This window comes from Salmo salar, unplaced genomic scaffold (genome assembly GCF_905237065.1).
Source record: "Salmo salar unplaced genomic scaffold, Ssal_v3.1, whole genome shotgun sequence".
In the NCBI taxonomy this organism is placed as follows: Eukaryota; Metazoa; Chordata; class Actinopteri; order Salmoniformes; family Salmonidae; genus Salmo; species Salmo salar.
Window position 1 is genome coordinate 1 of NW_025548412.1, and position 135,058 is coordinate 135,058.

Here is a 135,058-nt window from a genome sequence, read left to right on the forward strand (position 1 = left end):
CCTGTTATTTTATTTCACCTTTATTTAACCAGGTAGGCCAGTTGAGAACAAGTTCTATGAGAGTGTGGAGTTACGTGAGGCTTATTTGATCTAATAGAAGGTTTGTAATGTTTAGACTGTTACAGATGTACTGATATAAGTGGATGGATGTTGCATTCCGGTGATATGATACTGATGATTTGTCTCCATAGATGGTTTGTTTGTGTTTCTACGGTTGTGGTTAGATGGAGTAGAGCTGTAGGCCTACAGCTCCATCTAGTGGTTGAGATGGGGACAACAGATGGTGACAAATGTCAGCTAATGGGGATCCAAGTCAAATCAAATGAATAACATATTGGACTGTGTATGTTTGAATACAATATGAAGTCTGATTTAAGTCTTTGACCTCAGACAGTAAATGTGTTGTTAATAGAAATATTGACTGTTCTGTTATTTCTTATTGTAGCTGAGTGAGCTGTAACTTACATCAAAATGAGTCTCTCTGGGGAGAGAGAGGAGGGGACCACTGCCTCTAAAATGAGCCTCTCTGGGGAGAGAGAGGAGGAGACCACTGCCTCCAAAATGACTCAAGACACCAGTTCTAAGAGGTAAGAGATGACATGTAAAATATACAGTTCTCTTAAAGATATAAAACTAAAGAGAAAAGTGTTCCCAAATTACATAAAATGTAGGCCTATATCATTCACTTAAAAGGCCAGAAATGGATTTACCAATTGCAGACTGTAGCTTTATAAAGAAACATCAGGACTTCTAGAAGTTCCATTATACAGTTGTTAAAAGGAAGTAGATGAGGTATTGATGAGATATTCATGAGGTGATCTGTCTCCCTGTTTTGTTCAGTGTCCAGAAGCCCAGAGCAGAGTCCCCTACAACCAGCCTGCTATCAATGAAGAGTGATCAGCCACCTGCTTTCAGCCAGGAACCATTACCAGATGACAATAAGGAAGTGGAGAGTTTGGACAGTGAGGATGCATTAAAGATCACACACAACCTTCTGGACAGAAGAAGTAAGACTGTGTTTCATACAATATTACAAAGAACGGTACAAAGGCCCTTATAAAACACACACACATAATTATGAGTCCCAACTCTCATTGTTTTCCTACAGGTCAAACTCTGCTGACAGTCCAACAAGACATTAAGGCTAAACTGAAACACAAGTATCAACACATATCTGAAGGAATTGGACACCATGGAAACCAAAGTCTGTTAAAGGACATCTACACAGAGCTCTACATCACAGAGGGTGGAAGTGGAGGGCTCAATAATGAACATGAGGTTAGACAGATAGAGATGGCATCCAAGAAACAAACCACACAAGAGACACCAATCAAATGCAACGACATCTTCAAGCCTTTACCTGGACAAGACAAACCTATCAGAACTGTGCTGACAAAAGGAATCGCTGGCATTGGAAAAACAGTCTCTGTGCAGAAGGTCATCCTTGACTGGGCAGAGGGAAAAGCAAATCAGGACGTTCATTTCATGTTTCCTCTTCCTTTCCGTGATCTGAACCTGAAAAAGGACCAATACAGTCTGATGCAACTTCTTTCCCACTACTTCTCAGAGCTGAAAGAGATTGACAGCATTGAAGATGGTGAAACCAAAACTGTTTTCATTTTTGATGGTCTGGATGAGTGTCGACTTCCTCTAGACTTCAAAAACAATGAGAAGTGCTGTGATGTCACGAAGCCAACCTCAGTGGACGTGCTGCTGACAAACCTCATCGAGGGGAATCTGCTTCCCTCTGCTCTCCTCTGGATAACCACACGGCCTGCAGCAGCCAATCAGATCCCTCCTGAGTGTGTTGACCAGGTGACAGAGGTACGAGGGTTCAATGATCCACAGAAGGACGAGTACTTCAGGAAGAAAATCACAGATCAGAATCTGGCCAATGAAATCATCAAACACATGAAGACATCAAGGAGCCTCCACATCATGTGCCACATGCCAGTCTTCTGTTGGATATCAGCCACTGTCCTTGAGATGATACTGAAAGAGGCAGAGAAGGATGAAGTCCCCAAAACTCTGACCCAGATGTACTCACACTTCATACTCATCCAACTCATTGTGAAGAACAGGAAGTACAACAAAGCCACAGAGACAAACCCAAAGGAACTGTCTCAGTCAGACAAAGAGATGATCCTGAAACTGGCAAAGCTGGCTTTCCAACAGCTGCAGAAGGGCAACCTGATCTTCTATGAGGAGGACCTGAGAGAGTGTGGCCTTGATGTCACAGAGGCATCAGTGTACTCAGCATTGTGTACAGAGATCTTTAAAGAAGAATCTGGGCTGTACCAAGAGAAGGTCTACAGCTTTGTGCATCTGAGCATTCAGGAGTTTCTAGCAGCAGTGCATGCTTTAGAATCATGTCTGGACAAGAAGGAAAATGTTTTCTCCCCCAAAGCAGTCACTAGTGATGATGAGCAGGACGAGGAGGAGGAGAACAAGGATGATGATGAGGAGGAGGAGGAGGAGATTGATGATAAGCAGGACGAGGAGGAGGAGAACAATGACGAAGATGAGGATGATGATGACGACAATGATGAAGAGGAGTCATTCCAGTTGTCTGACTTACACAGGAGAGCAGTGGACCAGGCCTTGAAGAGTGAGAATGGACACCTGGACCTGTTCCTCCGCTTCCTTCTGGGTCAATCACTGGAGTCCAATCAGAATCTGTTACGAGGCCTTCTGACACAGACAGGAAGTACAACACAGACCAATGAGGAAACAGTTGAGAGAACAGTCAGGTACCTTTCATACAAGATCAATGAGGAATCCTCACCAGAAAGGATCATCAACTTGTTCCACTGTCTGAATGAACTTGGTGCCAACTCTCTAGTTGAAGACATGCAGACCTCCCTGCGATCAGGAACTCTTTCAAAAACAAGACTAGAACCTGACCAATGTTCAGCCCTGGCCTACCTGTTACTGATGTCAGAGGAGGTGCTGGAGGAGTTTGACCTGAAGACATACAACACATCAGAGGAAGGTTATCAGAGGTTGCTGCCGGTAGTGAAAACCTGCAAGAGAGCACTGTAAGTTCTGTTATTGAGTTGATGTTTACAGTATCATTATAATGAAGGATATGTATATCTAACAGATTATCTCCTCTCTCCAGACTGGATGGCTGTGAACTCGAAGATGAATCCTGTGAGACTCTGGCCTCAGCTCTGCAGACACCAAACTCCCCCCTGAGAGAACTGGACCTCAGCTACAATGACCTGAGAGACAGAGGAGTGGAGCTGCTCTGTGTTGGACTAACCAGTCCACTCTGCAACATACAGACACTAGTGTGAGTTAAATATCTTCAGTATCCACTGTCTTTATAGTGTTTATATATTTGTAGTTATGTTTTTAACATTATTTGAACATCTTAGTAAATATGCAGAAACATTAATCAAATGTGATAAATATATCAAACTAAGGTTAAATATATTGAGTGAGTTAGTTTGTGTTTTTAGTAAAAAATATAAACTATAGGAACCAAGACTTAAAAATAACTGATATTGGTCACAAGATGGAGGGAATGTTGGAACATAACTAACAAAATTAAAGTTAGCAAAAATATATGATTAATCCAGTATAAACTAATGTATAGAGTTTATTACACGAGACAAAATTAACAAATTGTACAGCAGAACAACAGAGTCATGTCTTAAGTGTAAAACTAACAATGAGTCAATAATTCATGCTTTCTGGGAATGCTATAATTCCAAAAGTTATTGGCGGAGTTAGAAGTTGTCTGTCAGAAGTATTACAATGTAAACACGCTTTTAATCCGTCTGTCTGCATATTTCATGACATGGTATATGGAAGTGTAGAGAGAGACCCAATGAGCTGGACGATTCTCTTCTCATCACTCATCTTGTAAAAACATATACTACAAATATATGAAAATATGAAAATGGTTGTAAAAAGTTAACATTGGTTAATAATGTGTCCTTCTGTTATTGTCTTAATGCATCTCATTATTCTTAATGTTTTGCATATTTAACAGTGTATTGACATATCTCCTCTCTCCAGACTGGATCACTGTAACCTCACATATAAATCCTGTGAGACTCTGGCCTCAGCTCTGCAGACACCAAACGGCCCCCTGAGAGAACTGGACCTCAGCTACAATGACCTGGGAGACAGAGGAGTGGAGCTGCTCTGTGTTGGACTAACCAGTCCACTCTGCAACATACAGACACTAGTGTGAGTTAAATATCTTCAGTATGAGTTATTATGTGGATGTTTTAAACATGTGTTAATCATGTGCTCTTCTGCCCTCTAGTCTAGGTCAGTGTGGTCTGACAGAGGGTTGCTGTTCAGATCTGGCCTCAGTCCTGAGTTCACCCAACTCACAACTGAAACAACTGGAGCTGAGAGACAATGACCTGCAGGACTCAGGAGTTACACTGCTGTCTGCTGGACTGGAGGATCCAGACTGTAAACTACACACACTGGGGTAAGTACAGCTGTTTCAGTCAGGTCAGTACTGAGCTGAGTTACACTGCTGTCTGCTGGACTGGAGGATCCAGACTGTAAACTACACACACTGGGGTAAGTACAGCTGTTTCAGTCAGGTCTGTACTGAGCTGAGTTACACTGCTGTCTGCTGGACTGGAGGATCCAGACTGTAAACTACACACACTGGGGTAAGTACAGCTGTTTCAGTCAGGTCTGTACTGAGCTGAGTTACACTGCTGTCTGCTGGACTGGAGGATCCAGACTGTAAACTACACACACTGGGGTAAGTACAGCTGTTTCAGTCAGGTCGGTACTGAGCTTAGTAAAACAAATACTCTGAAAATCTGACGTTTCTTCACAATGTTTGTGTCATGGACAAATGTATGGGTGTCCTACAAGATGATTGACACCAGTACATCAACCTAGACAGCTGTTGTGTGTCTCTCTGTAGGCTGTCTGGCTGTCTGGTCACAGAGGAGGGCTGTGCTGCTCTGTCTTCAGCTCTGAGGTCATACCCCTCCCACCTGAAAGAGCTGGACCTGAGCTACAATCAACCAGGAGACTCTGCAGGAGGACTGCTTTCAGCTGCTCTGGTGGATCCCACATATAAACTGATGAAGCTGAAGTAAGTCAGAATAGATGTCCAAATAGTGTGAGCAGTGGTTGTGTCATATGTAGTGATGTAGGGTCAGTAACATGAGGACATGATGGTAGAATTAAGGGGAAGTTTACTCAGCAGGCTGAGCACTCCAACACAGCATACATCATCACCACATGAATACTCTTCTTCTGCATCTCTGATATCCTGTTGGAATTGTACTCTGTTCTGTATGCAGTAGGTAGGATAGAATACCTGTATGTCTCTAGTAATGAATTGTACTCCGTTCTGTATGCAGTAGGTAGGATAGAATACCTGTATGTCTCTAGTAATGAACTTGGATAGTGCACCAGAACACAACAATATGGTTTAAATGTTGACTGCTTTATTAGGTCTTTGTCAGTCAATAACCTGTTTCTCCTACAGTGTGGATCATGGTGGAGAGTGCAGGCTGAAATCAGGGCTGAGGAAATGTAAGTCTTTAATCCTAATTAACTGAATATTCAGAACTATAGTAACATAGTAACTAATCAATTCTTGTTCTGTACCTACAAAACAACATTTTATATGAAGATGTGGTTTGATTCAACTCTCCTTTTGTCTACAGATGCCTGTCATCTCACCCTGGACCCAAATACAGTAAACCCAAACCTGATACTGTCTGAGGGGAACAGGAAGGTGACATGTGTGGAAGAGATGCAGCATTATGAAGACCATCCAGACAGATTTGACTATCATCCCCAAGTTCTCTGCAGAGAAGGCTTAACTGGATGTCGTTATTACTGGGAGGTGGAGAGGGATGGTGACATGGATGGTGACATGGCTTACATTGGTGTGGTGTACAAAGGAATGAACAGGAAGGGAGGGGTGCTTCACAGTGGTATTGGAACCAATAGGAAGTCCTGGTGTTTAATCTGCTTTGATGGCTTCTACTCATTTAACCATGCTGGAGTCAGTAGGAGATCCATCTCTGGTCCTGATTCTAACAGAGTTGGAGTGTATCTGGACTGGCCAGCTGGTACTTTGTCCTTCTATAGTGTGTCCTCTGGTACACTGACACACCTTTACACAGAACACACCACATTTACTGAACCCCTCTATCCTGGGTTTGGGGTTTGCTCCTCCTCCTCCTCAGTGACCCTGTGTCAGATAGATGACCAACACATTCAGAGGTGAGTCATAGCAATATTTCATCATTTGTTTTCCTCTGGAATCATTTCTATAATTAGATTAGTAGTGGTGTGTTTTAATGTGTTCTGTTGGACCTACAGACAGTTAGATTAGTAGTAGTGGTGTGTTTTAATGTGTTCTGTTGGACCTACAGACAGTTAGATTAGTAGTAGTGGTGTGTTTTAATGTGTTCTGTTGGACCTACAGACAGTTAGATTAGTAGTAGTGGTGTGTTTTAATGTGTTCTGTTGGACCTACAGACAGTTAGATTAGTAGTAGTGGTGTGTTTTAATGTGTTCTGTTGGACCTACAGACAGTTAGATTAGTAGTAGTGGTGTGTTTTAATGTGTTCTGTTGGACCTACAGACAGTTAGATTAGTTGTAGTGGTGTGTTTTAATGTGTTCTGTTGGACCTACAGACAGTTAGATTAGTAGTGGTGGTGTGTTTTAATGTGTTCTGTTGGACCTACAGACAGTTAAATTAGTAGTAGTGGTGTGTTTTAATGTGTTCTGTTGGACCTACAGACAGTTAGATTAGTAGTAGTGGTGTGTTTTAATGTGTTCTGTTGGACCTACAGACAGTTAGATTAGTAGTAGTGGTGTGTTTTAATGTGTTCTGTTGGACCTACAGACAGTTAGATTAGTAGTAGTGGTGTGTTTTAATGTGTTCTGTTGGACCTACAGACAGTTAGATTAGTAGTAGTGGTGTGTTTTAATGTGTTAGTAGATTCCTGCCCTCTATTTAATTTCAGTCTGTTAAATAGAACAGCCTCTCTGTAATGTCATTCTCTCTCTAACCACTAGAGGGTATCAGAACCTGTTAAATAGAACAGCCTCTCTGTAATGTCATTCTCTCTCTAACCACTAGAGGGCATCAGAACCTGTTAAATAGAACAGCCTCTCTGTAATGTCATTCTCTCTGTAACCACTAGAGGGCATCAGAACCTGTTAAATAGAACAGCCTCTCTGTAATGTCATTCTCTCTCTAACCACTAGAGGGCATCAGAACCTGTTGAATAGAACAGCCTCTCTGTAATGTCATTCTCTCTCTAATCACTACCTGGGGGTATGTAACTCATGATACCTGGTGACTTCACATCTCTAAGGGCTTTCCTCAAGATATGAAAGTTGACATAGTTGGTTATGTCACATTTAGGCAATGCGCCCTACATAGGGAGTTGTTCTCTCACCCCATATAAACTTGTTGTATGTCTTATGAAGACTGTATGTATGATATATAAAGCCTTTATAAGTTGTATTTAGTTTAATCACAGTCTATCCTTCTGCTTTACCAACAGTAGAGACCATGGTGGAGAGAGTTGGATCAAGCCTGGACCTGAGGACACCAGAGACCATGGTGGAGAGAGTTGTATCAAGCCTGGAACTGATAAATGTGAGTTAACTGATAATTGTTTTTTAATCAAATTAGTTTTAAAGCGTTCATTATACTTGAGTCCCAGGCAAGGAACACAATCATGATCTATTTGGTCAAAACAAACTTAAAGGTAGAGTCAGCGATATGAAATAGATGCACAAAGTAAACAGCATAGTGGGTCAATTTCTACAACAACTAAGAATGTTGGAGCGCAAGGCTAAACCTGTTTTGGTCCCGTGGCTAACACTCTGTAAGAGAGTGAAGAGAACCCTTCCACATGGGCAGATACTGTGTGTGACTGTGTGAGAGAGAAGTCAGGCATCTTGCTCATCACAATATCTGTGGTGATGCTCGTACATCATCATTTAGCTGACTCTACCTTTAAGCTCTCATCCTAGGATCTACCAGAAATCAGGCCCCCAACATCTACAAAACATGGACCAGAACGATGTTGTTTCCTGCTTCCACAAACATTAATTAATATAATGCTAATGTCAGATTATGGTAGGCTAATGAGTGTACTTTCTGAGACTGTTGATCACTTATATTCATTTTTATTACAAGTCTATTTAATAATTATTAATTCATTATTGCATGAGATTGTCAGTTTTAAATAACTACTTTTGGCTTCAGGGATTCCTCAGAGCTGTAAGACTTGTGTCCATGTTGAGGTAAGTCATAATTTAAATTCTTACTTTTACATACCTGCAGGAGTCAGGCACAGTCTCAAAGCCAGGTGTGTATTCACCAACAATTCATACTGGGATATAAACAGTCCTGTGTTCTGCTTTAGTAATATAAACACAGTCTCAAAGCCAGGTGTGTACTGACCAACCATTCATACTGGGATATAGACAGTCCTGTGTTCTGCTTGTAGGCATGCAGGATTTTAGCTGTTGTCATATTTTGTCATTAGACAGTGTCGTGTCTTTGGGCACCATTAACTGAAGACATGTTTATCAAAATAACTCCCTGTAATTATTATCACGCGATTAAACTGATTAATTGTTAAACTGTAATTAACTAGGAGATCAGGGCACCAAGGAAAATATTCAGATTACAAAGTTATAATTTTCCTAAAATAACTTTCCTATATTATAACATTGCCTACGGAGCTGTGAGGGGAACGGCACCTCCGTACCTTCAGGCTCTGATCAGGCCCTACACCCAAACAAGGGCACTGCGTTCATCCACCTCTGGCCTGCTGGGCCCCCTACCGCTGCGGAAGCACAGTTCCCGCTCAGGCCAGTCAAAACTGTTCGCTGCTCTGGCACCCCAATGGTGGAACAAGCTCCTTCACGACGCCAGGACAGCGGAGTCAATCACCACCTTCCGGAGTCACCTGAAACCCCACCTCTTTAAGGAATACCTGGGATAGGATATAGTAATCCTTCTAATCCCCCCCCAAAAAAAAAAAGATATAGATGTACTATTGTAAAGTGGTTGTTCCACTGGATATCATAAGGTGAATGCACCAATTTGTAAGTCGCTCTGGATAAGAGCGTCTGCTAAATGACGTAAATGTAAAAATATTGTACTATAGTATAGGCCGATTATCTTCTGGTTTAAATGGTGTATTTTACCTCGCTTCCAGTCTCATTCCAAACGTCGTAAATTGTTGTATCTGCACGAATCCAGCCTTTACTAAAAGTCATCCATACATCAATTGTCTTATTAAAATCATTTATTTACTAAACTAAGTAATTCACAGAAAGCATACAAACAGTTGGTTATCGTCACAAAGAATTGGTGGAGTAATGTGCCCTAGTGGGCTAAACAGGCATGGAGGCCTGTTAAACAAACAAGGGGGGTGGGGGCAGAGGAGAAGACCCTACAGAGCTGATAAATATTAACCATTGATATGCGAATCCTTTGCACATGAACGCTCACTCATTCGGAAACAATTTCAGTCAATATATATATTTACGCTCAGTGTGTCGTCGATCTTCGTTAGAAAGGGTCTTTCAAAGCGACATTCATTAATTTGTTATGGATAGGAGGCAGTATTTTCACGGCCGGATAAAAAACGTACCGATTTAATCTGATTATTACTCCTGCCCAGAAGCTAGAATATGCATATAATTATTAGCTTTGGATAGAAAACACTCCAAAGTTTCTAAAACTGTTTGAATGGTGTCTGTGAGTATAACAGAACTCATTTGGCAGGCCAAAACCTGAGAAGATTCCAAACAGGAAGCGCCCTCTCTGACCATTTATTGGCCTTCTTGATCATCTCTATCCAAAACAGGGGATCTCTGGCATAACGTGACATTTTCTGACGCTCCCATAGGCTCTCAGAAGGCGCCAGAACGTTGAATGATGACTTTGCAGGCCATGAATGAAAAACAGTAGTGCATTTGGATAGTGGTCGATCTGAGAACAATGAGACTGGGGCGCGTGCGAGAAGACTCCATGTTTTCATTTTCAGTCTTTGAACGAAAACAACGACTCCCGGTCGGAATATTATCGCTTTTTTACGAGAAAAATCGCATAAAAATTGATTTTAAACAGCGTTTGACATGCTTCGAAGTACGGTAATGGAATATTTTGACATTTTTTGTCACGAAACGCGCCGGGCGCGTCACCCTTTGGATAGTGTCTTGAATGCACAACAAAACGCCGCTATTTGGATATAACTATGGATTATTTGGAACCAAACCAACATTTGTTATTGAAGTAGAAGTCCTGGGAGTGCATTCTGACGAAGAACATCAAATGTAATCCAATTTTTCTTATAGTAAATCTGAGTTTGGCGAGTACCAAACTTGGTGGGTGTCAAAATAGCTAGCCATGATGGCCGGGCTATCTACTCAGAATATTGCAAAATGTGCTTTCACCGAAAAGCTATTTTAAAATCGGACACCGCGATTGTATAAAGGAGTTCTGTATCTATAATTCTTAAAATAATTGTTATGTTTTTTGTGAACGTTTATCGGGAGTAATTTAGTAAATTCACCGGAAGTGTTCGGTGGGAATGCTAGTTCTGAACGTCACATGCTAATGTAAAAAGCTGTTTTTTGATATAAATATGAACTTGATTGAACAAAACATGCATGGATTGTATAACATAATGTCCTAGGAGTGTCATCTGATGAAGATCATCAAAGGTTAGTGCTGCATTTAGCTGTGGTTTTGTTTTTTGTGACATTATATGCTAGCTTGAAAAATGGGTGTCTGATTATTTCTGGCTGGGTACTCTGCTGACATAATCTAATGTTTTGCTTTCGCTGTGAAGCCTTTTTGAAATCGGACAGTGTGGTTAGATAAAGGAGAGTCTTGTCTTTAAAATGGTGTAAAATAGTCATATGTTTGAAAAATTGAAGTTTTCGGATTTTCGAGGACTTTGTATTTCGCGCCACGCCCATCATTGGATATTGGAGCAGGTGTTCCGCTAGCAGAACGTCTAGATGTAAGAGGTTAATGTCGTTATAGAATGGATGTTTCGTCGGTCTTCGCGTTTGATGATATCGAGTACTTAGCTGCAGACTAATAATTAATATCAAAGACTTGTTCTTATTCTGTCGGTATCGATAGTCAAAAGTTAACCTGTTGGGGGTAGGCAAAAACCTGAGAAGATTCCTTACAGGGAGTGGCCTGTCTGACAATTTCTTGGGCTTCTTGACTCTCTTTTTTCAAAACTGAGGATCTCTGCTGTAACGTGACACTTCCTACGGCTCCCATAGGCTCTCAGAAGGCGGGAAAAAGCTGAATGATGTCTTTGGAGCCCCTGGCTGAAAAACATTGGCGCCTTTGGATAGTGGTCGATCAGAGTACAATGAGACTGAGGCGTGTGCACGAGGCGACCCCATGTTTTTATTTTCTCTCTCTTTGAACTAAAAAAGGGTTTCCCGGTCGGAATATTATCGCTTTTTTACGAGAAAAATTGCAAAAAAATTGATTTTAAACAGCGGTTGACATGCTTCGAAGTACGGTAATGGAATATTTAGAATTTTTTGTCACGAAACGCGTCAGGCGCATCACCCTTCTTTACCTTTCGGATAGTGTCTTGAACGCATGAACAAAACAGAGGATATTTGAACATAACTATGGATTATTTTTAACCAAACCAACATTTGTTATTGAAGTAGAAGTCCTGGGAGTGCATTCTGACGAAGAACAGCAAAGGTATGCACTCCCAGAATGCACTCCCAGGACTTCTACTTCAATAACAAATGTTGGTTTGGTCCCAAATAATCCATAGTTATATCCAAACAGCGGCGTTTTGTTAGTGCGTTCAAGACACTATCCGAAAGGGTAAAGAAGGGTGACGAGCACGACGCATTTCGTGACAAAAAAATTCTAAATATTACATTACCGTAATTCGAAGCATGTCAATCGCTGTTTAAAATCAATATTTATGCGATTTTTCTCGTAAAAAAAGCGATAATATTCCGACCGGGAAACCCTGTTTTCGTTCAAAGACAAAAAAATAAAAACATGGTGTAGGCTCGTGCACGCGCCTCAGTCTCATTGTTCTCAGATCGACCACTATCCAAATGCGCTACTGTTTTTCAGCCAGAGACAGCAGAGTCATCATTCACCGTTTTGCCGCCTTCTGAGGGGCCTATGGGAGCCGTAGGAAGTGTCACGTTACAGCAGAGATCCTCAGTTTTCAATAAAGAGAGTGTAGAAGGCCAAGAAATGGTCAGAGAGGGCACTTCCTGTAAGGAATCTTCTCAGGTTTTGTCCTGCCAAATGAGTTCTGTTATACTCACAGACACCATTCAAACAGTTTTAGAAACTTTGGAGTGTTTTCTATCCAAAGATAATAATTATATGCATATTCTAGTTTCTGGGCAGGAGTAATAATCAGATTAAATCGGGTACGTTTTTTATCCGGCCGTGAAAATACTGCCCCCTAGCCATAACAGGTTATTCTAACCACGTTGTCCGATTTCAAAAAGGCTTTACGGCGAAAGCATAAAGTTAGATTATGTTAGGACAGTACATTGAAAATAGCTGTGTGTAATGTTTTGTCAATGCAAAGACAGGCTCACCAAAAGCCGAAAACCAGCAAAAATTATGCACTAACCTTTGACAATCTTCATCAGATGACACTCCTAGGACATTATGTTAGACAATACATGCATTTTTTGTTCTATCAAGTTCATATTTATATCCAAAAACAGCATTTTACAATGGCGTTGATGTTGAGGAAATATTTTCCCTCCAATACCGCCAGTCAATCAGCACAAAAAATTTAATAATTACTATTCGAAACCATTGGTAAAATATTATATTGTCATTCAAAGAATTATAGATTAACCTGTTTAGGATAGGGGGCAGTATTGACACGGCTGGATAAAAAACATACCCGATTTAATCTGGTTACCACTCCTACCCAGTAACTAGAATATGCATATACTTATTACATATGGATAGAAAACACCCTAAATTTTCTAAAACTGTTTGAATGGTGTCTGTGAGTATAACAGAACTCAAATGGCAGGTCAAAACCTGAGAGATTCCTTTACAGGAAGTGGCCTGTCTGACCATTTCTTGAACTTCTTTTCCATCTCTATCATTTACTAAGGATCTCTGCTCTAACGTGACACTTCCCACGTCGTCCATAGGCGCTCAGAGCCCGGGGAAAAAACAGAATGTCGTCATTCCAGCCCCAGGCTGAAACACATTATCGCCTTTCTCAAGTGGCCGATCAAGGGACACTGGGCTTATGCTCGTGACCCCGACCGCCCCCGCCTTTGGGATTTTTTCCTCTGTTTGCCGAAAAGGAGATTCCCTGTTGGAATATTATCGCTTTTCTACGAGAAAAATGTCGTAAAAATTGATTTTAAACAGCGGTTGACATGCTTCGAAGTACGGTAATGGAATACTTAGAATTTTATTGTCACGAATTGCGCCATGCGCGTGACACTTCTTTACTATTTCGGATAGTGTCTGGAACGCATACGAACAAAACGCCGCTATTCGGATATAACGATGGATTATTTTGGACCAAACCAACATTTGTTATTGAAGTAGCAGTCCTGGGTGTGTATTCTGACGAAGACAACAAAAGGTAATCAAACTTTTATAATAGTAAATATGATTATGGTGAGTGCTAAACTTGCCAGGTGTCTAAATAGCGAGCCCGTGATGCCTGGGCTATGTACTTAGAATATTGCAAAATGTGCTTTCACCAAAAGCTATTTTAAAATCGGACATATCGAGTGCATAGAGGAGGTCTGTATCTATAATTCTTAAAATAATTGTTATGCTTTTTGTGAACGTTTATCGTGAGTAATTTAGTAAAATGTTAGCGAATTCCCCGGAAGTTTGCGGGGGTATGCTAGTTCTGAACGTCACATGCTAATGTAAAAAGCTGGTTTTTGATATAAATATGAACTTGATTGAACAAAACATGCATGTATTGTATAACATAATGTCCTAGGGTTGTCATCTGATGAAGATCATCAAAGGTGAGTGCTGCATTTAGCTGTCTTCTGGGTTTTGGTGACATTATATGCTGGCTTGAAAAATGGATGTCTGATTATTTCTGGCTTGGTACTCTGCTGACATAATCTAATGTTTTGCTTTCGTTGTAAAGCCTTTTTGAAATCGGACAGTGTGGTTAGATTAACGAGAGTCTTGTCTTTAAATGGCTGTAAAATAGTCATATGTTTGAGAAATTGAAGTAATAGGATTTTTAAGGTTTTGAAAATCGCGCCGCAGGCTGGCAGTGGCCTAGCCTAGAGAGGTTAACATCTCGTGAACGCAACCGCATTGCCAGATTTAAAAATAACTTTACTGGGAAATCACACTTTGCAATAAACGAGGTCCTGTCCTCAGAAAAATAGGCTTGGCGATACAGACTAGGCACCATGTTGGAGAGATCTAAAATCAAAAATACTATGTAAATATTGCCTTACCTTTGATTATCTTCATCAGAAGGCACTTCTAGGAATCCCAGGTCCATAACAAATGTAGTTTTGTTCGAAAAAGCTCATAATTTATGTCCAAAAAGCTCTGTGTTGTTAGCGCGTCCTGTAGGCTACTCAAAAACATGAACGTCGCCCTTCATCAAAGAGGGGAAAAAAAATATTTACGTTCGTTCAAACATGTCAAACGTTGCATAGCATAAATCATTAGGGCCTTTTTCAATCAGAACTTCAAAAATATTCAAGGCGGACGATTGCATTCTCTTTTAAAACGTATTGGAACGAGAGTACCCAAACATGCACTCGCGCGCCAGAGTAGTATTGGCCATCCGCTTATGACCAACGTTCCAAGTCTCTTGTTCGGTCAGTTTTCACAGTAGAAGACTCAAACCCCTTTGTAAAGACTGGTGACATCTAGTGGATGGCGTAGGAAGTGCTCAATGATTAATGAGTCCCTGTGTGTTTCAATGGCATAGGCTTAAAAAATTAGAAAATTCAGAGTGTTTTCTATCCAAATCTGTTAATAATATGCATATCCTAGCTTCTGAGTTGGTGTAGGAGGCAGTTAAAAATGGGCACATACTTTTTTCAAAATTCTCAATACTTATCCCTAGCCCCAACAGGTTTTAATGTTCTGTTAGGTCTTATTTAAGAGGGGTGTTTTTGTCATGGGATTTGTGGGAAGTTGTTTTTGCACTGCTGTGTGTAGTTCATAGCTCAGCCATCACGGCTAGCTATTTTGACACCCGCCAAGTTCGGGGCTCACTAAACTCAGAATTACTATTAGAAAAATTGTATTACCTTTGCTGATCTTCGTCAGAATGCACTCCCAGGACTGCTACTTCCACAATAAATGTTATTTTTGTTCCAAATAATCCATAGTTATGTCCAAATACATCCGTTTTGTTTGTGCGTTCAGGTAACTATCCGAGCGCATTTCGAGACAAAAAAAATCGAAATGTTACATTACCGTACTTAGAAGCAGGTCAAACGCTGTTTAAAATCTATTTTTATGGTATTTTTCTCGTAGAAATAGCGATAATATTCCAACCGGACAATAGTGTATTCATTCAAAGAGGAAAAGAAAAAACTGCGTGCTCACGTGAATGCGCATATCCAATCTCTTTGTCACCAGGCAGACCACTGACAAACTGAGCTACTCTACTCTGCCCAGAGACAGAAGACGCCTCAATCCGCTTTTTGAAGGCTTATGATAGCCAATGGAAGCCTTAGAAAGTGCTACGTAACCCCACAGATACTGTTGTTTCGATAGAGAATCAAAAGAAGAACTACAAATTCTCAGACAGGCCACTTCCTGCTTGGGATTTTCTCAGGTTTTTGCCTGCCATATGAGTTCTGTTATACTCACAGACACCATTCAAACAGTTTTAGAAACTTCAGAGTGTTTTCTATCCAAATCTACTAATAATATGCATATTCTCGTTTCTGGGCAAGAGTAGTACCCAGTTTAAATCGGGTATGTTTTTTCATCCGGCCGTGAAAATACTGCCCCCTATCCCAAACAGGTTAAAGAACTTTCTTATTGAAACTTCCATTGAGCATGCTTTTTAGTCCAGCACTAGACTCAATCTGTGTCCAGGAAACAGGCCCCATATGTATTACTGACATGCTTGTCCTTGTTCAGGACTCCACACACTGGCTTCAGATTGAACCCTTTACTTCCACTGTCCAGGGAGTGACAATGTTCAGGTAAAATAACTACTTTTAACATTTCATTCCACTTGCTAGTGTATTTCCCCATTACCTTTGGGAATTGTCTTCTAATCCAACATCTCCATTTGACGATTGACCCTCTACCATATCTTGTTGTTGGCCTCAGACACAGGACACCCAAAGGGAGTTATGAGTGCACAGTGTCTGGGCTCCGCTGGCTGTGTGAGAGAGATGTCATTCTGAAGTATCACTTCAGGAACTGTGAACCCTACAGTCACCTTCTGAAAGACATGCAGTACACACAAGGTGGTCCATTGCTGGACATCACTATGGAGTTAGGTGAATTGGAGGAAGTTCATCTGCCACACTTTGTCTGTTTAGGTAAAACCATATAGAAATAGTATTCAGAAAGACATTTCCATGTAACTGAGTTTCACTTCCTGAATGAATGAATGAACTATTCTGGGAGTTTGAGTTTACTGTGATCCGGTACTGCATATTCTTTGTGTTTTAGTTGGATGAATAATACAATATTTGTCTTTCTGTCTCCTTTTTATTGTGTTGTTCAGGGACCAACCCTTCCCTGAGGAATGAGATGAAGATTCTTCATGTTGAGAAACATGGAGTGTCTTTAGAGGAAGTGCATGAGGTCACCAGATTCCATGCTAAAATTCTCCATCCCAAGTTCTCACTTATCTCTGTTATACTAAGATTACTGTCTTGGAACGTAGATGTCCACTGTGACGTGGTCCTCTATATGGCAGTTAAAAGGTCAACAGTCATTTCAAGGCTGTACCTGCTCCTCAGAAACTCCAGTCAGAAAGAGGTGAGGCACTTTCACTGAAGTGACAACAGTATGTTGAAACTTACTGAAGGAAAGCTGATAGTTTGTTGAAAATCTCTAGATTACAAAGACAACATGCAGCTCTGTGAGAAATCTATTTCTGTTGTAACATTAATTAATACAATAAAAACTATGACTAACATTGGTTTCTCAGTGAGCTGTATGTTGTGTGAATTATGAGACTACATTGTTCTGACTGACTACTACATTGCTAATTTTGTAGGCTATTCAGGAACGGGAGAAAAATCAGGTGTCCCAAGGATATTCGGAATTGGTCCTGTCAAGTCCAAACGGGCCCTTAAAGCTGAACAGTTGGTTTGCACTCAAGAATTCCCACTCCACTTCCATCAATCCAGAGGTGCAGTTTTAGCAGGCTGAGGACATGAATCTGTCATATTGTATATGAATAACTGGAATATCATTCTATTTCACTATTTCTTTCTCTCTCTGTTGTCGCAATCGTTGCACCATATGGCCTTCTACAGAAGATTCAGCTGTTACCTGCAGACACCACACCAAGCTGTTGTAAGATGATTATAAGAAACACAGGGGTTGACATTGAGATGGAGTTAATCGGGGATGATGAGAGGACTGTATGGAGAGATATGGTACCAATAGGTAGGAGAATATGTGATAAGAGAATTATCTAATGAAGGTAAATGAATCAATAATCCATTATGAATTAGTAGTTATGTAGCATGGATAATAAACTGTAAGTCAATGTACTGAATGTTAGTCCCATCAAGTCTAGACATGTGTGTGTGAGATACCGGGAGTAGCCTTCAAGGTTCTCCTAATCTATGGGGAAAGGAACAGGCAGTGCTGGAACAGTGGTGGGAGGTCAAGGAAGAGATACTGTTCACCTACTGTCTGTGCGTATGTGTGTGCATAGGTTATCTACGGTTGGTGTGGAGGTGTGTGCGTAAGCGGAGAGAGAGGATAAAATGAACATCTTTGTTATTTGGACCTCAGAACGTTCTCTGAATAAAGCCGTATGAACCTTTTGCAGGAAGCTGAGTCCATGCCTAATTATTAACCCAGTGTCTTACAAACCCCGGGGATTAGTCAAGGCTTGTTGATTGTTAATTATTATCATTAGGATAGAAAATTCCTTTGACAATATGTCAATCATAACTGTTATTTCTGACAGATGCTATTTAGAGTGATATAACCTATTTCTGTTTCTTTCAGATGAATACATCACTGAAACCCATTCAACTAGTAAGTAAACATGAGAGATACAAACCAATGACTTGAGGGCCAGTCAACATGGTTTACTGTAGGACCTGGACAGGTCCTGATTATAAAATACTGTCTTCAAGAACAATGACATCTCCTCCAGGACTTGATGTAGATTAACCTGGTTCTGAATGCCCCAATGACATCTCCTCCAGGACTTAATGTAGATTAGCCTGGTTCTGAATGACCCAGCCTGTTTTTCTATGTCTGTGAAACCGTCCCTAAATGTGAATATGTGATATGTTCAGGTCGTTATTGTAAAAGATCATGTTTTCTCAATACTTTTATTTTAGGAGTCTGCTTCTAAATGACTGAAATGTAAATGTACAAATGTAGTTATTTTGTAACCTGACTCTCTCAGGTGCTGTGTTGGGGGCAGGGCGTCCGGCTGAGAGCAGTCTGACTGGTTCTACAAAACTGCAGCTGCGTTCTCTACGGACAGAGTTTGTGAAACGAGTGTCAAGACCTGTCCTGAATGAACTGCTGGACGGACTCCTGCAACACACAGTCATCAACCAGGAGGAAATGGAGTCAGTGAAGGTGATAGCTGAGAGGGCAGAGAAGGCACGTGACATCATCGACATGGTGTTGAGAAAAGGAACTGAGTCTAGTTCCAGGATGATCAACCTTCTTGGGGAGCTGGACCCCTGTCTTTGGTCACAGCTTCAGATCAACAGTGTTGGGGTACCAACCTAATGGTAGAATGGATAGTAACAGTGTTGGCGTACCATCCTAATGGTAGAATGGATAGTAACAGTGTTGGGGTACCACCCTAATGGTAGAATGGATAGTAACATTGTTGGGGTACCACCCTAATGGTAGAATGGATAGTAACAGTGTTGGGGTACCAACCTAATGGTAGAATGGATAGTAACAGTGTTGGAGTACCAACCTAATGGTAGAATGGATAGTAACAGTGTTGGCGTACCATCCTAATGGTAGAATGGATAGTAACAGTGTTGGGGTACCACCCTAATGGTAGAATGGATAGTAACAGTGTTGGGGTACCAACCTAATGGTAGAATGGATAGTAACAGTGTTGGGCTACCAACCTAATGGTAGAATGGATAGTAACAGTGTTGGCGTACCATCCTAATGGTAGAATGGTTAGTAACAGTGTTGGGGTACCACCCTAATGGTAGAATGGATAGTAACAGTGTTGGGGTACCACCCTAATGGTAGAATGGATAGTAACAGTGTTGGGGTACCAACCTAATGGTAGAATGGATAGTAACAGTGTTGGATTACAAAATACAAAAATAACTGTGCAAATGTTATGGAGACACAGTTTACAGTATTGTGTGAAAAAGTGTGTGTGACAACCCTCCCACTCTGTCTGCCGAAAATACAGAGTCCACATACACACACACACACACACACACACACAAACACACTGTGACGACCCTCCCATTCTGTCACACTGTGACGACCCTCCACTCTGTCACACTGTGAGCCTCCCACTCTGTCACACTGTGACGACCCTCCCACTCTGTCACACTGTGCGCCCTCCCATTCTGTCACACTGTGCGACCCTCCCACTCTGTATCTGACGACCTCCCACTCTGTCACACTGTGACGACCCTCCCACTCTGTCACACTGTACGACCCTCCCATTCTGTCACACTGTGACGACCCTCCCACTCTGTCACACTGTGCGACCCTCCCACTCAGACTGCAGAATTCTTTCTCTTTGATCTTGTTTTCTTTAATAGGATGTCGGTGGGCGGAGCCGGAAGGGTCGTCAGTGAAATGGGACACACCTGGGCTCGGCTGTGTCCCGGGGATAAATACACCTTTCCCCCATTCATTGAGGAGACTCTCTCCACCCAGACACACTGTTGTTTTTGGTTGTGGCATTTTGGGGCTTCGTTGTGTTCATTTGTTTTGGCACCTTTCAACAGCCCTCATTATCACCATCTGTGAACACATCCACTCCCTTCCACTACTGACTACACACCCCATTGTAACTTGTATATAGTTGACTTTATTTAATAAATATGTTTTCTTTATCTCCACGTTGTCTCCCTCTTTGTTACAGGCTATGAGCCGGTTCATAACAGTGTATGAGAATAATAATCTTAATCATTTGGACCGGGGAGAACTGATCCTAGATCAACCCTCCTAATCAACACCATGGGGTGTATTCACTAGGAAACAGACCTGATCCTAGATCAACCTTCCTATTCAACACCATGGGGTGTATTCACTAGGAAACAGACCTGATCCTAGATCAACCCTCCTATTCAACACCATGGGGTGTATTCATTAGGAAACAGACCTGATCCTAGATCAACACTCCTATTTTACACCATGGGGTGTGTTCACTAGGAAACAGACCTGATCCTAGATCAACACTCCTATTCAACACCATGGGGTGTGTTCACTAGGAAACAGACCTGATCCTAGATCAACACTCCTATTCAACACCATGGGGTGTATTCACTAGGAAACAGACCTGATCCTAGATCAACACTCCTATTCAACACCATGGGGTGTATTCACTAGGAAACAGACCTGATCCTAGATCAACCCTCCTATTCAACACCATGGGATGTATTCATTAGGAAACAGACCTGATCCTAGATCAACACTCCTATTCAACACCATGGGGTGTATTCACTAGGAAACAGACCTGATCCTAGATCAACCCTCCTAATCAACACCATGGGGTGTATTCACTAGGAAACAGACCTGATCCTAGATCAACCTTCCTATTCAACACCATGGGGTGTATTCACCAGGAAACAGACCTGATCCTAGATCAACACTCCTATTCAACACCATGGGGTGTGTTCACTAGGAAACAGACCTGATCCTAGATCCACACTCCTATTCAACACCATGGGGTGTGTTCACTAGGAAACAGACCTGATCCTAGATCAACCCTCCTATTCAACACCATGGGGTGTGTTCACTAGGAAACAGACCTGATCCTAGATCAACCCTCCTATTCAACACCATGGGATGTATTCACTAGGAAACAGACCTGATCCTAGATCAACACTCCTATTCAACACCATGGGGTGTATTCACTAGGAAACAGACCTGATCCTAGATCAACCCTCCTATTCAACACCATGGGGTGTATTCACTAGGAAATAGACCTGATCCTAGATCAACCCTCCTACTCAACACCATGGGGTGTATTCACTAGGAAACAGACCTGATCCTAGATCAACCCTCCTATTCAACACCATGGGGTGTATTCACTAGGAAACAGACCTGATCCTAGATCCACACTACTACTCAACATTTAGGATTACACTGAAGGCTTCCCCCATTATGCTACAGGGGTGACTTAAATACACCCCTGATCTAACTGGGCTGTAATTCTTTGTTAATAATAGCAATGAAATTATATTGTTTTTGGTTCCTAAAATGGTTCCATAATGCTCTTGTTTAACTGGAGTTTTAACATGAGAGAGAGAAATAGGCTACAGAGCCAGTTAATATAGTCTTTGTTTCTGGGTAGTTCACTGGACATACACATGTCCATACGCCTCATACACACACATATATAAATACACACACACATATATACAGTGGGGGAAAAAAGTATTTGATCCCCTGCTGATTTTGTATGTTTGCCCACTGACAAAGAAAGGATCAGTCTATAATTTTAATGGTAGGTTTATTTGAGCTGTGAGAGACAGAATAACAACAAAAATATCCAGAAAACGCATGTCAAAAATGTTATAAATTGATTTGCATTTTAATGAGTGAAATAAGTATTTGACCCCCTCTCAATCAGAAAGATTTCTGGCTCCCAGGTGTCTTTTATACAGGTAACGAGCTGAGATTAGGAGCACACTCTTAAAGGGAGTGCTCCTAATCTCAGTTTGTTACCTGTAAAAAGACACCTGTCCACAGAAGCAATCAATTGATCAGATTCCAAACTCTCCACCATGGCCAAGACCAAAGAGCTCTCCAAGGATGTCAGGGACAAGATTGTAGACCTACACAAGGCTGAAATGAGCTACAAGACCATCGCCAAGCAGCTTGGTGAGAAGGTGACAATATTTGATGTGATTATTCGCAAATGGAAGAATCACAAATGAACTGTCAATATCCCTTGGCCTGGGGCTCCATGCAAGATCTCACCTCGTGGAGTTGCAATGATCATGAGAACGGTGAGGAATCAGCCCAGAACTACACGGGAGGATCTTGTCAATGATCTCAAGGCAGCTGGGACCATAGTCACCAAGAAAACAATTGGTAACACACTACGCCGTGAAGGACTGAAATCCTGCAGCGCCCGCAAGGTCCCCCTGCTCAAGAATACATATACAGGCCCGTCTGAAGTCTGCCAATGAACATCTGAATGACTCAGAGGACAACTGGTGAAAGTGTTGTGGTCAGATGAGACCAAAATGGAGCTCTTTGACATCAACTCAACTCGCCGTGTTTGGAGGAGGAGGAATGCTGCCTATAACCCCAAGAACACCATCTCCACCGTCAAACATGGAGGTGGAAACATTATGCTTTGGGGGTGTTTTTCTGCTAAGGGGACAAGACAACTTCACCGCATCAAAGGGACGATGGATGGGGCCATGTGCCGTCAAATCTTGGGTGAGAACCTCCTTCCCTCAGCCAGGGCATTGAAAATGGGTCGTGGATGGGTATTCCAGCATGACAATGACCCAAAACACACGGGCAAGGCAACAAAGGAGTGGCTCAAGAAGAAGCACATTAAGGTCCTGGAGTGGCATAGCCAGTCTCCAGATCTTAATCCCATAGTAAATCTGTGGAGGGAGCTGAACGTTCGAGTTGCCAAACGTCAGCCTCGAAACCTTAATGACTTGGAGAAGATCTGCAAAGAGGAGTAGGACAAAATCCCTCCTGAGATGTGTGCAAACCTGGTGGCCAACTACAAGAAACGTCTGACCTCTGTCATTGCCAACAAGGGTTTTGCCACCAAGTACTAAGTCATGTTTTGCAGAGGGGTCAAATACTTATTTCCCTCATTAAAATGCAAATAATTTTATAACATTTCTGACATGCGTTTTTCTGGATTTTGTTGTTGTTTTCTGTCTCTCACTGTTCAAATAAACCTACTATTAAAATTATAGACTGATCATTTCTTTGTAAGTGGGCAAACGTACAAAATCAGCAGGGGATCAAATACTTTTTTCCCCCACTGTATATATATAAATACACACTCACACCTGTTGTATATACAGTGGCAAGAAAAAGTATGTGAACCCTTTTGAATTACCTGGATTTCTGCATAAATTGGTCATCAAATTTGATCTGATCTTCATCTAAGTCAACAATAGACACACAGTCTGCTTAAACTAATAACACACAAATTATGTATTTTTCTTGTCTACATTGAATACATAATTTAAGTAGTGCACTATATAGGGAACAGGGCCCTGGTCTAAAGTAGTGCACTATATAGGAATAGGGCCCTGGTCTAAAGTAGTGCACTACAAAGGGAATAGGGACCTGGTCAAAAGTAGTGCACTTCATAGGGAATAGGGCCTTGGTCAAAAGTAGTGCACTACATAGGGAATAGGGTGCCATTTGGTATAGACAGAGACTAAAGGCTGAGTGTTTAACAGTAAAAAGAGATTGAGAAATGACAACAGAGAAGTAGGTTAAAAGTAGGGAGAGCATCGATGCAGAGAGAGATGCCAGTGGAGAAAAGAGAGTGAGATACCAGTGGAGAAAGAGAGAGATACCAGTGGAGAATAGAGAGAGAGATACCAGCGGAGAAAAGAGAGAGATACCAGTGTAGGAGAGAGAGATACAAGTGGAGAAGAGAGATACCAGTGATTAAAGACTAACCAAAACCCAGCCATAAGTGACTGCGCAACAAGGGTCATGAGGAGTGTAGCTTGGTTTGACTTCCAAATGGCCCCCTAGTCACGATCTAGTGCATTACTGGTCAAAGGTAGTGCACTACATAGGGAATAGGGTACCATTTAGTACTCAGCCTTTAACTCAGGTGAGTATTCCACCACGCTTCTGTCTGTTCACCATTGGTTGGCTGGGAAGCCTGTAAGCATTCATCTAATACACACACATTAAAAATGACACACACACACACACACACACACACACACACACACACACACACACACACACACACACACACACACACACACACACACACACACACACACACACACACACACACACACACACACACACACACACACACACACACACACACACAGAGAGAGAGAGAGAGCAGTAACGCAAAAACATCTCCTGCCCCTTGTCACTGAACAGGTAAACAAAAACCAGAACAGGTAAACAAAACAACAGGGTGAAGAAAAACAAACAGTTCAGTTCCGTTCATTCTGCATCGCTGATCAGTCCTCCGTCTGTCGCTAAGCAACGGTCACTAGGCTGACACTACAACCCAGCACCATGGATACAGGAAACCGGCCCATGTCCAGGTGTAGCATACAGGCCCATACAAATAGGCTCTAATCCCAACTGGCACCCTGTTCCCTATGAAGTGCACTACTTTAGACCAGAGCTGTGGGGGAAGCAGTACATTATATAAGGAGAAGGGTGCCATTTGAGGGTGTGACCATAGACTACAGTCAGAGTTTGTGTGATTGTCTCTGGTTTAGAGGTGACAGTCTAGTGTGCAGAGATGAGGGGGAGAGGGGAGTCTAGAGCTGTGTTCGAATACCCATACTAACATACTGTATACTACATACTTAATGAGTATATACTACATACTATTAGTTCATTTTAGTATACTGTATACTACATACTTAATGAGTATATACTACATACTATTAGTTTTGGTATACTGTAACCGACCAGCTTTTTGCCTTCTCTACCGGAAGTTGATGCTGTTGCTATACAAACTCTTGCTAGCTAGTCAGTGTAACAAATTACTAGTTAGACATTGTTCGACTTTGGGTGTGTTATTAAATTAAATATGGAGTGCTGGACGCTCAGGCCGAGGAGTAGGGTTGAATTGAGCACTCTGGTGCTGCTGGAAACAATTTAATTACGCTTTTTTGCCGACGTTTACTGACACCGGCCATATTCAACGGGTGTTGAGCTGCTCGTAAATTCATTATTCTGCGCTCTGGTCTCTCAGGCGAGATGCTCTGAAATCGGAGTAGAGAGCCAGAGAGAATTTACTAAAGCACAACGACTATACCATTTAGCTAAGAATGACGGGAATAATCAAGTCAATAAACGTTGAGTAGTTAGTTAACCTGTAGTTAATATACTGGCACGTTTGATGTATAAGTAGCCAACTACTGTAACGTTAGGTAGGTAGCTAACATACCGGTACATACAGCTGTAATGATATGATATGTGGTTCGTAAGGACAACGTAGCTAGCAAATTGTCAGCCAGCATAACGTGTAAGGTAACTTATTAGAAAAGTCATTACTTTATTACATTGCTCAACATTTTCTTAACATTTGTCATAATTAGTTAAAACAATGAATTTGTATCCGCTCTCGTTGGACTTCGGCAACATATTTTCCGCCATTTTCTTCAAATCTGAAAACGTGAAGCCCCGCCCATTTCCTGAAGAATTGCATTATGGGCCCTAAAGTACGGAAGTAGTGTCCTCTGCGTTTAAACTTAATATTTTGGCGAATTTAGTACGACGTCCGGGAACTTTTGGCATACTAAACGATATCATACTATGACCAATAAGCATACTATATACTCAAATCACGTCACAAATAGTACAGTTAGTGTGGTTAGTATGAGTATTAGAAAACGGACTACCATCTGAAATGAGACCCTATTGGAGGAGATGAGGGCAGTCTAGGATTACCATCTGAAATGACACCCTATTGGAGGAGATGAGAAGAGTCTAGGATTACCATCTGAAATGACATCCTATTGGAGGAGATGAGGAGAGTCTAGGATTACCATCTGAAATGACACCCTATTGGAGGAGATGAGGAGAGTCTAGGATTACCATCTGAAATGACACCCTATTGGAGGAGATGAGGGGAGTCTAGGATTACCATCTGAAATGACATCCTATTGGAGGAGATGAGGAGAGTCTAGGATTACCATCTGAAATGACACCCTATTGGAGGAGATGAGGAAAGTCTAGGACTACCATCTGAAATTACACCATATTGGAGGAGATTGTAAGCATGTATTGTAAGCATGTATTGGAAACATGTATTGTATATGTATTGTAAACGTGTATTGTATATGTATTGTAAATGTGTATTGTAAACATGTATTGTACATGTATTTTAAACATGTATTGGAAATGTGTATTGTATTTGTATTGGAACCATGTATTGTATATATATTGGAAACGTGTATTGTAACCATGTATTGGAAACGTGTATTGTATATGTATTGGAAACATGTATTGTATCTGTATTGTAAACATGTTTATGTTTTGGAAATGTGTATTATATATGTATTGTAAACGTGTATTGTAAACTTGTATTGTATATGTATTGTAAACGTGTGTTGTAAACGTGTGTTGCATATGTACTGTTAACTTGTATTGTAAGCATGTATTGTATTGTAAATGTGTATTGTATATGTATTGTAAATGTGTATTGTATATGTATTGGAAACATGTATTGTATTGTATTGTAAACGTGTATTGTATATGTATTGTAAACATGTATTGTATATGTATTGTAAACGTGTGTTGTATATGTATTGTAAATGTGTATTGTTTATGTGTTGGAAACATGTATTGTATATGTATTGTATTGTATACGTGTATTGTATATGTATCGTAAACGTGTAGTGTATATGTATTGTAAGCATGTATTGTATATGTATTGGAAACGTGTATTGTATATGTATTGTAAGCATGTATTGTATATGTATTGTAAACTTGTATATGTATTGTAAGCATGTATTGTATATGTATTGGAAACATGTATTGTGTATGTATTGTAAACGTGTATTATATATGAATTGTAAACATGTGTTGTATATGTATTGTAAACGTGTATTGTATATGTATTGGAAACATGTATTGTTTATGTATTGGAAACGTGTATTGTGTATGTATTGTAAATGTGTATTGTATATGTATTGGAAACATGCATTGTGTATGTATTGGAAACGTGTATTGTATATGTGTTGTAAACGTGTATTGTATATGTATTGGAAATATGTATTGTGTATGTATTGGAAACGTGTATTGTAAACATGTGTTGTATATGTATTATAAACGTGTATTGTATATGTTTTGTAAGCATGTATTGTGTATGTATTGTATAAGTATTGGAAACATGTATTGTATATGTATTGTAAGCATGTATTGTATATGTATTGGAAACGTGAATTGTATATGTATTGGAAACGTGTGTTGTATATGTATTGTAAACATGTATTGTGATGTTATTGGAATGTACTTGCTGTATTTGCATACTCACTGTGAATATGTCTGGTTAACTGGCTCTGAGAATTTGGCATTCAACTTAAAACCACATAAATGTATTTTATGAATATATTGTGCAGTGTTGGCCTGTTAGAGGTTCATGAGAGAGGCTGAATATCAACACAACCACCTCAGTCTATCAGCAGCTTTCCTGTTAGAGGTTCATGAGAGAGACTGAATATCAACACAACCACCTCAGTCTATCAGCAGCTTTCCTGTTAGAGGTTCATGAGAGAGACTGAATATCAACACAACCACCTCAGTCTATCAGCAGCTTTCCTGTTAGAGGTTCATGAGAGAGACTGAATATCAATACAACCACCTCAGTCTATCAGCAGCTTTCCTGTTAGAGGTTCATGAGAGAGACTGAATATCAACACAACCACCTCAGTCTATCAGCAGCTTTCCTGTTAGAGGTTCATGAGAGGGACTGAATATCAACACAACCACCTCAGTCTATCAGCAGCTTTCCTGTTAGAGGTTCATGAGAGAGACTGAATATCAACACAACCACCTCAGTCTATCAGCAGCTTTCTGTGTTGAAACAGGAAGTCCATTTATAAGGAAGTAGAGGAAAGGGTCTCTTATTATAGCTCGATGGTGCTGCTACTTCACTTCACCTCCGTTCCACCAGTATGAATAACCAAGACCTAGCAAGAATAAGGCCGTGACCCCGGCGATTGTCCTTCAAAATAAAAGTCCCACTATGATTGTGATTTTTTTTCTCTTTTTTTTTACACATTCGTAACAATTTAGGAGGAAATGTTAGCAGACTTAGAAAAGGTATTTTCTAGTTTTCATATCCACTTTGTTATTATTCATTACCAGGGGCCTCATTTATTAATCATACGTAAGAGATAATCGGTATGTAAACCATGCAAGGGATCATTACCACGCAAAGTGTGAGATTTATCAATAGAAATGTTAGCTTGACAGTGTGCAGCCCCATTACCATGCATACGAACAGTGCCAAGGGGTGGAATAAGGGAACTGCTTGTCAAGTGTAGAATGGGGAAAGGGGGATACCTAGTCAGTTGAACTGAAATGTGTCTTCCGCATTTAACCATGAATCAGAGAGGTGCTGAGTCTGCCTTAATTAACATCCACGTCGTTTAACCCTGAATCAGAGGTGCTGAGTCTGCCTTAATCAACATCCAGATCATTTAACCATGAATCAGAGGTGCTGAGTCTGCCTTAATCAACATCCACGTCATTTAACCATGAATCAGAGGTGCTGAGTCTGACTTAATCAACATCCACGTCATTTAACCATGAATCAGAGGTGCTGAGTCTGCCTTAATCAACATCCACGTCATTTAACCATGAATCAGAGGTGCTGAGTCTGCCTTAATCAACATCCAGATCATTTAACCATGAATCAGAGGTGCTGAGTCTGCCTTAATCAACATCCACGTCATTTAACCATGAATCAGAGGTGCTGAGTCTGACTTAATCAACATCCACGTCATTTAACCATGAATCAGAGGTGCTGAGTCTGCCTTAATCAACATCCACGTCATTTAACCATGAATCAGAGGTGCTGAGTCTGCCTTAATCAACATCCACGTCATTTAACCATGAATCAGAGGTGCTGAGTCTGCCTTAATCAACATCCACGTCATTTAACCATGAATCAGAGGTGCTGAGTCTGCCTTAATCAACATCCACGTCATTTAACCATGAATCAGAGGTGCTGAGTCTGCCTTAATCAACATCCACGTCATTTAACCATGAATCAGAGGGGCTGAGTCTGCCTTAATCAACATCCACGTCATTTAACCATGAATCAGAGGGGCTGAGTCTGCCTTAATCAACATCCACGTCATTTAACCATGAATCAGAGAGGTGCTGAGTCTGCCTTAATCAACATCCACGTCATTTAACCATGAATCAGAGGTGCTGAGTCTGCCTTAATCAACATCCACGTCATTTAACCATGAATCAGAGGTGCTGAGTCTGCCTTAATCAACATCCACATCATTTGCGCCCGGGGAACAGTGGGTTAACTGCCTTGCTCAGGGGCAGAACGACAGATTTGTATCTTGTCAGCTTGTGGATTCGATTTAGCAACTTTTCGGTTACTGGTCCTATGCTCCTACCCACCAGGCTACCTGCCTCCCCTAATATACTGTATGTTGAAAATGTGAATTCATGCAACATGCCTTGACAGGCTATATATAATTTGACCACATCAGTGCATTTGTTACGATAACAGTCAATATAAAGTACAGTAAATAGTTAAATTACAGTAAATAGTTAAATTAGAGGTGAAACTATTGTTGAAATACTATAATGGATGTTTTGTGGCATATTTTGTGTGTAGACAACGTTTACAAATGAGGCCCCTGGTATTTTCCATAGAGAAAAATACTTGAAATAGCTTATCTATTTCCTGCTGTGAACTGGGTCCAATTAAACGAGAGATGGGACGAATGGTAACCTCGTTGTAGACCTATATGCTACCTCGTGAGTATGAAACCATCACAGAAAAGGTGAGGAATTTATTATGCAACGATCATGGAAACGAAATAAATAATAGCCTAGGAAATAGATGGCTATTTCTAATTATTTTAAAACGCAAAGATAAACTAAATGGATGTTCTCTTTTCTCACTAACGGTAAATGATTACATCTTGTTATTGACCTTGTTATTGTTATGAATAAGCGTGTCCATCATATCCCACATTTACACTAAATACTAATCTACTGGTCTTCTGGAAATGCAATACTTCAACCACTAGAAACTGTGCATACACATGGTCTAAAGTTAGCGGGAAGGAGAGTGTGTGTGTGTGTCTGTCTGCGCGTGTGTTTTGTGTTTGTGTGTCTTCACATAAACCTATACCTGTTGAACCCGCCCACTGTGTTGAAACAAGGAAGTACATTTATAAGGAAGAAGAGGCAGAACTGGACACTGTCGGTCGAAGAAAAATGTTTCTGAGGTTTGTAGCGTTCTTTTACCATTTTATGACAAAAAGTGTTTTGGAGAAGTTAGGCCATCGCAGAGAGAGGTGATTTAGGGGGTATGACATCCGCAGAATTGTTCAGTTATTACAATACTGATTTCAACTTTCAATAATGATCATTTTAGGCTTCCTTACATGATCAGCCTAGTCAATATGTATCAATGTTATATTATAGGCTACAGGGCTGTGAGGTAAGGTATGGGGTTATATTATAGTCTACAGGGCTGTGAGGTAGGGTATGGGGTTATAATATAGGCTACAGGGCTATGAGGTAGGGTATGGGGTTATATTATAGGCTACAGGGTTATGAGGTAGGGTATGGGGTTATATTATACTCTACAGGGCTATGAGGTAGGGTATGGGGTTATATTATAGGCTACAGCGTTATGAGGTAGGGTATGGGGTTATATTATAGTCTACAGGGTTATGAGGTAGGGTATGGGGTTATATTATAGTCTACAGGGTTATGAGGTAGGGTATGGGGTTATATTATAGTCTACAGGGCTATGAGGTAGGGTATGGGGTTATATTATAGTCTACAGGGCTATGAGGTAGGGTATGGGGTTATATTATAGTCTACAGGGTTATGAGGTAGGGTATGGGGTTATATTATAGTCACAGGGTTATGAGGTAGGGTATGGGGTTATAATATAGGCTACAGGGCTGTGAGGTAGGGTATGGGGTTATGTTATAGTCTACAGGGCTGTGAGGTAGGGTATGGGGTTATATTATAGTCTACAGGGCTGTGAGGTAGGGTATGGGGTTATATTATAGGCTACAGGGCTGTGAGGTAGGGTATGGGGTTATATTATAGTCTACAGGGCTGTGAGGTAGGGTATGGGGTTATATTCTAGTCTACAGGGCTGTGAGGTAGGGTATGGGGTTATATTATAGTCTACAGGGTTATGAGGTAGGGTATGGGGTTATATTATAGTCTACAGGGTTATGAGGTAGGGTATGGGGTTATAATATAGGCTACAGGGCTGTGAGGTAGGGTATGGGGTTATATTATAGTCTACAGGGCTGTGAGGTAGGGTATGGGGTTATATTATAGTCTACAGGGTTATGAGGTAGGGTATGGGGTTATATTATAGTCTACAGGGCTGTGAGGTAGGGTATGGGGTTATATTATAGTCTACAGGGTTGTGAGGTAGGGTATGGGGTTATATTATAGTCTACAGGGCTGTGAGGTAGGGTATTGGGTTATATTATAGTCTACAGGGTTATGAGGTAGGGTATGGGGTTATATTATAGTCTACAGGGTTATGAGGTAGGGTATGGGGTTATATTATAGTCTACAGGGCTGTGAGGTAGGGTATGGGGTTATATTATAGTCTACAGGGTTGTGAGGTAGGGTATGGGGTTCTATTATAGTCTACAGGGTTATGAGGTAGGGTATGGGGTTATATTATAGTCTACAGGGCTATGAGGTAGGGTATGGGGTTATGTTATAGTCTACAGGGTTATGAGGTAGGGTATGGGGTTATAATATAGTCTACAGGGTTATGAGGTAGGGTATGGGGTTATATTATATTCTACAGGGTTATGAGGTAGGGTATGGGGTTATATTATAGTCTACAGGGTTATGAGGTAGGGTATGGGGTTATAATATAGTCTACAGGGTTATGAGGTAGGGTATGGGGTTATGTTATAGTCTACAGGGTTGTGAGGTAGGGTATGGGGTTATGTTATAGTCTACAGGGCTGTGAGGTAGGGTATGGGGTTATATTATAGTCTACAGGGTTATGAGGTAGGGTATGGGGTTATGTTATAGTCTACAGGGTTATGAGGTAGGGTATGGGGTTATATTATAGTCTACAGGGTTATGAGGTAGGGTATGGGGTTATATTATAGTCTACAGGGTTATGAGGTAGGGTATGGGGTTATATTATAGTCTACAGGGTTATGAGGTAGGGTATGGGGTTATATTATAGTCTACAGGGTTATGAGGTAGGGTATGGGGTTATATTATAGTCTACAGGGCTATGAGGTAGGGTATGGGGTTATATTATAGTCTACAGGGTTATGAGGTAGGGTATGGGCGATTGATTTATTTGCGCTCTTTCACATCCCGGAGGAAGACGTGTGTCACGTCATCTAGTTTCTTTGTAGAAAAATAATTGTCCCTCTTGTCAATTCGGTAAAAAGTGACATGCGGTAATGGGCATTGAAACTAAATGTGACCGACAGACTTGATTCGGTCTTACGTAGCAACATTTGAAATTGTGTTTTTTACATTGGAAAAAAAGCAGAGACAGAGATACAAAATGGTATATCATACACTGCATTTGAGGAACAATGGGAAAGTAATTCTACTTTGAAAGTTGATAAACCTGAAACCCCACTTTTGTGAAAATGGCCCCTGAATGTTTTTGGTGCGCCTACTGGAGAGCTCTCCTTTGTCTCCACCCATTCAGCATTGTTCACACCCTCTTAAGCCTTAGCCCCACCCATCTGTTTAAGGATTCACATGTGAGGTCATGTGATAAACAGTGAGTAGTGTAGTAAAGATTCAGACTAAAAGTAGTAGCCTACAATAAGGAACAATCCCAGGTAAGCAGAAAGTGTCCAGATAAAAATATTGTAGAAATGTTAGATGATGCTAATCCAGACATTAAACTGATGGGTCATGTGACAGAAATGCTGTATCCCCAGCCACATCTAGCTAAGTGGATGGGTCTCTACAGAAGGTGGAAACTGTACAGACAAATGGTTACTTACGTAGTAGCAATATCAGAAATATATTGTGTCAATATAAATAATATAAATTTAAAAAAAAAAACAAGTGTCAATGTAGAGAAAGAACTACAGAATATACAGTATGTAAAATAACAATATCAATAACCATATCAGTGATACTGGTGATAGATGAGGTAGATTGATATACAGTATGTAGAAGAACATTATCAATAACCATATCAGTGATACTGGTGATAGATGAGGTAGATTGATATACAATATGTAGAAGAACATTATCAATAACCATATCAGTTATATTGGTTATAAATGAGGTAGATTGATATACAGTATGTAGAAGAACATTATCAATAACCATATCAGTGATACTGGTGATAGATGAGGTAGATAGATATACAGTATGTAGAAGAACATTATCAATAACCATATCAGTTATACTGGTTATAAATGAGGTAGATTGATATACAGTATGTAGAAGAACATTATCAATGACCATATCAGTTATACTGGTTATAAATGAGGTAGATAGATATACAGTATGTAGAAGAACATTATCAATATCCATATCAGTTATACTGGTTATAAATGAGGTAGATTGATATACAGTATGTAGAAGAACATTATCGATAACCATATCAGTTATATTGGTTATAAATGAGGTAGATTGATATACAGTATGTAGAAGAACATTATCAATAACCATATCAGTTATACTGGTTATAAATGAGGTAGATTGATATACAGTATGTAGAAGAACATTATCAATAACCATATCAGTTATACTGGTGATAGATGAGGTAGATTGATATACAGTATGTAGAAGAACATTATCAATAACCATATCAGTGATACTGGTTATAAATGAGGTAGATAGATATACAATATGTAGAAGAACATTATCAATAACCATATCAGTTATACTGGTGATAAATGAGGTAGATTGATATACAATATGTAGAAGAACATTATCAATAACCATATCAGTTATACTGGTTATAAATGAGGTAGATAGATATACAGTATGTAGAAGAACATTATCAATAACCATATCAGTGATACTGGTGATAGATGAGGTAGATTGATATACAGTATGTAGAAGAACATTATCAATAACCATATCAGTGATACTGGTTATAAATGAGGTAGATAGATATACAGTATGTAGAAGAACATTATCAATAACCGTATCAGTGATACTGGTGATAGATGAGGTAGATTGATATACAGTATGTAGAAGAACGTTATCAATAACCATATCAGTTATACTGGTTATAAATGAGGTACATAGATATACAGTATGTAGAAGAACAATATCAATAACCATATCAGTTATACTGGTTATAAATGAGGTAGATTGATATACAGTATGTAGAAGAACATTATCAATAACCATATCAGTTATACTGGTTATAAATGAGGTAGATTGATATACAGTATGTAGAAGAACATTATCAATAACCATATCAGTTATACTGGTTATAAATGAGGTAGATTGATATACAGTATGTAGAAGAACATTATCAATAACCATATCAGTTATACTGGTGATAGATGAGGTAGATTGATATACAGTATGTAGAAGAACATTATCAATAACCATATCAGTGATACTGGTTATAAATGAGGTAGATAGATATACAATATGTAGAAGAACATTATCAATAACCATATCAGTTATACTGGTGATAAATGAGGTAGATTGATATACAATATGTAGAAGAACATTATCAATAACCATATCAGTTATACTGGTTATAAATGAGGTAGATAGATATACAGTATGTAGAAGAACATTATCAATAACCATATCAGTGATACTGGTGATAGATGAGGTAGATTGATATACAGTATGTAGAAGAACATTATCAATAACCATATCAGTGATACTGGTGATAGATGAGGTAGATAGATATACAGTATGTAGAAGAACATTATCAATAACCATATCAGTTATACTGGTTATAAATGAGGTAGACTGATATACAGTATGTAGAAGAACATTATCAATAACCATATCAGTTATACTGGTTATAAATGAGGTAGATAGATATACAGTATGTAGAAGAACAATACCAATAACCATATCAGTTATACTGGTTATAAATGAGGTAGATAGATATACAGTATGTAGAAGAACATTATCAATAACCATATCAGTTATACTGGTTATAAATGAGGTAGATAGATATACAGTATGTAGAAGAACATTATCAATAACCATATCAGTGATAGTGGTGATAGATGAGGTAGAATGATATACAGTATGTAGAAGAACATTATCAATAACCATATCAGTTATACTGGTTATAATTGAGGTAGATAGATATACAGTATGTAGAAGAACATTATCAATAACCATATCAGTTATACTGGTGATAGATGAGGTAGATTGATATACAGTATGTAGAAGAACAATATCAATAACCATATCAGTTATACTGGTGATAAATGAGGTAGATTGATATACAATATGTAGAAGAACATTATCAATAACCATATCAGTTATACTGGTTATAAATGAGGTAGATAGATATACAGTATGTAGAAGAACATTATCAATAACCATATCAGTGATACTGGTGATAGATGAGGTAGATTGATATACAGTATGTAGAAGAACATTATCAATAACCATATCAGTGATACTGGTTATAAATGAGGTAGATAGATATACAGTATGTAGAAGAACATTATCAATAACCATATCAGTTACACTGGTGATAGATGAGGTAGATTGATATACAGTATGTAGAAGAACATTATCAATAACCATATCAGTTATATTGGTTATAAATGAGGTAGATAGATATACAGTATGTAGAAGAACAATATCAATAACCATATCAGTTATACTGGTTATAAATGAGGTAGATAGATATACAGTATTTTAGAAGAACATTATCAATAACCATATCAGTTATACTGGTTATAAATGAGGTAGATATATATACAGTATGTAAAAGAACATTATCAATAACCATATCAGTTATACTGGTGATAGATGAGGTAGATTGATATACAGTATGTAGAAGAACAATATCAATAACCATATCAGTTATATTGGTTATAAATGAGGTAGATAGATATACAGTATGTAGAAGAACATTATCAATAACCAGACAGAGGCTCTCTGGATGTTTACTTTTGCCAAAAACAAGAAAATAAAAATAAACCGTTAGTTTTATTAGAACATTGTAAAAACATTTTTAAATTAATGATGATAGGTTAATATTTTAATATTGCATTTTTGTAACCAAACGTTCTAATATTTGTTTAGCGCCCCTGTCAGTCACAGGCCCTTAGAATTGTCCTATGTTTTTCCCCCGTATGGCACCCCTGGGCCTATATGATATTTGGTGAGTATAGGCTTTATTCTGCAATAACAGGAAATGTATGCCTACTTCTAATTATTATAGAATGTAAAGAAACATCGTTTTTGCTCGCCTTACTAACAGCCAATGATTGCATCCTGTTATTACATTAAGCCAGGTCTACCTGTTCTTTAGTTCTGAATAAGAGTCTCGTCATATATTCCCCATCTGCACCAGGCTACTACTAGTCTACTTTTGTCTTCTTACAATGCAAGACTTCAACCACTAGAAACTGGAAGGACGCCTGGTCTAAAGTTAGCGGGAGGATTAGCAAATTCTCATGTCAAGTTCACTTTTTATAAATGACAACATTTGCGTGAAAACTGGCACATGCATGTTTTGTGGCATATTTTGTGTGTAGACAACGTTTACAAATGTGGCCCTGGTATTTTACATAGAGCAAAATACTTGAAATAGCTTATCTATTTACTACTGTGAAGTGGGTTCAATTAAACGAGAGATGGGACGAATGGTAACCTCGTTGTAGGCCTATATGCTACCTCGTGAGAATGAAAACATCACGGAAAAGGTGAGGAATTTATTATGCAATGATCATGGAAACGAAATAAATAAAAGTCTGGGAAATAGATGGCTATTTATAATTATTTTAAAATGCAAAGATAAACTAAATGGATGTTCTCTCTTCTCACTAACAGCAAATGATTACATCTTGTTATTGACCTTGTTATTGTTATGAATAAGCGTGTCCATCATATCCCACATTTACACCAAATACTAATCTACTTGCCTTCTTGAAATGCAATACTTCAACCACTAGAAACTGTGCATACACATGGTCTAAAGTTAGCGGGAAGGAGAGTGTGTGTGTGTGCATCTATGTGTCTGTCTGCGAGTGTGTTTTGTGTTTGTGTGTCTTCACATAAACCTATACCTGTTGAACCCGCCCACTGTGTTGAAACAAGGAAGTACATTTATAAGGAAGTAGAGGCAGAACTGGACACTGTCGGTCGAAGAAAAATGTTTCTGAGGTTTGTAGCGTTCTTTTACCATTTTATGTAGAAAAGTGTTTTGGAGAAGTTAGGCCATCGCAGAGAGAGGTGATTTAGGCAGTAAGACATCCGCAGAATTGTTAAGTTATTACAATACTGATTTCAACTTTCAATAATGATCATTTTAGGCTTCCTTACATTGATGCTGATTCATATTGATCAGCCTAGTCAATATGTATCAATGTTATATTATAGGCTACAGGGCTATGAGGTAGGGTATGGGGTTATATTATAGTCTACAGGGCTATGAGGTAGGGTATGGGGTTATATTATAGTCTACAGGGCTATGAGGTAGGGTATGGGGTTACATTATAGTCTACAGGGTTATGAGGTAGGGTATGGGGTTATATTATAGTCTACAGGGCTATGAGGTAGGGTATGGGGTTATATTATAGTCTACAGGGTTATGAGGTAGGGTATGGGGTTATATTATAGTCTACAGGGCTATGAGGTAGGGTATGGGGTTATATTATAGTCTACAGGGCTGTGAGGTAGGGTATGGGGTTATATTATAGTCTACAGGGGGTTATATTATAGTCTACAGGGTTATGAGGTAGCGTATGGGCGATTGACTCCACATGATCGTGATTATTGTCTTTGCGCTCTTTCACTTCCCTGAGAAAAACGTGTATCACGTCAACTAGTTTCTTTAAAAAAAAATCCTTCTCGTCAATTCGGCCAAGTAAAAGTGACGTGCAGCAATGGGTATTGAAACTAAATGAAGGAATAATGTGAAACGTTTATGCCGCGTTCACAACAACAGGGAACTCGGAAAAATACGATGTCAACGCTCGAGAAAGAGGGCAGTTCAAATCGATTTTTCTCAGTCGGATTTGGTTTTTTCCGAGTTCCCTGTTTGATGTGAATGCGACATTAGGTTGAGAAACTCAGAAAGGTGGTGATCTGCTTAGCTCACTAGTTACCACAGCCACAAAGTCAGAAGGTCCGCCTACCCGACCAATCAGATGAGGGAGTGTGATGACGCGTAATCTTACCCGACCAATCATATGGTTGCGGGAAACGCTGCGTTCTCCAAATGGTAAATCTCGAGTTCAAGTTCTGAGGACCAAATAACGAAATACATTCAGGAACAAGAATTGGCATCGTCACTAAAATTCATAACATTAGGAAAATACAAAAGTTTTTGCCAAAAAAGTAAGTTGTTTTTCTTTTTGTGGATAACTATTATTAAATGATTAGATCACCTGTTGTTTTTTACGCACTACAAAGCCTTGACCAGAATGACGCGCTCTCCCCACTATTTATTGTTTCTGCAGTCAGGATTCACCCTCTTTAGAGAATTATTGTGTCACTTATCTGCAGGTAATCGTTGTTTTGAGCTCAAAAAGCACCTCGTAGCTGTATGTAAACCAGGGAGATAAATGAACGGCTCGTTCACCGATGCAATTCGGTTACCGACGTTCACCAAAACGATCCGTTCAAAAACAACCTTTCGTTACCGAACGACCATCACTAGTTGAAACAGGAAATACTAGTATAAGGAAGTAGAGGAAGTAACGGACGTTATCGTCGGAGAAACATGTGTCAGAGGTTTGTAGCGTTCTTTTACAATGTCATGTAGAAAAGGATTTTTGAGAAGTTAGGTTATCATAAAGAGAGAGATGATTTAGGGTTTAAGACATCCGCCAAGTTAATACAATATTGATTTAAACTTTCAATAATTATTATTTTAGGTTTATTTACATTGTTGTTGATTCATAGTGATCAGCCTAATCAATAAGATGTGATGTGATATAGGCTACAGGGCTATGAGGTATGGTATTATTGTTATAGGCTACAGGGCTATGAGGTATGGTATTATTGTTATAGGCTACAGGGCTATGAGGTATGGTATTATTGTTATAGGCTACAGGGCTATGAGGTATGGTATTATTGTTATAGGCTACAGGGCTATGAGGTATGGTATTATTGTTATAGGCTACAGGGCTATGAGGTATGGTATTATTGTTATAGGCTACAGGGCTATGAGGTATGGTATTATTGTTATAGGCTACAGGGCTATGAGGTATGGTATTATTGTTATAGGCTACAGGGCTATGAGGTATGGTATTATTGTTATAGGCTACAGGGCTATGAGGTATGGTATTATTGTTATAGGCTACAGGGCTATGAGGTATGGTATTATTGATATAGGCTACAGGGCTATGAGGTATGGTATTATTGTTATAGGCTACAGGGCTATGAGGTATGGTATTATTGTTATAGGCTACAGGGCTATGAGGTATGGTATTATTGTTATAGGCTACAGGGCTATGAGTTATGGTATTATTGTTATAGGCTACAGGGCTATGAGTTATGGTATTATTGTTATAGGCTACAGGGCTATGAGGTATGGTATTATTGTTATAGGCTACAGGGCTATGAGATAGGGTATTATTGTTATGTGATTGACAGCACATTAAGGTGATTATCTGTGGAAACTGACTCACTTTCACTTCCTGAAAGAAGACGTGCATCAGAATTATGTATAGCTGTCATTAAATAAAATAGTCCGTCTCGTCAAGTAAATGTGACGTTCAACAATGTGCATATAAACTATTTAAATGCGAGGCTAAATCACATGTTAAGTTTAAAGCTTTCTGGTGACAGATCAGGAAGGCGGTTGTCCGTTTCGTGAACTGCAGGTGCGCTCGATATAACGTCACCGGCTCATCTATGCGCATTGTGAACCACGGGTTGAATCATCAGCACGCCTTTTCTCAGAATACAAACCCGGTGCGCCGGGCGAGATAAACTGATCGCACCTCAAGTGAACTCAAGCAGTGCATGGGTCTATTCACTAAACCAGGGATGGACAACTGGCGGCCCGGGACCAGTAATAAAACATTGTTTTGGAACTCAGTCTGGGTCTCAACTTACTGTTGACCGTTAGAATAATAGAAAACACATGGTTCAGTGTGTAAATGTGGTTGTGTATCAGCAGTCAGTCTATTAGCCCATGTTAGCTACATGTTTTTACATTGGTAAATTAGTCTAGCTGCTAAACTTGTAGTCAGCATGGTTGAATTACCAACCAGGGTGGGGCCCATTGATCATCAGTTGTCACATTAAAAACTGCTAACATTTGCCTCCACTCTGTGGCAACATGAGTAGAATTATCTGTATAACTGAAAATGTTTTCTTTGAATTGCAGGAAATTAGTTAGAAAATTGCTATATCATTTTCACTACGCCCCCATGGCAACATGTCCCCATGGCAACATGTGCAGGAGAAAGGGGTTACTGATATACATTTTTATTTATAAATTATTAAATGATTAAAACTAGTAATTAGGTTACCAAATCTGAAACTAAAATGATTAAGAAACTCATTTGAAAAACTAAAACTATAGTAATTGATTCCAAAACAAAAATAAAAACTATGTTCTGTTATTTTTTCCTTCTATACGTTGTCTGGTAAATGCTGCCAGGAGATGGTGACGTTTCAAATAGGCCTAACTTGTTCATCACTAGTCTCCCTAGACAGACAGGTTGCCTCCCACAATGTACCAATGTTCCTGCATGCAAGCAAAGATTGTCTATTATATTGAGAAGATAGAGACAGAGAGGAAGAGGCGAAGTGAGAGGATTTACTCTGCCCAAAATCTGTCTTTTATTTTATTTCACCTTTATTTAACCAGGTAGGCCAGTTGAGAACAAGTTCTATGAGAGTGTGGAGTTACGTGAGGCTTATTTGATCTAATAGAAGGTTTGTAATGTTTAGGCTGTTACAGATGTACTGATATAAGTGGATGGATGTTGCATTCCGGTGTTATGATACTGATGATTTGTCTCCATAGATGGTTTGTTTATGTTTCTACGGTTGTGGTTAGATGGAGTAGAGCTGTAGGCCTACAGCTTCATCTAGTGGTTGAGATGGGGACAACAGATGTTGACAAATGTCAGCTAATGGGGATCCAAGTCAAATCAAATGAATAACATATTGGACTGTGTATGTTTGAATACAATATGAAGTCTGATTAAACTCTTTGACCTCAGACAGTAAATGTGTTGTTAATGGTTCTTCAACAATGTTCAGAAATATTGACTGTTCTGTTATTTCTTATTGTAGCTGAGTGAGCTGTGACTTACATCTAAAATGAGTCTCTCTGGGGAGAGAGAGGAGACCACTGCCTCTAAAATGAGTCTCTCTGGGGAGAGAGAGGAGGAGACCACTGCCTCTAAAATGAGTCTCTCTGGGGAGAGAGAAGAGGAGACCACTGCCTCCAAAATGAGTCTCTCTGGGGAGAGAGAAGAGGAGACCACTGCCTCTAAAACGAGTCTCTCTGGGGAGAGAGAGGAGGGGACCACTGCCTCCAAAATGACTCAAGACACCAGTTCTAAGAGGTAAGAGATGACATGTAAAATATACAGTTCTCTTAAAAATATCAAACTAATGAAAAGTGTTCCCAAATTACATAAAATGTAGGTCTATATCATTCACTTAAAAGGCCAGAAATTGATTTACCAATTGCAGACTGTATCTTTATAAAGAAACATCAGGACTTCTAGAAGTTCCATTATACAGTTGTTAAAAGGAAGTAGATGAGGTATTGATGAGGTATTGATGAGGTGATCTCTCCCTGTTTTGTTCAGTGTCCAGAAGCCCAGAGCAGAGTCCCCTACAACCAGCCTGCTATCAATGAAGAGTGATCAGCCACCTGCTTTCAGCCAGGAACCATTACCAGATGACAATAAGGAAGTGGAGAGTTTGGACAGTGAGGATGTATTAAAGATCACACACAACCTTCTGGACAGAAGAAGTAAGACTGTGTTTCATACAATATTACAAATAACGGTACAAAGGCCCTTATAAAACACACACAAACTTATGAGTCCCAACTCTCAATGTTTTCCTACAGGTCAAACTCTGCAGACAGTCCAACAAGACATTAAGGCTAAACTGAAACACAAGTATCAACACATATCTGAAGGAATTGGACACCATGGAAACCAAAGTCTGTTAAAGGACATCTACACAGAGCTCTACATCACAGAGGGTGGAAGTGGAGGGCTCAATAATAAACATGAGGTTAGACAGATAGAGATGGCATCCAAGAAACAAACCAGACAAGAGACACCAATCAAATGCAACGACATCTTCAAGCCTTTACCTGGACAAGACAAACCTATCAGAACTGTGCTGACAAAAGGAATCGCTGGCATTGGAAAAACAGTCTCTGTGCAGAAGGTCATCCTTGACTGGGCAGAGGGAAAAGCAAACCAGGACGTTCATTTCATGTTGCCTCTTCCTTTCCGTGATCTGAACCTGAAAAAGGACCAATACAGTCTGATGCAACTTCTTTCCCACTACTTCCCAGAGCTGAAAGAGATTGACAGCATTGAAGATGGTGAAAATACAACTGTTTTCATTTTTGATGGTCTGGATGAGTGTCGACTTCCTCTAGACTTCAAAAACAATGAGAAGTGCTGTGATGTCATGAAGCCAACCTCAGTGGACGTGCTGCTGACAAACCTCATCGAGGGGAATCTGCTTCCCTCTGCTCTCGTCTGGATAACCTCAAGGCCTGCAGCAGCCAATCAGATCCCTCCTGAGTGTGTTGACCAGGTGACAGAGGTACGAGGGTTCAATGATCCACAGAAGGACGAGTACTTCAGGAAGAAAATCACAGATCAGAATCTGGCCAATGAAATCATCAAACACATGAAGACATCAAGGAGCCTCCACATCATGTGCCACATGCCAGTCTTCTGTTGGATATCAGCCACTGTCCTTGAGATGATACTGAAAGAGGCAGAGAAGGATGAAGTCCCCAAAACTCTGACCCAGATGTACTCACACTTCGTGCTCATCCAGATTATTGTGAAGAACAAGAAGTACAACATAGCCACAGAGACAAACCCAAAGGAACTGTCTCAGTCAGACAAAGAGATGATCCTGAAACTGGCAAAGCTGGCTTTCCAACAGCTGCAGAAGGGCAACCTGATCTTCTATGAGGAGGACCTGAGAGAGTGTGGCCTTGACGTCACAGAGGCATCAGAGTACTCAGCATTGTGTACAGAGATCTTTAAAGAAGAATCTGGGCTGTACCAAGAGAAGGTCTACAGCTTTGTGCATCTGAGCATTCAGGAGTTTCTAGCAGCAGTGCATGCTATAGAATCATGTCTGGACAAGAAGGAAAATGTTTTCCCCCAAAGCAGTCACTAGTGATGATGATGATGATGATGGAGGAGGAGGAGGAGGAGGAGGAGTTGATGAAAGGAGCAGACAAGAGGATGATGATGGGATGATGAGGAGGAGGAGGAGGAGGAGGAGGAGGAGATTGATGATAAGCGGATGAAGCAGGACGAGACAAGAGGATGAAAGAGATGATGATGACTACAATGATGAAGAGGAGTCAATCCAGTTGTCTGACTTACACGAGAGCGCGGTGGAGCAGGCCTTGACGAGTCAGAATGGACACCTGGACCTGTTCCTCCGCTTCCTTCTGGGTCTCTCACTGGAGTCCAATCAGAATCTGTTACGAGGCCTTCTGACACAGACAGGAAGTACAACACAGAGCAATGAGGAAACAGTTGAGAGAACAGTCAGGTACCTTTCAGACAAGACCAAGGACGAATCCTCACCAGAAAGGATCATCAACTTGTTCCACTGTCTGAATGAACTTGGTGCCAACTCTCTAGTTGAAGACATGCAGACCTCCCTGCGATCAGGAACTCTTTCCGAAACAAGACTAGAACCTGACCAATGTTCAGCCCTGGCCTACCTGTTACTGATGTCAGAGGAGGTGCTGGAGGAGTTTGACCTGAAGCCATACAACACATCAGAGGAAGGTTATCAGAGGTTGCTGCCGGTAGTGAAAACCTGCAAAAGAGCACTGTAAGTTATGTTATTGAGTTGATGTTTACAGTATCATTATAATGAAGGATTTGTATATCTAACAGATTATCTACTCTCTCTAGACTGGATGGCTGTAAACTGACATATAAATCCTGTGAGACTCTGGCCTCAGCTCTGCAGACACCAAACTCCCCCCTGAGAGAACTGGACCTCAGCAACAATGACCTGGGAGACAGAGGAGTGAAGCTGCTCTCTGTTGGACTAACCAGTCCACTCTGCAACATACAGACACTAGTGTGAGTTAAATATCTTCAGTATCCACTGTCTTTATAGTGTTTATATATTTGTAGTAATTATGTGTTATTATGTTTTTAACATTATTTGAACATCTTGGTAAATATGCAGAAACATACATGAAATGTGATAAATATATGAAACTAAGGTTAAATATCTTGAGTGAGTTAGTATGTTTTTAACAGTCTAGTCATGTCCTTCTGTTATTGTCTTAATGCATCTCATTATTCTTAAAGCTTTGCATATTTAACAGTGTATCGACATATCTCCTCTCTCCAGACTAGCTGGCTGTAAAATCACATATGAATCCTGTGAGACTTTGGCCTCAGCTCTGCAGACACCAAACTCCCCCCTGAGAGAACTGGACCTCAGCTACAATGACCTGGAAGACAGAGGAGTGGAGCTGCTCTGTGTTGGATTAACCAGTCCACTCTGCAACATAGTGTCACTAGTGTGAGTTAAATATCTTCAGTATCCACTGTCTTTATAGTGTTTATATATTTGTAGTTATTATGTTAACATTATTTAAAAATCTTGGTAAATATGCAGAAACATTCATCAAATGTGATAAATATATCAAACTAAGGTTAAATATATTGAGTGAGTGAGTTAGTTTGTGTTTTTAATAAAAAATATAAACTATTGGGACCAAGACTTAAAAATAACTGATATTGGTCACAAGATGGAGGGAATGTTGGAACATAACTAACAAAATTAAAATTAGAAAAAATATATGATTAATCCAGTATAAACTAATGTATAGAGTTTATTACACGAGACAAAATTAACAAATTGTACAGCAGAACAACAGAGTCATGTCTTAAGTGTGAAACTAACAATGAGTCAATAATTCATGCTTTCTGGGAATGCTATAATTCCAAAAGTTATGGGTGGAGTTATAAGTTGTCTGTCAGAAGTATTACAATGTAAACACACTTTTAATCCGTCTGTCTGCATATTTCATGACATTGTATATGGGGGGTGTAGAGAGAGACCCAATGAGCTGGATGATTCTCTTCTCGTCACTCATCTTGTAAAAACATATACTACAAATATATGAAAATATGAAAATGGTTGTAAAAAGTTAACATTGGTTAATAATGTGTCCTTCTGTTATTGTCTTAATGCATCTCATTATTCTTAATGTTTTGCATATTTAACAGTGTATCAACATACTGTATCTCCTCTCTCCAGACTAGCAGAATGTAACCTCACATATGAATCCTGTGAGACTCTGACCTCAGCTCTGCAGACACCAAACTCCCCCCTGAGAGAACTGGACCTCAGCTACAATGACCTGGAAGACAGAGGAGTGGAGCTGCTCTGTGTTGGACTAACCAGTCCACTCTGCAACATACAGACACTAGTGTGAGTAAAATATCTTCAGTATGAGCTATTATGTGGATGTTTTAAACATGTGTTAATCATGTGCTCTTCTGCCCTCTAGTCTAGGTCAGTGTGGTCTGACAGAGGGTTGCTGTTCAGATCTGGCCTCAGTCCTGAGTTCACCCAACTCACAACTGAAACAACTGGAGCTGAGAGACAATGACCTGCAGGACTCAGGAGTTACACTGCTGTCTGCTGGACTGGAGGATCCAGACTGTAAAATACACACACTGGGGTAAGTACAGCTGTTTCAGTCAGGTCGGTACTGAGCTGAGTTACACTGCTGTCTGCTGGACTGGAGGATCCAGACTGTAAACTACACACACTGGGGTAAGTACAGCTGTTTCAGTCAGGTCGGTACTGAGCTGAGTTACACTGCTGTCTGCTGGACTGGAGGATCCAGACTGTAAACTACACACACTGGGGTAAGTACAGCTGTTTCAGTCAGGTCTGTACTGAGCTTAGTAAAACAAGTACTGTGAAAATCTGATGTTTCATCACAATGTTTGTGTCATGGACAAATGTATGGGTGTCCTACAAGATGAGTGACACCAGTACACCAACCTAGACAGCTGTTGTGTGTCTCTCTGTAGGCTGTCTGGCTGTCTGGTCACAGAGGAGGGCTGTGCTGCTCTGTCTTCAGCTCTGAGGTCAAACCCCTCCCACCTGAAAGAGCTGGACCTGAGCTACAATCACCCAGGAGACTCTGCAGGGGGACTGCTTTCAGCTGCTCTGGTGGATCCCACATATAAACTGATGAAGCTGAAGTAAGTCAGAATAGATGTCCTAATAGTGTGAGCAGTGGTTGTGTCATATGTAGTGTAGTAGGTTCAGTAACATGAGGACATGATGGTAGAATTAAGGGGAAGTTTACTCAGCAGACTGAGCACTCCAACACAGCATACATCATCACCACATGAATACTCTTCTTCTGCATCTCTGATATCCTGTTGGAATTGTTCTCCGTTCTGTATGCAGTAGGTAGGATAGAATACCTGTATGTCTCTAGTAATGAATTGTACTCTGTTCTGTATGCAGTAGGTAGGATAGAATACCTGTATGTCTCTAGTAATGAATTGTACTCCGTTCTGTATGCAGTAGGTAGGATAGAATACCTGTATGTCTCTAGTAATGAATTGTACTCCGTTCTGTATGCAGTAGGTAGGATAGAATACCTGTATGTCTCTAGTAATGAATTTTACTCTGTTCTGTATGCAGTAGGTAGGATAGAATACCTGTATGTCTCTAGTAATGAATTGTACTCTGTTCTGTATGCAGTAGGTAGGATAGAATACCTGTATGTCTCTAGTAATGAATTTGGATAGTGCACCAGAACACAACAATATGGTTTAAATGTTGACTGCTTTATTAGGTCTTTGTCAGTCAATAACCTGTTTCTCCTACAGTGTGGATCCTGGTGGCGATTGCAGGCTGAAATCAGGGCTGAGGAAATGTAAGTCTCTTCAATCCTAATTAACTGAATATTCCGAACTATAGTAACATAGTAACTAATCAATACTTTTTCTGTAACTACAAAACAACATTTTATATGAAGATGTGGTTTGATTAAACTCTCCTTTTGTCTACAGATGCCTGTTATCTCACCCCGGACCCAAATACAGCAAACCCAAACCTGATACTGTCTGAGCGGAACAGGAAGGTGACACGGGTGAAAGAGGAGCAGCATTATGAAGACCATCCAGACAGATTTGACTGTCATCCCCAAGTTCTCTGCAGAGAAGGCTTATCTGGATCTCGTTATTACTGGGAGGTGGAGAGGGATGGTTACTGGGCTGACATTGGTGTGGTGTACAAGGGAATGAAGAGAAAGGGAAGGGAGGATGACAGTTGGATTGGAGCCAATAGGAAGTCCTGGTGTTTAGTCTGCTCTGATGGCCTCTACTCATTTTTCCATGTTGGAGTCAGCAGAATCATCTCTGGTCCTGTTTCTAACAGAGTTGGTGTGTATCTGGACTGGCCAGCTGGTACTTTGTCCTTCTATAGTGTGTCCTCCTCTGGTACACTGACACACCTTCACACAGAACACACCACATTCACTGAACCCCTCTATCCTGGGTTTGGGGTTTACTACTCCTCCTCAGTGACCCTGTGTCAGATAGATGACCAACACATTCAGAGGTGAGTCATAGCAATGTTTTATCATTTGTTTCATCATTTCTATAATTACATTAGTAGTGGTGTGTTTTAATGTGTTCTGTTGGACCTACAGACAGTTAGATTAGTAGCAGTGGTGTGTTTTAATGTGTTCTGTTGGACCTACAGACAGTTAGATTAGTAGTAGTGGTGTGTTTTAATGTGTTCTGTTGGACCTACAGACAGTTAGATTAGTAGTAGTGGTGTGTTTTAATGTGTTCTGTTGGACCTACAGACAGTTAGATTAGTAGTAGTGGTGTGTTTTAATGTGTTCTGTTGGACCTACAGACAGTTAGATTAGTAGTAGTGGTGTGTTTTAATGTGTTCTGTTGGACCTATAGACAGTTAGATTAGTAGTAGTGGTGTGTTTTAATGTGTTCTGTTGGACCTACAGACAGTTAGATTAGTGGTAGTGGTGTGTTTTAATGTGTTCTGTTGGACCTACAGACAGTTAGATTAGTAGTAGTGGTGTGTTTTAATGTGTTCTGTTGGACCTACAGACAGTTAGATTAGTAGTAGTGGTGTGTTTTAATGTGTTAGTAGATTCCTGTCCTCTATTTAATTTCAGTCTGTTAAATAGAACAGCCTCTCAGTAATGTCATTCTCTCTCTAACCACTAGAGGGCATCAGAACCTGTTAAATAGAACAGCCTCTCTGTAATGTCATTCTCCTTCTTACCACTAGAGGGCATCAGAACCTGTTAAATAGAACAGCCTCTCTGTAATGTCATTCTCTCTCTAACCACTAGAGGGCATCAGAACCTGTTAAATAGAACAGCCTCTCTGTAATGTCATTCTCTCTCTAATCACTAGAGGGCATCAGAACCTGTTAAATAGAACAGCCTCTCTGTAATGTCATTCTCTCTCTAACCACTAGAGGGCATCAGAACCTGTTAAATAGAACAGCCTCTCTGTAATGTCATTCTCTCTCTTACCACTAGAGGGCATCAGAACCTGTTAAATAGAACAGCCTCTCTGTTATGTCATTCTCTCTCTAACCACTAGAGGGCATCAGAACCTGTTAAATTGAACAGCCTCTCTGTAATGTCATTCTCTCTCTAACCACTAGAGGGCATCAAAACCTGTTAAATAGAACAGCCTCTCTGTAATGTCATTCTCTCTCTAACCACTACCTGGTGACTTCACACCTCTAAGGGCTTTCCTCAAGATATGCAATGTCACCTGTCAGTATTGCCTATATGAAAGTTGACATAGTGGGTTATGTCACATTTAGGCAATGTGCCCTACATAGGGAGTTGTTCTCTCACCCCATATAAACTTGTTGTATGTCTTATGAAGACTGTATGTATGCTATATGAAGCCTTTATAAGTTGTATTTAGTTTAATCTCAGTCTATCCTTCTGCTTTACCAACACCAGAGACCATGGTGGAGAGAGTTGGATCAAGCCTGGACCTGGGAAATGTGAGTGTTAACTGATAATTGTTTTTAAATCAAAATTGTTTTAAGCGTTCATTGTAGTTGAGTCCCAGGCAAGGAACACAATCATGAACTATTTGGTCAAAACAAACTTAAAGGTAGAGTCAGCGATATGACGTAGATGCACAAAGTAAACAGCATAGTGGGTCAATTTCTACAACAACTAAGAGCATTGTAGCGCAAGGCTAAACTTCTCTGCTGTTTTGGTCCCGTGGCTAACACTCTGTTAGAGAGTGAAGAGAACCCTTGCACATGGGCAGATACTGTGTGTGACTGTGTGAGAGAGAAGTCAGGCATCTTGCTCATCACAATATCTGTGGTGCTGCTCGTACATCATCATTTAGCTGACTCTACCTTTAAGCTCTCATCCTAGGATCTACCAGAAATCAGACCCCCAACATCTACAAAACATGGACCAGAACGATGTTGTTTCCTGCTTCCACAAACATTAATTAATATAACACTAATGTCAGATTACGGTATGCTAATGAGTGTACATTCTGAGACTGTTGATCACTTATATTCATTTTTATTACAAGTCTATTTAATAATTATTCATTCAATATTCCATGAGATTGTCCATTTTAAATAACTACTTTTGACTTCAGGGATTCCTCAGAGCTGTAAGACTTGTGACCATGTTGAGGTAAGTCATAATGTCAATTCTTACTTTTACATACCTGCAGGAGTCAGGCACAGTCTCAAAGCCAGGTGTGTAGTGACCAACCATTCATACTGGGATATAGACAGTCCTGTGTTCTGCTTTAGTAATATAAACACAGTCTCAAAGCCAGGTGTGTACTGACCAACCATTCATACTGGGATATAGACAATCCTGTGTTCTGCTTTAGTAATATAAACACAGTCTCAAAGCCAGGTGTGTACTGACCAACCATTCATACTGGGATATAGACAGTCCTGTGTTCTGCTTTAGTAATATAAACACAGTCTCAAAGCCAGGTGTGTACTGACCAACCATTCATACTGGGATATAGACAGTCCTGTGTTCTGCTTTAGTAATATAAACACAGTCTCAAAGCCAGGTGTGTACTGACCAACCATTCATACTGGGATATAGACAGTCCTGTGTTCTGCTTTAGTAATATAAACACAGTCTCAAAGCCAGGTGTGTACTGACCAACCATTCATACTGGGATATAGACAGTCCTGTGTTCTGCTTGTAGTCATGCAGGATTTTAGCTGTTGTCATATTTTGTCATTAGACAGTTTATTTGATAAATCACCAGCATTCCATGTAACATTGAATAAATACATTAGATTAGTTACTTTGGTTAATTGGCCAGTTTCCCAGACACAGATTAAGTCTAGTCCTGGACCTTAAAGAACTTTCTATTGAAACTTCCATTGAGCATGCTTTTTAGTCCAGCACTAGACTCAATCTGTGTCCAGGAAACAGGCCCCATATGTATTACTGACATGCTTGTCCTTGTTCAGGACTCCACACACTGGCTTCAGATTGAACCCTTGACTTCCACTGTCCAGGGAGTGAAAATGTTCAGGTAAAATAACTACTTTTAACATTTCATTCCACTTGCTAGTGTATTTCCCCATTACCTTTGGGAGTAGTCTTCTAATCCAACCTCTCCATTTGACCATTGACCCTCTCTACCATATCTTGTTGTTGCCCTCAGGCACAGGACACCCAAAGGGAGTTATGAGTGCACAGTGTCTGGGCTCCGCTGGCTGTGTGAGAGAGATGTCATTCTGAAGTATCACTTCAGGAACTGGGAACCCTACAGTCAACTTCTGAAAGTCATGCAGTACACACAAGGTGGTCCATTGCTGGACATCACTATGGAGTTAGGTGAACTGGAGGAAGTTCATCTGCCACACTTTGTCTGTTTAGGTAAAACCATATAGAAATAGTATTCAGAAAGACATTTCCATGTAACTGAGTTTCACTTCCTGAATTAGTGAATTAACTATTCTGGGAGTTTGAGTTTACTGTGATCTGGTACTGCATATTCTTTGTGTTTTAGTTGGATGAATAATACAATATTTGTCTTTCTGTCTCCTTTTTATTGTGTTGTTCAGGGACCAACCCTTCCCTGAGGAATGAGATGAAGATTCTTCATGTAGAGGAACATGGAGTGTCTTTAGAGGAAGTGCATGAGGTCACCAGATTCCATGCTAAGATTCTCCATCCCAAGTTCTCACCTATCTCTGTTATACTGAGATTACTGTCTTTGAACGTAGATGTCCACTGTGACGTGGTCCTCTATATGGCAGTAAAAAGGTCAACAGTCATTTCAAGGCTGTACCTGCTCCTCAGAAACTCCAGTCAGAAAGAGGTGAGGCACTATCATTGAAGTGACAACAGTATGTTGAAACTTACTGAAGGAAAGCTGATAGTTTGTTGAAAATCTCTAGATTACAAAGACAACATGCAGCTCTGTGAGAAATCTATTCCTGTCTCATTCATTTGAAGAGCCAGTAGACAGCACTCCTCCCTCTGGTCGAAGGAGAACCCAATGCCCCTGGGCAGTGATGGGGACATTGCCCTGTGTAGGGTGCTGTCTTTCAGATGGGACGTTATACGGGTGTCCTCTCCATGGTCACTAAAGATCCCATGGCACTTATCATAAGAGTAGGGGTGTTAACCCGGTGTCCTGGCTCAACTCCCAATCTGGCCCTCATACTATCATGGCTACCTAATCATCCCCAGCTTCCAATTGGCTCATTAATCCCCTCTCCTCTTCCCTGTAACTCTTCCCCAGGTCATTGCTGTAAAAAGGAAATCTCTTCTCAGTCAACTTGTACACCTTTAAAATAATATCCTGGTAAAATAGGGATAGTAGAACAATAGTCTACACATTTTTTGTTGTTGACAAAAATGGATTGCATGTTGTGTGAATTACGAGACTACATTGTTCTGACTGACTACTACATTGCTCATTTTGTAGGCTGTTCGGGAACAGGAGAAAAATCAGGTGTCCAAAGGATTTTCAGAATTCGTCCTGTCAAGTCCAAACGGGCCCTTAAAGCTGAACAGTTTGTTTGCATTCAAGAATCCCCATTCCACTTCCATCAATCCAGAGGTGCAGTTTTAGCAGGCTGAGGACATGAATCTGTCATATTGTATATGAATAACTGGAATATCATTCTACTTCACTATTTCTTTCTTTCTCTGTCTGTTGTCTCAATCGTTGCACCATATGGCCTCCTACAGAAGATTCAGCTGTTACCTGCAGACACCACACCAAGCTGTTGTCAGATGATTATGGGAAACACAGGGGTTGACATTGAGATGGAATTAATCGGGGAAGATGAGAGGACAGTATGGAAATCAGTGGTATCAAAAGGTAAGAAATACTGTACATGAACAGTATGTCAATCATCAATGTCCTTTTCTAACAGATGCTACTCAAATGTTTGATATTTTCTATTGTTTGTCTTTCAGATCTATACAGCAAAGACTCTCATCCAACAAGTAAGTTTGTTTTTGTGGATGAGGTTTATAAAACGGGTTACAGAGCTAACATCTCTTCAAGTTGTGATGAAGGACACTGATGAAGGTCTTCATGAGTCATGTTCAGTGGGGTGATGAAGGTCTTCATGAGTCATGTTCAGTGGGGTGATGAAGGTCTTCATGAGTCATGTTCAGTGGGGTGATGAAGGTCTTCATGAGTCATGTTCAGTGGGGTGATGAAGGTCTTCATGAGTCATGTTCAGTGGGGTGATGAAGGTCTTCATGAGTCATGTTCAGTGGGGTGATGAAGGTCTTCATGAGTCATGTTCAGTGGGGTGATGAAGGTCTTCATGAGTCATGTTCAGTGGGGTGATGAAGGTCTTCATGAGTCATGTTCAGTGGGGTGATGAAGGTCTTCATGAGTCATGTTTAGTGGGGTGATGAAGGTCTTCATGAGTCATGTTCAGTGGGGTGATGAAGGTCTTCATGAGTCGTGTTCAGTGGGGTGATGAAGGTCTTCATTAGTCATGTTCAGTGGGGTGATGAAGGTCTTCATGAGTCATGTTCAGTGGGGTGATGAAGGTCTTCATGAGTCATGTTCAGTGGGGTGATGAAGGTCTTCATGAGTCATGTTCAGTGGGGTGATGAAGGTCTTCATGAGTCATGTTCAGTGGGGTGATGAAGGTCTTCATGAGTCATGTTCAGTGGGGTGATGAAGGTCTTCATGAGTCATGTTCAGTGGGGTGATGAAGGTCTTCATGAGTCATGTTCAGTGGGGTGATGAAGGTCTTCATGAGTCATGTTCAGTGGGGTGATGAAGGTCTTCATGAGTCATGTTCAGTGGGGTGATGAAGGTCTTGCATGAGTCATGTTCAGTGGGGTGATGAAGGTCTTCATGAGTCGTGTTCAGTGGGGTGATGAAGGTCTTCATGAGTCATGTTCAGTGGGGTGATGAAGGTCTTCATGAGTCGTGTTCAGTGGGGTGATGAAGGTCTTCATGAGTCATGTTCAGTGGGGTGATGAAGGTCTTCATGAGTCATGTTCAGTGGGGTGATGAAGGTCTTCATGAGTCATGTTTAGTGGGGTGATGAAGGTCTTCATGAGTCATGTTCAGTGGGGTGATGAAGGTCTTCATGAGTCGTGTTCAGTGGGGTGATGAAGGTCTTCATTAGTCATGTTCAGTGGGGTGATGAAGGTCTTCATGAGTCATGTTTAGTGGGGTGATGAAGGTCTTCATGAGTCGTGTTCAGTGGGGTGATGAAGGTCTTCATGAGTCATGTTTAGTGGGGTGATGAAGGTCTTCATGAGTCATGTTCAGTGGGGTGATGAAGGTCTTCATGAGTCATGTTCAGTGGGGTGATGAAGGTCTTCATGAGTCATGTTCAGTGGGGTGATGAATGTCTTCATGAGTCATGTTCAGTGGGGTGATGAAGGTCTTCATGAGTCATGTTCAGTGGGGTGATGAAGGTCTTCATGAGTCATGTTCAGTGGGGTGAAATGATATAAAACATTCAGACATAAATACAGAGCCTTATCTGCGTCACATTTTGTTTAACAGTGGGATTAAAAGGGATTTCATTGTCATTTCTTGACGACAATCTACACAAAATACTCAAATGTCAAAGAATATATATATTTAGATTGATAGAAATGAAATACCTAAAATAGTCGTTCCATAAGTATTCAGCCCCCGAGTCAATACTTAGAAACACCTTTGGCAGCGATTACAGCTGGAAGTCTTCTTGGGTAAGTCTCTAAGAGCTTTCCACACCTGGATTGTACAATATTAGCCCATTATTATTTTCATAATTCTTCAAGCTCTGTCAAGATGTTGGAGATCATGGCTAGACAGCCATTTAAATCTTTCCATAGATTTACAAGCAGATTTAAGTCAGAACTGTAACGTGGCCACTCAGGAACATTCAATGTCTTCTTGGTAAGCAGCTCAAGTGTAGATTTGGCCTTGTTATGTAGGTTATTGTTCTGTTGAAAGGTGAATTCCTCTCCCAGTGTCTGGTGGAAAGCAGACTGAAGCAGGTTTTCCTCTAGGATTTTGCCTATTCTTAGCTCCATTCCATTTATTTTTATCCTGAAAAACTACCCAGTATTTGCTGATGACAAACATACCCATACTATGATGCAGCCACCACCATGCTTGAAAATAAGGAGGCAGTTACTCAGTGATGTGTTGGATTTGCCCCAAACATGAGGCTTTGCATTTAGGCCAAAAAGTGTCTTCCTTTGTAGATGTTTTTTACAGTATTACTTTAGTACCTTGTTGCATATAAGATGCATGTTTTGGAATATTTTTATTCTGTATATTTGTATTCTTCTTTTCACTCTGTCATTTAAGTCGTTATTATGGAGTCACTACAATGTTGTTGATCCATCCTCAGTTTTCTCCCATCACAGACATTTAACTCTGGAACTGTTTTAAATTCACCAGTGTCCTGATGGTGACGTCCCTGAGCAGTTTCCTTCCTGTCCTGCAACTCAGTTCAGAAGGACGACTATCTTTGATGTGTCTGGGTGGTTTATTGGTGGCCTTGATAAGTTCCTTTCCTGAGGATGGCTCACCTCTCACAGTTCTGGGTGACTCTCTGCCTCCTTCTTTCCACTCCTCTCCTCTTTTGACCTCACCCTCTCACCTTCCCCCCCTACTCACAAGGCAGGCAATACGCTTGACCTCATCTTTACTAGATGCTGTTCTTCCACTAATCTCATTGCAACTCCCCTCCAAATCTCCGACCACTACCTTGTATCCTTTTCCCTCTTGCTCTTATCCAACACTTCTCACTCTGCCCCTACTCGGATGGTATTGCGCCGTCCCAACCTTCGCTCTCTCTCTCCCGCTACTCTCTCCTCTTCCATCCTATCATCTCTTCCCTCTGCTCAAACCTTCTCCAACCTATCTCCTGATTCTGCCTCCTCAACCCTCCTCTCCTCCCTTTCTGCATCCTTTGATTTTCTCTGTCCCCTATCCTCCAGGCCGGCTCGGTCCTCCCCTCCTGCTCCGTGGCTCGACGACTCACTACGAGCTCACAGAACAGGGCTCCGGGCAGCCGAGCGGAAATGGAGGAAAACTCGCCTCCCCTGCGGACCTGGCATCCTTTCACTCACTCCTCTCTACATTCTCCTCTTCTGTCTCTGCTGCTAAAGCCACTTTCTACCACTCTAAATTCCAAGCATCTGCCTCTAACCCTAGGAAGCTCTTTGCTACCTTCTCCTCCCTCCTGAATCCTCCTCCCCCCTCCCCCCTCCTCCCTCTCTGCGGATGACTTCGTCAACCATTTTGAAAAGAAGGTTGACGATATCCGATCCTCGTTTGCTAAGTCAAACGACACCGCTGGTCCTGCTCACACTGCCCTACCCTGTGCTTTGACCTCTTTCTCCCCTCTCTCTCCAGATGAAATCTCGCGTCTTGTGACGGCCGGCCGCCCAACAACCTGCCCACTTGACCCTATCCCCTCCTCTCTTCTCCAGACCATTTCCGGAGACCTTCTCCCCTTCCTCACCTCGCTCATCAACTCATCCTTGACCGCTGGCTACGTCCCTTCCGTCTTCAAGAGAGCGAGAGTTGCACCCCTTCTGAAAAAAACCTACACTCGATCCCTCCGATGTCAACAACTACAGACCAGTATCCCTTCTTTCTTTTCTCTCCAAAACTCTTGAACGTGCCGTCCTTGGCCAGCTCTCCTGCTATCTCTCTCAGAATGACCTTCTTGATCCTAATCAGTCAGGTTTCAAGACTGGGCATTCAACTGAGACTGCTCTTCTCTGTGTCACGGAGGCTCTCCGCACTGCTAAAGCTAACTCTCTCTCCTCTGCTCTCATACTTCTAGACCTATCTGCTGCCTTTGATACTGTGAACCATCAGATCCTCCTCTCCACCCTCTCCGAGTTGGGCATCTCCGGCGCGGCCCACGCTTGGATTGCGTCCTACCTGACAGGTCGCTCCTACCAGGTGGCGTGGCGAGAATCTGTCTCCGCACCATGCGCTCTCACCACTGGTGTCCCCCAGGGCTCTGTTCTAGGCCCTCTCCTATTCTCGCTATACACCAAGTCACTTGGCTCTGTCATATCCTCACATGGTCTCTCCTATCATTGCTATGCAGACGACACACAATTAATCTTCTCCTTTCCCCCTTCTGATAACCAGGCGGCGAATCGCATCTCTGCATGTCTGTCAGACATATCAGTGTGGATGACGGATCACCAGCTCAAGCTGAACCTCGGCAAGACGGAGCTGCTCTTCCTCCCGGGGAAGGACTGCCCGTTCCATGATCTCGCCATCACGGTTGACAACTCCCTTGTGTCCTCCTCCCAGAGTGCTAAGAACCTTGGCGTGATCCTGGACAACACCCTGTCGTTCTCCACTAACATCAAGGCGGTGACCCGATCCTGTAGGTTCATGCTCTACAACATTCGCAGAGTACGACCCTGCCTCACACAGGAAGCGGCGCAGGTCCTAATCCAGGCACTTGTCATCTCCCGTCTGGATTACTGCAACTCGCTGTTGGCTGGGCTCCCTGCCTGTGCCATTAAACCCCTACAACTCATCCAGAACGCCGCAGCCCGTCTGGTGTTCAACCTTCCCAAGTTCTCTCACGTCACCCCGCTCCTCCGCTCTCTCCACTGGCTTCCAGTTGAAGCTCGCATCCGCTACAAGACCATGGTGATTGCCTACGGAGCTGTGAAGGGAACGGCACCTCCATACCTTCAGGCTCTGATCAGGCCCTACACCCAAACAAGGGCACTGCGTTCATCCACCACTGGCCTGCTGGCCCCCTACCTCTGAGGAAGCACAGTTCCCGCTCAGCCCAGTCAAAACTGTTCGCTGCTCTGGCACCCCAATGGTGGAACAAGCTCCCTCACGACGCCAGGACAGCGGAGTCAATCACCACCTTCCGGAGACACCTGAAACCCCACCTCTTTAAGGAATACCTAGGATAGGATAATGTAATCCTTCTAACCCCCCCTTAAAATATTTAGATGCACTATTGTAAAGTGGTTGTTCCACTGGATATCATAAGGTGAATGCACCATTTTGTAAGTCGCTCTGGATAAGAGCGTCTGCTAAATGACTTAAATGTAATGTAATGTAAATGTTTAATATGTAATCCACAGCATAATTATTAAATGTCTGATTTTGTTATTGTTACCCATCTACCAATCACTGCCCTTCTTCACGAGGCTTTCAAAAACATCCCTGGTCTTTGTATATAGTTGAATCTGTGCTTGAAATGTAATACTTCCAGATATTGTATGTATGGGGAACATGTCCACTTTGACATTACAGACTATTTTCAGTAGATTGATGACAAAACATTACAACTAAATCCATTTTAATCCCACTATGTAACACAATAGAGAAATCCAAGGGGTATGAACACTTTTGCAAGGCTCTGTATGTTATGTAGAATAGACAATCGTGTCAGCCAGGGTAGGTGTCAATTCCAAATAAATCAGTCATTTCAGGAAGTAAACTGAAATTCCAATTCAATAACTGGAAAAGGGCATCTACTTTCAATGACTTATAGGAAGAAAAGAAAAAAACGTTTCAGTGTTTTATTTTAAATTGACTGACTTGAATCGGAATTGACCACAACCCTGGAGTCAGCTCTATTCAAGAAATGACTATCAGGGGAATGATAACTGGAGAGACTGTTAGATGTAGAAACAGCTGCTGTTCACCCTAAAGACATATTCATTTAATTCACCCGCTTCAGCATTAACACTCCCTGGGATTCCTGCTGAGGAGTTTCTGAAGAAACACAGGGCTATACTCATTCAGGGAGTCAAAAACCCAATGCCAATAGCAGATGATCTGTCGTCAAAGAGCATGATTGGTGATGAAGAGTACTCCAGAATAAAAGCTGAAACAACTGAACAGGACCGAATGAGAGAACTACTGAATGCAGTCCTCCCTAAAGGACCAGAAGTGACGGGAGCTTGTCTCAAAGCTCTCATTGAACATGAACACCATCTTGTTAAGTACTTGAGTGAATCTAGGTAAGACCGTTTTCTTTTCTCCCTCCCTTGAATATGTGGAATGATTAAATATAGGTCAAATAAAAACATAGCTACCCAGATCAAAGAGAAAGTATTTTTCAGAATGGAAGCATGTTTTTGTGTTGCTGCCTGTAATAAATGTATCTTATTATAGTTCTATCATAGGACCATCATCACATCATTATCTCAGGGGTATCATAGGAACATCATCACATCATTATCTCAGGTGTATCATAGGACCATCATCACATCATTATCTCAGGTGTATCATAGGACCATCATCACATCATTATCTCAGGTGTATCATAGGACCATCATCACATCATTATCTCAGGTGTATCATAGGACCATCATCACATAATTATCTCAGGTGTATCTCACTCCTCATTCTTCTGCATACTTTCTGACCTCTCTCTTCCCTTCTCCTCCATCCTCTGTCTTATAGCACCTAATCGGAAGATGCTGAGGCCTGTCTCCTAGTCTGTGGACAAAGACACTTCTTCACCTAATCTGAAGATGCTGAGGCCTGTCTCCTAGTCTGTGGACAAAGACACTTCTTCACCTAATCTGAAGATGCTGAGGCCTGTCTCCTGGTCTGTGGACAAAGACACTTAAGTGATTGTAAGGGAAATGTTTATGTTTGTGCTATTCTTTTAACAAATGTCTGTGTTTTATTCATGTGCTGTTCTATAAACTAATTTGTGTGTTCATCAAGTGGCTGACTGTACAAATCCTCACTATCAGTAGCTGTAATTTGGCAGTAAGCCCAGACGTTGTTTTGAGAACGAGATATCTCAGTTTCAAGGTCTCAGCTTAGAGAGAAGAAGACTGGTGAGGTGTTGGTCTGTTAAATGTTATGAACCAGTATTGGTCTGTCAAATGTTATGAACCAGTATTGGTCGGTCACATGAATGGAACAAAACGGTAATGATTCATTAATTATGCTAAATCATGCAAATATAACTTGTCTGTGTATAGCCGTATATAAGACAACTGCTGGGTCTGACCCGGGAGAGATCCTGATTGACATGTGTACTATGGTGCATTGAGTTGGGTCTGACCAGGGAGAGTTCCTGATTGACATGTGTTCTATGGTGCATTGAGTTGGGTCTGACCAGGGAGAGCTCCTGATTGGTTGGAACCTCTCCAGCTCACTGACAATAAACAATGATTCATTTCAGATTGACTTCGAGTGTCTCTGTGTGAAAGAATTTCCACAACATGATTTTGAAAACACAATTAAGGGAATGAACTGGAATGATCTTTTGTCCTATACAGATGGGGAGGCTGATAGTCAGGCTAGTCAAAGATACACACCACCATGTTGACATCTTGACCAAAGACCTTCCTTAGATTCTTTATGGGATTACAACTCACTCTGTCTGAAGGAAGTGAGGAAATGGACTCACTATAGGGGATAGCTGAGAGGGCAGAGAAGGCACGTCATTTTTTTCATTTTATTTTAGTCATTTAGCAGACACTCTTATCCAGAGCAACTTACAGTAGTGAATGCATACATTTCATACATTTTTTTTCTGTGCTGGCCCCCCGTGGGAATCGAACCCACAACCCTGGTGTTGCAAACACCATGCTCTACCAACTGAGCTACAGGGAAGGCTCGTGACATCATCGACATGGTGTTGAGAAAAGGAACTGAGTCAAGTTCCAGGATGATCAACCTTCTTGGGGAGCTGGACCCCTGTCTTTGTTCACTGCTTCAGATCAACAGTGTTGGAGTACCAACCTAATGGTAGAATGGATAGTAACAGTGTTGGAGTACCAACCTAATGGTAGAATGGATAGTATCAGTGTTGGGGTACCAACCTAATGGTAGAATGGATAGTAACAGTGTTGGAGTACCAACCTAATGGTAGAATGGATAGTATCAGTGTTGGGCTACCAACCTAATGGTAGAATGGATAGTAACAGTGTTGGAGTACCAACCTAATGGTAGATTGGATAGTAACAGTGTTGGGCTACCAACCTAATGGTAGAATGGATAGTAACAGTGTTGGGCTACCAACCTAATGGTAGAATGGATAGTAACAGTGCACAAATGTTATGGAGAAAAAAACATTTTATATATTGTGTGTGTTTGACGACCCTCCCGCTCTGTCACACTCTGACGACCCTCCCATTCTGTCACACTGTGACGACCCTCCCGCTCTGTCACTCTGTGACGACCCTCCCGCTCTGTCACACTGTGACGACCCTCCCGCTCTGTCACACTGTGACGACCCTCCCGCTCTGTCACACTGTGACGACCCTCCCGCTCTGTCACACTGTGACGACCCTCCCGCTCTGTCACACTGTGACGACCCTCCCGCTCTGTCACACTGTGACGACCCTCCCGCTCTGTCACACTGTGACGACCCTCCCGCTCTGTCACACTGTGACGACCCTCCCGCTCTGTCACACTGTGACGACCCTCCCGCTCTGTCACACTGTGACGACCCTCCCGCTCTGTCACACTGTGACGACCCTCCCGCTCTGTCACACTGTGACGACCCTCCCACTCTGTCACACTGTGACGACCCTCCCACTCAGACTGCAGAATTCTTTCTCTTTGATCTTGTTTTCTTTAATAGGATGTCGGTGGGCAGAGCCGGAAGGGACGTCAGTGAAATGGGACACACCTGGGCTCGGCTGTGTCCCGGGGATAAATACACCTTTCCCCCATTCATTGAGGAGACTCTCTCCACCCAGACACACTGTTGTTTTTGGTTGTGGCATTTTGGGGCTTCGTTGTGTTCATTTGTTTTGGCACCTTTCAACAGCCCTCATTATCACCATCTGTGAACACATCCACTCACTTCCACTACTGACTACACACCACATTGTTACTTGTATATAGTTCACTTTATTTAATAAATATATTTTTTTCTATATCTCCACGTTGTCTCCCTCTTTGTTACGGACTATGAGCCGGTTCATAACAGTGGATGAGAATTATAATCTTAATCATTTGGACCGGGGAGACCTGATCCTAGATCAACCCTCCTATTCAACACCATGGGGTGTATTCACTAGGAAACAGACCTGATCCTAGATCAACCCTCCTATTCAACACCATGGGGTGTATTCACTAGGAAACAGACCTGATCCTAGATCAACCCTCCTACTCAACACCATGGGGTGTATTCACTAGGAAACAGACCTGATCCTAGATCAACCCTCCTATTCAACACCATGGGGTGTATTCACTAGGAAACAGACCTGGTCCTAGATCAACCCTCCTATTCAACACCATGGGGTGTATTCACTAGGAAACAGACCTGATCCTAGATCAACCCTCCTATTCAACACCATGGGGTGTATTCACTAGGAAACAGACCTGATCCTAGATCAACCCTCCTATTCAACACCATGGGGTGTATTCACTAGGAAACAGACCTGATCCTAGATCAACCCTCCTATTCAACACCATGCGGTGTATTCATTAGAGACCTGATCCTAGATCAAAACTCCTACTCAACGTTTAGGATTACACTGAGTGCTTTCCCCTAAAACAGGTAGGGACCTACCTGACTTTTTCCAAAAGAAACAATTTTTTGTTGCAAAACGTTGTGCTACGGTGGGTGAATAATTAATACACCCCATGGTGTTGCTCATAGCTGTAAATCTTTGTCAAATCTTTGTCAAAAAAGCAACAAACAAAAAAATACATATATTTTTTTACCTCTTCTGAGGACAAATATCTTTAGTTTTTTCCCCCAGCTTTTTATCTACACATACGTACATATACATATATACATACACATTTCCACATGCCATATATTTTTAAATTGGGATGTGATGTTTTACAAAATGTTTGAATCTTTCTAATCGTATATTATCCACAGATTGAGAGCTAAAGATGTAAACATTTCCTGCGAGTATTATTGTGTTATTTATTGACTGACTGTGGTTTTCCAAACCACCCAACACTGATATTTGTAAGGTTCAGTTTAAGCATTCTGTTGGTGGCAAGAATTGTATATAATCATTTTAATTGAAAAACTCTAAGTGTTGAGTCAAGTGTCGTTTTTTTGTACCAGTTCATAAACCGTGTGCCATGGAATTGGTACATTGAAAATCTCCTCCCATTTATTTTTCATCCTGTATGGTGCAGCTGTCAACATTTTGGTCCTCAGATGAAACTGGTATATTTTTCCATTTATGCCAGTTCCTTTCAGCCAATTTGTATCATTAATATATGGCAGGCAAACAAGTTCCCTACCTTCTCCCTTTTCCACTTGCCTCCTCCATTTTTGTGGTAGTGCTGCAATCAGTTGGTTGTAAATGTGGATTGAGCAGATATTCCCATATATTTTCGACAACTGCATATGTGACAACTCCATTTCTATTCATAATATCATTAATAAATATAATGCAATTTTTTTACAATTTCTCCCGTAAATTATGTTTTTTGTCACGACTTCCGCCTCTCCTTGTTCGGGCGGCGTTCGGCGATCGACGTCACCGGCTTTCTAGCCATCGCCGCTCCATTTTTCATATATCCATTTGTCTTGTCTTGTTTCCATACACCCCTGGTTTTCATTTCCCCAATTTATCTACTTGTATTTAACCCTCTGGTTCCCATCATGTTTTGTGTGTAATTGTTTCTTGTTATGTGGTGTTAGTTTACGCGCTTTACTTTTATGTTCCGTGTTTTGAGCGCGTTTGATTTATGTAGTGCTCTCGTTTTTGGAACTATAATAAAAGTGTGCCTGTTCATTATACTCTGCTCTCCTGCACCTGACTTTGATTTAGCAATGTAAGCAAGACATTCAAGGAAAAGGGGAACTGTTAACAGACAGCAGACAACTTGTGACCACGGAGGAACTGATAACAGGAAGAATGTCTCCCCACCCAGGGAGGGGAGAAACCTTGAGGCTTACAGTAGATTAACGTTCTGATCATTGTAAACTGGGTCTCAGTCTGTTTCCTTCAACCGGAACCTTACACCTTCTGGTATACAAACTGAGTACTTAAATTGAAGTTCGGTTTATGAACATTGATAACTTAATTCCCGTATCACATTTGTTCTAATATTTTTTTCTATCGTTTACGAAGGATAAAACTGAAATTGTAACCAGCTTTGTATGGCTTGTTTAAGAAAGTGCGATACTTTAAACAAAATGTCATTTTCAATTAGTCAGAAATGAGAAGTTGTAATCTGTATGAAGGCAAAAAAACAATGTTTGAACAACGGATGCGCTTTTCTTAATAATCTACTGGAGAACCATTTTGGGTTTAATTAAGTATAATTTATGTATGAGTGAAGCTTTTAGTGAGAGGTTTAAAGTCAGAGTTTGTGTGATTGTCTCTGGTTTAGAGGTGACAGTCTAGTGTGCAGAGATGAGGGGGAGAGGGGAGTCTAGAGCTGTACTATATACTCATTAAGTATGTAATATACAGTATACTAAAATGAACTAATAGTACGTAGTATATACCCATTAAGTATGTAGTATACAGTATACTGAAATGAACTAATAGTATGTAGTATATACCCATTAAATATGTAGTATACAGTATACTAAAATGAACTAATAGTATGTACTATATATTCATTAAGTATGTAGTATACAGTATACTAAAATAAAGTAATAGTATGTAGTATATACTCATTAAGTATGTAGTATACAGTATACTAAAATGAACTAATAGTATGTACTATATATTCATTAAATATGTAGTATACAGTATGTTAGTATGGGTATTCGAACACAGCTCTAGACTCCCCTCTCCCCTCATCTCTGCACACTAGACTGTCACCTCTAAACCAGAGACAATCACACAAACTCTGACTGTAGTCTATGGTCACACCCTCAAATGGCACCCTTCTCCTTATATAATGTATTGCTTCCCCCACAGCTCTGGTCTAAAGTAGTGCACTTCATAGGGAACAGGGTGCCAGTTGGGATTAGAGCCTATTTGTATGGACCCGTATGCTACACCTGGACATGGGCCGGTTTCCTGTATCCATGGAGCTGGGTTGAAGTGTCAGCTTAGCGACCGTTGCTTAGCGACAGGCGGAGGACAGATCAGCGATGCAGAATGAACGGAACTGAACTGTTTGTTTTTCTTCACCCTGTTGTTTTGTTTACCTGTTCTGGTTTATGTTTGGCACCCTATTCCCTATGTAGTGCGCTACTTTAGACCAGGGCCCTATTCCCTATGTAGTGCACTACATTAGACCAGGACCCATCGGGCTCTGTATAGGGAATAGGATGCCATTTGGGACGGCCAAACCTACTCCTGGAGAGATACTACTGGCCGTGCAGGCTTTTGCTCGACCCTGCTCTAACACACCTGATTCTGCTAATCAGTCTAATCAGAACCTTGACTGGCAGAATGAGGTGTGTTAGAGCAGGGCTGAAGCAAAAGCCTGCAGACCCAGTAGCTCTCTGAGAGGAGGGTTGATATCACCAAGACCACTTTAGGTTCATACGGCATCAACTAGCTTTCTGATTGGTTTACCGGCCATCAACTAGCTTTCTGATTGGTTACCTCACATATAAAGCAAGTTTAATGCCGTAAGCAGATTTCCTGTGTGTGTAGTTATGTTTTCAACTGTAATCTCAGTCCATGATTTGATCTTGGTCACCCCTTTTATATTCTTTGTCTGGTATTTCTAAACAGGTGTGTTATGATCCTGGCAGATGTGTGGATGAATGATCACGTAACAGGTGTGTGTGTAACAGGTGTGTGTGTAACAGGTGTGTATGTAACAGGTGTGTGTGTAACAGGTGTGTGTGTACCAGGTGTGTGTGTAACAGGTGTGTATGTAACAGGTGTGTATGTAACAGGTGTGTATGTAACAGTTGTATATGTAACAGGTGTGTGTGCAGTAAACTATCCAGAAACAGAATACTTTCTCTTCATCATGTTAAAACTCCAACAAGAGCACTATGGAACCATTTTAGGAAGCAAAAACTATATTTAATTGCTTCGAAAAATGTATTGAATTTTATTTGGAAAGCTAAGACAGACAAAATTAAACGTGCCTATTTATATAATGAATATGAGTTTGGGGGGCCACAATTATTAAATATTAAAAAGCTTTAAACCTCTCACTAAAAGCTTCACTCATACATAAATTATACTTAATTAAACCCCAAATGGTTTTCCGATTATTAAGAAAAGCTCATCCTTTGTTCAAAAATAGTTTTTTCTACTTCATACAGATTACAACTTCTCATTTCTGACTAATTGAAAATGAAATTTTGTTTAAAGTATTGCACTTTCTTAAACAAGCCATACAAAGCTGGTGTCACGGTTGTCGTACTGGATAGAAGACCAAAACGCAGCGGGTTGCGTGCTCATCATTGACATTTATTAAATCAACGTGGACACGGAAAAACAATAAACCAAAAGAGAATGACAGACCGACAGTTTACAGGCTAAACAAATACTAGCAGTGCAAAATACAATTACCCACAAACACACCCTACTAATATAGGACTCCCAATCAAAGGCAACTCAACACACCTGCCTTCAATTGGGAGTCCCACCCCAATTAACTATACATAGAAAATCACAGCTAGACAGAACGTAGACACACATATCAAACACAAACCCCTCTGCCACGCCCTGACCAAAACTAATACAATACTCCCTCTGCTGGTCAGGACGTGACAGCTGGTTACAATTTCAGTTTTTGTAATGGAAATTATATGATTAAAGGTTTGACTAAATGATTTCACTCAGAAACCATATAACCTGTTGAAATGTATTAGAAATTATAAGGCTATAATAAGGTGTTAAAGACTATAATCCAATGCTGTGTGTGAGTAGATTTTTAAGACTAGGACACTGTTACTACTTCAAAATGAGCAGGGCAGAGTTGATAAGACGACCTTGGGAAAGGAACAGGAGAAGAGGCCTCCCTAAGTTAGGGAGAGAAACAATGGCCTGAGAACAGCTTATCTGCAGGAGATTAGAAGACAGGTGATTTGATAATGAATGTATGTGTACTGTGGGAAAATACAGCCTCCTAAAGCAGGGTGGAGTTCTCTACTGATGCGAGTTCATTTGGGTCTGTGTGTGTGTTAATATAAAAGGCTTTGTGCATTGTATGGATTTTAGAGCTCTCATAAAAAAACGTTTTGACCATTGTTGTCTGGGTCTTCGTCTGCTTCATTCAACCAGAATCTTACACACTCTGGTGGGGCAGACTGAGTAGTTTAATTGAAGTTCGGTTTAAGAACATTGATAACTTAATTCCCGTAACAATTTGGTCCTTCGAGCCGGATTCCAAAATCTGTCCCTGTCTTCCTAAGGTAACATGCCGAAAACCGTGCATGGGCGGGTCATTGACTCGTAAATTAAAGACCTGCCCCGAAATTGGGGTTCAATAACAGGCCGGTAAATATCTAAGGTCGACAGAGACGGTGACGGAATCCAACCAACATTGCTTTTCCCAGCCTACAAGACGAAGGTCAGTAATTCTTTATTTACGAATTTGGGGAATGATTTAAGATATCTTGGATTTGATGTTCTAAATACTTGGAATTGATCAATAATAGGAGCTTAGTTATTCTACACAGATTCACTAAGGTGTTTTTACTTTGTGTATTAACAAAATCGATAAGGGAGCAGGTCCGCGAAGACCTGAGGTACAAGTGCACTACCATAAATAAAACTAGCTTAAAATAGCTTTTCGGTGAAAGCACATTTTGCAATATTCTCAGTAGATAGCCCGGCATCACAGGGCTAGCTATTTAGACACCCAGCAAGTTTAGCACTCACCAAAGTCAGATTTACTATAAGAAAAATGTTATTACCTTTGCTGTCTTCGTCAGAATGCACTCCCAGGACTTCTACTTCAATAACAAATGTTGGTTTGGTCCCAAATAATCCATTGTTATATCCAAATAGCGGCGTTTTGTTCGTATGCGTTCAAGACACTATCCGAAAGGGTAAATAAGGGTGACGAGCATGGCGCAATTCATGACAAAAAAATTCTAAATATTCCATTACCGTACTTGAAGCATGTCAACCGCTGTTTAAAATCCATTTTTATGCAATTTTTCTCGTAAAAAGCGATAATATTCCGACCGGGAATCTGCGTTTAGGTAAACAGAGGAAAGAAAACAAAGCATTCGGTCGACGCGGCACGCGCCTGAGTCTCACAGTACTGTAACCAGCCACTACCCAAACGCGCTACTTTTTCTCAGCCAGAGCCTGCAAAGCCACGATTCAGCTTTTTGCCGCCTTCTGAGAGCCCATGGGAGCCGTAGGAAGTGTCACGTAACAGCAGAGATCCTTTGTAATGGATAGAGATAATCAAGAAGGGGAAGAAATTGTCAGACAGGCCACTTCCTGCATGGAATCTTCTCAGGTTTTGGCCTGCCATATGAGTTTTGTTATACTCACAGACACCATTCAAACAGTTTTAGAAACGTTAGGGTGTTTTCTATCCAAAGCCAATAATTATATGCATATTCTAGTTACTGGGCAGGAGTAGTAACCAGATTAAATCGGGTACGTTTTTTATCCGGCCGTGTCAATACTGCCCCCTAGCCCTAACAGGTTAATTCCTGCACCTCCTTTGAGGATTTGCCACCCATGGTTATCCAAGAACTATCGTTGTTATTATGCTTCTTCTCACAATCTGTGTGTACTTACTATTAATCTCTATGTGAGTGCATTCTACCGTTATGTAATGTCTTGTCTGTGGTGTGGCGGAAAGAAGCGCAGGAAGCAGCGAACACTGTGTGGTAATTTTAATCAAGAACCACCCGTACAAAATAAGAGGTCTCCCAACAACAGGGAAAAATACAATGAACAAGCACAGTCAACAAACGCAGTTGACATACAGAAAAACAATCCCGCACAATAGGGTGCGGGCCAGCTGAACTAAATAGCCCTCTTAATTACCTAACTCAGGGCAGGTGAGAAAACATAAAAAAAGGGAAAAACAAAAAGGGAATCGGTGGTAGCTAATAGGCCGGTGACGACGACCGCCGAGCGCCACCCGAGCAGGAGGGGGCGCCACCGTCGGTAGGAATCGTGACAGTACCCCCCCTCCTGACGCGCGGCCCCTGCAGCGCGCCGACACCGGCCTCGAGGCCGACCCGGAGGACGAGGCGCAGGGCGATCCGGACGGAGGCGGTGGAACTCCTTCAACATGGATGGGTCCAAGACGTCCTCCGCCGGCACCCAGCACCTCTCCTCCGGACCGTACCCCTCCCAGTCCACAAGGTACTGCAGGCCCCCCGCCCGGCGTCTCGAGTCCAGAATGGCCCTTACGCTGTACGCCGGGGACCCCCGATGTCCAGGGGGGTGGAGGGACCTCCGGCACCTCATCTTCTTGTAGGGGACCAGCCACCACCGGCCTGAGGAGAGACACATGAAACGAGGGGTTAATACGGTAATAGGAAGGGAGTTGCAACCGATAACACACCTCGTTTATCCTCCTCAGGACTTTGAAGGGTCCCACACACTGCGGCCCCAGCTTCCGGCAGGGCACGCGGAGAGACAGGTTCCGGGTCGAGAGCCAGACCCTGTCACCCGGTGCGAACACCGGCGCCTCACTGCGGTGGCGGTCAGCACTCCTTTTCTGCCTAGCACTGGCCTCCTTCAGTGAGTCCTGTACTGCTTTCCAGGTCTCCTTGGAGTGCTGAACCCAGTCCTCCACCGCAGGAGCCTCGGTCTGGCTCTGGTGCCATGGGGCCAGGACCGGCTGGTACCCTAGCACACACTGGAAGGGTGACATGTTAGTAGAGGAGTGGCGAAGTGAGTTCTGGGCTAACTCTGCCCAAGGAATATACCTCGCCCACTCCCTGGCCGGTCCCGGCAATACGACCTCAGGAACCTGCCCACCTCCTGGTTCACCCTCTCCGCCTGCCCATTGCTCTCGGGGTGATAACCGGAGGTTAAACTGACCGAGACCCCCAGCCGCTCCATAAACGCCTTCCAGACCCTGGATGTGAACTGGGAACCCCGATCAGAGACAATATCCTCCGGCACCCCGTAGTGCCGGAAGACGTGGGTAAATAGGGCCTCCGCAGTCTGCAGGGCCGTAGGGAGACCGGGCAAGGGGAGGAGACGGCAGGACTTAGAAAACCGATCCACAACCACCAGAATCGCAGTGTTCCCCTGAGAGGGGGGAAGATCTGTCAGGAAGTCGATAGACAGGTGCGACCATGGCCGTTGCGGAACGGGGAGGGGCTGTAACTTCCCTCTCGGTAAATGCCTAGGAGCCTTACTCTGGGCACAGACCGAACAGGAAGAGACATATGACCTCACGTCCTTAGCCAAGGTGGGCCACCAATACTTCCCCCTTAGACTCCGCCCTGTCCTCTCTACACCAGGATGACCCGCCGCAGGTAGCGTGTGCGCCCACCGAATCAACCGATCGCGAACATCGAGCGGCACATACATGCGCCCCACGGGCACCTGCGCAGGCGCAGGATCCAACACCAGTGCCCGCTCGATGTCCGCGTCCACCTCCCACACCACTGGTGCCACCAGCCTAGACGCTGGAATGATGGGAGTTGGATCGATGGGGCGGTCATCCGTGTCATACAGACGGGACAGCGCGTCGGCTTTAGTATTAAGGGAACCCGGTCTATATGAGATGGTAAACCTAAACCGGGCGAAGAACATGGCCCACCTTGCCTGACGTGGATTCAGTCTCCTCGCTGCCCGGATGTACTCCAGGTTTCGGTGGTCGGTCCAGATGAGAAAGGGGTGCTTAGCCCCCTCAAGCCAGTGTCGCCACACCCTCAAGGCTTTGACTACCGCTAGCAACTCCCTGTCCCCCACATCGTAGTTACGCTCCGCCGAACTGAGCTTCCCTGAGAAGAAAGCGCAGGGGCGGAGTTTCGGTGGCGCACCCGAGCGCTGTGATAGCACGGCACCCACCCCAGCCTCGGATGCGTCCACCTCTACCACGAACGCTAAAGATGGGTCCGGGTGCGCCAACACGGGCGCGTCGGTGAACAGGGTCTTCAACTTCTTGAAGGCTCCGTCCGCCTCCGTCGACCATCTCAAACGCGCCGGCCCCCCTTCAGCAGTGAGGTAATGGGAGCCGCTACCTGGCCAAACCCCGGATAAACCTCCGGTAGTAGTTGGCAAAGCCCAAGAACCGCTGCACCTCCTTCACCGTGGTTGGAGTCGGCCAATTACGCACGGCCTTAACGCGGTCACACTCCATCACCACCCCCGTGGTGGAAATGCGATAACCCAGAAAGGAGACGGCTCGTTTGAAAAACTCACACTTCTCAGCCTTAACGTATAGGTCATGCTCCAGCAGTCTACCAAGCACCCTGCGCACCAGGGACACATGCGCGGAGCGGGTGGCGGAATATATCAGAATGTCATCGATATAGACAATCACGCCCTGCCCGTGCAGGTCCCTGAGAATCTCGTCAACAAAGGATTGAAAGACGGCTGGAGCATTTTTCAACCCATACGGCATGACGAGGTACTCATAATGGCCTGATGTGGTACTAAAGGCGGTTTTCCACTCGTCTCCCTTCTTGATACGCACCAGGTTATACGCGCTCCTGAGATCCAATTTTGTGAAGAACTGTGCTCCGTGAAATGATTCCACCGCCGTAGCGATAAGAGGTAGTGGGTAACTAAACCCCACCGTGATCGCGTTTAGACCTCTATAATCAATGCACGGACGCAGACCTCCCTCCTTTTTCTTCACAAAAAGAAACTCGAGGAAGCGGGTGAGATGGAGGGGCCGAATGTACCCCTGTCCCAAGGATTCCGTGACGTATGTCTCCATAGCCGCCGTCTCCTCTTGTGACAAGGGGTACACGTGACTCCTGGGAAGCGCAGCGTTAACCTGGAGATCTATCGCAGGTTTTTTTTACAAAAGCGATCGCCAAATCGGCGTATTCAGGGGAATGCGCACGGTGGACACCTGGTCTGGACTCTCCACCGACGTGGCACCTATGGAAACTCCTAGACATTTCCCTGAACACTCCTCCGACCACCCCTGGAGAACCCCTGTTTCCATGAAATGAGGGGATTGTGACCAGCCAGCCAGGGGACCCCCAGCACCACTGGAAACGCAGGTGAATCAATAAGGAAAAAGTTAATGCTTTCCCTATGATTCCCCAGCGTTACCATGTCCAGCGGCACCGTAGACTCCCTGACTAGCCCTGACCCTAATGGTCGGCTATCTAAGGAGTGCACGGGGAAGGGGGAATCTATCGGCACCCGTGGAATGCCCAGCTTAATGGCAAGTCCACGGTCCATAAAGTTCCCAGCTGCGCCTGAATCGACTAGCGCCCTATGCTGGGAAGAGGGAAAAAATTTAGAAAATGAAACAGGCAAAAACACATGACCAACAGGGGGTTCTGGGCGAATCTGGTGCTGACTCACCTGAGGTGACCGAGAAGTGTTCTGCCTGCCTTCTCGACTCCCAGACTGGCTCCTCCAGCACCGGTCGGCCGTGTGTCCTCTCCGACCACAGCTGGTGCAGGAGGAGCCACCTCCTCCGGTGCCCCTTGGCACGGCCCCCCCTACCTCCATAGGGGTAGGGGCGGGGTGCACGGGGGTGGAACGGGCAGGACCCTCTCCGAACGCCCGCGGGCAGCCAGCAAATTGTCCAACCGTATGGACATGTCAATGAGTTCGTCCAGGGATAGATTGGTGTCCCTACAGGCCAGCTCCCCTGCGGACGTCCGCCCGGAGACTACACCGGTAGTGGTCTATGAGGGCCCTGTCATTCCACCCCGCTCCAGCAGCCAAGGTCCTAAACTCCAGCGCGAAGTCTTGAGCGCTCCTCGTCTCCTGCCTGAGGTGGAACAGCCGTTCACCCGCCGCTTTACCTTCGGGGGTGGTCGAAAACAGCCCGAAAGCGGCGGGTGAACTCTGGGTAGTGGTCCCTCGCCGAGTCTGGAGCGTTCCAGACCGCATTAGCCCACTCCAGAGCTCGGCCCGTCAGGCAGGAAACGAGGGCACTTACGCTCTCCTCTCCTGTAGGAGCAGGTCTGACGGTGGCCAGGTACAACTCTAGCTGGAGAAGAAACCCCTTGCACCCAGCCGCCGTCCCATCGTACTCCTCGGGAGTGCCAGGCGAGCGCGCCAGAGCCAGACGTCGTAAGAGGAGGAGATGGTTGTATCGGGGGGTGTAGGTGGAGAGAGGATACCACTCCTCTCCCATCGTTCCATCCTCTCCATCATCTGGTCCATGGCGGATCCGATGCGATGCAGGACCGATGTATTGTGCTGGACACGTTCCTCCATTGAGGGTAGTGGAGTGCCCGCTGCTCCCGCTGATTCCATGCTCCTTCTGGTGGTGCGGGATTCTGTAATGTCTTGTCTGTGGTGTGGCGGAAAGAAGCGCAGGAAGCAGCGAACACTGTGTGGTAATTTTAATCAAGAACCACCCGTACAAAATAAGAGGTCTCCCAACAACAGGGAAAAATACAATGAACAAGCACAGTCAACAAACGCAGTTGACATACAGAAAAACAATCCCGCACAATAGGGTGCGGGCCAGCTGAACTAAATAGCCCTCTTAATTACCTAACTCAGGGCAGGTGAGAAAACATAAAAAAAAGGGAAAAACAAAAAGGGAATCGGTGGTAGCTAATAGGCCGGTGACGACGACCGCCGAGCGCCACCCGAGCAGGAGGGGGCGCCACCGTCGGTAGGAATCGTGACACGTTATTATTAAAACTCTAATTCAATTTAAAACTTCTATGTGTATCATAATCTATGTGTCTTCTTCTCACAATCTAGGGCTAAGTGGGACGTCAGCGTCCCACTCTATTCAACAGCCAGTGGTTTTCCGTGGCAAGAAATCCAAAAACCTTAAAAATGCTATAACTTCAATTTCTCAAACATATGACTATTTTACACCATTTGAAAGATAAGACTCTCGTTAATCGAACCACATTGTCCGATTTCAAAAGGCTTTACAGCGAAAGCAAAACATTAGATTATCCTGTTAGGTCTAGGGGGCAGTATTTACACGGCCGGATAAAAAACGTACCCGATTTAATCTGGTTATTACTACTGCCCAGAAACTTGAATATGCATATAATTATTGGCTTTGGATAGAAAACACCCTAAAGTTTCTAAAACTGTTTGAATGGTGTCTGAGTATAACAGAACTCATATGGCAGGCAAAAACCTGAGAAGATTCCAAACAGGAAGTACCATCTCTGACCATTCCTTGGGCTTCTTGGCTCTGTTTATTGAACATTTAGGATCTTTGCTGTAACGTGACACTTCCTACGGCTCCCATAGGCTCTCAGAACCCGGGAAAAAGCTGAATGATGTAATTCCAGCCCCAGGCTGAAACACATTAGCGCCTTTGGTAAGTGGCCGATCAGAGGACCATCAGACTGAGGCTCGTGCACGAGGGGATCCCATGTTTTTATTTTCTCTCTCTTTGAACGTAAACACGCTTTCCCGGTCGGAATATTATCGCTTTTTACGAGAAAAATTGCATAAAAATTGATTTTAAACAGCAGTTGACATGCTTCGAAGTACGGTAATGGAATATTTAGAATTTTTTTGTCACGAAATGCGTCAGTACGCGTCACCCTTCTTTACACTTCGGATAGTGTCTTGAACGCACGAACAAAACAGAGGATATTTGAACATAACTATGGATTATTTTGAACCAAACCAACATTTGTTATCGCAAGCGTCCCACCTAGCCCATAGAGGTTAATAATTGAGGTCAGTGTTTTACTTTGTGAAGTGGCCGAGAGGTTATTAAGGGATGTAAAATAGGTGCTGTGAGATAGGATGGTGATTTTGTGCAAATAGGATAACTTAAATGGTTAATTAACGAGTGGTAAATTAACCATACAGTGAGGGAAAAAGTATTTGATCCCCTGCTGATTTTGTACGTTTGCCCACTGACAAAGAAATGATCAGTCTATAATTTTAATGGTAGGTTTATTTGAACAGTGAGAGACAGAATAACAACAACAAAAAATCCATAAAAACACGTCAAAAATGTTATAAAATGATTTGCATTTTAATGAGGGAAATAAGTATTTGACCCCTCTGCAAAACATGGCTTAGTACTTGGTGGCAAAACCCTTATGGCAATCAGAGAGGTCAGACATTTCTTGCAGTTGGCCACCAGGTTTGCACACAACTCAGGAGGGATTTTGTCACACTCCTCTTTGCAGATCTTCTCCAAGTCATTAACCTGTTGGGGATAGGGGGCAGTATTAGCACGGCCGGATAAAAAACGTACCCGATTTAATCTGGTTACTAATCCTGCCCAGTAACTAGAATATGCATATAATTATTGGCTTTGGATAGAAAACACCCTAAAGTTTCTAAAACTGTTTGAATGGTGTCTGTGAGTATAACAGAACTCATATGGCAGGCAAAAACCTGAGAAGATTTCATGCAGGAAGTGTCCTGTCTGACAAGGTGTTGTTGTTCTTGCCTCTGTTTATTGAAGAGTCAGGATCTTAGCTGTAACGTGACACTTCCTATGGCTCCAATAGGCTCTCAGAGCCCGGGAAAAAGCTGAACGATGTCGAGGCAGCCCCAGGCTGAAACACATAATCGCCTTTGCCAAGTGGCCGATCAGAGGACAAAGGAATTAGGCGCGTGCCCGAGTCGACCCAGTGATATATTTTCTTTCGGCTGTTTACCTAATTTCAGATTCCCGGTCGGAATATTATCGCTTTTTTACGAGAAAAGTGGCATAAAAATTGATTTTAAACAGCGGTTGACATGCTTCGAAGTACGGTAATGAAATATTTAGAAATCTTTTGTCACGAAATGCGCCGTGCGCGTGACCCTTATTTACCATTCGGATAGTGTCTAGAACGCACGAACAAAACGCCGCTGTTGGAACATAACTATGGATTATTTTGGACCAAACCAACATTTGTTATTGAAGTAGAAGTCCTGAGAGTGCATTCTGACGAAGAACAGGAAAGGTAATCAAACTTTTCTAATAGTAAATCTGATTTTGGTGAGTGCTAAACCTGCTGGGTGTCTAAATAGCTAGCCCTGTGATGCTGGGCTATCTACTGAGAATATTGCAAAATGTGCTTTCACCAAAAAGCTATTTTAAAATCGGACATATCGAGTGCATAGAGGAGTTCTGTATCTATAATTCTTAAAATAATTGTTATGCTTTTTGTGAACGTTTATCGTTAGTAATTTAGTAAATTGTTAGTGAATTCGCCGGAAGTATGCTAGTTCTGAACGTCACATGCTAATGTAAAAAGCTGGTTTTTGATATAAATATGAACTTGATTGAACAAAACATGCATGTATTGTATAACATAATGTCCTAGGGTTGTCATCTGATGAAGATCAAAGGTTAGTGCTGCATTTAGCTGTCTTCTGGGTTTTTGTGACATTATATGCTAGCTTGAAAAATGGGTGTCTGATTATTTCTGGCTGGGTACTCTGCTGACATAATCTAATGTTTTGCTTTCGTTGTAAAGCCTTTTTGAAATCGGACAGTGTGGTTAGATTAACGAGAGTCTTGTCTTTAAAATGCTGTAAAATAGTCATATGTTTGAGAAATTGAAGTAATAGCATTTCTAAGGTATTTGAAAATCGCGCCACAGGATTCAACTGGCTGTTACGTAGGTGGGACGAATTCGTCCCGCCGGTCCTGGAGAGGTTAAGGTTTCGAGGCTGACGTTTGGCAACTCGAACCTTCAGCTCATTCCACAGATTTTCTATGGGATTAAGGTCTGGAGACTGGCTAGGCCACTCCAGGACCTTAATGTGCTTCTTCTTGAGCCACTCCTTTGTTGCCTTGGCCGTGTGTTTTGGGTCATTGTCATGCTGGAATACCCATCCACGACCCATTTTCAATGCCCTGGCTGAGGGAAGGAGGTTCTCACCCAAGATTTGACGGTACTTGACCCCGTCCATCGTCCCTTTGATGCGGTGTCCCCTTAGCAGAAAAACACCCCCAAAGCATAATGTTTCCACCTCCATGTTTGACGGTGGAGATGGTGTTCTTGGGGTCATAGGCAGCATTCCCCCTCCTCCAAACACGGTGAGTTGAGTTGATGCCGAAGAGCTCCATTTTGGTCTCATCTGACCACAACACTTTCACCCAGTTGTCCTCTGAATCATTCAGATGTTCATTGGCAAACTTCAGACGGGCATGTATATGTGCTTTCTTGAGCAGGGGGACCGTGCGGGCGCTGCAGGATTTCAGTCCTTCACGGCGTAGTGAGTTACCAATTGTGTTCTTGGTGACTATTTATCCAGCTGCCTTGAGATCATTGACAAGATCCTCCCGTGTAGTTCTGGGCTGATTCCTCACCGTTCTCATGATCATTGCAACTCCACGAGGTGAGATCTTGCATGGAGCCCCAGGCCAAGGGAGATTGACAGTTCTTTTGTGTTTCTTCCATTTGCGAATAATCGCACCAACTGTTGTCACCTTCTCACCAACCTGCTTGGCGATGGTCTTATAGCCCATTCCGGCCTTGTGTAGGTCTACAATCTTGTCCCTGACATCCTTGGAGAGCTCGTTGGTCTTGGCCCTGGTGGAGAGTTTTGAATCTGATTGATTGATTGCTTCTGTGGACAGGTGTCTTTTATACAGGTAACAAACTGAGATTAGGAGCACTACTTTTAAGAGTGTGCTCCTAATCTCAGCTCGTTACCTGTATAAAAGACACCTGGGTGCCAGTAATCTTTCTGATTGAGAGGGGGTCAAATACTTATTTCTCTCATTAAAATGCAAATCAATTTATAACATTTTTGACATGCGTTTTTCTGGATTTTTTGTTGTTATTCTGTCTCTCACTGTTGAAATAAACCTACCATTAAAATTATAGACTGATCATTTCTTTGTCAGTGGGCAAACGTACAAAATCAGCAGGGGATCAAATACTTTTTTCCCTCACTGTAGATCCGAATCAAGAGACATATCTAAATAAAGTCCTAAATTGAGGAGAGGAGAGGCTATAAAATAGGTTTTGTGAGATAGGACGGTAATTCTATGCGAACAAGATAACTCAAATGGTCAATTAACAAGAGTGATTTAACCATAGATCTGATTCAAACGACAACACAAGAAATAAAGTCCAAAAAGGAGGAGAGGCGAGAGCATTAAATTAAACAAGACGAGGTAAATTAATTGTAGATCCAAATTAACAGATTGGAATTAAACAAAACAAGGTAAGATCAATCATAGATCCAAATTAGTAGTCATAATAGAACAAAACCAGGTTAAAGTGAAAAGCAAATACACATAGATCGTGAGCATAGAGTGGGAGCACCCACGTAGAGAGGAGTGACAAAATTCTAGATTGTGAGAAGAAGACACATAGATCGTGAGCATAGAGTGGGAGCACCCACGTAGAGAGGAGTGACACAATTCTAGATTGTGAGAAGAAGACACATAGATCGTGAGCATAGAGTGGGAGCACCCACGTAGAGAGGAGTGACACAATTCTAGATTGTGAGAAGAAGACACAGATTGTGATACACATAGAAGTTTTAAATTGAATTATAGTTTTAATAATAACGGTAGAAAGCACTCACATAGAGATTAATAGTAAGTACACACAGATTGTGAGAAGAAGCATAATAACAACAATAGTTATTGGATTACCATGGGTGGCAAATCCTCAAAGGAGGTGCAGGAATTAACGGGAGATGAGCGATAGATGGAGTTAAATGTTATAAAATAAGTATTTATTTTGGTCCAATGTGGAGAAGGAAGTATGAATTTGATGGAAGTTTGGACGTAGAAAAGTTGGGACTAATGATCAGAAAGATACATAAGGTATGTGGGGACGAGACAGGGAAACAGCAGGTCGAAGGTTAGACATAGCCAGAGTGTGGCTGTCTGAAGCCCGGAGAAGAAGGCAAGTATAGAGAAAGAGAGAGAGAAGGTTTGAAGAAGGATATCAGCAGGGGGAAAATAAATAAAAATGATGTGCGTGTGAGATAGGGTTATTGACCAGTTAACCTGTTGGGGATAGGGGGCAGTATTTGCACGGCCGGATAAAAAAACGTACCCGATTTAATCTGGTTACTACTCCTGCCCAGTAACTAGAATATGCATATAATTAGTAGATTTGGATAGAAAACACTCTAAAGTTTCTAAAACTGTTTGAATGGTGTCTGTGAGTATAACAGAACTCATATGGCAGGCCAAAACCTGAGAAGATTCCATACAGGAAGTGCCCTGTCTGACAATTTGTTCTCCTTCTCTGGCATCTCTATCAAAAATACAGCATCTCTGCTGTAACGTGACATTTTCTAAGGCTTCCATTGGCTATTAGAAGGCGCCAGAAAGTGGAATGACGTCTCTGCAGTCTCTGGGCGAAAAACAGCAGAAGTTTTTGTGAGTGGTCAATTGGGAACAGTGACACTGGAGATGCGCATTCATGTGAATTCTCCATGTTTTTTTTTCTCTCTTTGAAAGAATACAACGTCGCCCGGTTGGAATATTATAGCTATTATATGAGAAAAATCGCATAAAAATTGATTTTAAACAGCGTTTGACATGCTTCGAAGTATGGTAATGGAATATTTAGATTTTTTTTGTCACGAAATGCGCTCGCGCGTCACCCTTCGGATACTGACCTGAACGCACGAACAAAATGGAGCTATTTGAATATAACTATGGATTATTTGGAACCAAAACAACATTTGTTGTTGAAGTAGAAGTCCTGGGAGTGCATTCTGACGAAGAACAGCAAAGGTAATCCAATTTTTCTTATAGTAATTCTGAGTTTAGTGAGCGCCAAACTTGGTAGGTGTCAAATTAGCTAGCCTGTGATGGCCGAGCTATCTACTCAGAATATTGCAAAATGTGCTTTTGCCGAAAAGCTATTTTAAAATCTGACACCGCGATTGCATAAATGAGTTCTGTATCTATAATTCTTAAAATAATTGTTATGTATTTTGTGAACGTTAATCGTGAGTAATTTAGTAAATTCACCGGAAGTTTGCGGTGGGTATGCTAGTTCTGAACATCACATGCTAATGTAAAAAGCTGGTTTTTGATATAAATATGAACTTGATTGAACAAAACATGCATGTATTGTATAACATAATGTCCTAGGAGTGTCATCTGATGAAGATCATCAAAGGTTAGTGCTGCATTTAGCTGTGTTTTGGGTTTTTGTGACATATATGCTTGCTTGAAAAATGGCTGTATTGTTATTTCTGGCTATGTACTCTCCTAACATAATCTAATGTTTTGCTTTTGCTGTAAAACCTTTTTGAAATCGGACAATGTGGTTAGATTAACGAGAGTCTTATCTTTCAAATGGTGTAAAATAGTTGATTGTTGTTTTGGTTCCAAATAATCCATAGTTATATCCAAATAGCGGCGTTTTGTTCTTGCGTTCAAGACACTATCCGAAGGGTGACGCGCCGGCGCATATCGTGACAAAAAAATTCAAAATATCCCATTACCGTACTTCGAAGCATGTCAAACGCTGTTTAAAATCAATTTTTATGCGATTTTTCTCGTAAAATAGCGATAATATTCCGACCGGGAGACGTTGTTTTCGTTCAAAGACTGAAAGAAGAAAATGGTGTCTTCACGTGCACGCGCACGCCCGTGTCATTGTTCTCAGATCGACCACTATCCAAATCACCTACTGTTTTTCGCCCAGGGACTGCAGAGTCATCATTCCCCGTTCTGGCGCCTTCTGAGAGCCTATGGGAGCCTTAGAAAATGTCACGTTACAGCAGAGATCCTCTGTTTTCGATAAAGAGGCTATAGAAGGCCAAGAAATGGTCAGAGAGGGCCACTTCCTGTATAGAATCTTCTCATGTTTTGGCCTGCCATATGAGTTCTGTTATACTCACAGACACCATTCAAACAGTTTTAGAAAGTTTAGGGTATTTTCTATCCAAATCATACAATTATATGCATATTCTAGTTTCTGGGCAGGAGTAATAACCAGATTAAATCGGGTACGTTTTTATCCGGCTGTGAAAATACTGCCCCCTATCCTAAACAGGTTAATGGCACCTGTTTGAACTTGTTATCAGTATAAAAGACACCTGTCCACAACCTCAAACAGTCACACTCCAAACTCCACTATGGCCAAGACCAAAGAGCTGTCAAAGGACACCAGAAACAAAATTGTAGACCTGCACCAGGCTGGGAAGACTGAATCTGCAATAGGTAAGCAGCTTGGTTTGAAGAAATCAACTGTGGGAGCAATTGTTAGGAAATGGAAGACATACAAGACCACTGATAATCTCCCTCGATCTGGGGCTCCACGCAAGATCTCACCCCGTGGGGTCAAAATGATCACAAGAACGGTGAGCAAAAATCCCAGAACCACATGTGGGGACCTAGTGAGTGACCTGCAGAGAGCTGGGACCAAAGTAACAAAGCCTACCATCAGTAACACAATACGCCGCCAGGAACTCAAATCCTGCAGTGCCAGACGTGTCCCCCTGCTTAAGCCAGTACATGTCCAGGCCCGTCTGAAGTTTGCTAGAGAGCATTTGGATGATCCAGAAGAGGATTGGGAGAAAGTCATATGGTCAGATGAAACCAAAATATAACTTTTTGGTAAAAACTCAACTCGTCGTGTTTGGAGGACAAAGAATGCTGAGTTGCATCCAAATAACACCATACCATACCTACTGTGAAGCATGGGGGTGGAAACATCATGCTTTGGGGCTGTTTTTCTGCAAAGGGACCAGGACGACTGATCCGTGTATAGGAAAGAATGAATGGGGCCATGTATCGTGAGATTTTGAGTGAAAACCTCCTTCCATCAGCAAGGGCATTGAAGATGAAACGTGGCTGGGTCTTTCAGCATGACAATGATCCCAAACACAATGCCCGGGCAACGAAGGAGATGCTTCGTAAGAAGAATTTCAAGGTCCTGGAGTGGACTAGCCAGTCTCCAGATCTCAAGCCCATAGAAAATCTTTGGAGGGAGTTGAAAGTACATGTTACCCAGCGACAGCCCCAAAACATCACTGCTCTAGAGGAGATCTGCATGGAGGAATGGGCCAAAATACCAGCAACAGTGTGTGAAAACCTTGTGAAGACTTACAGAAAACATTTGACCTGTGTCATTGCCAACAAAGGGTATATAACAAAGTATTGAGATAAACTTTTGTTATTCACCAAATACTTATTTTCCACCATAATTTGCAAATAAATTCATTAAAAATCCTACAATGTGATTTTCTGGATTTTTTTTTCTCATTTTGTCTGTAATAGTTGAAGTGTACCTATGATGAAAATGATCTCTCATCTTTTTAAGTGGGAGAACTTGCACAATTGGTGGCTGACTAAATACTTTTTTGCCCCACTGTATGTTTCCATATGGAGTTTGATGTATCAGTATGTATTATTTAGTCATTAAGGGTGGATTGATAAGGGATTTATGTGTTTAAATGTAATGATTAAGTAATTCCACCCTGAAACCTAACTATTAGTGATTTTTAGTTTATGTAGCATGTATATTGAACAATTAAAGTACTAAACGTAAGTCCCATAAGGTTTAGTAGAGACCTGTGAGGAAGAGAAATGTATGTGTGTATGTGTGTGCCTAAGAAAATACCGAGAACAATAGAGACTGTGTTTGGCTCGACCTGGCTAGAAACTCTGAGAAACTTATGATAGGACAGGGAGTACTTCTCAAGGTTCCTCTAATCTCGGGGGAATGGAATGGACAGCGCTGGGTAGTGATAAACAGTGGTGAGAACTCTGGGGAGGGATACATCCCACCTACTGTTCGTGTGGATGTATGTGCGTAGGATACCTACAGTTTGTGTGTATGTATGTGCGTAAGGAAGAAGCAAGTTATAAAATTAATGTCTCTGTATTATGGACTTCAGAACGTTCTCTGAATAAACTGTACGAACCTTTGCATAAGCTGAGTCTTTGACTAATTATTATTAACCAGTGTCTTACAAACCTTGGGGATTGGTCAAAGCTTATTGATTGTTAGTTATCATTTGGATTGAAAATTCTCATGACAATAGTCTACACTTGACAAGCAGTTACCTTATTCCACCACTTGGGACTGTTTAGTATGTACCATGGTCATGGGGCTGAACACTCTCAAATTAACATTTATATTGATAAATCTCACACTTTGCGTGGAAATGGTTTACCGACAGATTAGCGCCTATGTATGATTAATAAATGAGGTAATGAATAATAATAATAATAATAACAGTAATAATAATCATTATTTTGATTAAAAAATAATCTCAAAGTGCATAAAATAAACTAGAAAGTAAAGTTTAACAAACAACACATTAGTATGTTTGGGGGTTTGAACCAGAAATCTATTTTAGAACACAACAGGACAGAAACAAAACTATGATGAGACGGGAGAAATATTCAAACTAAATGAAACCATAGCTGGTTTGTTGTTACTGATGGCCACCATGGATCACTTCCTCATTTACCCTAGCCGCACCCTCCATGGATCACTTCCTCATTTACCCCAGCCACACCCCCATGGATCACTTCTTAATTTACCCATTACCCAAACAGACTCTTACCCTGCCCCCACCGCCCAACAGACTCTTACCCTGCCCCACCACCCAACATACTCTTACCCTGCCCCACCACCCAAAAGACTCTTACACTGCCCCCACCACCCAACATACTCTTACCCTGCCCCACCACCCAACAGACTCTTACCCTGCCCCACCACCCAACATACTCTTACCCTGCCCCACCACCCAAAATACTCTTACACTGCCCCCACCACCCAACATACTCTTACCCTGCCCCACCACCCAACAGACTCTTACCCTGCCCCCACCACCAAAAATACTCTTACCCTGCCCCCACCACCCAACAGACTCTTACCCTGCCCCCACAACCAAAACTACTCTTACCTTGCCCCCACCACCCAATATACTCCTACCATGCCCCATCACCCAACAGACTCTTACCCTGCCCCCCCACCAAAAATACTCTTACCCTGCCCCCACCACCAAAAATACTCTTACCCTGCCCCACCAACTACCAGACTCTTACTCTGCCCCCCCACCACCCAACATACTCTTACCCTGCCCCCACCATCCAACAGACTCTAACTCTGCCCCCCCACCATCCAACAGACTCTTACCCTGCCCTCACTACACAACGGACTATTACCCTGTCCCCACCACTCAATGGACTCTTATCCTGCACCCACCACCCACCACCCAACAGACTCTTACCCTGCCCCCCCTACCATCCAACAGACGGTTACTCTGCCCTCACCACCCAACTGACTCTTACCCTGCCTGCACCACCAAGAATACTCTTACCTTGCCCCCACCACCCAACAGACTCTTACTCTGCCCCCCCACCACCCAACAGACTCTTACCATGCCCCCACACCATCCAACAGACTCTTACCCTGCCCCCACACCATCCAACAGACTTTTACCCTGCCCCCACAACCCAACAGACTCTAACCCTGCCCCCACCACCCAACAAACTCTTACCCTGCCCCCCACCATCCAACAGACTCTTACCCTGCCCCCACCACCCAACGGACTCTTACCCTGTCCCCACCACTCAACGGACTCTTACCCTGCACCCACTACCCAACAGACTCTTACCCTGCCCCCCAACCATCCAACAGACGGTTACTCTGCCCCTCACCACCCAACTGACTCTTACCCTGCCCCCACCACACAACATACTCTTACCCTGCCCCACTACCCAACAGACTCTTACTCTGCCCCCCCACCACCCAATAGACTCTTACCCTGCCCCCACCACCCAACATACTCTTACCCTGCACCAACACCCACCAGACTCTTTCCCTGCCCCCACCAACCCAACAGACTTTTACCCTGCCCCCCACCACCCAACAGACTCTTACCCTGCTCCCCCACCACCCAAGAGACTCTTACCCTGCCCCCACAACCCAACAGACTCTTACCCTGCCCCCACCACCCAACGGACTCTTACCCTGCCCCACCACCCAACAGACTCTTACCCTGCCCCCCACCACCCAACGGACTCTTACCCTGCCCCAACCACCCAACAGACTCTTACCCTGCCCCCACCACCAAAAATACTCTTACCCTGCCCCCATCACCCAACAGACTCTTCCCTGCCCCCACCACCCAACAGACTCTTAACCTGTCCCCACCACCAAAAATACTCTTACCCTGCCCCCACCACCCAAAAAAAACTCTTACCCTGCCCCCACCACCCAACAGACTCTTACCCTGCCCCCACCACCAAAAATACTCTTACCCTGCCCCTCCCCCACCACCCAACAGACTCTTACCCTGCCCCCACCACCCAACAGACTCTTACCCTGCCCCCCACCACCCAACGGACTAGTTGCGGCACCATTGAGCTATAATAAGAGACCCTTTCCTGTACTACTTCCTTATAAATGGACTTCCTGCTTCAACACAGTGGGCAGATTCAACACCTATTGGTTTATTTGTTGATATTTATGTTATGTAAAGTCTTCCTACACTTAATACCAGTATTCAGCCTATAAGTTAAGATTCTAACTAGTAAAAGTGCTGTTACATTTTTTTCTTTCCTGATTTGCTTTAATTAGGTGATGTTTTGCAGTGTAACCAGGAGAGGGCAGTGTGACACAACAACCAGGTTTGGCAGAAGGACTCAAGACCAGTGGTTCACAACCTGTGGTCCCTGGGGGTGGTGCAGCTTGTCCACTATTATTTTTAGATTGTAGTATTTTATTATTCAAAAATAATAACAGTTAGGAGTATTAATGGTATTATAAGCAATTTTACATTCCTTTTCATAATGCAAATAGTTTGATAATAATAGACCATTACAGGCCTTGTTACATTCACATGTATTGACAGAATTTGACCGGCAATATATTTGATGTGGAAAAATATCAGCGACTCCGTGAATGGTGGTCCTCAAGAGCTTTTAACAGTGATTTGATGGTCTCCAGAATGGAAAAGGTTGGGAACTGCTGAGCTAGACAGTCACATCTGTGTGGTAACATGATAGGATGGGTAACCAATGATATACAATGATTCTGCAGCTCCAAAACAGACTGATTAGAATGTATAGTATATGACGTTACATTGAACACATCACAGACAGACAGACAGACAAAGACACACAATAAAAATACATTCCTTTAAATATACATGTATTTGACAGGGATTCTGCACATCAATCAACATTTCTGTAAATGTGCCAGATTTAACCAGCTAGCTAGTTTTCAACGGTAGTCCCTGGGCAGGTAGATAAACATAAAACATTTAAATTAAACATTACATAAAAAAAACGTTCAAAAACATTGAGTAAAACATTGTGTATAGATGGGGGCTGATTGTCCTTCAGCCACTCCCAAGTCATTGGTAAAGAGGTGACAGGTTATACAGCTCCTTATATGTCCTTCAACCAATCTCAAGTCATTGGTAAAGGAGTGACAGGTTACACAGCTCCTTATATGTCCTTCAGACACTCTCAAGTCATTGGTAAAGGAGTGACAGGTTACACAGCTCTTATATGTCCTTCAGACACTCTCAAGTCATTGGTAAAGGAGTGACAGGTTACACAGCTCCTTATTTGTCCTTCAGACACTCTCAAGTCATTGGTAAAAGAGTGACAGGTTACACAGCTCCTTATATGTCCTTCAATGGTCAATGTGTTCCAGACGTGAGGCTCTCACTGAGAAAACTGCTGATAGACTGAGGTGGTTGTGTTGATATTCAGTCTCTCTCATGAACCTCTAACAGGAAAGCTGCTGATAGACTGAGGTGGTTGTGTTGATATTCAGTCTCTCTCATGAACCTCTAACAGGCCAACACTGTACAATATATTCATCAAATACATTTATGTTGAATGTGTGTAGGACTGACTGACCCTCCTGCTAGATAGGGGTCCAGCTAGGTACCTAGTGGAGGACTGACTGACCCTCCTGCTAGATAGGGGTCCAGCTAGGTACCTAGTGGAGGACTGACTGACCCTCCTGCTAGATAGGGGTCCAGCTAGGTACCTAGTGGAGGACTGACTGACCCTCCTGCTAGATAGGGGTCCAGCTAGGTACCTAGTGGAGGACTGACTGACCCTCCTGCTAGAAGATCCACACTTCCAGGAGGCTGCAGAAGGAGAGAGGCTGTGTGGTTGGACCATTTCTAGAGAAGTAAAATGTAAACAGCAAGACCAATCTATTTTAAAGGTTAAAAGTGAAAGCAGTGAAAAAGACAGGGGTCCAGCTCCCCAAGAAGGTTGATCATCCTGGAACTTGACTCAGTTCCTTTTCTCAACACCATGTCGATGATGTCACGTGCCTTCTCTGCCCTCTCAGCTATCCCCTTTAGTGAGTCAATTTCATCACTTCCTTCAGAGAGAGTGAGTTGTAATCCCATAAAGAATCTAAGGAAGGTCTTTGGTCAAGATGTCAACGTGGTGATGTGCATCTTTGACTAGCCTGACTATCAGCCTCCCCATCTGTATAGGACAAGAGATCATTCCAGTTCATTCCCTTAATTGTGTTTTCAAAATCATGTTGTGGAAATTCTTTCACACAGAGACACTCAAAGTCAATCTGAAATGAATCATTGTTTATTGTCAGCGAGCTGGAGAGGTTCCAACCAATCAGGATCTCTCCCTGGTCAGACCCAACTCAATGTACCATAGTACACATGTCAATCAGGATCTCTCCCTGGTCAGACCCAGCAGTTGTCTTATATAAGGCTATACACAGACAAGTTATATTTGCATGATATAGCATAATTAATGAATCATTACCGTTTTGTTCCATTCATGTGACCGACCAGTACTGGTTCATAACATTTAACAGACCAATACTGGTTCATAGCATTTAACAGACCAATACTGGTTCATAACATTTAACAGACCAACACCTCACCAGGCTTCTTCTCTCTAAGCTGAGACCTTGAAACTGAGAATCTCCTTCTCAAAATAACGTCTGGGCTTACTGCCAAATTATAGCTACTGATAGTGAGGATTTGTACAGTCAGCCACTTGATGAACACACAAATTAGTTTATAGAACAGCACATGAATAAAACACAGACATTTGTTAAAAGAATAGCACAAACATAAACATTTCCCTTACAATCATTTAAGTGTCTTTGTCCACAGACTAGGAGACAGGTCTCAGCGTCTTCAGATTAGGTGAAGAAGTGTCTTTGTCCACAGACTAGGAGACAGGCCTCAGCATCTTCAGATTAGGTGAAGAAGTGTCTTTGTCCACAGACTAGGAGACAGGCCTCAGCATCTTCAGATTAGGTGAGGTGCTATAAGACAGAGGATGATAGGAGAAGGGAAGAAGAGAGAGGTCAGAATCTCAGATATGGAGAAGAATGAGGAGTGAGATACACCTGAGATAATGATGTGATGATGGTCCTATGAGACACCTGAGATAATGATGTGATGAATGGTCCTATGATACACCTGAGATAATGATGTGATGATGGTCCTATGAGACACCTGAGATAATGATGTAGAGATGATGGTCCTATGATACACCTGAGATAATGATGTGATGATGGTCCTATGATACACCTGAGATAATGATGTGATGATGGTCCTATGACACCTGAGATAATGATGTGATGATGGACCTATGATACACCTGAGATAATTATGTGATGATGGTCCTATGATACACCTGAGATAATGATGTGATGATGGTCCTATGATACACCTGAGATAATGATTTGATGATGGTCCTATGATAGAACTATGATAAGAGACATTTATTACAGGCAACAACACAAAAACATGCTTCCATTCTGAAAAAGACTTTCTCTTTGATCTGGGTAGCTATGTTTTTATTTGACCTATTTTTAATCATTCCACATATTCAAGGGAGGGAGAAAAGAAAACGGTCTTACCTAGATTCACTCAAGTGCTTAACAAGATGGTGTTCATGTTCAATGAGAGCTTTGAGACAAGCTCCCGTCACTTCTGGTCCTTTAGGGAGGACTGCATTCAGTAGTTCTCTCATTCGGTCCTGTTCAGTTGTTTCAGCTTTTATTCTGGAGTACTCTTCATCACCAATCATGCTCTTCAACCGCAGAACATCTGCTATTGGCTTTGCGTTTTTGACTCCCTGAATGAGTATAGCCCTGTGATTCTGAAGAAACTCCTCAGCAGGAATCCCAATGAGTATTAATGCTGAAGGGGGGGATCAATTAAATGAATATGTCTTTAGGGTGAACAGCAGCTGTTTCTACATCATGCAGTCTCTCCAGTTATCATTCCCCTGATAGTCATTTATTGAATAGAGCTGACTCCAGGGTTGTGGTCAATTCCAATTGAAGTCAGTCAATAAAAAATAAATAAAATTACTATTCTGTTTATTGAGAAGTCATTGAAAGTAGATGCCCTTTTCCGGTTATTGAATTGGAATTTCAGTTCGCTTCCTGAATTGACTGACTTATTTGGAATTGACACCTACCCTGGCTGACACGATTGTCTATTCTACATAACATACAGAGCCTTGCAAAAGTGTTCATACCCCTTGGATTTCTCTATTGTGTTACATAGTGGGATTAAAATGGATGTAGTTGTAATGTTTTGTCATCAATCTACTGAAAATAGTCTGTAATGTCAAAGTGGACATGTTCCTCATACATACAATATCTGGAAGTATTACATTTCAAGCACAGATTCAACTATATACAAAGACCAGGGATGTTTTTGAAAGCCTCGTGAAGAAGGGCAGTGATTGGTAGATGGGTAACAATAACAAAATCAGACATTTAATAATTATGCTGTGGATTACATATTAAACCACCCAGACACATCAAAGATAGTGGTCCTTCTGAACTGAGCTGCAGGACAGGAAGGAAACTGCTCAGGGACGTCACCATCAGGACACTGGTGAATTTAAAACAGTTCCAGAGTTCAACGTCTGTGACGGGAGAAAACTGAGGATGGATCAACAACATTGTAGTGACTCCATAATAACGACTTAAATGACAGAGTGAAAAGAAGAATACAAATATACAGAATACAAATATTCCAAAACATGCATCTTATATGGAACAAGGTACTAAAGTAATACTGTTAAAAACATCTACAAAGGAAGACACTTTTTGGCCTAAATGCAAAGCCTCATGTTTGGGGCAAATCCAACACATCACTGAGTAACTGCTTCCTTATTTTCAAGCATGGTGGTGGCTGCATCATGGTATGGGAATGCTTGTCATCAGCAAATACTGGGGAGTTTTTCAGGATAAAAATAAATGGAATGGAGCTAAGAATAGGCAAAATCCTATAGGAAAACCTGCTTCAGTCTGCTTTCCACCAGACACTGGGAGAGGAATTCACCTTTCAACAGAACAATAACCTACATAACAAGGCCAAATCTACACTTGAGCTGCTTACCAAGAAGACATTGAATGTTCCTGAGTGGCCAAGTTACAGTTCTGACTTAAATCTGCTTGTAAATCTATGGAAAGACTTAAATGGCTGTCTAGCCATGATCTCCAACATCTTGACAGAGCTTGAAGAATTATGAAAATAAAAATGGGCTAATATTGTACAATCCAGGTGTGGAAAGCTCTTAGAGACGTACCCAAGAAGACTTCCAGCTGTAATGACTCTTAGAGACGTACCCAAGAAGACTCCCAGCTGTAATCGCTGGGAGTCCCAGTCATTAGACTCTTAGAGACGAACCCAAGAAGACTCCCAGCTGTAATGACTCTTAGAGACGAACCCAAGAAGACTCCCAGCTGTAATCGCTGCCAAAGGTGTTTCTAAGTATTGACTCGGGGGGCTGAATACTTATGGAACGACTATTTTAGGTATTTCATTTCAATCTAAATATATATATTCTTTGACATTAGAGTATATTGTTTAGATTTTCGTCAAGAAATGACAATGAAATCCCTTTTAATCCCACTTTGTAAAACAAAATGTGATGCAGATAAGGCTCTGTATTTCTGTCTGAAAGTTATATCATTACACCCCGCTGAACATGACTCATGAAGACCTTCATCACCCCACTGAACACGACTCATGAAGACCTTCATCACCCCACTAAACATGACTCATGAAGACCTTCATCACCCCACTAAACATGACTCATGAAGACCTTCATCACCCCACTGAACACGACTCATGAAGACCTTCATCACCCCACTGAACATGACTCATGAAGACCTTCATCACCCCACTGAACATGAATCATGAAGACCTTCATCACCCCACTGAACACGACTCATGAAGACCTTCATCACCCCACTAAACATGACTCATGAAGACCTTCATCACCCCACTGAACATGACTCATGAAGACCTTCATCACCCCACTGAACATGACTCATGAAGACCTTCATCACCCCACTGAACATGAATCATGAAGACCTTCATCACCCCACTGAACACGACTCATGAAGACCTTCATCACCCCACTAAACATGACTCATGAAGACCTTCATCACCCCATTAAACATGAATCATGAAGACCTTCATCATCCCACTGAACATGACTAATGAAGACCTTCATCACCCCACTGAACATGACTAATGAAGACCTTCATCACCCCACTGAACACGACTCATGAAGACCTTCATCACCCCACTGAACATGACTCATGAAGACCTTCATCACCCCACTGAACATGACTCATGAAGACCTTCATCACCCCACTGAACATGACTCATGAAGACCTTCATCACCCCACTGAACATGACTCATGAAGACCTTCATCACCCCACTAAACATGACTCATGAAGACCTTCATCACCCCACTGAACACGACTCATGAAGACCTTCATACCTTCATCACCCCACTGAACATGACTCATGAAGACCTTCATCACCCCACTGAACATGACTCATGAAGACCTTCATCAGTGTTCTTCATCACAACTTGAAGAGATGTTAGCTCTGTAACCCGTTTTATAAACCTCATCCACAAAAACAAACTTACTTGTTGGATGAGAGTCTTTGCTGTATACATCTGAAAGACAAACAATAGAAAATATCAAACATTTGAATAGCATCTGTTAGAAAAGGACATTGATGATTGACATACTGTTCATGTACAGTATTTCTTACCTTTTGATACCACTGATTTCCATACTGTCCTCTCATCTTCCCCGATTAATTCCATCTCAATGTCAACCCCTGTGTTTCCCATAATCATCTGACAACAGCTTGGTGTGGTGTCTGCAGGTAACAGCTGAATCTTCTGTAGGAGGCCATATGGTGCAACGATTGAGACAACAGACAGAGAGAGAAAGAAAGAAATAGTGAAATAGAATGATATTCCAGTTATTCATATACAATATGACAGATTCATGTCCTCAGCCTGCTAAAACTGCACCTCTGGATTGATGGAAGTGGAGTGGGGATTCTTGAATGCAAACAAACTGTTCAGCTTTAAGGGCCCGTTTGGACTTGACAGGACGAATTCTGAAAATCCTTTGGACACCAGATTTTTCTCCTGTTCCCGAACAGCCTACAAAATGAGCAATGTAGTAGTCAGTCAGAACAATGTAGTCTCGTAATTCACACAACATGCAATCCATTTTTGTCAACAACAAAACATGTGTAGACTATTGTTCTACTATCCCTATTTTACCAGGATATTATTTTAAAGGTGTACAAGTTGACTGAGAAGAGATTTCCTTTTTACAGCAATGACCTGGGGAAGAGTTACAGGGAAGAGGAGAGGGGATTAATGAGCCAATTGGAAGCTGGGGATGATTAGGTAGCCATGATGGTATGAGGGCCAGATAGATAGGGAATTTAGCCAGGACACCGGGTTAACACCCCTACTCTTACGATAAGTGCCATGGGATCTTTAGTGACCATGGAGAGGACACCCGTTTAACGTCCCATCTGAAAGACAGCACCCTACACAGGGAAATGTCCCTTTCACTGCCCAGGGGCATTGGGTTCTCCTTCGACCAGAGGGAGGAGTGCTGTCTACTGGCTCTTCAAATGAATGAGACAGGAATAGATTTCTCACAGAGCTGCATGTTGTCTTTGTAATCTAGAGATTTTCAACAAACTATCAGCTTTCCTTCAGTAAGTTTCAACTTACTGTTGTCACTTCAATGATAGTGCCTCAGCTCTTTCTGACTGGAGTTTCTGAGGAGCAGGTACAGCCTTGAAATGACTGTTGACCTTTTACTGCCATATAGAGGACCACGTCACAGTGGACATCTATGTTCAAAGACAGTAATCTCAGTATAACTGAGATAAGTGAGAACTTGGGATGGAGAATCTTAGCATGGAATCTGGTAACCTCATGCACTTCCTCTAAAGACACTCCATGTTCCTCAACATGATGAATCTTCATCTCATTCCTCAGGGAAGGGTTGGTCCCTGAACAACACAATAAAAAGGAGACAGAAAGACAAATATTGTATTATTAATCCAACTAAAACACAAAGAATATGGAGTACCAGATCACAGTAAACTCAAACTCCCAGAATAGTTAATTCATTAATTCAGGAAGTGAAAGTCAGTTACATGGAAATGTCTTTCTGAATACTATTTCTATATGGTTTTACCTAAACAGACAAAGTGTGGCAGATGAACTTCCTCCAGTTCACCTAACTCCATAGCGATGTCCAGCAATGGACCACCTTGTGTGTACTGCATGTCTTTCAGAAGTTGACTGTAGGGTTCCCAGTTCCTGAAGTGATACTTCAGAATGACATCTCTCTCACACAGCCAGCGGAGCCCAGACACTGTGCACTCATAACTCCCTTTGGGTGTCCTGTGTCTGAGGGCAACAACAAGATATGGTAGAGAGGGTCAATGGTCAAATGGAGAGGTTGGATTAGAAGACTATTCCCAAAGGTAATGGGGAAATACACTAGCAAGTGGAATGAAATGTTAAAAGTAGTTATTTTACCTGAACATTGTCACTCCCTGGACAGTGGAAGTCAAGGGTTCAATCTGAAGCCAGTGTGTGGAGTCCTGAACAAGGACAAGCATGTCAGTAATACATATGGGGCCTGTTTCCTGGACACAGATTGAGTCTAGTGCTGGACTAAAAAGCATGCTCAATGGAAGTTTCAATTGAAAGATCTTATCGGTCCAGGACTAGACTTAATCTGTGTCTGGGAAACAGGCCCATTAACCAAAGTAACTAATCTAATGTATTTATCCAATGAAACTGTCGAATGATAAAATATGACAACAGCTAAAATCCAGCATGACTACAAGCAGAACACAGGACTGTCTATATCCCAGTATAAATGGTTGGTCAGTACACACCTGGCTTTGAGACTGTGTTTATATTACTAAAGCAGAACACAGGACTGTCTATATCCTAGTATGAACGGTTGGTCAGTACACACCTGGCTTTGAGACTGTGTTTATATTACTAAAGCAGAACATAGGACTGTCTATATCCCAATATGAATGGTTGGTCAGTACACACCTGGCTTTGAGACTGTGCCTGACTCCTGCAGGTATGTAAAAGTAAGAATTGACAAGTCTTACAGCTCTGAGGAATCCCTGAAGTTAAAAGTTGTAGTTATTTAAAACTGACAATCTCATGTAATAATGAATTAATAATTATTAAATAGACTTGTAATAAAAATGAATATAAGTGATCAACAGTCTCAGAATGTACACTCATTAGCATACCATAATCTGACATAAGTGTTATATTAATTAATGTTTGTGGAAGCAGGAAACAACATCGTTCTGGTCCATGTTTTGTAGATGTTGGGGGTCTGATTTCTGGTAGATCCTGGGATGAGAGCTTAAAGGTAGAGTCAGCTAAATGATGATGTACGAGCAGCACCACAGATATTGTGAGGAGCAAGATGCCTGACTTCTCTCTCACACAGTCAAACACAGTATCTTCCCATGTGCAAGGGTTCTCTTCACTCTCTTACAGAGTGTTAGCCACGGGACCAAAACAGCAGAGAACTTTAGCCTTATAGAAAGTTTTAGTTTGTCAGTAACTGTCTAAATGCAGGAGTAGGTAAAGACATGACAGATTATAGACTGTTTTAGTTTGTCGGTCACTGTCTGAATGGAGGAGTAGGTAAAGACATGACAGATTATAGAAAGTGGACTGAGGATATTCTGATGATTGTTTGACTACAATTGTGACTTTATTACTGTTCTTTACTCTGTAACAGCTGACCTTTCTATCTCTATAGAGGCCATAACTTTGGTTGACCTCCCTGCAAGTCTCTAGGGTTAATGTTTACAGAACATTTATTACTGTTTTATCAGGGTATAAAGGTCTGCCTACCTCGCCCAGCGTACCAGCCTGTAAGTTAGACATGTTCTCTGCTTGTGCTGGGTGGTACTGGCAACGCACAGAAATATTGACTGTTCTGTTATTTCTTATTGTAGCTGAGTAAACTGTGATTTACATCTAAAATGAGTCTCTCTGGGGAGAGAGAGGAGGGGACCACTGCTTCTAAAATGAGTCTCTCTGGGGAGAGAGAGGAGGAGACTATTGCCTCTAAAATGACTCAAGACACCAGTTCTGAGAGGTAAGAGATTAGTTGTAAAATGTACAGTTCTCTTAAAGATATAAAATACATTTTTTGAGAAAAGTGTTGCCAAGTTCTAATGACCAAATGGTAACTGTTGCTTTAAAAAGAAACTTTAGGACTTCTAAAAGTTCCATAATACAGTTGTTAAAAGGAAGTAGATGAGGTATTGATGAGATATTGATGAGGTGATCTGCCTCCCTGTTTTGTTCAGTGTTCAGAAGCCCAGAGCAGAGTCCCCTACAACCAGCCTGCTATCAATGAATCAGCCACCTGCTTTCAGCCAGGAACCATTTCCAGATGACAATAAGGAAGTGGAGAGTTTGGACAGTGAGGATGCATTAAAGATCACACACAACCTTCTGGACAGAAGAAGTAAGACTGTGTTTCATACAATATTACAAAGAACGGTACAAAGGCCCTTGTCACGTCCTGACCAGTTAAAGGGGTTATTTGTCATTATAGTTGGTCAGGGCGTGGCAGGGGGTGTTTGTTTTGTGTGTTTCGGGGTTTTCGGTTTATGTTCTATATTTTCTATTTGATGTGTTTATCTAGTTTTCTATTTCTATGTGAGTTCTGGCAATGACCTCCAATTAGAGGCAGCTGGTTGTTGTTGTCTCTAATTGGAGGCCATATTTAGTTGTGTTTGTTTCACTTGTGTTTTGTGGGTGGTTGTTTCCAGTATAGTCTGTGCACCTTATTTGGACTGTTTTCGTCGTTTGTTTTGATTAAGTGTTTTTTCTTTAATAAAGTAAAGAAGATGATCAATATACCTGCTGCGTTTTGGTCCCCCTTCAATGACGATTGTGACAGCCCTTATAAAACACACACACTAACTTATGACTCCCAACTCTCATTGTTTTCCTACAGGTCAAACTCTGTTGACAGTCCAACAAGACATTAAGGCTAAACTGAAACACAAGTATCAACACATATCTGAAGGAATTGGACACCATGGAAACCAAAGTCTGTTAAAGGACATCTACACAGAGCTCTACATCACAGAGGGTGGAAGTGGAGGGCTCAATAATGAACATGAGGTTAGACAGATAGAGATGGCATCCAAGAAACAAACCACACGAGAGACACCAATCAAATGCAACGACATCTTCAAGCCTTTACCTGGACAAGACAACCCTATCAGAACTGTGCTGACAAAAGGAATCGCTGGCATTGGAAAAACAGTCTCTGTGCAGAAGGTCATCCTTGACTGGGCAGAGGGAAAAGCAAATCAGGACGTTCATTTCATGTTTCCTCTTCCTTTCCGTGATCTGAACCTGAAAAAGGACCAATACAGTCTGATGCAACTTCTTTCCCACTACTTCCCAGAGCTGAAAGAGATTGACAGCATTGAAGATGGTGAAACCAAAACTGTTTTCATTTTTGATGGTCTGGATGAGTGTCGACTTCCTCTAGACTTCAAAAAAACTGAGAAGTGCTGTGATGTCACGAAGCCAACCTCAGTGGACGTGCTGCTGACAAACCTCATCAAAGGGAATCTGCTTCCCTCTGCTCTCCTCTGGATAACCACACGGCCTGCAGCTGCCAATCAGATCCCTCCCGAGTGTGTTGACCAGGTGACAGAAGTACGAGGGTTCAATGATCCACAAAAGGAGGAGTATTTCAGGAAGAAAATCCCAGATCAGAATCTGGCCAATGAAATCATCCAACACATGAAGACATCAAGGAGCCTCCACATCATGTGCCACATGCCAGTCTTCTGTTGGATATCAGCCACTGTCCTTGAGATGACACTGAAAGAGGCAGAGAAGGATGAAGTCCCCAAAACTCTGACCCAGATGTACTCACACTTCATACTCATCCAAATCATTGTGAAGAACAAGAAGTACAACAAAGCCACAGAGACAAACCCAAAGGAACTGTCTCAGTCAGACAAAGAGATTATCATGAAACTGGCAAAGCTGGCTTTCCAACAGCTGCAGAAGGGCAACCTGATCTTCTATGAGGAGGACCTGATAGAGTGTGGCCTTGATGTCACAGAGGCATCAGAGTACTCAGCATTGTGTACAGAGATCTTTAAAGAAGAATCTGGGCTGTACCAAGACAAGGTCTACAGCTTTGTGCATCTGAGCATTCAGGAGTTTCTAGCAGCAGTGCATGCTTTAGAATCATGTCTGGACAAGAAGGAAAATGTTTTCCCCCCCAAAGCAGTCACCAGTGATGATGAGGAGGAGGAGGAGGAGGATATTGATGATAAGCAGGACGAGGAGGAGGAGAAGGATGATGAAGATGAGGATGATGATGATAACAATGATGAAGAGAATGAGTCATTCCAGTTGTCTGACTTACACAGGAGAGCAGTGGACCAGGCCTTGAAGAGTGAGAATGGACACCTGGACCTGTTCCTCCGCTTCCTTCTGGGTCTCTCACTGGAGTCCAATCAGAATCTGTTACGAGGCCTTCTGACACAGACAGTCAGTACAACACAGACCAATGAGGAAACAGTTGAGAGAACAGTCAGGTACCTTTCAGACAAGATCAAGGAGGAATCCTCACCAGAAAGGATCATCAACTTGTTCCACTGTCTGAATGAACTTGGTGCCAACTCTCTAGTTGAAGACATGCAGACCTCCCTGCGATCAGGAACTCTTTCAGAAACAGAGCTAAAACCTGACCAATGTTCAGCCCTGGCCTACCTGTTACTGATGTCAGAGGAGGTGCTGGAGGAGTTTGACCTGAAGACATACAATACAACAGAGGAAGGATATCAGAGGTTGCTGCCAGTAGTGAAAACCTGCAAGAGAGCACTGTAAGTTCTGTTATTGAGTTGATATATACAGTATCATTACAATGAAGGATTTGTATATCTAACAGATTATCTCCTCTCTCCAGACTGGATCGCTGTAAACTTGCATATGAATCCTGTGAGACTCTGGCCTCAGTTCTGCAGACACCAAACTCCCCCCTGAGAGAACTGGACCTCAGCTACAATGACCTGGGAGACAGAGGAGTGAAGCTGCTCTGTGTTGGACTAACCAGTCCACTCCGCAACATACAGACACTAGTGTGAGTTAAATATCTTCAGTATCCACTTTCTTTATATGTAAGGGTCCTGTGTGTAGCTGGTGTAGAGAGTCAGGCGCAGGACAGCCGATATGAGTAATCAACGTTATTTTACACAAAAAGACAAATATACAAAGTATAATCATGAGCCCACAAATACGGACCGAATACAACAAACAATCACTCATAAACAAACATGGGGAACAGAGGGTTAAATAATAAACAGGTAATTGGGTGAGTGAAACCAGGTGTGTAAGACTAAGACAAAACAAATGGAAAATGAAAAGTGGATCGGCGGTGGCTAGAAGGCCAGTGACGTCGACCGCCGAACGCCGCCCGAACAAGGAGAGGGACTGACTTCGGTGGAAGACATGACAATATAGTGTTTATATATTTCTAGTTATTTAGTTTTTAACATTATTTGAACATCTTGGGAAATACGCAGACACATACATACAATGTGATAAATATATGAAACTAAGGTTAAATATCTTTAGTGAGTTAGTATGTTTTTAACATTGGTTCATAATGTCCTTCAGTTATTGTCTTAATGCATCTCATTATTCTTAAAGCAATAAATATTTAACAGTGTATCGACATATCTCCTCTCTCCAGACTAGCTGGCTGTAAACTCACATATGAATCCTGTGAGTCTCTGGCCTCACCTCTGCAGACACCAAACTCCCCCCTGAGAGAACTGGACCTCAGCTACAATGACCTGGGAGACAGAGGAGTGGAGGTGCTCTGTGTTGGACTAACCAGTCCACTCTGCAACATACAGACACTTGTGTGAGTTAAATATCTTCACTATCCACTGTCTTTATAGTGTTTATATATAGTTGTAGTAATTATGTGTTATTATGTTTTTAACATTATTTGAACATCTTGGTAAATATGCAGAAACATACATACGATGTGATAAATATATGAAACTAAAATTAAATATCTTGAGTTAGTATGTTTTTAACAGTCTAGTCATGTCCTTCTGTTATTGTCTTAATGCATCTCATTATTCTTAATGTTTTGCATATTTAACAGTGTATCAACATATCTCCTCTCTCCAGACTGGCTGGCTGTAAACTCACTTATGAATCCTGTGAGACTCTGACCTCAGCTCTGCAGACACCAAACTCCCCCCTGAGAGAACTGGACCTCAGCAACAATGACCTGGGAGACAGAGGAGTGGAGCTGCTCTGTGTTGGACTAACCAGTCCACTCTGCAACATACAGACACTAGTGTGAGTTAAACATCTTCAGTATGAGTTATTATGTGGATGTTTTAAACATGTGTTAATCATGTGCTCTTCTGCCCTCTAGTCTAGGTCAGTGTGGTCTGACAGAGGGTTGCTGTTCAGATCTGGCCTCAGTCCTGAGTTCACCCAACTCACAACTGAAACAACTGGAGCTGAGAGACAATGACCTGCAGGACTCAGGAGTTACACTGCTGTCTGCTGGACTGGAGGATCCAGACTGTAAACTACACACACTGGGGTAAGTACAGCTGTTTCAGTCAGGTCTGTACTGAGCTGAGTTACACTGCTGTCTGCTGGACTGGAGGATCCAGACTGTAAACTACACACACTGGGGTAAGTACAGCTGTTTCAGTCAGGTCGGTACTGAGCTTAGTAAAACAAATACTCTGAAAATCTGATGTTTCATGACAATGTTTGTGTCATGGACAAATGTATTGGTGTCCTACAAGATGATTGACACCAGTACACCAACCTAGACAGCTGTTGTGTGTCTCTCTGTAGGCTGTCTGGCTGTCTGGTCACAGAGAAGGGCTGTGCTGCTCTGTCTTCAGCTCTGAGGTCAAACCCCTCCCACCTGAAAGAGCTGGACCTGAGCTACAATCACCCAGGAGACTATGCAGGGGGACTGCTTTCAGCTGCTCTGGTGGATCCCACATATAAACTGATGAAGCTGAAGTAAGTCAGAATAGATGTCCTAATAGTGTGAGCAGCGGTTGTGTCATATGTAGTGTAGTAGGTTCAGTAACATGAGGACACGATGGTAGAATTAAGAGGAAGTTTACTCAGCAGGCTGAGCACTCCAACACAGCATACATCATCACCACATGAATACTCTTCTTCTGCATCTCTGATATCCTGTTGGAACTGTACTCCGTTCTGTATGCAGTAGGTAGGATAGAATACCTGTATGTCTCTAGTAATAAATTGTACTCTGTTCTGTATGCAGTAGGTAGGATAGAATACCTGTATGTCCCTAGTTATGAATTGTACTCCGTTCTGTATGCAGTAGGTAGGATAGAATACCTGTATGTCTCTAGTAATGAATTGTACTCCGTTCTATATGCAGTAGGTAGGATAGAATACCTGTATGTCTCTAGTAATGAATTGTACTCCTTTCTATATGCAGTAGGTAGGATAGAATACCTGTATGTCTCTAGTAATAAATTGTACTCCGTTCTGTAAGCAGTAGGTAGGATAGAATACCTGTATGTCTCTAGTAATGAATTGTACTCTGTTCTGTATGCAGTAGGTAGGATAGAATACCTGTATGTCTCTAGTAATGAACTTGGATAGTGCACCAGAACACAACAATATGGTTTAAATGTTGACTGCTTTATTAGGTCTTTGTCAGTCAATAACCTTTTTCTTCTACAGTGTGGATCATGGTGGAGATTGCAGGCTGAAATCAGGGCTGAGGAAATGTAAGTCTCTTCAATCCTAATGAACTACATATTCAGAACTATAGCAACATAGTAACTAATCAATACTTGTTCTGTTCCTACAAAACAACATTTTACATGAAGATGTGGTTTGATTAAACTCTCCTTTTATCTACAGATGCCTGTCATCTCACCTTGGATCCAAATACAGCACACCCAAACCTGATACTGTCTGAGGGGAACAGGAAGTTGACATTGGTGAAAGAGAAGCAGGATTATGAAAACCATCCAGACAGATTTGACTATCATTCCCACGTTCTCTGCAGAGAAGGCTTATCTGAATCTCGTTATTACTGGGAGGTGGAGATGGATGGTGACATGGCTGACATTGGTGTGGTGTACAAAGGAATGAAGAGGAAGGGAGAAGAGGTTGACAGTAGGACTGGACTCAATAGGAAGTCCTGGTGTTTATACTGCAATGATAGTACTTATGACATTTACCATGCTGGAGTTGGCAGTATCATCCCTCATCCTGATTCTAACAGAGTTGGAGTGTATCTGGACTGGCCAGCTGGTACTTTGTCCTTCTATAGTGTGTCCTCCTCTGGTACACTGACACACCTTTACACAGAACACACCACATTCACTGAACCCCTCCATCCTGTATTTGGGTTTGAGGTTAACTCCTCCTCCTCCTCAGTGACCCTGTGTCAGATAGATGACCAACACATTCAGAGGTGAGTCATAGCAATGTTTTATCATTTGTTTAATCATTTCTATAATTACATTAGTAGTGGTGTGTTTTAATGTGTTCTGTTGGACCTACAGACAGTTAGATTAGTAGTAGTGGTGTGTTTTAATGTGTTCTGTTGGACCTACAGACAGTTAGATTAGTAGTAGTGGTGCGTTTTAATGTGTTCTGTTGGACCTACAGACAGTTAGATTAGTAGTAGTGGTGTGTTTTAATGTGTTTGTATGCACCCTACATAGGGAGCTGGTCTGTCACCCTTTGTATTGTTATGAAGACTGTATGTATGCTATATAAAGCCTTTATAAGTTGTATTTAGTTTAATCACAGTCTATCCTTCTGCTTCTCCAACACCAGAGACCATGGTGGAGAGAGTTGTATCAAGCCTGGACCTGAAAACACCAGAGACCATGGTGGAGAGAGTTGGATCAAGCCTGGACATGAGAACACCAGAGACCATGGTGGAGAGAGTTGTATCAAGCCTGGACCTGAGGACACCAGAGAACATGGTGGAGAGAGTTGTATCAAGCCTGGACCTGAGAACACCAGAGACCATGGTGGAGAGAGTTGTATCAAGCCTGGACCTGAGGACACCAGAGACCATGGTGGAGAGAGTTGTATCAAGCCTGGACCTGAGGACACCAGAGACCATGGTGGAGAGAGTTGTATCAAGCCTGGACCTGAGGACACCAGAGACCATGGTGGAGAGAGTTGTATCAAGCCTGGACCTGAGAACACCAGAGACCATGGTGGAGAGAGTTGGATCAAGCCTGGACCTGAGAAATGTGAGTTAACTGATAATTGTTTTTTACTCAAAATAGTTTTAAAGCGTTCATTATCCTTGAGTCCCAGGCAAGGAACACAATCATGATCTATTTGGTCAAAACAAACTTAAAGGAAGAGTCAGCGATATGACGTAGATGCACAAAGTAAACGGCATAGTGGGTCAATTTCTACAACAACTAAAAGTGTTGTAGCACAATGCTAAACTTATCCGCTGTTTTGGTCCCGTGGCTACCACTCTGTTAGAGAGTGAAGAGAACCCTTGCACATGGGCAAATACTGTGTGTGACTGTGTGAGAGAGAAGTCAGGCATCTTGCTCATCACAATATCTGTGATGCTGCTCGTACATCATCATTTAGCTGACTCTACCTTTAAGCTCTCATCCTAGGATCTACCAGAAATCAGGCCCCCAACATCTACAAAACATGGACCAGAACGATGTTGTTTCCTGCTTCCATAAACATGAATTAATATAACACTAATGTCAGATTATGGTATGCTAATGAGTGTACATTCTGAGACTGTTGATCACTTATATTCATTTTTATTACAAGTCTATTTAATAATTATGAATTCATTATTACATGAGATTGTCAGTCTTAAATAACTACTTTTGGCTTCAGGGATTCCTCAGAGCTGTAAGACTTGTGACCATGTTGAGGTAAGTCATAATGTCAATTCTTACTTTTACATACCTGCAGGAGTCAGGTACAGTCTCAAAGCCAGGTGTGTACTGACCAACCATTCATACTGGGATATAGACAGTCCTGTGTTCTGCTTTAATAATATAAACACAGTCTCAAAGCCAGGTGTGTACTGACCAACCATTCATACTGGGATATAGACAGTCCTGTGTTCTGCTTGTAGGCATGCAGGATTTTAGCTGGTTTCATATTTTGTCATTAGACAGTTTAATTGAGAAATCACCATTGAATAAATACATTAGATTAGTTACTTTGGTTAATGGGCCAGTTCCCCAGACACAGATTAAGTCTTGTCCTGGACCCTAAAGATCTTTCTATTGAAACTTCCATTGAGCATGCTTTTTAGTCCAGCACTAGACTCAATCTGTGTCCAGGAAACAGGCCCCATATGTATTACTGACATGCTTGTCCTTGTTCAGGACTCCACACACTGGCTTCAGATTGAACCCTTGACTTCCACTGTCCAGGGAGTGAAAATGTTCAGGTAAAATAACTACTTTTAACATTTCATTCCACTTGCTAGTGTATTTCCCCATTACCTTTGGGAATAGTCTTCTAATCCAACCTCTCCATTTGACGATTGACCCTCTCTACCATATCTTGTTGTTGCCCTCAGGCACAGGACACCCAAAGGGAGTTATGAGTGCACAGTGTCTGGGCTCCGCTGGCTGTGTGAGAGAGATGTCATTCTGAAGTATCACTTCAGGAACTGGGAACCCTGCAGTCACCTTCTGAAAGACATGCAGTACACACAAGGTGGTCCATTGCTGGACATTACTATGGAGTTAGGTGAACTGGAGGAAGTTCATCTGCCACACTTTGTCTGTTTAGGTAAAACCATATAGAAATAGTATTCAGAAAGACATTTCCATGTAACTGAGTTTCACTTCCTGAATGAATGAATGAACTATTCTGGGAGTTTGAGTTTACTGTGATCTGGTACTGCATATTCTTTGTGTTTTAGTTGGATGAATAATACAATATTTGTCTTTCTGTCTCCTTTTTATTGTGTTGTTCAGGGACCAACCCTTCCCTGAGGAATAAGATGAAGATTCTTCATGTAGAGGAACATGGAGTGTCTTTAGAGGAAGTGCATGAGGTCACCAGATTCCATGCTAAGATTCTCCATCCCAAGTTCTCACTTATCTCTGTTATACTGAGATTACTGTCTTTGAACGTAGATGTCCACTGTGACGTGGTCCTCTATATGGCAGTAAAAAGGTCAACAGTCATTTCAAGGCTGTACCTGCTCCTCAGAAACTCCAGTCAGAAAGAGGTGAGGCACTTTCACTGAAGTGACAACAGTATGTTGAAACTTACTGAAGGAAAGCTGATAGTTTGTTGAAAATCTCTAGATTACAAAGACAACATGCAGCTCTGTGAGAAATCTATTCCTGTGGTAACATTCATTAATACAATAAAAACTATGACTAACATTGGTTTCTCAGTGAGCTGTATGTTGTGTGAATTATGAGACTACATTGTTCTGACTGACTACTACGTTGCTCATTTTGTAGGCTGTTCAGGAACGGGAGAAAAATCAGGTGTCCAAAGGATATTCGGAATTGGTCCTGTCAAGTCCAAACGGGTCCTTAAAGCTGAACAGTTGGTTTGCACTCAAGAATCCCCACTCCACTTCCATCAATCCAGAGGTGCAGTTTTATCAGGCTGAGGACATGAATCTGTCATATTGTATATGAATAACTGGAATATCATTCTACTTCACTATTTCTTTCTCTCTCTGTCTGTTGTCTCAATCGTTGCACCATATGGCCTTCTACAGAAGATTCAGCTGTTACCTGCAGACACCACACCAAGCTGTTGTAAGATGATAATGAGAAACACAGGGGTTGACATTGAGATGGAGTTAATCGGTGATGATGAGAGGACTGTATGGAGAGAGATGGTACCAATAGGTAGGACAATATGTCAATCATAACTGTTATTTTCTGACCGATGCTATTTAGAGTGGTATAACCTATTTTTGTTTCTTTCAGATGAATACATCACTGAAACCCATTCAACCAGTAAGTAAACATGAGAGATACAAACCAATGACTTGAGGGTCAGTCAACATGGTTTACTGTAGGACCTGGACAAGACCTGATTATAAAAGACTGTCTTCAAGAACAATGACATCTCCTCCAGGACTTGATGTAGATTAACCTGGTTCTGAATGACCCAATGACATCTCCTCCAGGACTTGATGTAGATTAGCCTGGTTCTGAATGACCCAATGACATCTCCTCCAGGACTTGATGTAGATTAGCCTGGTTCTGAATGACCCAATGACATCTCCTCCAGGACTTGATGTAGATTAGCCTGGTTCTGAATGCTCCAGACTGTTTTTCTGTGAAACTGAATATGAATGAAACAGTAGTGGTGTGATGTGTTCATTGATGCAGGTCGTTATTGTTACAGAATGTGTTCTTAGTGCTAAGATTCAATAATACAATTCAGACTTTTATCACTTGGAAATAAGTCTGTTTCTAAATGTCTGAAGTACAAATGTGTTTATTTTGTAACCTGACTCTCTCAGGTGCTGTGTTGGGGGCAGGAGGTCCGGCTGAGAGCAGTCTGACTGGTTCTGCAGAGCAACAGCTGCGTTCTGTACGGACAGAGTTTGTGAAACGAGTATCAGGACCTGTCCTGGATGGTCTGCTGGACAGACTCCTGCAACACACAGTCATCAACCAGGAGGAAATGGAGTCAGTGAAGGTGATAGCTGAGAGGGCAGAGAAGGCACGTGACATCATCGACATGGTGTTGAGAAAAGGAAATGAGTCAAGTTCCAGGATGATCAACCTTCTTGGGGAGCTGGACCCCTGTCTTTGTTCACTGCTTCAGATCAACAGTTGTAGTCAACCCCTGGGTGTGGGGAGACCAGGCAGAATAGACAGGCAGGATGGTTCAACATGTTCTTGCTGTCTGTTGCTTTAATTCAGGGTCACAAAAATGTACAGAAAATGTCAATCAAATGACCACTATAATAGCAATTAACTTACTGAAGGACCAACCACACAGCATCTCTCCTTCTGCAGCCTCCTGGAAGTGTGGATCTTCTAGCAGGAGTGTCAGTCAGTCCTACACTTGGTACCTAGCTGGACCCCTATCTAGCAGGAGGGTCAGTCAGTCCTACACACATTCAACAGAAATGTATTTGATAAATATATTGTACAGTGTTGGCCTGTTACAAGTTCATGAGAGAGGCTGAATATCAATACAACCACCTCAGTCTATCAGCAGTTTTCTCAGTGAGAGCCTCACGTCTGGAACACATTGACCATTGAAAGACATTAAGAGATGTGTAACCTGCCACTCCTTTATCAATGACTTGAGAGTGTCTGAAGGACATATAAGGAGCTGTGTAACCTGTCACTCCTTTACCAATGACTTGAGAGTGTCTGAAGGACATATAAGGAGCTGTGTAACCTGTCACTCCATTATCAATGACTTGAGAGTGTCTGAAGGACATATAAGGAGCTGTATAACCTGTCACCTCTTTACCAATGACTTGGGAGTGGCTGAAGGACAATCAGCCCCCATCTATACACAATGTTTTACTCAATGTTTTTGAACGTTTTTTTTAATGTAATGTTTAATTTAAATGTTTTATGTTTATCTACCTGCCCAGGGACTACAGTTGAAAACTAGCTAGCTGGTTAAATCTGGCACATTTACAGAAATGTTGATTGATGTGCAGAATCCCTGTCAAATACATGTACATTTAAATGAATGTATTTTTGTTGTGTGTCTTTGTCTGTCTGTCTGTCTGTCTGCTATGTGTTCAATGTAACGTCATATACTATACATTCTAATCAGTCTGTTTTGGAGCTGCAGAATCATTGTATATCATTGGTTACCCATTCTATCATGTTACCTTACAGATGTGACTGTCTAGCTCAGCAGTTCCCAACCTTTTCCATTCTGGAGACCATCAAATCACTGTTAAAAGCTCTTGAGGACCACCATTCAAGAAGTCGCTGATATTTTTCCACATCAAATATATTGCCGGTCAAATTCTGTCAATACATGTGAATGTAACAAGGCCTGTAATGGTCTATTATTATCAAACTATTTGCATTGTGAAAAGGAATGTACAATTGCTTATAATACCATTAATACTCCTAACTGTTATTATTTTTGAATAATAAAATACTACAATCTAAAAATAATAGTGGACAAGCTGCACCACCCCCAGGGACCACAGGTTGTGAACCACTTGTCTAGAGTCCTTCTGCCAAACCTGGTTGTTGTGTCACACTGCCCTCTCCTGGTTACACTGCAAAACATCACCTAATTAAAACAAATCAGGAAATAAAAAAATTTAACAGCACTTTTACTGGTTAGAATCTTAACTTATAGGCTGAATACTGGTATTAAGTGTAGGAAGACTTTACATAACATAAATATCAACAAATAAACCAATAGTTGTTGAATCTGCCCACTGTGTTGAAGCAGGAAGTCCATTTATAAGGAAGTAGTACAGGAAAGGGTCTCTTATTATAGCTCAATGGTGCCGCAACTAGTCCGTTGGGTGGTGGGGGGCAGGGTAAGAGTCTGTTGGGTGGTGGGGGGCAGGGTAAGAGTCTGTTGGGTGGTGGGGGCAGGGGCAGGGTAAGAGTATTTTTGGTGGTGGGGGCAGGGTAAGAGTATTTTTGGTGGTGGGGACAGGTTAAGAGTCTGTTGGGTGGTGGGGGCAGGGGAAGAGTCTGTTGGGTGGTGGGGCAGGGTAAGAGTATTTTTGGTGGTGGGGGCAGGGTAAGAGTCTGTTGGGTGGTTGGGGCAGGGTAAGAGTCTGTTGGGTGGTGGGGCAGGGTAAGAGTCCGTTGGGTGGTGGGGGCAGGGTAAGAGTCTTTTGGGTGGTGGGGCAGGGTAAGAGTCCGTTGGGTGGTGGGGGCAGGGTAAGAGTCTGTTGGGTTGTGGGGGCAGGGTAAGAGTCTCTTGGGTGGTGGGGGGGCAGGGTAAAAGTCTGTTGGGTTGGTGGGGCAGGGTAAAAGTATGTTGGGTGGTGGGGGCAGGGAAAGAGTCTGGTGGGTGTTGGTGCAGGGTAAGAGTATGTTGGGTGGTGGGGGCAGGGTAAGAGTCTATTGGGTGGTGGGGGGGGCAGAGTAAGAGTCTGTTGGGTAGTGGGGCAGGGTAAGAGTATGTTGGGTGCTGGGTGCTGGGGGCAGGTAAAGTCTGTTGGGTGGTGGGGCAGGGTAAGAGTCAGTTGGGTGGTGAGGGGCAGAGTAACCGTCTGTTGGATGGTGGGGGGGCAGGGTAAGAGTCTGTTGGGTGGTGGGTGCAGGGTAAGAGTCCGTTGAGTGGTGGGGACAGGGTAAGAGTCCGTTGGGTGGTGGGGGCAGGGTAAGAGTCTGTTGGATGGTGGGGGGGCAGGGTAAGAGTCTGTTGGGTGGTGGGTGGTGGGTGCAGGATAAGAGTATATTGGGTGGTGGGGGGGCAGAGTAAGAGTCTGGTAGTTGGTGGGGCAGGGTAAGAGTATTTTTGGTGGTGGGGGCAGAGTAAGAGTCTGTTGGGTGGTGGGGGCAGGGTAAGAGTATTTTTGGTGGGGGGGCAGGGTAAGAGTCTGTTGGGTGATGGGGCAGGGTAGGAGTATATTGGGTGGTGGGGGCAAGGTAAGAGTAGTTTTGGTTGTGGGGGCAGGGTAAGAGTCTGTTGGGTGGTGGGGGCAGGGTAAGAGTATTTTTGGTGGTGGGGCAGGGTAAGAGTCTGTTGGGTGGTGGGGCAGGGTAAGAGTATGTTGGGTGGTGGGGCAGGGTAAGAGTCTGTTGGGCGGTGGGGGGCAGGGTAAGAGTCTGTTTGGGTAATGGGTAAATTAAGAAGTGATCCATGGGGGTGTGGCTGGGGTAAATGAGGAAGTGATCCATGGGGGGTGTGGTAGGGTAAATGAGGAAGTGATCCATGGTGGCCATCAGTAACAACAAACCAGCTATGGTTTCATTTAGTTTGAATATTTCTCCTGTCTCATCATAGTTTTGTTTCTGTCCTGTTGTGTTCTAAAATAGATTTCTGGTTCAAACCCCCAAACATACTAATGTGTTGTTTGTTAAACTTTATTTTCTAGTTTATTTTATGCACTTTGAGATTATTTTTTAATCAAAATAATGATTATTATTACTGTTATTATTATTATTATTCATTACCTCATTTATTAATCATACATAGGCGCTAATCTGTCGGTAAACCATTTCCACGCAAAGTGTGAGATTTATCAATATAAATGTTAATTTGAGAGTGTTCAGCCCCATGACCATGGTACATACTAAACAGTCCCAAGTGGTGGAATAAGGTAACTGCTTGTCAAGTGTAGACTATTGTCATGAGAATTTTCAATCCAAATGATAACTAACAATCAATAAGCTTTGACCAATCCCCAAGGTTTGTAAGACACTGGTTAATAATAATTAGTCAAAGACTCAGCTTATGCAAAGGTTCGTACAGTTTATTCAGAGAACGTTCTGAAGTCCATAATACAGAGACATTAATTTTATAACTTGCTTCTTCCTTACGCACATACATACACACAAACTGTAGGTATCCTACGCACATACATCCACACGAACAGTAGGTGGGATGTATCCCTCCCCAGAGTTCTCACCACTGTTTATCACTACCCAGCGCTGTCCAATCCATTCCCCCGAGATTAGAGGAACCTTGAGAAGTACTCCCTGTCCTATCATAAGTCTCTCAGAGTTTCTAGCCAGGTCAAGCCAAACACAGTCTCTATTGTTCTCTGTATTTTCTTAGGCACACACATACACACATACATTTCTCTTCCTCACAGGTCTCTACTAAACCTTATGGGACTTACGTTTAGTACTTTAATTATTCAATATACATGCTAATTAAACTAAAAATCACTAATAGTTAGGTTTCAGGGTGGAATTACTTAATCATTACATTTAAACACATAAATCCCTTATCAATCCACCCTTAATGACTAAATAATATATACTGATACATCAAACTCCATATGGAAACATACAGTGGGGCAAAAAAGTATTTAGTCAGCCACCAATTGTGCAAGTTCTCCCACTTAAAAAGATGAGAGATAATTTTCATCATAGGTACACTTCAACTATGACAGACAAAATGAAAAAAAATAATCCAGAAAATCACATTGTAGGATTTTTAATGAATTTATTTGCAAATTATGGTGGAAAATAAGTATTTGGTCAATAACAAAAGTTTATCTCAATACTTTGTTATATACCCTTTGTTGGCAATGACACAGGTCAAATGTTTTCTGTAAGTCTTCACAAGGTTTTCACACACTGTTGCTGGTATTTTGGCCCATTCCTCCATGCAGATCTCCTCTAGAGCAGTGATGTTTTGGGGCTGTCGCTGGGTAACATGTACTTTCAACTCCCTCCAAAGATTTTCTATGGGCTTGAGATCTGGAGACTGGCTAGGCCACTCCAGGACCTTGAAATGCTTCTTACGAAGCATCTCCTTCGTTGCCCGGGCATTGTGTTTGGGGTCATTGTCATGCTGAAAGACCCAGCCACGTTTCATCTTCAATGCCCTTGCTGATGGAAGGAGGTTTTCACTCAAAATCTCACGATACATGGCCCCATTCATTCTTTCCTTTACACGGATCAGTCGTCCTGGTCCCTTTGCAGAAAAACAGCCCCAAAGCATGATGTTTCCACCCCCATGCTTCACAGTAGGTATGGTATGGTGTTCTTTGGATGCAACTCAGCATTCTTTGTCCTCCAAACACGACGAGTTGAGTTTCTACCAAAAAGTTATATTTTGGTTTCATCTGACCATATGACATTCTCCCAATCCTCTTCTGGATCATCCAAATGCTCTCTAGCAAACTTCAGACGGGCCTGGACATGTACTGGCTTAAGCAGGGGGACACGTCTGGCACTGCAGGATTTGAGTTCCTGGCGGCGTATTGTGTTACTGATGGTAGGCTTTGTTACTTTGGTCCCAGCTCTCTACAGGTCACTCACTAGGTCCCCACGTGTGGTTCTGGGATTTTTGCTCACCGTTCTTGTGATCATTTTGACCCCACGGGGTGAGATCTTGCGTGGAGCCCCAGATCGAGGGAGATTATCAGTGGTCTTGTATGTCTTCCATTTCCTAATAATTGCTCCCACAGTTGATTTCTTCAAACCAAGCTGCTTACCTATTGCAGATTCAGTCTTCCCAGCCTGGTGCAGGTCTACAATTTTGTTTCTGGTGTCCTTTGACAGCTCTTTGGTCTTGGCCATAGTGGAGTTTGGAGTGTGACTGTTTGAGGTTGTGGACAGGTGTCTTTTATACTGATAACAAGTTCAAACAGGTGCCATTAACCTGTTTAGGATAGGGGGCAGTATTTTCACGGCCGGATAAAAAACGTACCCGATTTAATCTGGTTATTACTCCTGCCCAGAAACTAGAATATGCATATAATTGTATGATTTGGATAGAAAACACCCTAAAGTTTCTAAAACTGTTTGAATGGTGTCTGTGAGTATAACAGAACTCATATGGCAGGCCAAAACCTGAGAAGATTCTATACAGGAAGTGGCCCTCTCTGACAATTTCTTGGCCTTCTATAGCCTCTTTATCGAAAACAGAGGATCTCTGCTGTAACGTGATATTTTCTAAGGCTCCCATAGGCTCTCAGAAGGCGCCAGAACGGGGAATGATGACTCTGCAGTCCCTGGGCGAAAAACAGTAGGGGATTTGGATAGTGGTCGATCTGAGAACAATGACACAGGCGTGCGCGTGCACGTGAAGACACCATTTTCTTCTTTCAGTCTTTGAACGAAAACAACGTCTCCCGGTCGGAATATTATCGCTATTTTACGAGAAAAATCGCATAAAAATTTATTTTAACCTGTTAGGGCTAGGGGGCAGTATTTGCACGGCTGGATAAAAAATTTTACCCGATTTAATCTGGTTACTAATCCTACCCAGTAACTAGAATATGCATATACTTATTATATATGGATAGAAAACACCCTAAAGTTTCTAAAACTGTTTGAATGGTGTCTGTGAGTATAACAGAACTCATTTGGCAGGCAAAACCCTGAGACATTTTCTGACAGGAAGTGGATACCTGATGTGTTGTATTACCTTTAACCTGTTAGGGCTAGGGGGCAGTATTTGCACGGCTGGATAAAAAAAATGTACCCGATTTAATCTGGTTACTAATCCTACCCAGTAACTAGAATATGCATATACTTATGATATATGGATAGAAAACACTCTAAAGTTTCTAAAACTGTTTGAATGGTGTCTGTGAGTATAACAGAACTCATTTGGCAGGCAAAACCCTGAGACATTTTCTGACAGGAAGTGGATACCTGATGTGTTGTATTACCTTTAAACCTATGCCATTGAAAAACACAGGGACTGAGGAATATTTTGGCACTTCCTATTGCTTCCACTAGATGTCACCAGCCTTTACAAAGTGTTTTGAGTCTTCTGGAGGGAGATCTGACCGAACAAGAGCCATGGAACGATGATGGCCCATTAGACACCTGGCGCGCGAGTTCATGTTGGGTACCCTCGTTCCAATACGTTATAAAAGAGAATGCATTCGTCCACCTTGAATATTATTAATGTTCTGGTTAAAAAAGGCCCTAATGATTTATGCTATACAACGTTTGACATGTTTGAACGAACGTAAATATATTTTTTCCCCTCGTTCATGAAGTGAAGTCCGGCGGGCTTAGATCATGTGCTAACAAGACGGAGATTTTTGGACATAAATGATGAGCTTTTTTGAACAAAACTACATTCGTTATGGACCTGTGATACCTGGAAGTGACATCTGATGAAGAGAATCAAAGGTAATGGATTATTTACATAGTATTTTCGATTTTAGATCTCCCCAACATGACGGCTAGTCTGTATCGCAACGCGTATTTTTCTGGGCGCAGTGCTCAGATTATTGCAAAGTGTGATTTCCCAGTAAGGTTATTTTTAAATCTGGCAAGTTGATTGCGTTCAAGAGATGTAAATCTATAATTCTTTAAATGACAATATAATATTTTACCAATGTTTTCTAATTTTAATTATTTAATTTGTGGTGCTGACTTGACTGCCGGTTATTGGAGGGAAACGATTTCCTCAACATCAATGCCATAGTAAAACGCTGTTTTTGGATATAAATATGAACTTGATAGAACTAAAAATGCATGCATTGTCTAACATAATGTCCTAGGAGTGTCATCTGATGGAGATTGTAAAAGGTTAGTGCATCATTTTAGCTGGTTTTATGGTTTTGGTGACCCTGTCTTTGACTTGACAAAACATTACACACAACTCTTGTAAATGTACTGTCCTAACATACTCTAAATTTATGCTTTCGCCGTAAAACCTTTTTGAAATCGTAAAACGTGGTTAGATTAAGGAGATGTTTATCTTTCAAAGGGTGTAAAATAGTTGTATGTTTGAAAAATTTGAATTTTGACATTTATTTGGATTCAAATTTGCCGCTCTTGAAATGCACCTGCTGTTGATGGAGTGCACCACGGGTGGCACGCTAGCGTCCCACCTAGCCCATAGAGGTTAAGGAGATGTTTATCTTTCAAAGGGTGTAAAATAGTTGTATGTTTGAAAAATTTGAATTTTGACATTTATTTGGATTCAAATTTGCCGCTCTTGAAATGCACCTGCTGTTGATGGAGTGCACCACGGGTGGGACGCTTGCGTCCCACCTAGCCCCTAGAGGTTAAACAGCGTTTGACATGCTTCGAAGTACGGTAATGGAATATTTTGAATTTTTTTGTCACGATATGCGCCGGCGCGTCACCCTTCGGATAGTGTCTTGAACGCAAGAACAAAACGCCGCTATTTGGATATAACTATGGATTATTTGGAACCAAAACAACATTGGGTGTAAAGTAGAAGTCCTGGGAGTGCATTCTGATGAAGAACAGCAAAGGTAATCCAATTTTTCTTATAGTAAATCTGAGTTTGGTGAGTGCCAAACTTGGTTGGTGTCAAAATAGCTAGCCATGATGGCCAGGCTATATACTCAGAATATTGCAAAATGTGCTTTCACCGAAAAGCTATTTTAAAATCGGACACCGCGATTGCATAAAGGGGTTCTGTATCTATAATTCTTAAAATAATTGTTATGTTTTTTTGTGAACGTTTATATTTAGTAAATTCACCGGAAGTTTTCGGTGGGTATGCTAGTTCTGAACGTCACATGCTAATGTAAAAAGCTGGTTTTTGATATAAATATGAACTTGATTGAACAAAACATGCATGTATTGTATAACATAATGTCCTAGGAGTGTCATCTGATGAAGATCATCAAAGGTAAGTGCTGCATTTAGCTGTGGTTTTGTTTTTTGTGACATTATATGCTAGCTTGAAAAATGGGTGTCTGATTATTTCTGTCTGAGTACTCTGCTGACATAATCTAATGTTTTGCTTTCGTTGTAAAGCCTTTTTGAAATCGGACAGTGTGGTTAGATAAAGGAGAGTCTCGTCTTTAAAATGCTGTAAAATAGTCATATTTTTGAAAAATTGAAGTTTTCGGCTTTTCGAGGAGTTTGTATTTCGCGCCACGCCCATCATTGGATATTGGAGCAGGTGTTCCGCTAGCGGAACGTCTAGCCATATTAACCAAACCCGTATGTCCAAGAATTTGTGTCGAACATGTGAATTACAGGAGAAGGTGATTCACTCAATCCAATCAGGAGACTGGGTGTGGATCCAGTCCCTGAGGAGAAAAGACTGGAAGCAGCCCCATTGGGAAGGCCCATACCAGGTTCTGTTAACCTCTTGAAGGTCTCCGTCCCGCAAATCCTATCGCCATTTGCATAACAAAATGTAATATATATTTTTTTCAAATATAGGACTATATTATATCGTTTTATAGATACACCTCTCCTGAATCGACCCACGTTGTCCGATTTCAAAAAGGCTTTACAGCAAAAGCAAAACATTAGATTATGTTAGAGGAGTATATCATAAAAGTAGCCACATAGCCATTTTCTGACCAACCACATGCATCACAAATACCCAAAAAACAGCTAAATGCAGCACTAACCTTTGACAATCTTCATCAGATGACACTCCTAGGACATCATGTTACACAATACATGCATTCTTTTGTTCGATAAAGTTCATATTTATATATAAAAACAGCATTTTACATCGGCACGTGACGTTGACTAACTATTTTTCCTCAAATGCGTCCGGTGAAACAGCGCTACAATTTACTAAATTACTATTCGAAAACATTTTTAAATGTAATATTGTCAATCTAAGATTTATAGATTAACATCTCTTGAAAGCACCTGCAGTGCCAGATTTAAAAATAACTTTACTGGGTAATCATACTTTGCGATGAAAGGGGATGCGATACTCAGAAAAATAGGCTATCGTTACAGGTCAGCGCCATCTTGGAACAATCGCATATCAAATATAGTCTTGTATACTATTGTCAAAAATCCCTTACCTTTGATTATCTTCATCAGACGGCACTTCCAGGAATCCCAGGTCTACAACAAATGTATTTTCGTTCGAAAAAATTAATCCTTTATGTCTTCTTGTTAGCGCGTTCTGAAGGCTGCACCAAAAGTATCGTCGTGCGCGGGACACCTCTCTAACCAAAATTGATTTTTTTTTAATTTAGGTTCGTTCAAACATGTCAAACGTTGTATAACATAAATCTTTAGGGCCTTTTTCAACCACAGATCCAATACCATTTAAGGGGGACGGTTGCATTGTCTTTCAAAACGTTTCGAAAGGTGGGGGTAGCCAGGGGCGCCGGCGTCATAATGGTGATGGCCCTCCCCATGTGACCACGTTCCACAGACTCTCATTCAGTCAGTTTTCACAGTAGGAGACTCAAACCACTTTGTAAAGACTGGGGACATCTAGTGGAAGCAATAGGAAGTGCTCAATGAACCATAGCTCAGAGTGTGATTTATAGGCAAAGCGATGAAGTTGAGTGCGCAATTCAGAATTCCACATCCTGTTACGATCTGTCTCGGGGTTTTGACTGCCATATGAGTTCTGTTATACTCACAGACACCATTCAAACAGTTTTAGAAACTTTAGGTTGTTTTCTATCCACATATATTAATTATATGCATATCCTAGCTTCTGAGTTTGAGTAGGAGGCCGTTGAAAATGGGCACGAATTTTTTTCAAAAATCGCTGTAGCGCCCCCTATACTAGGCGAACGTCAAGAGGTTAACCACAGCCTTTGCCATTAGAATAGCTGAGAGAGTCACTTGGGTCCATGTTACCCACTGCAAGAAGGTATGTACACATACAAGCACTGCTGATCACACACAGAGTTAGGAGAAGAACCGGGTACCAACAGGGTCCCGGGGTTACCTCCTTAACTGGTCAATAACCCTATCTCACACGCACATAATTTTTTTTCTTCCCCCTGCTGATATTCTTCTTCAAACCTTCTCTCTCTCTTTCTCTACACTTGCCTTCTTGCCTTCTTCTCCGGGCTTCAGACAGCCACACCCTGGCTATGTCTAACCTTCGACCTGCTGTTTCCCTGTCTCGTCCCCACATACCTTATGTATCTTTCTTATCATTAGTCCCAACTTTTCTACGTCCAAACTTCCATCAAATTCATACTTCCTTCTCCACATTGGACCGAAATAAATACTTATTTTATAACATTTAACTCCATCTATCGCTCATCTCCCGTTAATTCCTGCACCTCCTTTGAGGATTTGCCACCCATGGTAATCCAATAACTATTGTTGTTATTATGCTTCTTCTCACAATCTGTGTGTACTTACTATTAACCTCTATGGGACCGGCGGGACGAATTCGTCCCACCTACGTAACATCCACTGCCAGCCTGTGGCGCGATTTTCAAAATCTTCAAAATCCTATTACTTCAATTTCTCAAACATATGACTATTTTACAGCCATTTAAAGATAAGACTCTCGTTAATCTAACCACACTGTCCGATTTCAAAAAGGCTTTACAACGAAAGCAAAACATTAGATTATGTCAGCAGAGTACCAAGCCAGAAATAATCAGACACCCATTTTTCAAGCCAGCATATAATGTCACCAAAACCCAGAAGACAGCTAAATGCAGCACTCACCTTTGATGATCTTCATCAGATGACAACCCTAGGACATTATGTTATACAATACATGCATGTTTTGTTCAATCAAGTTCATATTTATATCAAAAACCAGCTTTTTACATTAGCATGTGACGTTCAGAACTAGCATACCCCCGCAAACTTACGGGGAATTCGCTAACATTTTACTAAATTACTCACGATAAACGTTCACAAAAAGCATAACAATTATTTTAAGAATTATAGATACAGACCTCCTCTATGCACTCGATATGTCCGATTTTAAAATAGCTTTTTGGTGAAAGCACATTTTGCAATATTCTAAGTACATAGCCCAGGCATCACGGGCTCGCTATTTAGACACCCGGCAAGTTTAGCACTCACCATAATCATATTTACTATTATAAAAATGTCATTACCTTTTGTTGTCTTCGTCAGAATGCACACCCAGGACGTCTACTTCAATAACAAATGTTGGTTTGGTCCAAAATAATCCATCGTTATATCCGAATAGCGGCGTTTTGTTCGTATGCGTTCCAGACACTATCCGAAATAGTAAAGAAGTGTCGCGCGCTGGCGCAATTCCTGACAATAAAATTCAAAGTATTCCATTGCCGTACGTCGAAGCATGTCAACCGCTGTTTAAAATCAATTTTTACGTCATTTTTCTCGTAGAAAAGCGATAAAATTCCGACAGGGAATCTCCTTTTCGGCAAACAGAGGAAAAAATCCCAAAGGCGGGGGCGGTCGGGGTCACGCGCATAAGCTAGTGTCTCTTGATGGGCCACTTGAGAAAGGCGATAATGTGTTTCAGCCTGGGGCTGGAATGACGACATTCTCTTTTTTTCCCGGGCTCTGAGAGCCTATGGACGACGTGGGAAGTGTCACGTTAGAGCAGAGATCCTTAGTAAATGATAGAGATGGCAAAGAAGTTCCAGAAATGGTCAGACAGGCCACTTCCTGTAAAGGAATCTCTCAGGTTTTGACCTGCCATTTGAGTTCTGTTATACTCACAGACACCATTCAAACAGTTTTAGAAAATTTAGGGTGTTTTCTATCCATATGTAATAAGTATATGCATATTCTAGTTACTGAGTAGGAGTGGTAACCAGATTAAATCGGGTATGTTTTTTATCCAGCCGTGTCAATGCTGCCCCCTAGCCCTAACAGGTTAATCTCTATGTGAGTGCTTTCTACCGTTATTATTAAAACTATAATTCAATTTAAAACTTCTATGTGTATCACAATCTATGTGTCTTCTTCTCACAATCTAGAATTTTGTCACTCCTCTCTATGTGGGTGCTCCCACTCTATGCTCACGATCTATGTGTCTTCTTCTCACAATCTAGAATTTTGTCACTCCTCTCCACGTGGGTGCTCCCACTCTATGCTCACGATCTATGTGTCTTCTTCTAACAATCTAGAATTTTGTCACTCCTCTCTACGTGGGTGCTCCCACTCTATGCTCACGATCTATGTGTATTTGCTTTTCACTTTAACCTGGTTTTGTTCTATTATGACTACTAATTTGGATCTATGATTATCTTACCTTGTTTTGTTTAATTCCAATCTGTTAATTTGGATCTATAATTAATTTACCTCGTCTTGTTTAATTTAATGCTCTCGCCTCTCCTCCTTTTTGGACTTTATTTCAGTGTTGTCGTTTGAATCAGATCTATGGTTAAATCACTCTTGTTAATTGACCATTTGAGTTATCTTGTTCGCATAGAATTACCGTCCTATCTCACAAAACCTATTTTATAGCCTCTCCTCTCCTCAATTTAGGACTTTATTTAGATATGTCTCTTGATTCGGATCTACAGTGAGGGAAAAAAGTATTTGATCCCCTGCTGATTTTGTACGTTTGCCCACTGACAAAGAAATGATCAGTCTATAATTTTAATGGTAGGTTTATTTGAACAGTGAGAGACAGAATAACAACAAAAAATCCAGAAAAACGCATGTCAAAAATGTTATAAATTGATTTGCATTTTAATGAGAGAAATAAGTATTTGACCCCCTCTCAATCAGAAAGATTACTGGCTCCCAGGTGTCTTTTATACAGGTAACGAGCTGAGATTAGGAGCACACTCTTAAAAGTAGTGCTCCTAATCTCAGTTTGTTACCTGTATAAAAGACACCTGTCCACAGAAGCAATCAATCAATCAGATTCAAAACTCTCCACCAGGGCCAAGACCAACGAGCTCTCCAAGGATGTCAGGGACAAGATTGTAGACCTACACAAGGCCGGAATGGGCTACAAGACCATCGCCAAGCAGCTTGGTGAGAAGGTGACAACAGTTGGTGCGATTATTCGCAAATGGAAGAAACACAAAAGAACTGTCAATCTCCCTCGGCCTGGGGCTCCATGCAAGATCTCACCTCGTGGAGTTGCAATGATCATGAGAACGGTGAGGAATCAGCCCAAAACTACACGGGAGGATCTTGTCAATGATCTCAAGGCAGCTGGAAAAATAGTCACCAAGAACACAATTGGTAACTCACTACGCCGTGAAGGACTGAAATCCTGCAGCGCCCGTAAGGTCCCCCTGCTCAAGAAAGCACATATACATGCCCGCCTGAAGTTTGCCAATGAACATCTGAATGATTCAGAGGACAACTGGGTGAAAGTGTTGTGGTCAGATGAGACCAAAATGGAGCTCTTCGGCATCAACTCAACTCACCGTGTTTGGAGGAGGAGGAATGCTGCCTATGACCCCAAGAACACCATCTCCACCATCAAACATGGAGGTGGAAACATTATGCTTTGGGGGTGTTTTTCTGCTAAGGGGACAGGACAACTTCACCGCATCAAAGGGACGATGGACGGGGTCAAGTACCGTCAAATCTTGGGTGAGAACCTCCTTCCCTCAGACAGGGCATTGAAAATGGGTCGTGGATGGGTATTCCAGCATGACAATGACCCAAAACACACGGCCAAGGCAACAAAGGAGTGGCTCAAGAAGAAGCACATTAAGGTCCTGGAGTGGCCTAGCCAGTCTCCAGACCTTAATCCCATAGAAAATCTGTGGAATGAGCTGAAGGTTCGAGTTGCCAAACGTCAGCCTCGAAACCTTAACCTCTCCAGGACCGGCGGGACGAATTCGTCCCACCTACGTAACAGCCAGTTGAATCCTGTGGCGCGATTTTCAAATACCTTAGAAATGCTATTACTTCAATTTCTCAAACATATGACTATTTTACAGCATTTTAAAGACAAGACTCTCATTAATCTAACCACACTGTCCGATTTCAAAAAGGCTTCACAACGAAAGCAAAACATTAGATTATGTCAGCAGAGTACCCAGCCAGAAATAATCAGACACCCATTTTTCAAGCAAGCATATAATGTCACAAAAACCCAGAAGACAGCTAAATGCAGCACTAACCTTTGATCTTCATCAGATGACAACCCTAGGACATTATGTTATACAATACATGCATGTTTTGTTCAATCAAGTTCATATTTATATCCAAAACCAGCTTTTTACATTAGCATGTGACGTTCAGAACTAGCATACCCCCGCAAACTTCCGGCGAATTCACTAACAATTTACTAAATTACTCACGATAAACGTTCACAAAAAGCATAACAATTATTTTAAGAATTATAGATACAGAACTCCTCTATGCACTCGATATGTCCGATTTTAAAATAGCTTTTTGGTGAAAGCACATTTTGCAATATTCTCAGTAGATAGCCCGGCATCACAGGGCTAGCTATTTAGACACCCAGCAGGTTTAGCACTCACCAAAATCAGATTTACTATTAGAAAAGTTTGATTACCTTTCCTGTTCTTCGTCAGAATGCACTCCCAGGACTTCTACTTCAATAACAAATGTTGGTTTGGTCCAAAATAATCCATAGTTATGTTCCAACAGCGGCGTTTTGTTCGTGCGTTCTAGACACTATCCGAATGGTAAATAAGGGTCACGCGCACGGCGCATTTCGTGACAAAAGATTTCTAAATATTTCATTACCGTACTTCGAAGCATGTCAACTGCTGTTTAAAATCAATTTTTATGCCATTTTTCTCGTAAAAAAGCGATAATATTCCGACCGGGAAAGCGTGTTTACGTTCAAAGAGAGAGAAAATAAAAACATGGGATCCCCTCGTGCACGAGCCTCAGTCTGATGGTCCTCTGATCGGCCACTTACCAAAGGCGCTAATGTGTTTCAGCCTGGGGCTGGAATTACATCATTCAGCTTTTTCCCGGGTTCTGAGAGCCTATGGGAGCCGTAGGAAGTGTCACGTTACAGCAAAGATCCTAAATGTTCAATAAACAGAGCCAAGAAGCCCAAGGAATGGTCAGAGATGGTACTTCCTGTTTGGAATCTTCTCAGGTTTTTGCCTGCCATATGAGTTATGTTATACTCACAGACACCATTCAAACAGTTTTAGAAACTTTAGGGTGTTTTCTATCCAAAGCCAATAATTATATGCATATTCAAGTTTCTGGGCAGTAGTAATAACCAGATTAAATCGGGTACGTTTTTTATCCGGCCGTGTAAATACTGCCCCCTAGACCTAACAGGATAATCTAATGTTTTGCTTTCGCTGTAAAGCCTTTTTGAAATCGGACAATGTGGTTCGATTAACGAGAGTCTTATCTTTCAAATGGTGTAAAATAGTCATATGTTTGAGAAATTGAAGTTATAGCATTTTTAAGGTTTTTGGATTTCTTGCCACGGAAAACCACTGGCTGTTGAATAGAGTGGGACGCTGACGTCCCACCTAGCCCTAGATTGTGAGAAGAAGACACATAGATTATGATTCACATAGAAGTTTTAAATTGAATTAGAGTTTTAATAATAACAGTAGTATGCACTCACATAGAGATTAATAGTAAGTACACACAGATTGTGAGAAGAAGCATAATAACAACGATAGTTCTTGGATAACCATGGGTGGCAAATCCTCAAAGGAGGTGCAGGAATTAACCTGTTAGGGCTAGGGGGCAGTATTGACACGGCTGGATAAAAAACGTACCTGATTTAATCTGGTTACTGCTCCTGCCCAGTAACTAGAATATGCATATAATTATTGGCTTTGGATAGAAAACACCCTAAAGTTTCTAAAACTGTTTGAATGGTGTCTGTGAGTATAACAGAACTCATATGGCAGGCCAAAACCTGAGAAGATTCCATGCAGGAAGTGGCCTGTCTGACAATTTCTTCCCCTTCTTGATTATCTCTATCCATTACAAAGGATCTCTGCTGTTACGTGACACTTCCTACGGCTCCCATGGGCTCTCAGAAGGCGGCAAAAAGCTGAATCGGGGCTTTGCAGGCTCTGGCTGAAAAAAGTAGCGCGTTTGGGTAGTGGCTGGTTACAGTACTGTGAGACTCAGGCGCGTGCCCGCGTCGACCGAATGCTTTGTTTTCTTTCCTCTGTTTACCTAAACGCAGATTCCCGGTCGGAATATTATCGCTTTTTTAAGAGAAAAATTGCATAAAAATGGATTTTAAACAGCGGTTGACATGCTTCGAAGTACGGTAATGGAATATTTAGAATTTTTTTGTCACGAATTGCGCCATGCTCGTCACCCTTATTTACCCTTTCGGATAGTGTCTTGAACGCACGAACAAAACGCCGCTATTTGGATATAACAATGGATTATTTGGGACCAAACCACCATTTGTTATTGAAGTAGAAGTCCTGGGAGTGCATTCTGACGAAGACAGCAAAGGTAATAACATTTTTCTTATAGTAAATCTGACTTTGGTGAGTGCTAAACTTGCTGGGTGTCTAAATAGCTAGCCCTGTGATGCCGGGCTATCTACTGAGAATATTGCAAAATGTGCTTTCACCGAAAAGCTATTTTAAGCTAGTTTTATTTATGGTAGTGCACTTGTACCTCAGGTCTTCGCGGACCTGCTCCCTTATCGATTTTGTTAATTCACAAAGTAAAAACACCTTAGTGAATCTGTGTAGAATAACTAAGCTCCTATTATTGATCAATTCCAAGTATTTAGAACATCAAATCCAAGATATCTTAAATCATTCCCCCAAATTCGTAAATATAGAATTACTGACCTTCGTCTTGTAGGCTGGGAAAAGCAATGTTGGTTGGATTCCGTCACCGTCTCTGTCGACCTTAGATATTTACCGGCCTGTTATTGAACCCCAATTTCGGGGGACAGGTCTTTCATTTACGAGTCAATGACCCGCCCGTGCACGGTTTTCGGCATGTTACCTTAGGAAGACAGGGACAGATTTTGGAATCCGGCTCGAAGGACCAAATTGTTACGCGAATTAAGTTATCAATGTTCTTAAACCGAACTTCAATTAAACTACTCAGTCTGCCCCACCAGAGTGTGTAAGATTCTGGTTGAATGAAGCAGATGGAGACCCAGACAACAATGGTCAAAACGTTTTTTTTTATGAGAGCTCTAAAATCTATACAATGCACAAAGCCTTTTATATTAACCTCTTGGGGCTAGGTGGGACGCTAGCGTGCCACCCGTGGTGCACTCCATCAACAGCAGGTGCATTTCAAGAGCGGCAAATTTGAATCCAAATAAATGTCAAAATTCAAATTTTTCAAAAATACAACTATGTTACACCATTTGAAAGATAAACATCTCCTTAATCTAACCACGTTTTACGATTTCAAAAAGGTTTTACGGCGAAAGCATAAATTTAGAGTATGTTAGGACAGTACATTTACAAGAGTTGTGTGTAATGTTTTGTCAAGTCAAAGACAGGGTCACCAAAACCATAAAACCAGCTAAAATGATGCACTAACCTTTTACAATCTCCATCAGATGACACTCCTAGGACATTATGTTAGACAATGCATGCATTTTTAGTTCTATCAAGTTCATATTTATATCCAAAAACAGCGTTTTACTATGGCATTGATGTTGAGGAAATCGTTTCCCTCCAATAACCGGCAGTCAAGTCAGCGTAACAAATTAAATAATTAAAATTAGAAAACATTGGTAAAATATTATATTGTCATTTAAAGAATTATAGATTTACATCTCTTGAACGCAATCAACTTGCCAGATTTAAAAATAACCTTACTGGGAAATCACACTTTGCAATAATCTGAGCACTGCGCCCAGAAAAATACGCGTTGCGATACAGACTAGCCGTCATGTTGGGGAGATCTAAAATCGAAAATACTATGTAAATAATCCATTACCTTTGATTCTCTTCATCAGATGTCACTTCCAGGTATCACAGGTCCATAACGAATGTAGTTTTGTTCAAAAAAGCTCATCATTTATGTCCAAAAATCTCCGTCTCGTTAGCACATGATGTAAGCCAGCCGGACTTCTCGTCATGAACGAGGGGAAAAAATATATTTCCGTTCGTTCAAACATGTCAAACGTTGTATAGCATAAATCATTAGGGCCTTTTTTAACCAGAACATGAATAATATTCAAGGTGGACGAATGCATACTCTTTTATAACGTATTGGAACGAGGGTACCCAACATGAACTCGCGCGCAAGGTGTCTAATGGGCCATCATCGTTCCATGGCTCTTGTTCGGTCAGATCTCCCTCCAGAAGACTCAAAACACTTTGTAAAGGCTGGTGACATCTAGTGGAAGCAATAGGAAGTGCCAAAATATTCCTAAACCCCTGTGTTTTTCAATGGGATAGGTTTAAAGTCAATACAACACATCAGGTATCCACTTCCTGTCAGAAAATGTCTCAGGGTTTTGCCTGCCAAATGAGTTCTGTTATACTCACAGACACCATTCAAACAGTTTTGGAAACTTTAGAGTGTTTTCTATCCATATATAATAAGTATATGCATATTCTAGTTACTGGGTAGGATTAGTAATCAGATTAAATCGGGTACATTTTTTTTATCCAGACGTGCAAATGCTGCCCCCTAGACCCAACAGGTTAACACACACACAGACCCAAATGAACTCGCATCAGTAGAGAACTCCACCCTGCTTTAGGAGGCTGTATTTTCCCACAGTACACATACATTCATTATCAAACCACCTGTCTTCTAATCTCCTGCCAGATAAGCTGTTCTCAGGCCATTGTTTCTCTCCCTAACTTAGGGAGGCCTCTTCTCCTGTTCCTTTCCCAAGGTCGTCTTATCAACTCTGCCCTGCTCATTTTGAAGTAGTAACAGTGTCCTAGTCTTAAAAATCTACTCACACACAGCATTGGATTATAGTCTTTAACACCTTATTATAGCCTTATAATTTCTAATACATTTCAACAGGTTATATGGTTTCTGAGTGAAATCATTTAGTCAAACCTTTAATCATATAATTTCCATTACAAAAACTGAAATTGTAACCAGCTGTCACGTCCTGACCAGCAGAGGGAGTATTGTATTAGTTTTGGTCAGGGCGTGGCAGAGGGGTTTGTGTTTGATATGTGTGTCTACGTTCTGTCTAGCTGTGATTTTCTATGTATAGTTAATTGGGGTGGGACTCCCAATTGAAGGCAGGTGTGTTGAGTTGCCTTTGATTGGGAGTCCTATATTAGTAGGGTGTGTTTGTCTGTGTGTTTGTGGGTAATTGTATTTTGCACTGCTAGTATTTGTTTAGCCTGTAAACTGTCGGTCTGTCATTCTCTTTTGGTTTATTGTTTTTCCGTGTCCACGTTGATTTAATAAATGTCAATGATGAGCACGCAACCCGCTGCGTTTTGGTCTTCTATCCAGTACGACAACCGTGACACCAGCTTTGTATGGCTTGTTTAAGAAAGTGCAATACTTTAAACAAAATTTCATTTTCAATTAGTCAGAAATGAGAAGTTGTAATCTGTATGAAGGAGAAAAAACTATTTTTGAACAAAGGATGAGCTATTCTTAATAATCGGAAAACCATTTGGGGTTTAATTAAGTATAATTTATGTATGAGTGAAGCTTTTAGTGAGAGGTTTAAAGCTTTTTAATATTTAATAATTGTGGCCCCCCAAACTCATATTCATTATATAAATAGGCACGTTTAATTTTGTCTGTCTTAGCTTTCCAAATAAAATTCAATACATTTTTCGAAGCAATTAAATATAGTTTTTGCTTCCTAAAATGGTTCCATAGTGCTCTTGTTTGAGTTTTAACATGATGAAGAGAAAGTATTCTGTTTCTGGATAGTTTACTGCACGCACACCTGTTACATATACACCTGTTACATACACACCTGTTACACACACACCTGGTACACACACACCTGTTACACACACACATGTTACATACACACCTGTTACACACACACCTGTTACGTGATCATTCATACACACATCTGCTAGGATCATAACACACCTGTTTAGAAATACCAGACAAAGAATATAAAAGGGGTGACCAAGATCCAATCATGGACTGAGATTACAGTTGAAAACACAACTACACACACAGGAAATCTGCTTACGGCATTAAACTTACTTTATATGTGAGGTAACCAATCAGAAAGCTAGTTGATGGCCGGTAAACCAATCAGAAAGCTAGTTGATGCCGTATGAACCTAAAGTGGTCTTGGTGATATCAACCCTCCTCTCAGAGAGCTACTGGGTCTGCAGGCTTTTGCTTCAGCCCTGCTCTAACACACCTCATTATGCCAGTCAAGGTTCTGATTAGACTGATTAGTAGAATCAGGTGTGTTAGAGCAGGGTCGGAGGAAAAGCCTGCACGGCCAGTAGTATCTCTCCAGGAGTAGGTTTGGCCGTCCCAAATGGCATTCTATTCCCTATACAGAGCCCTATGGGTCCTGGTCTAAAGTAGTGCACTACATAGGGAATAGGGCCCTGGTCTAAAGTAGCGCACTACATAGGGAATAGGGTGCCAAACAAAAACCAGAACAGGTAAACAAAACAACAGGGTGAAGAAAAACAAACAGTTCAGTTCCGTTCGTTCTGCATCGCTGATTATCAGTCCTCCGCCTGTCGCTAAGCAACGGTCACTAGGCTGACACTACAACCCAGCGCCATGGATACAGGAAACCGGCCCATGTCCAGGTGTAGCATACGGGTCCATACAAATAGGCTCTAATCCCAACTGGCACCCTGTTCCCTATGAAGTGCACTACTTTAGACTAGAGCTTTGGGGGAAGAAGTACATTATATAAAGAGGAAGGTGCCATTTGAGGGTGTGACCATAGACTACAGTCAGAGTTTGTGTGATTGTCTCTGGTTTAGAGGTGACAGTCTAGTGGGCAGAGATGAGGGGGAGAGGGGAGTCTAGAGCTGTGTTAGAATACCCATACTAACATACTGTATACTACATACTTAATGAGTATATACTACATACTATTAGTTCATTTTAGTATACTGTATACTACATACCTAATGAGTATATACTACATACTATTAGTTCATGTATAGTATACTGTATACTACATATTTAATGAATAATTAGTACATACTATTAGTTCATTTTAGTATACTGTATACTACATACTTAATGAGCATATACTACATACTATTAGTTCATTTTAGTATACTGTATACTACATACTTAATGAGTATATACTACATACTATTAGTTCATTTTAGTATACTGTATACTACATATTTAATGAGTATATACTACATACTATTAGTTCATTTTATTATACTGTATACTACAGACTTAATGAGTATACACTACATACTATTAGTTCATTTTAGTATACTGTATACTACATATTTAGTGAATATATAGTACATACTATTAGTTCATTTTAGTATACTGTAACCGACCAGCTCTTTGCCTTCTCTACCGGAAGTTGATGCTGTTGCTATGCAACATCTTGCTAGCTAGTTAGCATAACAAATTACTAGTTAGATATTGTTCGACTTTGGGTGTGTTATTAAATTCAATCTGGAGTGCTGGACGCTCAGGCCGAGGAGTAGGGTTGATTTTAGCTTTCTGGTGCTGCTGGAAACAATTTAATTATACTTTTTTTGCCGACGTTTACCATGTTTAACGGGTGTTGAGCGGCTCGTAAATTCATTATTCTGCGCTCTGGTCTCTCAGGTGAGATGCTCTGAAATCGGAGTAGAGAGCCAGAGAGAATTTACGAAAGCACAACGACTATACCATTTAGCTAAGCTAAAAATGACGGGAATAATCAAGTCAATTAACATTGAGTAGTTAGTTAGCCTGTAGTTAATATACTGGCACGTTTGATGTATAAGTAGCCAACTACTGTAACGTTAGGTAGGTGTTATGGGTGTAAGATGGCACAGTGATGCCATCTGTTGGTAAATGTTAATTACTGCAACTCCAGTGTTTTTACCGGTGTGCTTGAAATACCTGGATGTATTGCAATATACTGAACAAGACTGGTTACTCGCATCAATGCCTCTGTCTCGTCATTTAACATTCAAACATGGTGTCAGAAGTGGGATAACTAACCATGCTTTCCGCAAATTAGAGTCACCTGTTCTGGTTAACCCCCAAAAATGCTTATTTGAGTAAAATTTCGCCGGACGCCGGAATTGTCCTTAGCTAGAGTGAGTTTGCTAGTTAGCTTCACTGTTGTTAGCACCGGCTAGACATGGCAGCGAACATTCCCCCTCCCGCCATTATGAAGCTCAGCGGAGATTGGAGCACAAACTGGGATACGTGTAGAGGTGAATGGGAGGACTATGCACTAGCAACGGGACTTCGGGAAAAGGACGATGAGGTAGTGGCTGCCACTTTGAGGACTATAATGGGAACAGAATGCCGACACGTATACAAACACAACCTGAACCTAACAGCAGCTCAGCAAGGTAACGCGACAGCTATTCTTGATGCTATTGAACATTGCTTTAAGCCAGCAAAGAACGTTATCTATGAGCGTTATGTTTTCGGTTGTTCCAAACAGGAGGACGGGGAGTCCATTGACAGCTTTGTCACTAGGCTAAGGGAAAAGGCAGCTACATGTGAATATGGTGCTTTAAGAGATGAACTGATCAGAGATAAGATAGTGCTTGGCATAACTGATGAGGGCACCCGCAGACGTTTGCTGAGAGAACGTGACCTGACGCTGGTCTTGGCAGTGGAGACATGCCGTGCAGCAGAGCTTACTGATATACGGATAAGGTCCATGGAGCTAGAAAGGCAACATATGGACAATGTCAATGCTACATTCAGGCAGCCTGTATAGAAATTCCCCTTTGCCACAGCTAATGCTAATACTACAGCCAACTCTGCAGCAGACAACCCCAATACATGCCGATATTATGGCATGTCTCATGGACGAGGAAAAGAACACTGCCCAGCCTATGGAAAAATATGCAAATCCTGTGGTACAGCTAATCACTTCGCAAGGGTCTGCATGAAAAGCAAGAGAAAGGAGGGTAAAGTGCACTCCATTGAAACAAACACAGATGAAGGGAACAACAGCACAAAGGATGTATATGCTAGCGAGTGCATAGGGGCAATGAGGGCAAAAGGACAAAAGTGGTTTGTCACTCTGCTACCTAATAATAAACCACAGCAATGCCAGCTAGATTCAGGGGCCACATGTAACGTTATGAGCCTTAAAGACAAAAGGAGGCTCGCGCCCAGAGACAAACTCACACAGAGTAGCACCAAGCTGAAACTGTATTCAGGACAGTTCATGACCTCTTTAGGCCTGTTTGTGACAGAGTGTGTTTTACGTGGCCAGAAACACACCCTTGCGTTTGAAATAGTTAAGGCTAGTCAACAGCCATTACTGTCAGGTTCTACATGCGAGCGCCTTGGACTTATTAACTTCACCATCCCAGCTGATCTTAACATTATAGACAATGTCCAGGCTGGGCCCCTGAGCAAGGAGACACTCCTAAGCAAGTACCATGATGTCTTCAACGCACCGGTCGAGTCAGTTCCCGGCGAAGTCCACTTTGAGTTGGACGCAGCAATCCAGCCTGTCCAGTGTGCATCCCGCAATGTACCAGTGGCCATGAAAGCAGCTACAAAGGCTCAGCTTGACAAATACGAAGCAGATGGCCACATGATATCTTTCACCGAGCCTACAGACTGGATAAGTAATATGGTCATCGTCAAGAAACCAGACAAGCTACGGATATGCATTGATCCTAAACACCTCAACCGGGCTCTGCGACGCTCACATTACATTATGCCCACATTGGAGGATGTTCTTTACAAGCTCCCAAAGGCCAGAGTCTTCACGCTCGTGGACGCCAGAGATGCCTTCCTGTAGTGCAAGCTCGACGAGCCCAGCAGCTACATGACCACCTTTTGGACACCCTGGGGCAGGAGGAGGTGGTTGAAGCTCCCGTTTGGTGTCTCCGTGGCTCCAGAGGTGTATCAGCGGAAACAGCATGAGCTGTTGATGGGATTCAGTAGCGTGGAACCCATAGCAGATGACATCCTCGTAGTGGGCTGTGGGGACAGTGATGAGGAGGCAGAATGTGACCATGACGCCAAGCTGCTGGCCCTGATGGTCAGATGCAGACAGGTCAAGCTAAGGCTAAGCATAAAAAAGCTTCAGTTTAAAGTGCCAGAGGTCCGCTTTCATGGGCACATCTTGTCCTCCACCGGATTGAAGGCGGATCCTGAAAAAGTGAAGGCTGTCTTGGAAATGCCCCACCCATCTGACGTGAAGGCAGTGCAGCGCTTCGTCGGATTCGTCACCTACCTGGCCAAGTTCCTACCGCGGCTCTCTGAAGTGTGTGAGCCACTAAGGAGGCTCATGGACAAGGACACCATCTGGCATTGGCTCCCAAAACATGACGCAGCGGTGAGGGAAATAAAACAACTGGTCACCCAGACACCTGTACTGCGATACTACGATGTGTCAAAACCTGTCACGATTCAGAGTGACTCAAGCCAGTATGGACTTGGCTGTTGCCTCATGCAGGAGGGCCAGCCTGTGGCATTCGCCTCTAGGGCACTCACCCCAACAGAGCAGAACTATGCCCAGATAGAGAAGGAGTGCCTCAGCATTGTGTTTGCATGCCAACGCTTCCACCACTACCTGTACGGGCGCGACAGTATTACCGCAGAGACAGATCACAAGCCCCTTATTGCTATATTCAGCAAGCCTCTCCTGAATGCCCCGAAACGACTGCAGAGCATGCTACTGGCCCTACAAAACTACAATCTCAAGGTGGTGTATAAGCCAGGGCCAGAGATGTATGTGAGTGACACGCTCAGCAGGGCTACTGCATCAGGCACTCACACACGCTCCATGCATGAACGACACGCAGTGTGCCGCTTACAAACAGAGCAAGTGGATGTTGAACACATCAACCAGGCTGACTACCTCAATGTCACGGACCAGTGCCTTATACAAATCAGACAGCACACAGACCGGGACGAGCAACTCCAGGCATTGAGGTCTGTGATTCTGATGGGCTGGCCCGACTGCAAGGAAGAAACTGCTTTAGCCGTCAGAGATTATTGGCCCAGTGTTCAAAATGGAGTAATATTCAAGGGTCAGAGAGTCGTTATTCCCTGGTCTCTGCGCCCTGAGATGTTGGTGCGCGTGCACTCAAGTCACATTGGAGGTGAGGCCTGTTACAGACAAGCACGTGACACACTGTATTTGCCAGGAATGCAGAGTGAAATCAAAGACTATGTCAGTAAATGCACAATCTGCAATGAATATGCCATTGAGCAACAGAGAGAGACGATGATGTCCCACGAGCTACCGATGCGCCCCTGGCAGATAGTAAGTCTAGATCTCTTCCAGCACAGTGGCAAAGACTTTCTGCTGGTAGTCGATCATTACTCAGACTTATGGGAGATTGACCTCCTCCCTGACCTCTCAGCAGTGACAACGATCAAACGCTGCAAGGCTCAGTTTGCCCGCTATGGCCAGCCAGATAGGGTAATTTCAGACAATGGACCCCAATTCTCCGGAGATGAGTTCTGAAAATTTGCTGCAGAATGGGAATTCGAGCACGTCACTTCATCACCACGACACCCAAAAGCCGTATGGGAAGGCGGAGTCCGCAGTCAAAATCGCAAAGAACCTGTGCAAAAAAGCTCTGCGAGAGTGCAAAGATGCCTGGAAAGCAATCCTGCAGTGGCGCAATACCCCGACAGAAGGCACGGATAGCAGCCCGGCCCAGCGCCTCATGGCACGGCGCTTAAAAGCAGCTCTGCCAGTAGTCAGCACTCTCCTGGAGCCATGTGTGGTGACAGACGTGCTGGTGAAGCTACGTCACAGAAGACAGGTCTCCAAGTTCATCTATGACAAATCAGCAAAAGACTTACCTGAGCTCAGGGTGGGTGAAACAGTGCGGATGAAGCCCCTACCAGGGGACCGGATGGGCCTCTGGAGACTCGGATCCTGTGTACAGAAAGTGGCACCACGCTCCTACTTGGTCGAAGTGAATGGATCACTGTACCGTCGTAACAGGATTGACCTTCGGATTGCTGAGCCAGCACCTACTCAGAACCCTGATGGTCAAAGGGGTCGCATGACAAAAGACAGAACCCCAGCAAGTCACATGGGGCCTGAGGCACTGGGCGAAGAGCCAGGGAACACAGGTCAGCCGCTCCCTCGCCCATCAATACTCCCCTTAGACAGTCAGGTGACACGCCTGTGCGGGAACCCGCAGTCCTAGCAGACAAGCCCCCTGTCTTTTCAAGCTGCGGGCGTCTGTCCCAGCCACCAAAAATACTTAATCTCTAGGTTTCACATTAGGGATTGTTGACAGACAGAGATAAAAGTGAAGAGAGTATCAAAATGTGTTAAGTTGTTACCTGGGAAAAAAATAAAAAAATAAACTAAACTGTTCATGTTGGAAATTATTACTATGTTTGTTTTGCTAGTGAATTGACAGCTCCTGTCCTATTTATAAAAGGGAAGATGTTATGGGTTTAAGATGGCACAGTGATGCCACTTGTTGGTAAATGTAGGATCAGGTCTGTTCCCTAGTGACTACACCCCATGGTGTTGAATAGGAGGGTTGATCTAGGATCAGGTCTGTTTCCTAGTGAATACACCCCATGGTGTTGAAAAGTAGGGTTGATCTAGGATCAGGTCCGGTTCCTAGTGAATACACCCCATGGTGTTGAATAGTAGTGTTGATCTAGGATCAGGTCTGTTTCCTAGTGAATACACCCCATGGTGTTGAATAGGAGGGTTGATCTAGGATCAGGTCTGTTTCCTAGTGAATACACCCCATGGTGTTGAATAGGAGTGTGGATCTACGATCAGGTCTGTTTCCTAGTGAATACACCCCATGGTGTTGAATAGGAGTGTGGATCTAGGATCAGGTCTGTTTCCTAGTGAATACACCCCATGGTGTTGAATAGGAGTGATAATCTAGGATCAGGTCTGTTTCCTAGTGAATACACCCCATGGTGTTGAATGGGAGGGTTGATCTAGGATCAGGTCTGTTTCCTAGTGAATACACCCCATGGTGTTGAATAGGAGGGTTGATCTAGGATCAGGTCTGTTTCCTAGTGAATACACCCCATGGTGTTGAATAGGAGTGTTGATCTAGGATCAGGTCTGTTTCCTAGTGAATACACCCCATGGTGTTGAATAGGAGGGTTGATCTAGGATCAGTTCTCCCCGGTCCAAATGATTCAGAGTATAATTCTGATCCACTGTTACGAACCGGCTCATAGTCCGTAACAAAGAGGGAGACAACGTGGAGATATAGAAAAACATATTTATTAAATAAAGTAAACTATATACAAGTAACAATGTGGTGTGTAGTCAGTAGTGGAAGGGAGTGGATGTGTTCACAGATGGTGATAATGAGGGCTGTTGAGAGGTGCCAAAACAAATTAACAAATGAAATGCCACAACCAAAAACAACAGTGTGTCTGGGTGGAGAGAGTCTCCTCAATGAATGGGGGAAAGGTGTATTTATCCCCGGGAGAGTCGTCACAAACACACAATGTTTTTTCTCCATAACGTTTGTACACTGTTACTATCCATTCTACCATTAGGTTGGTAGCCCAACACTGTTACTATAAATTCTAACATTAGGTTGGTACCCCAACACTGTTACTATCCATTCTACCATTAGGTTGGTACCCCAACACTGTTACTATCCATTCTACCATTAAGGTGGTACCCCAACACTGTTACTATCCATTCTACCATTAGGTTGGTACCCCAACACTGATACTATCCATTCTACCATTAGGGTGGTACCCCAACACTGTTACTATCCATTCTACCATTAGGTTGGTACCCCAACACTGTTACTATCCATTCTACCATTAGGTTGGTAGCCCAACACTGTTACTATCCATTCTACCATTAGGTTGGTAACCCAACACTGTTACTATCCATTCTACCATTAGGTTGGTACCCCAACACTGTTACTATCCATTCTACCATTAGGTTGGTAACCCAACACTGTTACTATCCATTCTACCATTAGGATGGTACCCCAACACTGTTACTATCCATTCTACCATTAGGTTGGTAGCCCAACACTGTTACTATCCATTCTACCATTAGGTTGGTACCCCAACACTGTTACAATCCATTCTACCATAAGGTTGGTACCCCAACACTGTTACTATCCATTCTACCATTAGGTTGGTACCCCAAGACTGTTACTATCCATTCTACCATTAGGTTGGTACCCCAACACTGTTACTATCCATTCTACCATTAGGTTGGTACCCCAACACTGTTACTATCCATTCTACCATTAGGTTGGTACCCCAACACTGTTACTATCCATTCTACCATTAGGTTGGTACCCCAACACTGTTACTATCCATTCTACCATTAAGGTGGTGCCCCAACACTGTTACTATCCATTCTACCAATAGGTTGGTACCCCAACACTG

The 135,058-nt window shown here is 42.0% G+C and overlaps 3 protein-coding genes across 9 annotated transcripts; 2 read left to right on the top strand and 1 right to left on the bottom strand.

Moving 5' to 3' along the window:
- Window positions 1-419: 419 nt before the first annotated feature.
- LOC106591190 (NACHT, LRR and PYD domains-containing protein 12) lies at window positions 420-60,331 on the top strand. Of its 7 annotated transcripts, XM_045712348.1 has the most exons (19): window positions 420-587; window positions 841-1,007; window positions 1,109-3,038; window positions 3,122-3,295; window positions 4,027-4,200; window positions 4,280-4,453; window positions 4,907-5,080; window positions 5,480-5,526; window positions 5,661-6,225; window positions 49,651-49,694; window positions 50,318-50,355; window positions 51,165-51,229; window positions 51,362-51,576; window positions 51,765-52,021; window positions 52,634-52,768; window positions 52,900-53,032; window positions 53,131-53,160; window positions 58,869-59,151; window positions 59,597-60,331. In XM_045712348.1, the coding sequence occupies exons 1-19, from the start codon at window positions 472-474 to the stop codon at window positions 59,601-59,603; spliced, it is 4,728 nt and encodes a 1,575-aa protein (XP_045568304.1). In that variant the 5' UTR covers window positions 420-471; the 3' UTR covers window positions 59,604-60,331. The 7 variants fall into 7 exon arrangements, with proteins under 7 accessions (XP_045568304.1, XP_045568300.1, XP_045568303.1 ...); XM_045712344.1 differs by lacking the exons at window positions 49,651-49,694; window positions 50,318-50,355; window positions 51,165-51,229; ... (5 more) ...; window positions 58,869-59,151; window positions 59,597-60,331 and adding exons at window positions 7,522-7,616; window positions 8,232-8,269; window positions 16,122-16,186; ... (4 more) ...; window positions 18,186-18,215; window positions 18,595-19,042; XM_045712347.1 differs by lacking the exons at window positions 49,651-49,694; window positions 50,318-50,355; window positions 51,165-51,229; ... (5 more) ...; window positions 58,869-59,151; window positions 59,597-60,331 and adding exons at window positions 7,522-7,616; window positions 8,232-8,269; window positions 16,122-16,186; ... (4 more) ...; window positions 18,186-18,215; window positions 18,595-19,042.
- Window positions 60,332-88,840: 28,509 nt separating this feature from the next.
- On the bottom strand, window positions 88,841-94,037 carry LOC106598930 (NACHT, LRR and PYD domains-containing protein 1 homolog). The gene is made up of 7 exons (XM_045712352.1): window positions 93,867-94,037; window positions 93,520-93,734; window positions 93,138-93,331; window positions 92,325-92,459; window positions 92,057-92,189; window positions 91,929-91,958; window positions 88,841-89,163 (listed from the first exon to the last, which is right to left on the bottom strand). Exons 1-7 carry the CDS (start codon window positions 94,013-94,015, stop codon window positions 88,877-88,879), a joined length of 1,143 nt encoding a protein of 380 aa, XP_045568308.1. The 5' UTR covers window positions 94,016-94,037; the 3' UTR covers window positions 88,841-88,876.
- Window positions 94,038-95,228: 1,191 nt separating this feature from the next.
- On the top strand, window positions 95,229-107,100 carry LOC106591987 (NACHT, LRR and PYD domains-containing protein 12-like). The gene is made up of 19 exons (XM_045712343.1): window positions 95,229-95,472; window positions 95,687-95,847; window positions 96,343-98,242; window positions 98,326-98,499; window positions 99,112-99,285; window positions 99,561-99,734; window positions 99,814-99,987; window positions 100,251-100,424; window positions 101,124-101,170; window positions 101,307-101,865; window positions 102,570-102,661; window positions 103,284-103,321; window positions 103,784-103,848; window positions 103,981-104,195; window positions 104,384-104,640; window positions 104,882-105,016; window positions 105,148-105,280; window positions 105,362-105,391; window positions 105,904-107,100. Exons 1-19 carry the CDS (start codon window positions 95,357-95,359, stop codon window positions 106,302-106,304), a joined length of 5,019 nt encoding a protein of 1,672 aa, XP_045568299.1. The 5' UTR covers window positions 95,229-95,356; the 3' UTR covers window positions 106,305-107,100.
- Window positions 107,101-135,058: the final 27,958 nt, after the last annotated feature.

What these genes read in the sequence shown, in the direction of transcription:
- LOC106591190 (XM_045712344.1), top strand. Translation starts at nt 472, where the DNA reads ATGAGTCTCTCTGGGGAGAGAGAGGAGGGGACCACTGCCTCTAAAATG. An exon ending in TATAAACTGATGAAGCTGAA is followed by an intron (nt 5,081 to 5,479) that starts GTAAGTCAGAAT and finishes TTTCTCCTACAG; the next exon opens with TGTGGATCATGGTGGAGAGT. An exon ending in CAGGGAGTGACAATGTTCAG is followed by an intron (nt 16,187 to 16,316) that starts GTAAAATAACTA and finishes TGTTGGCCTCAG; the next exon opens with ACACAGGACACCCAAAGGGA.
- LOC106591987 (XM_045712343.1), top strand. Translation starts at nt 95,357, where the DNA reads ATGAGTCTCTCTGGGGAGAGAGAGGAGGGGACCACTGCTTCTAAAATG. An exon ending in TGTAAACTACACACACTGGG is followed by an intron (nt 99,988 to 100,250) that starts GTAAGTACAGCT and finishes GTCTCTCTGTAG; the next exon opens with GCTGTCTGGCTGTCTGGTCA. An exon ending in CAGGGAGTGAAAATGTTCAG is followed by an intron (nt 103,849 to 103,980) that starts GTAAAATAACTA and finishes TGTTGCCCTCAG; the next exon opens with GCACAGGACACCCAAAGGGA.
- LOC106598930 (XM_045712352.1), bottom strand. Translation starts at nt 94,015, where the DNA reads ATGCTTTTTAGTCCAGCACTAGACTCAATCTGTGTCCAGGAAACAGGC. An exon ending in CAGGGAGTGACAATGTTCAG is followed by an intron (nt 93,735 to 93,866) that starts GTAAAATAACTA and finishes TGTTGCCCTCAG; the next exon opens with ACACAGGACACCCAAAGGGA. An exon ending in CCACTTCCATCAATCCAGAG is followed by an intron (nt 92,190 to 92,324) that starts GTGCAGTTTTAG and finishes GGCCTCCTACAG; the next exon opens with AAGATTCAGCTGTTACCTGC.